Genomic DNA, 144,179 nt, shown 5'->3' on the forward strand with positions numbered 1-144,179 from the left:
ACACGTAGGTCTTTGAACATTATAATGATGCCCTCAAACTTTGTGTGGGGCATACTAATACTAAAAACAATTTCTTGTTCTCTAAAATTCAAATTGAAATGGGCATGCTCTTTTTATGTGCTAAGCCAGGCAAGCCACCTGGAGTGTATTTCCTGGTCCCGGAGGGGAACACGCCCCACTCTCCTTGTGCCAGGCATCCTTAAGTGTTGGAAGCTCGAAATCAGGCTTGAGTAGGAGCAGCAGACAAACTCACCAACTAGATAGTCAGACTTAGGTTTAAACTTAATAATACTTTTTAAAAACTAGCATTACTATGTGCCAGGCATTCTGCCATGAGGCTTTTGCTCGCTATTTTATCTAGTTCTCATAGGCCTCTGAGCAGGCCTAGTGCTAATTTCCACTTTGTGGGTGGTAAAACTGAGGCACAGAGCAGTTTAGTGATTGGTCTAGTGCAGTGATTGGCACTAGCAACATTTGGGGCTGGAAAATTCTTCTCCATGGGGGCTGGTCTGTGCATTGCAGGGGATTTAGCAGCATCCATGGTCCCACAATAGAGAACAGAAATATTCCTGCGTGTGAAACCAAAATTGTCTCCAGACACTGCCAAAAGTCTCCTGGGGAACATATTTGCCCCGGGCTGAGAACTACCTGTGCAAGGTTATGCAGGGACGAAGCTGTTGAGCCAGGCTGGGAGCCCAAACAGCCCTAACCCAAAGCCTGTGCTCTCGGACACAGCCACAGTTTTATCCAAGCTCAGGGAGGAAGACAAGGAAAGTCATTGGGAAATGGCCTGCAGAGCTTCTGCGAGACCAGTGCTTGCAGTCTGATCAAGTCTTTAGGGCTCAGTACCCCAGCTGAGGGTTAATTAGATCAGGCAGTTGGCAGAGGGGTAGAATTTGAAGGTAGAACAGATAGGATTTCTGAACAACAGGCTGTGGGTGTGGGAGAAAGAGGGGGAGTTAAGGTGGAAGAAACAAGAGAGTTGGCAGGAAGAGCATGTTGCCGGTCAAATTCTCCAGAAGCTGGGGCTGGTCCTGGGGTGAAATGAACATGCTGGAAGTTTGCAGGCCAGTGCTCTCAGCACCTGGGGAGAAGGAAAACAAATGCAGGATTGGACAGAGGAAGTTTCTGGCAACAAAAGACTCAGCCATTGCTAAGGAGGAGTCCCAAAGTTGGCGAGGACCTACCCCAAGCTGGGGAAGGCAGCCAGGACCTACTTGCCCTCTTGTGGCTGGAGGCAGCTCTGGGAAGGAGTGGGGCCTTGGGCAAGGCGGCTCTCCCCAGTGGAAGGCAAGCACTGGCATGGGGCCGGGCTGTGAGCTGGCGGTCACCAACACACACCCTCAGCATCTGGGGGAAGGAGAGCCTTGGTGCTGGCACCTCTGGGTGGTGACTACAGCACCCCCTAGAGTTCAGGAGCACAGTTTCAGACCTGTAACGTTTGAGATGGCTACCAGATATCCAAGGGGAGGTATTAAATGACTCCTCTCCTCTTTCGTCTGACTCCGGGGGCCAGCACAGCCTGTGAATTCCTTCAGATTCCCTAGCACATGGGGAACCCTGGAGCAGTGTGGTCCACAGAAATACAATGCCAGTCACATGCCTAACTTAAAATGTTGTAGTAGTCACAAAAACATGAGAAGAAACGGGTGAAATTTGATGGAGCAAGGACATAAACCTCAGCCATTTTAGTTCCTTGCCTGAAAATAAATCAAATTCCCAGATGGGTTCCTTTGTCCCTGCTGTCTTTGAAGAGACCAGTTCAGTCCCACACCCAGCACCCTTTCCTACCCCACCCTCTGCATTCTTCTCCAAGTTTGAAAACCCTCAAAACACCTGTAAGAAGAAATTCATCTCTGCCCACTTCCCCGACCCCAACCCTAAGCCCACTCTAAGATATATAAGGCCCATGTAAAGATACATAAGGCCCTCTGCCGCGTGTTCAGTCTGTGTGCATGCGGGCAGTTGGCCCCTCAGAGTTTGTTTTCCCTTGAATAAATTCGCTTTGGTTGTGAGTTCGTATCCTGTCTCCCCTCTGTTCTGCTCCCCTTTGCCTCCCAAAATTAACTTGGATAATAGTTTTATGTGATCGAATGAATCTCCTTTATTATTTAGATCAGTTTGTAGGGGATTTTTCTGTTTCATGGAACATAGGCTCCCATGTGACACAGGTACATGTAAACCTATCTTAAAACGAGCACATAAAATACACTTAATGAAGTCTCAGATCGCTCCAGTCATTGCTTGTACTAACCACATGGCACCAAGTGCTCTTTTTTTTAATGTATTTTTTTCTTTCTTTCTTTCTTTTTTTTTTAATTTAATTGATAGAGTTAGTGAGAGAGAGAGACAGAGAGAAAGGTCTTCCTTTTTGCCGTTGGTTCACCCCCCAAATGGCCGCTATGGCCGGAGCTGTGCCGATCCGAAGCCAGGAGCCAGGTGCTTCCTCCTGGTCTCCCATGCAGGTGCAGGGCCCAAGGACTTGGGCCATCCTCCACTGCCCTCCCAGGCCATAGCAGAGAGCTGGGCTGGAAGAGGAGCAACTGGGACTAGAATCAGCGCCCATATGGGATGCCGGCGCCACAGGCAGAGGATCAACCAAGTGAGCCAGGGCGCCGGCCCCGCACCAAGTGCTCTTAACATGTATTTTTCACATCCATGTTCAAATCAGCCAGCAGGATAAATTCTTAGAAGTCTAATTGGAGATCTTGGGATAAGATCCTAGGGATATGAGTCTTTCGAATTAGATAGACTGTATTTGGTAATACAAAAAACTCATGAAGTAGCTGTCTCTAGGACAAGGAATTTGGTGAATGGATATTTTCTGTTTATTCTTGTTTTTAATAAGTGTAAATTTTATTCAAAGACAGAAAGGATGAAAATAGAAATGTATACAGTATATAGAATTCAAAATTTAAAGTATTAAGTATAAAGTCTTAAAAAAATTAGGGACTGGTATTGTGGTATAACAGTAAAGCCACTGCCTGTGGCACTGACATCCCATATGGGCATGTGTTCAAGTCCTGGTTGCTCCATTCCTGATCCAGCTCCCTGCTAATGTGCCTGGGAAAGCAGTGGAAGATTGCCCAAGTACTTAGGACCCTGCTCCTATTGGGATGCCAGGAAGAAGCTCCTGGCGCCTGGCTTTGGATTGGCCCAGCTCTGGCCATTGTGGCCATCTGGGAAATGAACCAGCAGATGCAACTTTCTCTCTCTCTGCCTTTCAAATAAATAAATACATCTTTTAAAAATAAAGAAAAAATAGATCCAAATGTACGTGGGAAGTAAGTAGAGGATAAAGGCCATGTATCAAAACAAGAGGGAAGGGGCTGGTATTGTGGGGCAGTGGGTTAAGCCACTACCTACAATACTGGCATTCCATTTGAGTGCAAGTTCAAGTCTTGGCTGTTTTATAAAAAAAAATATATATATATGTAAAGGTCAAAACAGGTGGGATCAATGACAAGATAGATGTAGCCAACTATAGATTAAAAATTTGGAAGTGGGGCTGGTGCTGTGGTGGAGTGGGTTGATGCCCTGGCCTGAAGCGCTGGCACCCCATATGGGCGCCAGTTCGAGTCCCGGATGCTCCTCTTCCTATCCAGCTCTCTGCTATGGCCTGGGAGAGCAGTGGAGGATGGCCCATGTCGCAGACCCAGAAGAAGCTCCTGGATCCTGGCTTTGGATCGGTGCAGTTCTGGCCACTGCAGCCAATTGGGGAGTGAGCCATCGGATGGAAGACCTCTCTCTCTCTCTCTCTCTCTCTCTCTCTGCCTCTCCTCTCTCTCTGTAACTTTTTAAAACAAAACAAAACAAAACAAAAAGTTGGAAGTTCAGGGGTTTGTGGTGTGGCACAGTGGATCAAACCACTGCTTGTGATGCCAGTTTTAGTGCAGCTGTTCTTCCAATCCATCTTTCTGCTAATGCAACTGACAAAGCAGTGGATGATGATCTAAGTACTTGTGTCTGCCATCCACATGGGAGACCTTGAAGGAGTTCCTGGGTCCTGGCTTTGGCCTGACTCAGCCGTGCATATTGTAGGGAGTGAACCAGTAGATGGAAGATTCTCTCTCTCTCTCTCTCTCTCTCTCTCTGTTACTCTGCCTTTTAAATAAATAATCTTTTAAAAAGGTGCAAAGTTCAGATGAGGGATTAGATATATGACATTTAATTGAATATAATCAAACTCATAATTTCAATATACAGTCAATATGAAAAAGTGTGAATGAGATAGTTGACTGCTTCCATGTGAAGTCTTGGAAGTTTGATGTGTGTATGTCACAAATAGTACGTCAGTTTGGACTAGCAACATTTCAAGGACTCAGTAGCCACGTGGGACTGGTGGCCATGTTGCGAGCCCCGTTGCAGAGGCTCGTCCACCCACTGTCTTCATTGATGCCTGTTCTTTACCTCAGCAGCTCAGTTCCAGCCTCACTTTTGCTGAAAGTTTCCCAAAGCAGCTTAGGGGTCTGTGGTCCCTTGCAGGCCTCACGCTGAGTAGTGACTGCTTGTCTATTTGTTTGCCCCTGAGAGGCTGTGTGAGCTAGTCAGTGGCGGACACCCCTCCCGGCCCCTGCCTGCGGGCTGTTGGGCAGAGTGAGTGAGTACTGGGCAGGTTCATCTTGAGTAAATAATAGAAACATTCTATTTGTATCTGAATATAGTTTGGGAGGTGGCAATGAGCTTGTAGGAGCACAGATTTCTCTTCCTCCCCTTCGGGCCTTCAGGATTCATGAAGACATGCTCAGTGCTTCTCCTGGGGGAGGCAGCTGGACCAGGAACATGGTGCCCTGGGTGCCACTCTGCGGATTTCCTAACAGAAATGAACTGAACAGACCCTTGCACAGGCACTGTCACTTCCCATCTGGTTGTTCTCCTTTCCCATTGTTCTTCCATCTTCCATTTCTTTGACATAAATTAAAGCATCTTAGATGAGAATCCATGAGAAGAGGCCACGGAATGCAGACGTGGGGACAAGAGAAAGCCCACCACAGGGAAAAACAAAAGGAAGACAGGAGTGGGGGGTTCAGGCTTCCTGAGGGCTCACGCTGCAGTGTTACCTGATCTTCCTCTTCAACGTGTGCCTTCCAGTCTGCTGGTGAGGGCCCCTGTGCCTTGTTAAATGCTTGAGCTATGACTTGAGCATGTTTGTTTCTTTTTCTTTAAGAAAATATAGACTCAGGCAAAAACGCTTATGCTACATAATGGAAGTTCTCATTTTCCACCTATCTTCATCTGTTTCCGATTTTCTATTTTTTCATTGTGAATAATTTAAAACACACAAAGGGCTGATGTGGTGGCATAGCAGGTAAAGCTGCCGCCTGTAGTGCCGGCATCCCATATGAGCACCTGTTGGAGTCCCAGCTGCTCCTCTTCTGGTCCAGCTCTTTGCTATGGCCTGGGAAAACAGTGGAAGATGGCCCAAGTCCTTGGACTTTTGCACCCACGTGGAAGAACTGGAAGAAACTCCTGGCTCCTGGCTTTGGATCGGCCCAGCTCTGGCTGTTGCAGCCATTTGGGGAGTGAACCAGCAGATAGAAGACCTCTCTCTCTCTGCCTCTGCCTCTTCCACTCTGCCTTTCAAACAAATAAATAAATCTTTACACATACAAAAGTGGAGGATCTAGTATAATGAACCCTCAGGCACCCATCACTCAGTTTTAAAAATGATCATTTCATGGGCAATTTTTTTCATCCATCTCTCCACTCATTCCCACATCCCATTTTATTTTGAAATCAGTTTTAGACATCACACGATTTCATCTGCAAAAGATTTGAGTGTGCATCTCAAAAAGTTTTTGCTAATTAATTAAATAATTAATTTTTTACTGAGATGGATAATTTTTTGGCTACTTTTACTACCTTTTTTTTTTTATTTTTAAAATTTTTTTATGTGTGTAAGCTCAGAACTGCAAGTCAGGTCTCCAGGCTCAATATTAGGGTAAATTCTTAGGTATTTATACGGATGACTTGTTAATGACATGAGCAACCAGAATTGCTATCAGCTCTTGATTTATGAAGCCACATGTTCAGCTTGTGTGACGGATGTCATTAACATCATGCATGGCAGGTTCATTTGTCTGTCTCTGCCCAGCGCACTTCACTCACGGATGCACTCAACAGATGGGGGATTTCATGGTCACAAATGGAATTGTTTATCCTCTCATTGTTCCCGTGTCAGCAATCAAACTAAATCCATTACCACCAATGAAAAGATCAGCCTGCTGGCAGTTCAGCTGTGGAAGCAGTTGAAGCCATGTTGAAGGGATTTAGAGTTTTAGAAGGGATAAAAAAGTAATAAGAAGCCACATAAAAATTAAGATCCCAGCGAAGAGTTTGAGTTCCTCATCCTAAAGCTGCAGGGTTTAAGGGATTTAAAAGAGAAGGCCTAGTAATTCAACATTTTCTTTAACACGGAATGTACTCCAGAGACCCGTGATTATTAATCGGGCATAGCTTTTATTGTGTGTTGATGGCTTTATTATTTTATTTCAAAAAAATCATAAGCAGTCAAATTGGCCTTTAAAGAAAGAGGAAATGTCAAATTCACAATGGAAAAGCTGCTTAGATGTTAATGGCGTTACTCCTGGTTGGAAGATTTTTTTTTGGTGTGTGTTTAAATAGTTGCCTGTTCTTTACAAAGTTCCTCCTCCTCTGTACTACTGATATGTAGAAAGGGACTCCTCTAACCCCTGTGGGTTCCCCAGGCTGCCTCCCAGCATTCTGAACATCATTCCATCTGAACGTGGATCCTAGAGGGGCTGATGTGACGCAACATCAGCAGCCCATATCACAACGCTGGTTCAAGTCCTGGCCCCTCTGCTTCCAATCCAATGTGCCTGGGAAAGTTGCAGAAGATGACCCATGTCTTGGGCCCCTGCCACTCTCCTGGGAAACTCTGATGGAGTTCTTGGTTCCTGGCTTTGATCTCATTCAACCTTGGCTGTTGAGGCCATTTGGGGAGTGAACCAGCACATGGAAGATCTCTTCCTGTCTCTCTCTCTCCCTGTCTCTCTCTTTCTGCCTTTCAAATAAGTAAATAAATCTTTTTAAAAAAATGTGGATCCTAGAACATGTTTTATTTTTTGCCAGTATGTTTTCCTAATATAATGGGCAAGAGATGTTGGGTCCACCATTCATTGGTTACAGCTGATAGGGCACACAGATCAAATTCACTCAATCAAAAAGTTTGAGATTCTGGTCAAGGAGAAATCATGTGGTCTGAGTAAGAAAGCAAGGTTGCTTCATCCTCTCTATAGAGTCTACAGATGCAGTCAACAACTGGCTGCTGCGTGTGTCAGCTTTTAGGCTACATGAGGAGCAGCTGAGATAATCTTTCACCCGTGTGTTGTCAAACTAGAGAACAGACAAGAAAACACACGACTGCACATAGGGCGAGATGTGTTTACAGTACACAGTGTTAATTAGAGGCATGCAGGGATGTTATGGGGGTTCGGAGGTGACCTGGAAGCAGGTTCCCGGACTTCCTTAGGGAGAGGGTGGTGGTGAGGTGGCAGGGCTGAGGAGTGAAGAATGGGCAGGAGTTTGCCATGAGGCTTGGGACAGTATCTCTGGCACAAGGAGTAGCCTGACCAAAGACAAGGAGGCCTGAGAAAGTTCCTGAATGTGTAGGAAGCTGGAGAGGTCAATGCTACCACAGTGAAGGCCTGCTGGAGACACAGGGCTACACTGGGGTGCAAGGGCAAGGTTGTGATGGCCAGCCTGTCTGCTAGGGTCTGTGCGCTCTCTCGCTCATTCGCTCTCTCTCAAGATTTATTTTTAAATAAATTATTTTAGATTGAAGGATTAAATTAACTAAAGATTATTTGAAGGGCACAGTTACAGAGAGAGGCTGCTGGTTCACTCTCCAAATGCTGGACCAGGCCGAAGCCAGGAGCCATGGATTTCTTCCAAGTCTCCCACATGGTTGCAGGGGCCCAAGCACCTGGACCATACCCTGCTGCTCTCCCAGGTGCACTAGCAGGGATCTGGATTTCATGTGGAGCAGCTGGGACTTGAACCATTGCACCTATGGGATGGGGGCGTTGTAGGCAGTGGCTTTACCTGCTATGCTACAACACTAGCCCCTTGTGTGTGCCTTTCCTTGAAGGCTATGAGAAGCCACTGAAAAATTTTAATGAAGGGAAAACCTGGACAATTTGTAATTTATCAAAGCCATACTGGGGAGTGGGCATTTAGCCTAGTACTTAAGAGATTTGGGGGCCAGCGCTGTGGTGCAGCAGGTTAACACCCTTGCCTGAAGTGCCAGCATCCCACATGGGCGCCAGTTCAAGTCCCGGATGCTCCTCTTCCAATCCAGCTCTCAGATATGGCCTGGGAAAGCAGTGGAAGATGGCTCAAGTCCTTGGGCCCCTGCACCTATGTGGGAGACCCGGAAGAATCTCCTGGCTCCTGGCTTCAGATTGGTGCAGCGCCGGCCATTGGGGCCATCTGGGGAGTGAATTATCGGATGGAAAACCTCTCTCTCTCTCTCTCTCTCTCTGGCTCTCCTCTCTCTCTCTCTGGCTCTCCTCTCTCTGTGTAACTCTGACTTTCAAATAAATAAATCTTAAAAAGAGAGAGAGAGAGAGAGAGAGAGAGAGAGAGAGAGAGAGAGATTTGTACCACACATTGGGGTGCTTGGTTTTGGTTCCTGACTCTGGCTCCTGACTCCAGTCTCTTACCAGGGCAGACCTGGGAGGTAGTGGTGATGACTTAAGAAATTGGGTTCCTGGGGCCAGTGCTGTGGCATAGTGGGCAAAGCTGCTGCCTGCAGTGGCATTCTATATGGGTGCGGGTTCGAGTCCCAGCTGCTCCTCTTCCAATCCAGTTCTCTGCTATGGCCTGGGAAAGCAGTGGAAGATGGCCCAAGTCCTTGGGCCCCTGCACCCATGTGGGAGACCCAGAAGCAGCTCCTGGCTTTGGATTGGTGCAGCTCTGGTTGTGTGGCCATCTGGGGAGTGAACCAGTGGATGGAAGATCTCTCTCCCTCTGCCTCTCCTTCTCTTTCTGTGTAACTCTGACTCTCAAGTAAGTAGATAAATCTTTTTTAAAAAAGCAAATTATTTACTACAACTTGCTAGCACCATGGCCTTGGCCAAGTCAAACCACCTCTTTAAAGGTGGGTACTAGCATCAGTAAAATGGGGGTAACATGTATTTCATCAGGCTGTTTGAGCAGATAATGCAATAAAGCCTGCATAGGGCCTGGCATATAATAATTCAGACCAATTATCAATATTAGGTTTGCCCTCAATATTGTTGAACTAATGCCTTGGGATGTAGTCTGACGAGGTGGATTTAGGTGTAAATCTGAGAAAGGGATTTGACCTCTTGGAGTCTCTACTTTTAAAACTTTTGTATCAAACAGAAATACTTATATGGGTACCTGAAGAGGATTATAATGTAAGTGGCAGGCACCCAAGCAGTTAGGCCATCGTCTGCTGCCTCCCAGGGTGTACATTAGCAGGAAACTGAAATCAGAAGTGGAGCTGGGGGTTGGGGTGGTGGTGGCAGTGGCACTGTGGCATAGCAGGTTAAGCTATGGCCTGCAGTGCCGACATCCCATGTGGGCACTGGTTCGAGTCCCGGCTGCTCCACTTCTGCTCTAGCTCTTTGCTGTGGCCTGGGAGGGCAGTGGAAGATGGCCCAAGTGCTTGGGCCCCTTGCATCTGCATGAGTGACTAGGAGGAAGCTTCTGGCTCTTGACTTCGGATTGGCTCACTCCTGCCATTTGAGCCATTTGGGGAGTGAACCCATGGATGGAAGATTTCTTTCTCACTCTCCCCTACCCCCGCCTCTCTGTAATTCTGCCTTAAAATAAAAATAAATAAATCTTAAAAAACAAAATGAAGTGGAGCTGGGACTCAAACCCAGGCACTTGGATACCGGATGTGGACCTTCCAAGTGGCGTTTTGATGGCTGCACAAACACCTGCCCCTATTGTATACATTTAAAAATGATGATTATGGAGTGACATGGAAAATGCCTTGAATGTCATGCATGAAGGGAAGAGTTGAAGATTACCCCACTCAAATGGGAAAGATGGAAGGGAAATACATTAAATGTTAACAGCTGTGTTTGGGTAATGAGATGATGAGTAGTTTTTTTCCCTCCTTTTCTCTCATGATTATTTTAATCAGCCTGCAATTTTATAAAGTGGCAAACTAATTAACCCCCCCCCCCAAATGAAAAGCCAATATTCAAAACCAGATAGAATTAAATGAGTTGCTTTGAAGTTGGCTGTCCTGCACATAGCTTCATGAAGGATTTCACACAGGACAAAACCTTGGTTATTGCAATTTAGGGAGATTGTATTTACTCCGAGAGTGATTGAAGTGGTTGGAAAAACAGGGAATAACAGCTTGAGAAACCAGATCCTCCCACCCCAGCTGCCAGTAATTCAACCTAGGGTTTCAAGAACTGATTTCTGGGCATTGAAAGCATGGCTTGGCCCTGGAGACTGCCTCCCCTCCAGGCCATTGTGATGGTGATGGCCCTGTCCCCAACAGTTCCCTGAGGACCAGGCACTTCATGGGGAGCCCAGGCAGCTGTCTGGCTTGTGGCGGCTGGTCATCACAGGCTCACAACCTATGCAAGGTTGACCTGGAGGTGAACGGTCCCCTTTCTCATACCTTGTCCCCAGAGACACAGTTCCTCATTAGGGTACAGTTTCTAATCCAAACAATCATCAATCTTTCTTAGGGTTAAAAGGCCAGAAAAGCAATTTTTCCTCTATTTTGATACTGTATGTGTCTGTATTTTACTGGAGCGGACTTCCCTCACCAACCATGTGAAAACACCCCGCAGCTGTGTCCACAGCTACTAAAACAATGCCAAGTCCACCATAGCTCCTCCTGCATGGCAAAGGGACAGGAGTGCAAAATGGGTCAGTTATGAGTTTACGACACTCAACAACGAATCACAGATGCAGAAACTCTTGGAACAAACTAGCACTTTGTATCACAAAAGAAATTAAGATGTGGATTTTAAGTGAAAATGCCACTCTATATAATGGTTCTATGAAACAGGAATAATTCATGCAAACTTTTAAAAAATTATTTTAAGTAATTTGAGAGGTAGAGAGACAGAGACTGATAGAACTCCCATGTGCTAATTCCCTCCCTAAATGCCTTCAGTGACAGGAGGCTGGACAGGGCCAAAGCTGGGATCTGGGAATTCAATCCAGGTCTCCCAAATGAGTGGTAAGGACTCAATCACTTGGGTTATCATCACTGTGGGATGTGTGCATCCTAGCTTCTAGGCTAAGCACCTGCCCCCTTGTACAAACTCTTGAACACCATCTTTCAATTTTCCTTGTCTTGGCAAATACAAATGGAGCTACGATTCCTAAGAATTATTTTTAAAGGAGATGAACAGAGGAATAGATTTGAAATGAATAAAAATTTGTTGTCTCTTCGATGTCAAAGTGTTTGGCTTACAGAAATGGGCCTAATCATCCATCTCACTCTCTTTTAATAGTTGATAAGCCACAAATACACATTTTCAAATGTAAGGACCAAAATGATGGGTATCAAGAGAAAAAACATGAAGCCTTCCTGAATCTGTTTCCTCATGCGTGACCTTTAGATTCTTCCTCTGTGGAGTCATCATCAGTATGAACACCAGATACTTCTGGTGAGTCACATTCAGACATCTGGCTTCTGTTAGTAAAGGCATCAGACATTGGAGAGAGAGAGAGTGCATTTTTATATCTCAGATTATCTTACGCTAAATCCCCCACACCTAAAATCTCACAGTACAGAGTAGGCAATGTATAAAATCTAGTCAGAGCATATGTGGGCTAGAAGAGGGCTTGGTTGAATAAAGACTCAGATGAGACTGGAGCAAAGCCCAGGGCCTTTACCTTAGTCTAAGAATGCTCTCCCCATGATGCCACATCACATTGCAGAATATGCAGTCATTGCTTTGTAGCTGCAGGTCCTGCATCTGAGGTGCACTGAACTAAGGATCAGAAATATTAAAAAAGTTCCAGAAAGTTCCAAATAGTAAAACTTGAATTTGCTCTATGCTGAGCACCATGCTAAACCCATGTGACTCGAATGAAGTGATGTGTGGGCATAACCCGCTTTGGCCTCCCACTACTTCGTAGATTCTCCGTGCTCTCTCCAGCACTCAATCCAGATCTCCCACATAGGTGGCGGGGACCCAACTACCTGAGCCACTATAGCCATGTCCCAGGGTCTGCATTAGCAAGAAGCTGGAGTCAAGAGCTGGAACCAGGAATTTGGCTTGAATATTATTTGCTTTTTTAGTGTTCCCTGAATAACATGATATAACAGCTATTTACCTAGCATTTACACTATATTAGCTATTATAAGTGATCTGGAGATGACTTGAAGCTGCACAGGTTCTATACAAATACTACGTCATTTTTCATAAGAAATTTGAGCATCCATGGTTTTGGGTATGATAGGGGAGTTCCTGGAATGAAAACCCCTCAGATACTGAGGGATGATCGTATTGTAAGAGTTCTGTAACATACCTGGACTTTGTGAGGGATGGTGAGGGTGAGGGAATATATACGCATACCCTCCAGGAGTACTGCAAAAAAAAAAAAAAAATCATGGAAAATGTCTACTCTGAAAACAATCCTTAGATTTCAAAAATTTTTGCTCCAAAGTAAACTCATCTTTTAATCCCATTTTCCCATAAAGTTTTTGAAGTACCCTCCTATTTGTGCCAGTATATTTAGAGACCATTAGCAACTTCTACTAAAGTTTCCTGAAGGATCTCACATTGGCCAAGTGGAACTGTTCTCTGCCTCATTCAAATGTTCTGGGAGCTTCTGCTCTCAGACTCTGTGATCTTCCCAAAAAGCTCCAAGGAATCTGAGATCGCCTGTAAGGGGTAACTGAAATTCTGTTGGGATTGCCTGTAAGGGGTAGCTGAAATTCTGTTGGGATTGCCTGTAAGGGGTAGCTGAAATTCTGTTGGGATTGCTTGTAAGGGGTAGCTGAAATTCTGTTGGGATTGCCTGGAAGATGTAGCTGAAATTCTGTTGGTACTGTTTCATACTTGTTTGGGAGCATTTGATATAAAGAATTTAGCTGTTCTGTAAAATTGAAGTTATATCATAATGATGTCATTTCTAAGTAAAAATGCACATGTTTGAGTAAATATAGCTGACTACATATGTCCATGCTTACAAAATTGCTGGAAGAACATACACAAAATTTTTGACAATTGCTACCTTTTGGATGTTCTGTGTTTATCTTTGTAGTGCTTGCTTTGGGCATGGAACACATTTTATGTTTATAATTTGAAGGCCCCCTCCCCCGAATATTATTTTAAAATATCAACAAAATAAAGACTGTTCTAGAGATACAGGGAGCCAAGGCAGCTGCATACCACAGTAATGCTCTCAATAAATTCTGAAGTTTTATACATAGCACTTATGTCTAAGATAAAACTTTGATTCTATTTAAAACCCAAGTAAGCCTGTAAGTGCTCAGGGATCTGTGCTGCCGGTGCGAGGGCAGGCAATCTTCAGCGTGGTAGCCTTTGAGCTGTGGATTTTCTGTCGACTGTGAGCAGCAGGGAGGAAGGTCGCCAGGCTACTGAGCTCCCACTTGCAAGGCTGATAGCTGTGAACTGCCAAGCTGCTTGCTCGTAAACGAATTTACTCTGAGCACCAGAAACATTTGTCTGAAGAGGGAATTACCACAAAGGATGCTGGTGTTTTTCTCAAAAGAACAATTTATTCGCCAGAGGGTTGGTCTCTCATTTTTTACCCCTTTTGATTGATTTTTTATCTTTTAAATATTTGTTACTATTTTTTGTGAAATAAGGTGAATGCTGACCTAAAACACTAAAATGATTTTGTTTAACTTTTTTAAATTAGAAAAGTAATATATCTTTGCTGTAATAAATCCAAGCAACCTAGATGCTTATACAATAAAAAAAAAGTACAAAATATAAAGTATTTTCTCACACTCCGAATTCCATCTCTCTAGCCAAAACGTTTACTATTTTGGTATGCATCTTTCTTTTCCATGTTTACATAGACATATATTTATGTATAATAGAAAAAGTAAAAACCAGACCATACTAATATGTAATTGTTCGGCAACTTATTTTTTCTTTGCCAACTTTCAATACCTAACAAACAACTGCAACCTATTTACTATATCATATTAATGGCATCACAGTGTTCCACCATTTGTTTAATATGCAGTGATTTATTTGTCCATATATTATTAACGAATGTTTAAGTTGTATCTTTTTTTAATTAGAAAATATACTGCCAGAAATACCCTTCCCAGAGGATACATTTATAGACATGCAGTTATTGGGTATAGGATGTGGGTGTTGTTTAAAACTTAAAAAAAAAGTATTTATTTTCATCTACGAGAGAGAGAGAGAGAGAGAGAGAGAGAGAGAGTCTGTCATTCACAAGTTCACTCCCCAAATGCCTGCAACAGCCAGGGCTGGGCCAGGCGGAAGCCAGGAGCCTGGAATTCCACCCAGGTCACCCGCATGGGTGGCAGGGGCCCAAGCACCTGTGCCATCATCTGCTGCCTCCCAGGATGCGTGAACAGAATCTGGATCACAAGCAGAGCAGCCAGAGCTCTCGAACCAGAGCTCTAATATGGATGCTGGCATTGCAACTTTAACCTGTCGTGACACCATAACCACCCCAGAATATGTAAATTTACACTTTTTGCTAGATCCTGAGTTTTTGCCTGCTTGAACAGGGAATAAGGGAACAGAGTAGACTATTCTGTGGGGCTTAGGCAGGGAACACTGACCCCGAGGTGTGGCCCCAGAGTCTGACCCAGTGGGCATTTGTGTAGTTTGAATGGAAATAACTTGACTCTGGGCATCAAGGAACCTCCTGCAGGCTCCGTTATCTCATGTTCAGGTAAGTTACATGTGGAGGTGAAAAGACAAAACTCTATCTGGATCAACTTCTGTTTCCAGAACTACAATGGCAGGAGGTTCTTCCATCAGTTAAAATGGTGATCAGTACAGTTTCATGGCAGCTTCAAACAGAGCAGACAGGTCCTCTTCAGACTGGGGACGGGGTGCAAGCTTGGTGACTCTTTCCTGGAAGAGTAGATCAAGCAGTTAGCCAGGGCTTTGAAAAGACAGTCTGTAAAAGCTTCTAAGTTGGGTAAATTAACTCAGTCATAAGAAATGACTCGATAACAGACACTTTTTTTTTTTTTAAAAAAAGATCACCTTTCTTGTCTGCCTCCTACAAGGTCATTTCCAACTCAGGGGTGTAGCAATCACCCTGATGTCAAAGGAGCAGAGGCAAAGCAGTCCTGGAGAAAGCACCAGTGACAAGAACCAGACTGGGTCATTTAACAACCCAGCCAGGTTCTCCATGCAGAGTCCACTCCCAGCCAAGGAAAACCGAGCCAATTGTTCTTGACTTCCAAGACTATGGGTTTTGTAACTTGGACATGAGGCATATTCTTTTTTTTTTTTTTTTTTTTTGGTTCATGGTCTTTATTTAGCATTTTTTTTTATTTTGTTTTTATTAAACTTTTATTTAATGAATATAAATTTCCAAAGTACAGCTTATGGGTTATAATGGCTTCCCCCTCCCAAAACTTCCCTCCCACCCACAACTCTCCCCTTTCCCACTCCCTCTCCCCTTCCAATCACATCATGATTCATTTTCAATTCTCTTTATATACAGAAGATCAGTTTAGTATATATTAGGTAACAATTTCAACAGTTTGCCCCCATATAGCAACACAAAGTGAAAAAAAATACTGTTGGAGTACTAGTTATAACATTAAATAATCGTGTACAGCACATTAAAGACAGAGATCCTACAAATATTTTTTTAAAAAAATAATTAATTTTCTATGCCATTTCCAATTTAACACCAGTTTTTTTTTTCATTTCCAATTATCTTTATATACAGAAGATTGATTCAGTATATAATTAGTAAAGATCTCATCAGTTTGTACCCACGCAGAAACACAAAGTGTAAAAATACTGTTTCAGTACTAGTTATAGCATCACTGCACATTAGACAACACATTAATGACAGATCCCACATGGGACGTAAGTACACAGTGACTCCTGTTGCTGACTTAACAATTTGACACTCCTGTTCATGGCATCAGTAATCTCCCTACGCTCTAGTCATGAGTTGCCAGGGCTATGGAAGCCTTTAGAGTTCGCTGACTTTGATCTTATTCCGATAGGGTCATAGTCAAAGTGGAAGTTCTCTCCTCCCTTCAGAGAAAGGTACCTCCTTCTTTGATGGCCCCATTCTTTTCACTGGGATCTCACTCACAGAGATCTTTCATTTAGGTCTTCTTCTTCTTTTTTTTTCTTTTCCATGGTATCTTGGCTTTCCATGCCTACAATACTCTCATGGGCTCTTCAGCCAGATCCGAATGCCTTAAGGGCTGATTCTGAGGCCAGAGTGTTGTTTAGGACGTCTGCCATTCTATGAGTCTGCTGTGTATCCCACTTCCCATGTTGGATCTTTCTCTCCCTTTTTGATTCTATCAGTTAGTATCAGCAGACACTTGTCTTGTTTGTGTGATCCCTTTGACTCTTAGACCTATCAGAGCCATCAATTGTGAACTGAAATTGATCATTTGGACTAGTGAGATGGCATTGGTACAGAGGCATATTCTAAGGGAATCCAGTAAGACATGAACTTTTAGGAAAGGTGTACCGAGTGACTCCTGTTTTTCTATTAACTAATGTTTTGCCTCTACTTCCCCAAACTAGTTCAGTGATCAGCTTAATTGCTCCAACAATTACTAGTAGTCAAGTATGTGAAAACAGCCAGCACATCCTACAGCTATTTCTGTTCCCATCATCAGCCCCTTTATCCTTGGGACACTGGTCTAAAAGCATGCGGACTACCCCAGGGTCTAAATGAAGTTAAGAAATGTGCCACTTGGGGGCCTCCGTTTTCCTGGGCCTCTGGGTCTGTTTTCTGATGAGAAGGTGTTGGGGAGCACACCTGGTAGAAAAAGGAAGCTCCCCAGGACTGGCTGGGTGGCGTTCACCGCTATCTGCCCAGCAGCCACCAGAGTGCTTGCCGCAGTCAGCAGGTGCTCCTTAGTGAGCTGCTGAGTTCACGAGGATGGTCAGCAGGGGTGATCGACATCTCAAAGTTTACCTGCGCAGGATAGAACTCTGTCTCCCCACGGTCGTGCCTTCTACTTTCCACATCTCAGAACAAGAGCTGACAGCTTAGGAGGCAATCCAAGTCAGCCTGGAGGCCTCTTTCCCTCGCTCTGCAAGTTCAGCCCATCAGTGAGTCTGTCAGGCCTGGCTCCAGAACGAAGCACCAGCGCAGGCACCGCTCACCGCCCCTGTAGCACAACCTCCAGAGCCCAAGGCATCTGAGACGCGGCGCCTCCGCCTGCTGTTAGCAACTCAGGGGTCGGTTTTCACTTTTGCTCCACTCTCGCCCCCTGGAGGTCATCCTCTCTCTCTGACTGCCAGAGTGTTTTTTTTTTTTTCCCCCTGTGTAAATTGGATTGCATCTTTCCTGGACTTCATGCTCTGGGATAACTTCCGGTTGATATCCTGTTGCTATCTAGAATTTTTGTTCTAGAACAAAACCGTGGCCTCTAACACTGCCCTGATCGGGCCCTGATTCATGCCCCAGCTCTGACCCCCACCCAGTGGTCCTTGGTCCCCGTCCAGGAGGATGCTAACCTTGACCCTGTCCCAGAGCCTTTCCCCTGGCCTGGCTTGAAAGCTCCTCCCAGTCTTCACCCCCCCACCCCCCACCCCCCGCCTCTGGGGTTCCCTTCCACTGTCCCCACAGATGGTGGCTCTGTCTCACCTGCCAGGCTTTCCTTCAATCCACGAATCCCTATCTGAAATGATTTCACTTACATCTTTTTAATAAATGCTCGCTGCCTGTCTCCCCTCGCTAGAACCAAGGGGGAAAGGGGCCTTATATTCCTCCTTCCTGGTCCCATACAATGCACAGTATTCGGTAGGATCTCAGCAAGGATTTGTCAGGTCAAAGGAAGACTGAGAAGAAAAATGTATATATTTAAAAGAATCAACTCAAAATGGATCCACAGCCTTGCTGTAACAGTGAAAACCCTAAAACTCTTAGAACAGAGGAAAATCTTCACGACTCTGGATTTGGCGAGGATTTCTTGGCTGGGCCACCAAAAGCACAGGCAGCAGAGGAAAAAACTGAGAAACGGGGCCACATCAAAGTGAAAAGCTTTTGTGCATTGAAGGACACCATCAAGAGAGTGAAAAAAGCCACAACATGGCAGAAAAATCTGGAAATCATACATCTGATAGGGAATTCATGTCCCAAATATAAATATTATTCCTACAACTCAACAACAAAGTCCTCAAATAACTCAATTAAAAAAATGAACAAAGCACCTGACATATATTTCTCAACAGAAAATGACAATAGTCAATAAACATAAAAAAAGCTCCACATCATTAGTCTTGGAAATGCAAATCAAAGCCTCAGTGAAATACCATTTCACACCCATTAGGATGGCTATTTTTAAAAAGTGCGGGGAGGGGGCTGGCACTGTGGTGTAGTGGGTAAAGCTGCTGCCTGCAGTGCCAGTATCCCATATGGATGCTGGTTTGAGTCCCAGCTGCTCCACTTCTGATCCAGCTCTCTGCTATGGCCTGGGAAAGCAGTAGAAGATGGCCCAAGCACCTGCGCAGGAAGCCCAGAAGAAGCTCCTGGCTTCTAGCTTCGGATCGGCCCAGCTCTGCCCATTTCAGCCATTTGGGGAGTGAACCAGTGAATGGAAGACTTCTCTCTCCCTCCCTATCTAACTCTGACTTTCAAATAAATAAATAAAATCTTTTTAAAAAGAAAAGTGGAAAAGAGTCCAATGAATTGATAGGAATGACATATACTACTATAGTCTGAGTGACTTTGTGACTATTTTTAAACTGAGATGAGTGAAGTTGGACATCTTTTCCTTTGATTATTGTGGGTGGTCTATGATTGTTTTCTTGTTGGACTATGGTCCTTTCACCTTTTTGTTGAACTCTTTATTTAGTGTAGCCAATAAACCTTTGACTATAATGTACAATTAAAAGGTTTACTCAAAAAATAATTACAATATTTTTAAAAATGAAAATAACAAGTCTTGGCAAGGATGCAGAGATACTGGAAACCTCATGTAAATGGAAATAAATGGCTCAGCCACTGAGGAAAATAGCTTGGTAGTTCCTCAAAAAATTAAACATAGAATCACCATATGATCCAACAATGCTATTCCTAGGCATTTACCTAAAAGATTTGAAAGCAGGCACTCAGATGGATTCTTGGACACCAAGGTGCACAGCAGCATTCATCATATTGGCCCACAGGTGCAAACAACCCAAAGTCCATCAACAGATGAATGGGTAAGCAAATGTGGTATATCATCCAATGGAATATTGTTCAGCCACAATAGGGAGTGAAGTTCTCATGCATGCTACAGCACGGGTGAACACTGAAGACATTAAGCTCAGTGAAATAAGCCAGTAACAAAAGGATGATTACTGTATGATCTCACATACATGATGTACCTAGGATATCCAGAGACAGATAAGTAGAAGACAGGCTATCAGGGGTTATTGTTCAATGGATGTAAGAGCTTCTGTTTAGGATGATTTAAAAAAAAAAAGTTCTGAAAATGGTTAGTGGTGATTGTGCATTGTGGATATACTTGATGGCACTTAATTGCAACTTCAAAATGCCAAATGATAACATTTACGTGTATTTTACCATAATTAAGAAAATGAACTGGGGTTGACACTGTGGGGCAGTGGGTTAAGCTGTCATGCTTGCAGTGCCAGCATCCCATGTGAGTGCTGGTTTGAGTCTTGGCTGCACTGCTTCCCATCCAGCTCCCTGCTGGTCCATCTGGGAAAGCAGCTGAGGATGGCCCAGGTCTTTGGGCCCCTGCACCCATGTGGGAGAACTGGAAGAGGCTCTTGGCTCCTGGCTTTAGCCTGGCCCAGCCCCTGCCTTTTTGGCCATGGGGGAGTGAACAACTGGATGGAAGATCTCTCTCTCTATATATATAACTCTGACTTTCAAATAAATAAATAAATAAATAAATAAAAATTTTAAAAGAATATTAAAAAATTAAAAGAAATAAAACAGAAGAAAGAGTACATGGATGGATACATAGGAGAAGGGTGTAGAACAGTGCTGTTGAGTATGGGTGAGACAAAGGCAAAATTTACATCCTAGCAGATCCTGAGGAATTAAGAAAAGCTTTAAAATTAATAATAATTGTATATATTTGTGGGCTGCAGTGTGACATTTCAATATATATATCAAATGTATACTGATCAAATCAGGGTAATCAACATTTCCTTCTTTGACAATTGCAGTCTTGGAGTTTCTTTTCAATTTGTTGAAAGAACACACACTAAGTTACTGTGAACTGTAATCTCTCCATTATGCTGTGTAACACTAGGAACTTATTCTTTTGATTTAACTCTGATTGGGTACCCATTTACAATGTTTGTCTTTCTGTATCTGGCTTATTTCACTTAACATGATGTCTTCCAGATCCAACTATTTTGCTGAAAATGACAGGATTTCATGTTCTATGGCTGAATAATACTCTATTGTGCTTATGTGCCACATTTGTTTTATTCACTCATCTGATGGTGCACACTTTGGCTAGTTTCATATCTAGACTAGTATGAACAGTACAGCAATAAACATGATGGAGCAGTTATTTCTTTGATACAATGATTTCATGCCTTTTGGAATTGTATCAGCCAGTAGTGGGATTCCTGGATTATACATTACATCTATTTCTAGTTTTTTTTTTTTTTTTTTTTTTTAGAAATCTCCACACTGTTTTCCACAGTGGCTGTACTAATTTATATTCCCACCAACAGTGTATAAGACTTTCTGTCTTTTTGATAATAGCCATTCTAACAGGGCTGAGGTGATATCTCACTGTGGTTTTGATTTGCATTTCCCTGATGGCCAGTGATGTTGAGCAGTTTTTTCATAATTTGTTGGCCATTTGTATTTCTTCTCTTGAGAACTGTCTGTGCAGGTCCTTTGTCCATTTCTTAACTGTTTTGTTGTTGTTGTTATTGCTGAGGTTTTTGAGTTCCTAATATATTCTGAATATTAATCCTTTGTCAGATAAGTTGTCTGCAAATATTTTCTCTCATTCTGTTGGATGTCTTTGTACCCTGCAATTTTGAAAATCCCTACTAAGGCAGAGACTGTTCACAGTTACCTGTACATGTTTGTGGCAGGGTCAAGAACTGGAGTGCAGAGGTGGGTGTTCGGTGCAGTAGTTAAGCTGGTGTTTGGGACACCACACCCCATATTGGAATGCCTGGGTCTGAGTCTTCAGATTCCAGCTTGCTGCTAAGGCACACCCTGGGAAGCAGCAGGTGATGGCTCAAGTACTTGGGTCCTCGCCAACCACATGGAGGCCCAGATCAAGTTCCTGGCTCCTGGCTCCTGGCTTTGGCCCTAGCCCAGCTCCAGTTGTTATGAGCCTTTAGGGAATGAGCCGGGGGATGTAAGATCTCTTCCTCTGTCTCTCTGCCTTTCAAATAATGAATAAAAGATTTTAGGGGCCAGAGTTGTGGCTCAGGGGATTGGGGCCACTGCTTGCAATGCTGGCATCCTATACGAATCTCAGCTAATCTGCCTCCAATCAAGTTTTCTGCTGGTGCACCTGGGAAGGCAGCAGAGATGTCCCAAGTACTTGGGCCCCTGCTACCCACATGAGAAACTAGGATGAGTTTCAGGCTCCTGGTCTTTGCCTGGACCAGCCTCAGGTGTTGTGGCCATTTGGGGAGTGAATCAGCAAATGGAAGATAGCTCTCTTTCTGGGGGTCTCCTTCGCTCTCTCTCTATTCACTCTTTCAAATAAAAATAAAATCATTCTTTATAAAAAATATAAAAAGAACTAAAGTTCAGCTTTGCTGTGACTACAGATGAGTGCCCCGTTGTTCTGTTTCTAACCAGGGTGTCTTGTCTGAGAGGCTCAAAGGCCTTAAACAGGATCCTGCTTATCTTTGGTGAAGTCGCTCAGGACTCTCAAGTACTTGAGATCAAATCCTGCTGAGTTTCTCGTTCACATTTTTAGCCTCCAGTGATTGGTTAAACATGGCAAGGACGCAGAGTTTGTGACATGTCTCACACATATCAGCTATGCCAGCAGAATGCTAAACTCTGAGTTAGGCTGTGTCAAGGAATGAGCTATTATTTATAGACATGCAAGACTGAAGAACAACTCATGCACATGGGCACTGAAATGAATCCAGACTTCTACTTTTAGTGTATTTATAAAATAACAACATTTCAGCTGGCCCTGCTACCAGGGAGTGGAAGTGCTCATTTGGGCCGACAGCTCTCCTTAGTAGTGAAATGTTTTGATTTGAAACGTAAATGTTTCTTTCCAGAGATTTCAGAAATCCAGCTTGGATGATTAATTGGCCCGTGCCCGCCCCCCCCCCCCCCCCCCCCCTGCAGGCCAGCCGTGGCAGTTGGAAGCCCTGGGACACAGTGCTGCTATTTGCTGCCACCAGTACGGGCTGTGGTTGTTTGGTCAAGAATACTGGCCTGGTTGTTCCTTCCAGAGAAAACCGCTTGCTCATTGCTGAACATAAAAGCACCTTTATCAAACGTTGACCGCACGGAATAACCTTTCTAGCAGTGTCCTTTGCAGGAACCAGGATATCCTTCTCACCACCTTAAGTCCTGTAGACACTAATAAGTGAAGATTAGTCTACTGCCTGTATAAAAATTTTGATGTTGCCATAGCAACCCTGTAACATGCTCACTGCTGCCAAAGCCCAAACACCAAAACTCCACAGTTCTTCATCCACAGACTGGACAAGCTCATTTCTAAGATTCCCTCCAATGTCCTGCGAATCTGATTACACACTTGTAGATAAGTTATTTTTGATCACATTGACTTCAAAATGGGACTAGTGTTAGTTAACTAAAATTAACTGTTTCTCTAATCATGAAAATGTAATCGAAGGAAAACAGGCAGAATCTACCTTGGGATTGCAATGTGAACTCAGCTCGAGGAGAACCTGTTTTCCTACTTTAAGACAGGACTTACATTCAAGAGATTCTAGTTACCTCCTAACTTTTGTGAAAATAATAAATATTTTGTTTATTTTGTTTTTATTTATTTATTTATTTATTTTGACAGGCAGAGTTAGACAGTGAGAGAGACAGAGAGAAAGGTCTTCCTTCCATTGGTTCACCCCACCAAATGGCCGCTACAGCCGGCGTGCTGCGCCAGTCTGAAGCCAGGAACCAGGTGCTTCCTCCTGGTCTCCCATGGGGGTGCAGGGCCCAAGGACTTGGGCCATCCTCCACTGCCTTCCTGGGCCACAGCAGAGAGCTGGACTGGAAGAGAAGCAACCAGGACAGAATCCAGCCCCCAACTGGGACTAGAACCAGGGGTGCTGGTGCTGCAGGCAGAGGATTAGCCTAGTGAGCTGTGGTGCCGGCCAATAAATTTATTTTGTCTATTGAAGGTTTTCTTCTAAGATTTCTCATTATCACATTTACATGGAGGCAGCCAGGATGATTCCCAATTAACTCAGTGGATGTTCTCAAATGCTGGTCTGGAGCCACTGCTGTCTGGAATAGTTTTTTTTTTTTTTTTAATTCATTTAAAAGAGTTACAGAGAGAGGTAGAGCCAGAGAGAGAGACAGAGAGGTCTTCCACTCACTGGTTCACTCCCCCAAATGACTGCAATGGCTGGAGCTGTGCCGATCCAAAGCCAGGAGCCAGGAACTTCTATCCAGGTCTCCCATGTAGGTGCAGGGACCCAAGGACTTGGGTCATTTTCTACTGCTTTTCCAGGCCATAGCAGAGAGCTGGATTGGAAGTGGAGTAGTCGGGACTAGAACCGGTGCCCATATGGGATGCTGGTACTGCAGGCCAGGGCTTTAACCCACTGCGCCACAGTGTCAGTCCCTGGAATATCTTTTGAAAGTGAAAGTTGGAGGCTGGCGCTGTGGCATAGTGGGCTAAGCCTCTGCCTATGGCACCAGAATACCATATGGGTGCAAGTTTAAGTCCTGGGTGCTCCTATTCTGATCCAGCTCTCTGCTGATGGCCTGGGAAAGCTGTGGAGGATGGCTCAAGTGCTTGGGCCCCTACCTGTGCATGGGAGACCTGGAGGAGGCTCCTGGCTCCTGGTTTGAGGTTGGCCCAGCTCCGCCATTGCGGCCATTTGGGGAGTGGGCCAGCAGATGGAAGACCTTTCTCTCTCTCTCTCTCTCTCTCCCTTCCTCTCTGTGTCTATAACTCTGCCTCTTGAATAAATAAAATAAATCTTTAAGTGAAAGTCTGGGGATGGGCATTTGGTACAGTGGTTAAGATGCTGCTTTGGATGCCTGATCCTTACATCAAAGTGTCTGGGTTGGAGTTGTGGTTTGATTCCAGCTTCCTGCTGATGAGCACGCTGGGAAGCAGAGGTGATGGCTTGAGCTGGGTCCCTGCCACTTATGTGGAAGACACGGATTATGGGAAGTTTCTGTCTGCCTCTCAAAAAAAAAAAAAAGTAAAAGCCCAAGGACAGTAGAATAAGGACAGTAAACATTTGCTAGTGTGTGCTGATGGCTGAGAGCTGTACTATTACCACCAATTAAGTGGCCAAGCTATCAGACACTTTCATCTGAGAGTCATGCCTATCATTCTTAGAGGTAAACAAACATATTTCCAAAAACTCTTTCCTGGACTAAACCAGTAGAGCTTTTCAGAGGTCCCCTTGCAGAATGTGCAGGTTCCCTGGGCCTATGCTATAAAAGCCAGAAGCTACATTAAAATTATGGTGATCATGCAATTTATGATATTGTTGGACACCCATGTCTTCAGGTGAATCCTAGTCAGTCATAGGAGATGTCTCAAGAACTTACTATTGTTTTGCCATTAAGCAAACCTGGACAGAGGATACAGGAGAGGGCTGCAGGTCTGTGTTCATTTAATAAGTTTGTGTTCAGGACAACAAAGGATGGATGAGCAAAGCAGACAGATTCCTGTCCTCATGGAACTTATAATCTTGTAAGTTTTGATACAATAATTGTGATGGCATTAGAAAGTCATTTTTTTTTTTTTGGTTATTTAGTTTCTCAGACTTACTGCTTAGAACTAAGGACTTATGAGTTAGCTCAGGGACTGTGCTATATTTTGAAGCCATTCCTTTATATTTCTCATCCTTTTATATTCTCAGATGCAGTTGAACCCACTGGGCCCAAATCTAAACTGGTAGCTTATGGTCCATGTTTTGTTTTTCCATTGGGAAACCAGGGAATTCAACACAAATATCAAGATAGCTGATTTTTCTTGAAAGCTGGAAGCTCTATCAACTTCAGGCCCTGAATTTCAGCTCACTGATAATAAATTGTAGCTGAATAGCTGCTCACCCAATTAGATGATTTCCAGTTCACCAAAGTGCTTACAACTCTTTACTGAATTAAATTACTGTGTTTATTGCCATTACCTACCTTGTTCCTATGGACATATGAGTCTATGAACCCAATATGGATACATCTTATCTTTTAAAAATTATTTATTTATTTGAAAGGCAGTGAGGCACACACACAGATAGAGACACAGTGAAATCCCCCACCCACTGGTTCACTCCCAACATGCTCACAATGGCTGGGGCTAAGCCAGGCTGAAGCTAGGAACCAGGAACTCTATCTGAGTCTCCCATGTGGGTGGCAAGGACCCAAGCACTTGAGCTGTCACCTGCTGTCTTTCACAGCACACATTAGCAGGAAGCTGGAACTGGGACTGGAGCCGGGACTTGAACCCAGACACTCTAATATGGAATGAAGGCACCCCACGTGGCAACGTACTAGGCCAAGTGCCTGCCTCTCTACATATCTTATCTTATTTGAGTGACGAGGCTGTCAACATCTAACCACTGATGGAACAGGGCAGGAGACACTAGCTTGAGGTCCTTACTTACCTTGCTTACAGGTAAGGGATTGCTTGGCACGCCGAGCACGAAGTGATCCACTAACCAAGTGTTTGTGGCTCTGAGCTCTCTCCTTTGTAGGGAATTGCATCGAACAGGGTCTTGGCCTATTAGGATCTGACATGCTAGCTCAAGAAAAGTCCAGTGAGGGTTGAGCTCTTTGTATTAACCTGGGAGAGGGACCTTTACAGCTATTACAATTGGACTGAATAGAAGATATGGCAGCTCTGTTTCATTCTTTAGAAACATTTAAACAAATAAGACCCAAAGGGACACAGATATATATAAAATATACAATTTCCCAAATTTATGTAAAAGCAACTTTGGTAATAGTTTCATTTAAAGGCCAGACCTAGTCTTTACAAAACAGTAGGATTTGCAACCATTTTTGATGGAAAATACTATTAGTGGTCCCTTGGGAACGGCTTCATGTAGTTTTTACAGGGGCCCAGCAACGAGCAGAAATGGGGAAAAGGGAAAATGTTGCCACAGCTCCACATCAACGGGTAGTTTTGCCCTGAATTCTCATAAAGGATCCTTTCAGCTGTACTGAAAACGTCTTCCCTAGAGCCACAGTTTTATGGAAGAACATAAAGGCACAGGGGCCTAGGGCCCTTCCCCCTGCGAAAGGGGGGAATGACTGTGTGGTGCTGAGGAGACCTGAAAACTGCCCGAGGACCGCAGGGCGTTCATCCACGCTAACACTTCCCGAATGGAGCAGGCCTTTCTGGAAACCCTGGGCGTCTTAGCAGGGGGTGAGGCGCACGCGTGTCTCTTACCTGGGGCAGTGTTCCCTTCACTAAGGCAGGGATGTCGGCCTTGGAGTAACCAATAGCAGCTAGGCCATCATCCACGTCCAGCTCGAATAAGAATTTCCGGAGCCTGTCTGCTAACACGGGCCCTGCGTCCTGGGTCCTGGCGCTGCGGATGTCCGCTCCTGGAAGACACAAAGCACTGACTGTGGAGAGAGCGGAAGAAGCAGGGTCTGGGTGTCGTTCAGTCACAGGGTCAGCTGCACACAGAACGTGCACCACAGCTATCTCCCTAACACCACGAGCGAGGGCACCTTGGTGTCAGACCCACAGGAGACATATGGGCATGGCCGGCCTGAGCCACACCGGGAGCCTCGCTCTGTAAGAGAAGTCGGCCTGGGCAGCCAACCTGACTCTCGGGTTTCTCAGGGACTTCCCAGTTCCTACATGTTCAGCAGCAGAGCCAAGAAAAGGGGCACAGAAAGAAGGCTGGTGTTGGGGTGAGGAGGAATGGGCGCTTGTTGGAGAGACCCAGCATGTGTGATTTTCAAGGTCTGGAATTTGCTGACACCTAGAGGCACACATGTTCAACGTCTGCTCTCACAGTAGCAGCCTAGAAAACAAGTCCTTTGCAAACACCTTGGGAGACAGGGATCCAGAGGGACAGCATTAACCAGCCAACAGGAAGAAAGGAAGTGTGACAAAAATGGATTGTCTGGGACCAGGGAAGGAAATAGCTCCTCTCTAGAGCAATAAACCTTTTTCTTTCTTTCTTTCTTTCTTTCTTTCTTTCTTTCTTTCTTTCTTTCTTTCTTTCTTTCTTTCTTCCTTCCTTCCTTCCTTCCTTCCTTCCTTCCTTCCTTCCTTCCTTCCTTCCTTCCTTCTTTCTTTCTTTCTTTCTTTCTTTCTTTCTTTCTTTCTTTCTTTCTTTCTTTCTTTCTTTCTTTCTTATTGTGGACTCGGCTTGCTAAGGGATCAGTGTGTTCCTCTCAATAAGTAGTACAGAACCAACCAAGCAGAACCAAGAACATGAAAACTCTCAAAAAAAGTGCATTAAATGTAGATAAGAATGTTAACAGTGAGGTGAGAAGTTGCCAAGTGGTAAGGATCTGTAAGGTCAGGATTTTTACAGATTTATTTATTTATTTGAAAGGCAGTGTTACAGAGAGAGAGAAAAAGAGAGAGAGAGAGAGAGAGAGAGAGAGAGGTATCTTCCATCAGAATTCTATCAGAGGCATTGCATTTTCAGCCATGTTGCAGATTGCCTGGACTGTGAACTTGAAGTTCTCTAAGATTGCCCAGTCACCATAAATCTAGCTTATGTTGGGCTCCCCACTGTTCACACTGTTCATGTATTTGCAAAGTAGCTGACTCCCAGCACCTACAACCAGAAAGGGGAAGGGACATAAGATCCTTGGCCAAGTGGGCACTGTTTCCTGCGGCTCATGCTGGAAACTCAGAGCCCCGGGGCTGCCTCCCTGCCCTGGGTTTCTGTCATTAACATTCCCAGCGCATACCTGGCCCTGGCAGGAGCACAATAGGTGGTGGTGGTGCTGCTGCTGCTGGTGGGGTGTGTGTGTGTGTGTGTGTGTGTGCGCGCACGCATGCATGTGTGTGTGAGAGGGCAGCAGAGGGGAGCAGTGCCCGGTGGCATGTCTGTGGTCAGTCCTCACTGCCTGGGAAGCGTCTCCCCAACGGCTGGAGCTAGGAGCATAATGAGGGTTTCTGTTCACCTTTCCCTTCCTACCCTCCACATAAGCAGGGGAATATGGTATTTCGCAAGCTAATCCAACACTCACGTCTACCTAAAAGAGTTCTTGTTTCAGTAAATCATCAAAATTTTACTTTCCACCGAAGCTCTCCTGAATACAGTTTTATGTCCAGTAAGATTCAAAAAGCATCATGTGTATCTAACGATAGATGTTATGTATTCTGCAGTATGGCAAATAGATTACTCTCTTGGATACTTTCATGAAGTTTCTAGTTATTTAGATTCCCTATCCTTTTATTATCAAACTGCACCTAGCAAAAGCTACATATAACATTAATAGTACATAAAGAGTTCTACCCTCCTTGTGGGTGAAAACAGAGGAAACAGTATTACGACAAACTTAACAGAATCAGTGTTTGGTTCTGATTCCTTGTTAGCAGACTCTTAGCAGCATAAGATCAGAGCACTTTCATTCTAGGTGGGACGCTAGGCAAGTCACTCTCATCTCACTGAGCTGTCTCAAAGCAACATTTTTGGGTATTGTCCTTTATGGTTTCTCTTCAGCAGTAACCCCAAGAAAAGCTCCCCTGTGTGGGTCACAGGTTGACGAGGAAGGGTCCATACCCAAAATCTCCGCCGCCTCGAGGTGCCGCTCTGGAAACATCTGGGCCGTGAAAGTGAACACCGCTGGGGACGTGAGCACCACAGAAAGGCCATGGGGCTGGGGAGAAACCGACGGCAGAGCTGGTCTCCCTGCAGAGTCTAGACATTAAGTGGCTTCCCCTGCACTCCCAGCAGTCGCAAATTGAGCAGTATATCTATGGAAACTTTGAGGAATGTTAAGATTTCATTTAAAAATATATTATCTTTGTCTTTACCACCAGTGGATGATCCACATCATAATCCTTTGCTTTATATGTCTTCACTAAGCCTGAAATTGGGTAAGACATCCCATGGCTAGAAGAGAAAGAAAACCTAACATTGATATGCAGATATCAGAATTCAGGTCAATAATACAAAGATACTCTTAAGAGAGCCCATCAGTCTCTGGACAAAGTTCTACAGTCTGTTTTTTTTTTTTTTTTTTTTTTGGGTATAATAATATCCATCTCCTTATATTCATTAATAAAACTTATGTTCACTGATAAAACTTATGAAATGTTCAAATTTAAATGATCAGAGACTCGAATGCCATTCAACGACATGCAAGCTGGCCCCCAAAATGATCTGTCCCAATAACTGATAGAACCTTCCCAATATTCTACACTAATGAAGCTAAGTCATAAGTAATTACAGGAACCACAGAGGCTGTGTCAACTAATTCTAATGTGACTGTTTTCTCCTGCCTGAATTCTACCTCAAGGATTTATTTAGGTTTTGTTGTCATCAAGAAAAGAACATCATGGGTTTTGTTTTTACTGAAAAATCCTTTACATTCTCCTGAATTCTTAGTGAACAAATAGGAAAAGTGAAAATTTATTAGATAATTCAAAAGACAAACATTATGAAAAACTTTTGCACTACAATTAATGTGAGGGATTTTTTAAAAGTTCATGGGAAATGTGTATTATAAAGAACTATGGGAATGGGCATTTAGCCTAGTGGGTTTGATTCCTAGCTCCAGCTCCTGACTCTAGCTTCCTGCTACTGCAGACCCTGGGAGGTAGTGGTGATGGCAAAAAAATTGGATTCCTGCCACCCATGTGAGAGACCTGGCTGTGTTTCTGATTTCTGGTCTTAGTTCTGGCCCAGCTTCAGTCATCAGGTGTTTGGGTAGTGAACTAGCAGGTGCTACCTCTCTATGTCTGATTGTCTGTCTTTCAAATACATTTTTAACATTTGAAAATTATGCAAGGACTGGTGTTGTGGTCTAACAGGTAGATGCGCTAGTTAGAGTACCAGCTGCTCTACTTTTTTTTTTTTTTATTTTTTTATTTTTGACAGGCAGAGTGGACAGTGAGAGAGAGAGACAGAGAGAAAGGTCTTCCTTTGCCGTTGGTTCACCCTCTAATGGCCGCCGCGGTAGCGCGCTGCGGCCGGCGCACCGCGCTGTTCCGATGGCAGGAGCCAGGTGCTTCTCCTGGTCTCCCATGGGGTGCAGGACCCAAGCACTTGGGCCATCCTCCACTGCACTCCCTGGCCACAGCAGAGAGCTGGCCTGGAAGAGGGGCAACCGGGACAGGACCGGTGCCCCGACCGGGACTAGAACCTGGTGTGCCGGCGCCGCAAGGCGGAGGATTAGCCTGTTGAGCCACGGCGCCCAGCTGCTCTACTTCTGATTCAGCTCCTTACTAACGGCTTGGGAAGGGAGTGGAAGATAGCCCGGGTGCTTGGACCTCTGGCACCCATGTGGGAGATCCAGATGAAGTGCCTGCTACCGGCTTCGGCCTGGCTCAGCCCTGGCTGTTGCAGCCACTTGGGGAGTGAACCAGTGGATTGAAGATCTCTTTCTCCCTCTCTTTCTCTCTTTGTCTGTCCTTCTCTCTCTGTAACTCAAATGAATACATTTTTAAAATAAAATTATATGTGAATTTCAAGATTTTTTGAGCCAAAATAGGCTTATATGTGTTTTTAAAAAGATTTATTTATTTACTTGAAGGCAGAGTTACAGAGAGGCATGGGCAGAGAGAGAGACAGGTCTTTCATGTGCTGCTTCACTCCCCAGATGGCCGCAACAGCCAGAGCTGGGCCGATCTGAAGCCAGAAGCCAGGAGCTTTCTCCGGGTCTCCCACATGGGTGCAGGGGCCCAAGGACTTGGGCCATATTCCACTGCTTTCTGAGGCCATAGCAGAGAGCTGGCTCGGAAGTGGAGCAGCCAGGATACAAACCTGCGCCCACATGGGATGCCAGCACTGCAGGCAGTGGCTTTACCAGCTACGCTACAGCACTGACCCCAAGCTTATATTTTAGTTCTATTTTTTTCCATGAGCTTTTTGAAGTTCTCTTTTATACTGCAAACAAAAGGCCTGACACTACTGAAATGTCTTAAGTCTTTTAACATGGGTTACTGGGTGACTTTGTGCTTATTCAGCAAAAGCTTTACAATTTATTGGGGGAAATATTTTGGTAAATATATGTATGAATGTCTATTCAAAAAAAGGTGCTCCCATATTGGAAGCTATTGATGCTGAGTTGCTGGGTACATTGGAATGTACTATTCCTCTTTCACTCCCCAAATTATTGCTAAACACTCTTTCATGATGTGAAAGGGTCCATGTAGCTTTAAAAATGCAATTTTCTATACTACTGAATATTATATTTTTTTAAAAAAAGATTTATTTTATTTATTTGAAAGAGTTACAGAGAGAAGTAGAGACACAGAGAGAAAGGTCCTCCATCTGTTGGTTCACTCCCCAAATGTCCATAACAGCCAGAGATGGATTGATCCGAAGCCAGGAGTCAGGAGCTTCTTTCGGGTCTCCCATGTGGGTGGAAGGGCCCAAGGACTTGGACCATCCTCTGATACTTTCCCAGGCACATTAGCAGGGGTCTGGATCCCAGGCACATTAGCAGTGGAGCAGCTAGGACTCAAACTAGTGCCTGTGTGGGATGCTGGCACTGCTGTACCACAGTGCTGATCCCACTACTCAATATTTTATATTGACTGCTTTATCAACAGTTGTCTATGTTCCTTGTAGAAAATAAAAATTATCCATAGTGCTATTTATTTCTAGTTATTTTATGCATATATTTAATTTATGATCATGTTGTATATATGTATACAGTTTATGCATTGTCTTTGTTGTTTAATGTTCTTTGAGAATATTTTCTCAAATACTTTCCTATTTTAAAACATTATTTTTAATGCACTTATTTTATTTAGTATCTATTGTACTTTAACCAACTGTTCCCAAAATGTTGGAAATTTAGGTTACTTCCAAATTTTTTCAACTATAAATAACACTAGGTGAACATCCCTATAAGGAAATGTCTTGGTCATTACATGGGTATTTCTTATTTCTTTAGGCTAGATTCCTAGAAGTGAATTAGTGGGTCAAGTGATATAAAAATGTTTCAGGCTCTGGGTATATTTTGGTCACGTGTGTTTTGGAAAGATGCTACCAACTTATGCCCCCATTAGCACAGACTTAGAGAGGGTGACCACTTGCCCTAGTCAAGAACTACTCTTGATTCTTTTTTTCTTCTTCTTTTTTTAAAGATTTATTTATTTATTTGAAAGCCAGAGTTATAGAGAGAAGGAGAGACAGAGAGAGAGATCTTTCATCTAGTGGTTCATTTCCCAAATGACTGCAACAACCAGGGCTGGGCCAGGCCAAAGCCAGGAGCCAGGAGCCAGGAGCCAGGAGCCAGGAGCTTCATCTGGGTCTTCCGTGTGGGTGGAGAGTACCAGGTACTTGTATGCTAAGTGGGTGCAAGAGCCCAAGCACTTGGGCCATCTTCCAATACTTTCCCAGGTGCATTAGCAGGGAGCTGAATCAGAAGTGGAGCAGCCCATGCTGGTTTGAGTCCCAGCTGCTCCTCTTCCTTGGCACTGGCCCCAAGGATTACTCTTAATTCTCAGTGTTCACTGGTTTTAAATTATAAACATTCCAGTAAAGTTTTGATCAAACAGAGTAATACCGAGCTATCGGAAATATTCTGATCCCTCTCTATTTGTGAGAGACTAGGGGAAAATTTTGCATTTGATGTTTTAAAAATCCACAGCACATGGTGAGGATATGGAGAAATCAGAGCCCCTATCCATGATGGTGGAAATGTAAAATGGTGCAAATACTATGGAAAACAATTGGCAGTTCCTCAAAATATAAACACAGAATTACTATAGGACCCAGCAATTCCACTCTTTTGTATTCAGAAGAGAAAAGAACACATTTGTCTACATAAAAACTTGGACTTGAATGTTCAGAGCAACATTAGTTATAATAGTCAAATACAGCACGGTACCCAAATGTCTGTCAACTGATGAATGGACAAATCAAATGTGGTATATCCAAACAATGGAATGCTATTTGGCAATAAAAAGGAACGAAGTACTGACACATGGATGAACCTTGGAAACTCTATGCTAAGTAAAACAAGCCAGATACAAAAGACTGCATATTAAATGCTCATCTGAAATGTCCAGAATGAAGTACTCTATTGAGACAGAAAGCAGATTAGTAGTTCGTTAGTACTGGGGGGGGGGGGGGACAGCTACGTTGTACGGGATTTCTTTTGTGGCTGATAAAATGCTCTAAAATTAATCATGACTGTTGCACAACTCTGCGTGTATATTAAGAACCATTCAATTGTATATTTTAAATGAGTGATTTGTATAGTACATACCTATATCTTAAAAATCTGTTATTTAAAAAACCCATGACCCAATAAACCTCATTTGAATTAAGAAAACATTTAATGACCTAAAGTTAAATTTCTTCCTTCTATAAAATATTTAAATTTCACCACCTGTTTTGAATTATAAACATTAAAAACCGACAGCAATACCTCGAGGAAAGAAATGAAATCTCAAATTTGCTCACCACAAATGAACACCAGCATTTCCAAATCCAATGCCAGCAAAAGTGCTTGCCAAGTGCATATTAGACCTTGCTTCAATATCATCAGGATTTCTGACAGCCCTGTGGATGATATAAATACCTAACAATAACACATCAACCCTGGCATTTCTTACTGGATAAAGAGCTGCCTTAGGGAAAGATCTGGAAAAAATTAAAAAGAAATGCTACCTGGCAGGAAGAAAAATCAGGGAAGTTATCCAAACGACGTCTTGTCTTCTAAATGAGAACTGAAGGGAAATATATTTTCTCATCCACGGTTTCAGCAAAGGCATAATAAATGCGCTGTCAGGCTGCTCATGTGATATGCAAGTGTGTGAGAGGCAAAGCCCTGACCCTTGGGTCGTAAGAGCTGGTCTAGGAAGTGCCCTGAACTCATTCTTCTTCTTCATTTGTCAATGACCTTGATGGCTGCCGTGAATGGATTCTCAGAGTGCACAGGGCAAGAAGGACTGAAGCGAGCCTGTGGGACAAAGCCAGCCCACCCAGCCGTCTTTGTGTGACTGCCCCCAACCAGAGCCACTGAAGGCCTCTTTCGGAAGCTAAGAAACTGCACACCTACTCTAATATTGAGGAAGGGGGATGTTAGTGCAGGGAGAACCTTTGCTTGCTCTGGGTGTCCTCAGTGCCACTTTGGACAAGCAAATTCTCAAAAGCCCTTTTGAGGTTCAGCTCAGACTTCCTGCACACACTGCTTGGAAACCCTGCCCCAGGCAGGAAGTCTGAAGACGGCGGAGCCAACCCACTTCTACCTGATGGCTTCAGATTTTACCTTGAGTAAGGGTATCTGTTATGACACAAAGGTACCACAGGCCTTTTTTTCTCCTCTCATTTGAGATGGATAGGAACTTGTGCCTTCTTCCCTAAACCCCATATTAGTTCCTTATTCTCCAAATAACAAGGTGGAGTGGCAGATGATGGTTCTTTTTTCAGCCTTCCTTCTGTCCATCTCACGTGCTCACCTCCCATGTGGCTGTGCTAAGCATTCTGTCCCTGTCAGACAAGGTCCCCATTCCACTCTGTGAAATATCGAATCTAAACGGAGTCACTTGTGTCAAGTTTTGACAAAAATTAGAATACATTAAACTGGGGGGTTCCGAAGGAGGGGATCTCAGGTGAATGCCTGACTGGGAGAATGGCATGTCAGACTCTGCCAGAACCACAACCCTGCACAGAGACCAACACAACCTTATACAGAAAATGCTTCTGTGAGGGTGTCTTTCCAGCAACTTCCTGTTCACCCTTGGGCTGACACCACCCTTGTGACTGATCTCTGTAGCCAAAGATTGTTGTTTCAAAATACTTTACATAATTCTCCCCTACATTCTTCCCTTTGCCTCAATCCCCCCAAATAAGCACACAGTGTACTGCAGCACATGTATTCCCATGGCCATGTTCACTTCCCCCCAAAACTAACGAATCTCTGGAGAATTTGTTTTTTAGGTTGATAGCTTTTGCCAAGTCACACGCTGCTCTGCTTCCTAGGAGGTATCCCATGATCCCGAAAGAGTTGCCTGTCCCATCCCCTTGCTCAACTACAAAATGCATCTCTAAGTCGCCTTATCCCAGAAGAGCTTCGGGCTCAAGGTGAGAGAAGGCACTGTGTCCATGTGTTGGCCTACCTGCCCATGTGGTCTCTCTCTATTATATGTAAACACGAGAGTACTTCAAAGGATTCATGGAGAATTGGAATTAAAAGGTAGGTTTGTTTTGATGCAAAAAAAAAAAAAAAAAGTTGGAAAGCTATGGAGAGTTTTTTCAAAATGTGCACTTTCCAGCAACATTTTTGGTATGAAAATGCCTTGTAGAAAAGTGAGTCTGACTTTGCCTATGTCTTAATGTCGCAGATGTCAGCTTTCATCTCTAGGGGCGTCTTTGCTGTCTCAGTAGCCTATGGCTATTTACTCTCCAATAGCCCATGGCCATGAAGATACATGTGTATATGTTTCTAGTCCTAAATCCTTCAAAGGCTTTTAAGAATCTTTATATATTTTCTGTCCTTTTTATCTCCCTGTATAGCAGTCTCTACACCTTTATTTCCTAAGTGGAGTTCATGTGAATTTGCTTAGTGGGTCACTTCTGTGTGCTTTTCGGTGGGGTCTGGATGTACAAAGCTGACCGCTGCCTGTGTGGTTCTCATTTCTGTCTTGGGTAGCCCAATTTCGAAGGGCATTGCCTCTCATTCTAGCTTACATTTTGAGGCTCTGATGAACAAACTTCCCTTCATTGCATCCACATTCTTCATAAATTAGGGGTTCCTGTTTTGTCCACTGGCCACCTTTGCCTTTTCAGACAGAAGGGCCCTGATTTCACCCACCACCCATTCCTGTGACCACTTCAGAGTCTGGTGTCCCTTGACCAGTGAGCAGAGGTACTCAGGATATCTCAGGATCAGGCATGTCAGATTCATGTGAGGGCAGAGTGTGGTTTTCCCTCCTGTTTCTACCCCTGAAGGGTGACCTACCTCTTCAGATATTTAGCGACGATCCGCAGTGCATGGACTGCCCAAAGGTCACTGATTGGGTTGCTGCCCTGGTACGCTGGCCGTGTGATGGGATTGGAAGGGCAGGGGCTCCGCATATGGTAGGGAATGGCAGTGTATGACTCCAGGGCATGGCTAACGAGACATAGTTAAAAGAACACACATTGAGAGCGATGTTTTTTTCCTTTCCCCATTCAGATGACAGAGTGCACTCGCATTCACTCCACTGTGGATAAGCCATTTAGCACTAAGGTCACAGTCAGTACCTTCTACCAGTCAGTCCCTTGTCTATAGCAGTCATTCATTGCTTACTATAGAAATTAACAAGGGGCTGGTGCTGTGGTGCAGTGGGTAAAGCTGCTGCCTGCAGTGCCTGCATCCCATATAGGTATCGGTTTGAGTCTTGGCTGCTCCACTTCCCATCTAGCTCACTGCTGTGGCCTGAGAAAGCAGTGGAAGATGGCCCAAGAGCTTGGGCCCCTGCACCTGTGTGGGAGACCCTGAAGAAGCTCCTGGCTCCTGGCTTCGGATTGGCACAGTTCTGGCCATTGCAGCCAATTGGGGAGTTAACCAGCAGATGGAAGACCTCTCTCTCTCTCTCTCTGCCTCTCCTCTCTCTCTATGTAACTCTGACTTTCAAGTAAATAATTAAATCTTAAAAAAAAAAGAAATTAACAAAGCCAAGTTGACATTAATTGCACTATCGTGTTTTTGACCAGTGTGTGTCAGATTCCATGTGGCTGTTTGCCAGTGAAAACAGATCACAAAGATGCTGAATTAGTAAACATTTGAGCCCTGAAAGCAAGCACTGGATATAAAAACAAAGACTTCCTCGTAGAAGATATTTACCATTTTGTATCTTGTGCTTTGCTTTTTTGCCAAAGGGTCATAGTTACACTAGACATCAATGAGGAGTAAGGTGTAGAGGGAAAAACACAGAGTCTGCAGGCAGCTACCTGCGTGTCAGTTCCAGCCCTGGACCTGCTCATCACCCACCTAGGACAAGGCTCAAAGAAAGGGATAAATAATAGTACTGCTTCAAGGTGAAGCTGTGAAAATTAAATGAGCTGACACATACGGTACTCAGAACAGTGCCTACACATTGTCAGTCTTGGTACTCACTATTATTCATTCCTGGCCTCAAAAAACGATCGGATTCTTTTTTTCTTTTGTGAAAACTCAGGGTTAGCCATTTCAAGAACTAAGCTTCAGCGAGCTGCCTTTATGGAGCCTAACTCAGCTGCAAAGGATGAGAATGTAACCGTGTAGACCAATGAAGCACTGGGACCCTCGGTAACATGAACTATGCTTTGTGGGAGTTAAGTTTTCAGCCTTAGAATGGAGGATTGACTCCCCCATACATGGGAGAAACAGATAACTCTCTTTTGAACTAGGCATTAGAAATTAAAAAAAACAATATAGTCAGTAGCTGGGTGTAAGGGCTCTGTGGTTCTTCACAGGGAATGTGTGAGCCATGCAGGAATGAGGAGTCTACATGGGGAGGACAGGGTGACAGTGAACCCGCTGGGTTCAGAGGCTGACTTCTGCCTGCATCCCATCTGGATGCATGGAGATCCTCAGCTGAAGAACAGATCTGTTTCTCCAGGGCAGACTCAGCAAGCTGAGCTCACAGAAACTGACTAAAACCTGGGAGTCAGATGACTGATTTACAACAGTAACAGTAACAGCAACAGTAACAGCAACAATAACAGCAATAGTAACAAATGTAACTGCTGAGGGGAAGACACCTGAGTCTTTTCTTTTTCTTTCTTCTTAAAGATTTATTTAATTTATTTGAAAGGCAAAGTTACAGAGAGAGAGAGAGAGAGAGAGAGAGAGAGAGAGAGAGAGAGAGAGAGAGAGAGATGGGGGGAGAAGAGAGAGAGGATGCAACAACCAGGGCTGGGCCAGACCAGAGCTAGGATCTAGGAGCCTCTTTCAGGTCTCCCATGTGGATGCAGAGGCCCAAGCACCTGGGCTGTCTTCTATGGCTTTCCCAAGTGCATTAGCACGGAACTGTATGAGGGGTGGAGCAGCTGGGACATCCATATGGGATGCCGGTGTTGCAGGTGGTGGCTTTACCCGCTATGCCACAACACCAACCCTACACCTGGTCTTTCAGCACCTTCTCTCCCTAAAGGTGAGCTGTGTGATGGCAAATTGGTGATCCATAGAGTCCTGACAAGAATTACCTCTAAAGTTGAAACATGGCTGTGTCTCTCTCCAGTACAGACCACAAGGCTTTAGGTGCAAATTCCTTGGGCCAGGTGTCCTCTCTTTCTCAGTACCTGGAAGAGCAATTCCCATCATTCTGCCTTCCGAGCCCACTCCCACCTTCTGATTGACAGTGAGTTCTTTGGGTCTGTGAGTCAGATTATACAGTTACAGTCAGGGAAGGTAATCTTAGGTCCCTTAATTCCCAGTTTTAGGGTGCAGCCTATCATTAGTCCTAGCAAAACTGACCTGAATAAAGTGGGACACAATTTTCTACAGTCTCTTGGTAGGCAGCATGATGTTGAGAAGCAGACCGTGGGTGTGGCTCCATCTGGAGGTGCATCCTAACTCGGTCACCCCTGCTCATGTGAACTTCATTCAACAGGGATAATTGAGTATATACATGATGTGACAGTCCCCATGTTAGGGAACAGGGTTAGAGCAGAGAGTAAGATGGCCCTGTCTTCCCCCAGCTCACCATGCAGTGGGGAGACAGGCGTGTGAAAAGCGAGTGCCTCAGAAGCAAAGTACAGGCCACCCAAGGGGAAAGAGCAAAGGACAGGTGGTTAGTTGTGCTGGGGGACGGGGGGTGGGGAGGCCAGCACAGGCTCCACCAGGGAGCAAATGTTCCTGTGGATCTGAAAGATGAGTTCTCCAAGCAGATAAAGAGCTGAGCACTAGAGACATTCCAGGGCCTTAGCAGTTTGGCCTTTAAATGGTAGGTAGGGAAAACCCTAGACTTGTAAGGCGTGTGTGTGTGTGTGTGTGTTGCTCATATTGCAGTCTGGAAGCCAGTGTGGAGGGAAGATGGAAAGACCCTGTGATGGAAAGCAAGGAGACAGATGAGGAGACTTCTGCAATAGTCCAAGTGGGAGCTGGGGCAGGCAGTTTTGCTCAGGATGAGGGAGCAGGTAGGCGAGAGATTGAAGCAGGACAAGAGACAGGATCTCTGGCTGGGTGTGGGCCTGAGTGAAGGGAGAAGTTCATGTGAGTCCTGCTACTTCTTGAGCTAAGAGATGAGAGGAGAAGCTGCAAGGTGTAGAGTGATCAAGAGAATTACTAGATGGCATCAAATTTAAGATACAATTTAAATTATATTATGGACCATTAAAAAAAGCCAATGCTGCCACATCATGGATTTCGAGCTATGTCCTGATTTCAGAGATGTGAAAACGTGAAAAAGTACGCATGCATGAATGGATGAAGTAGGCGAGCTTGGGACATGCTGAATGTGCGGTGCCTGTGGGATGCCCCTCAGGAGGCTGCGGGAACTAATGGTGTGGGGCTGAGGAGTGAGGTCTGGGGTGGAAATCCTCACTAGGGAGCCAGCAGCAAGCACAGCGAAAGCCAGGGGAGCAGCAATAAGGTTCTGGTCCCACCACTAAACCTCTCAAAAATGAAAGAGCACTGGGGAAGCAATGATGCACGTGAAGCGCCGACACAGTGCCTATTCAAGTGGTCACCCTGGGGTGCCTGCTCCCTTCCTGCCATCCTCTGCACAGCGGCCTTGTGCCTTCCCCCTAGTCAGTGTGGTCAGAAAGGCAGGTGGTCCGAGACACTCTGTGCCTGGTCAAGCGTTCCTTCAGTCTGTGTCCCTGCCCCACAGCAGGGTTATGTTTCACACCAGACCTCACCTTGTCACCAACCTTTACCGCTTCAGTGTTTTCACTTAGGAAAGAGGATAAGGTCAGCCAAAGCTAGGGGCATAGTGGAACCTAATCAGTAAATGCCTATCAAACGCTGTCCACAGACCTGGTCCTGAAAAAGCCCCTCCGTCAGGCACCAGTACCTACCAAAGCACATCGAAGCCACTGTTGGCAACCACTTGGCCAGGCATGTGGAGGGTGTGTAGAGGGTCAACCAGTCCCAGTGTGGGTTTGATGGCTCTTGAAGCAATGCCTAAAACATACAGATTTTCAGTTGAGGCTAAAGGTAGGGGCACCACTAAAAAAATTAAATAGCTTTAGACAAATAAATTATTCTAAAAAATAAAAAAGAGTGAAAAGGTTCATTCTCACGTGGCGGACGGCATGCAGCAGCAGAAAGACATGGAGTCAGAAACCTGGGCTTTCTGCTGTTGAGCCGGAGCTAGCGCCTATCAGTTTCCAAGAGCCAAGTGCACGTGTCTCTTCCCAACTCCTGGCTGATGACATCATTGGCCATGCTGGGAGTATTCACACCTCAGAGACTGGCAAGCGCTACAAATCAAGGCTCATTTCTTTGTCGTTAATTCCAGAGAACTGATTTACGAGCACACTACCAGATTTGATTCTTGGCTGTAGCTCTTGACTCTGGGTGCCTGCTAATGCAGACCTTGGGAGGTACTAGCGCTGGCTCAAATAATTGAGTTCCTGCCACTCACATGGGAGTCTGGAATTGAGTTTCTAGCTGTGTAGGCTTTGCCCTGGCCCAGCCCCAGATGTTGTGGCCATTTGGAGAGTGAACCAGCAGATGGGAGCTGTCTGTTTCTATCTCTATGCTTTTGCCTCTGAAATAAAAAATAAGAATAAGGGTATGTGGCATTTCAATAGGTTTTTGAAGGTAATTCTCAGAAAGTTTATTAGATTATTAAATATTTTTTTAAATATATTTCTTTGAGAGGCAGAGTTAGAGAGAGAAGAGAGATCTTCTATCTGTTGGTTCACTCCCCAAATGGCTATATATGTGTATATGTCTATACACATATGCCCTTTCCTTAACTCTATAACTCCTTGGTTTTTAAGTATTAGGGTTAAAAAAAAAAGAAGATGGGGTTAAAAGGTTAGAGAGGAAATTAAAAAAAAAATTCTGGGCAAAATTCTTACCAGTTTTTACTTTCAAGTGTTCATAGTCAAAGATGGCAACCCCAGTAGTCTCACTCCCAGTTCCTGAGGTTGTTGGGACTTGAACAAAACAATATTAATTTCAATAAAGTATTAAGGAAAGGTCAGTGGATGTACTTAATTCAATCGTGAGAATAAGGAACAAAGTTAGAGAAGGAAAATTTGCTGAACCTGTTGCTCCCCTGATGTCTGTATATGTTTATTAACACGCATGTAACCCTTGCATGGATGAAATCTGTGACTGCATTAACATGCATGCATGAGGTCTATATCTGTTTCAGCACACCCATGTTTAACAGGTGTGTTGAAGCATGTGTTTGTGTTAATGCACATGCATGTTTAACATGTACTATGTCTATATCTGCATGAATGTGGATATGAATTTAATATGCCTAGTCTGTGTCTGTGCTAACATGCATGTGTACTTTTTATGGGTGACTTTTGTATCTGTGTTAACACATATGCATGGTGTTCATTCCCATGCTGACATATATGGATGTGTTTAGCACGTATGGTTTCTGTATGAACATTGGCAGTGTGTAGTGTCTATCTACATTAATAACATGCATGTGTGTTTACTAGGTGTGGGATCTGTGTGTCTGTGCTAACACACAGGCATGATATCCATACCTACATTGACACACAGACTTGCTAATGTCCAGACTGAGAGCCAGGAGCTCTGCAAACCTTAGGCACCCTAACGCCAGAGCCTAGACAGCTACAGCTGGGGGGCTCAGTCACAGGCTGCTCTTCGGCCTTTCTGGTAAGCGAAGTCCTATTTGCTGTCTCTAAAAGACTTCATTATTCGCGCTTGGCAGCCAGCACAGAGGCGCTCTGCCTTTGCGGCTCTGTGGTTTTGTAGCTCTGTCAAGTTTCTGAACTTCACTAATCACCCCTCTGTGTGACGCTGACACAGTTTCACCACAGGGGTCCATTTGCCACGCCCCAATTACGCCGCCCCCTGCTGGGTCCTCATTCAGGTCAAAGCTGTTCCTCAGCTCAAGGCTCACGCACAATGCTACCAGAGAAGGGGAAGACAGAGGACACAACTTTAAATGGAACATACTTCCTAGTTAGCGGTAATGCATTTTAGCTATAAAACTTTAAATGGCAATAGATGAGCAGCCATACAAACGTGGGGAGCAGAAAACCATGAGGTTCCCTGTGGAACACATGGGTTATTCCCATTTGGAACTGCAGGTCTGTGCTCCGGGCAGGCACGAAGCGGATGTCACTCAGAGTGACATGGCTCTGCTGGCCACACGTCCCAAGAAAGAGACAATGGCAAGGTCAGCGGTAGAGCCATAATGTGGAAGAAAAGAGTTAACACCAGAAAGAAAATGACAAACTCCACAGTGGCTGATAAAAGGAGACATAGTTGAGAAGGGTGGAGAGATAAACTCGACAACCCAGGGTTTACGTCTGATTAGACATAAAAAGGACTCAGTGACTCCGGGGCTTAGACCTGCGACCTCCCTCCCACCGACCCAAAACATCTCCCTCTGTGCAAGAATGAAGATCAGAATTTTACATGAATGCATTTCTGTTGTGGTCTCCAAACAAGGGGCTGATTTGAACTGGACAAGTCAAGAAGTTCCAGAAACATAATACAAGGTTTCTCCCCAAAAGTTCACGGGAAAATGGAATTAAAATAGAAGTTTATGTTGGTGCAAAAAAAAAAAAAAAAAAAAAAAAACAATCTCAAAGGTCTTAATGTGCATGTTCCATGAACTTCTTGAAGACCCTGTGTGGACTAGCTTGCATTTTTCCCAGGGCCTTTTGCCAAGTGCAAAACAAATAAGCAAATGGTCTTTACCTGCTATCAGAGGCTTCAGAGGCACGCACACTGGCTTTCCCTTCCCAATGGGGGCATTGACGTAATCTAGAAAATCAGAGTTTGGACTGGATGCATACAGATTAGCAGCTTTACAGGTGTCCATGGTGGAGCCGCCGCCTACAGCCACATAGGCATCAAAGGCTCCCTTTTTGGCAAACTCAATAGCATCCATGAAGCTTGGGGAAGGAAAAAGGAAAATCATCATGTCACTTTTTTTTTTCCCAGAAACAAATGGCCATGGCATTAAATAAGGCCTAGGGCAAGGTGGAAACAACAGTAATATGTTTTGGCTTCTGCCTAAATTAAGTTACAGCAATAATACAAGAATACCTTGCATCTGTGGGTTCCACCCTCACATTATCATAAACCTGAAAGTGGATGCCATTCTTCACTAGGGAATCCATAGCTACTTGGACAGGAGGCAGCCGGGAGAGGTTCTTGTCTGTCATCAAGCAAACGTTTTTGGCCCCCATATTTTGTAGGTCCTATAATAAAAAAAGTATATTATATATATACATATATGTATGTATATATATGTATATATATATATAAATTAGGCTTGACTGGTTAATATTGAATGTTTTTTAAAACATTCGGTTGTGGCCAGTTAGCATTTGTTTAAAAAGTATTTAACATTGACATCAGGAGACTGTAGGCACCCCTAAACCTTACCATGCCAACTTCCTTTGTAACTCCTGCTCCATACCTAATATTTGAAACAGCCATCTGGAAAAAAAAAAAATAAAATATCTAAGTATATGGGTATTAGTGAGTTGGCTACTCCATTTCTGAACATCTGAAAAGGTTCCTCCCTGTCTAGAGAATAAAGGATATGCTCCTTAGGATGGTCTTCATCTGGTCTCACACTCACCTTACTTCTTTAAGAAAACCTTGGCTCTAGTCACATTGGAATTATAGTAGCTCTCCCTTCTCTGTTGTTCCTCTACTTCAGTTTTCAGTTGCCTATGGTCAACTGTGGTCTTAAAATATTGAGCAGAACACAACAGAAATAAATAATTCATCAATTTTAAACTATACACCATTCTGCTTGGGATGTGAAACATCCTTCTGCCAGTGTATCTTTGCTGTATATGCTACCTGCCTGTTAGTTACTTAGTAGCCATCTTGGTTATCAGATTCACAGTCTCATCATTATAGTGCTCATGCTCACTTTACCTTTATTTTACTTAGTAATGGCCCCAAAATGATGCTGACAATTGGGATATATCAAAGAGAAGCTGTAAAATACTTCCTTGAAGGTGAAAGTTCTTGTGTTAATATACAAAGAAAAAATTATATGCAAATATTGCAAGGATCTATGGTAAATTATTGTTAATCTGTTACTCATTTATATTATCTCTGCCTAATTTATAAATTAAACTTTACCATAGGTGCTTAGGAAAAAATGTAGGAATATATAGAAAAAAATATAGCATGTATACAGTTTGGTACTATCCACAGTTTTAGACATCTATTGGAAGGCTTGGAACATATTCCCCAAGGATGGGGGGGGGGGGCACTACCAGAGTTATCTTTTTCAAACACATCCTCAACTCTAAGTTGTTCCCTCAGCTTCAAGAGCCTACCTTTCCCTACTTACACATTAACTGTCAAATGTCTTACTTTCTGATTTTAAATGCAGTTATCTCTGTATTTTTTGTCCATTTAGTTGTTTATCCACCTATTCATCTATCCATACATCCATCTAGTCTCCATCCATCCATCTATCCATCCACCCATCCATCCATCCTTCCATCCATCCTCCCTCTCAGCCAAGACTACTGGATGTCTATGTTCCAGGCTCTGTGCTAGGCTCTAGTAACATAACTCTGAATAACAGAAACATGGCCTCATAAAGGTTACAGCTAAAATAAGACCTATTTTGATGGAAAAGGGTCACTTTTGACCCAAAGTCTTTTTGTTTGATTTGTGTTATGCTTAAATTTCCTAATTTTTAAAAATTTTGCTAATAATCATTAAAAATAAGAGAATATCGAATATGACTGTCCAGATTTCTATCTCTTGAATAACTTGGCAACAATGGAACTGCGTTCCCACAGGGCGACTCTTGGTGAACACAGCACTGGCCTTCCTTAGACTGCCTGCCTACGGGTGGGTTAACTAGTAGGCCCATGGTGAGCCTTCTGTTTAGGACTCCTGGGCCAGGAGGATACAGGGACCTAAACAAACAATTACAAGTCCTTTTGCAATTACAGTATGATAAAACATAAACGTAGCAGAACTGAATGTGCCTTTGCTTTTGCTTCAGACAGACTTGTCTGACCTCTTCGTGAGTGGTTCTAATTAGAAAACTAAAGATTCATCATGTAACATTCACAGTTACGTTGGAGAGTTTGTAGAACTGGGAGTTTGGCTGTTTTAATGGCTGAATAGAACAGAGTATTGTAGACATTACTCACATTCTCAGAAGACTATCACTCCATCATCCTAACACCTTACAGAACAGAGCTGGTCAAATAGAGATGGTGGAACATCAAGTAATAACATTTGAAATAAAATAATAATGCATTAGCAAGATACTGTAGTTGAATTTTTTTAGAAGGTTTTCATAAAAGGGAGAATGGACTGGTGACATCTACCTCAAAGGCATAATCAGTTGTTCTTCCAGAAGGTGAGAGTCCAGGAGCTAGAAATGTAAAAACTGGCATCAGAGAAGGCCTCAGAAATAAAGCAAAAATACTGTTAGTGGGTAGCAAGTCGCCATTGTTATTTGAGAGTAAAATACAGCAGTCAACGCAACATTTCCCTTGAAGACTTTTCCAAAACAAGGTTTCATTGTTGTACACCAAATTAAAATTCAAACCTGCATTTTAAGGGGTGAGCATTTGGCCTAGTAGTTAAGGCTCCAGTTTGGGACACCTGCATCCCATACCAGAGTGTCTGGACTGGAGTCTCAGCTCTGCTCTTGATTCTAGCTTTCTGCTTATGTGTACCTTGGGAGGCAGCAGTGACGTCACAAGTCATTGGGTCCCTGCCACCCACTTGGGAGACCCAGATTGAGTTCCAGGCTACCAGCTTTGACCTGGCCCAGCTCTGCCCTTTGCAGGCATTTGGGGAGTAAATCTGTGGATGGAGCTTTCTCTGTCTTTTTCTCTGCCTTTCAAATATCTAAATGAATAAATAATTGAAAAATACCCTGGCAGGCATTGTGGCGTAGCAGGTGAGTGCCTGGGTTAAGTCTGGGCTACTTTGCTTCTCATCCAGCTTCTTGCTATTGTGCATCCTGGGAGGCCGCAGATAATGGCTCCAGGACTTGAGTTCCTGCGACTCATGTAGGGGACCTGGTTTGGAGTTCAGGGCTCCTGGCTCCCACGTGGCCCACCCCTGGTTGTTGTAGTATTTGGGGAGTGAGCTAATGGACAGAAGATCTCTCTATCATTTGCCTTTCAAATAAAAATGAACAAACATTAAAGAATAAAAATAAAAAATTGAATTTGGAGACTGGAATGCTAACTTGATGCTGCTTTTGTGAAAAAGTGATTGAAAACATTTTTCCTATTAAAAATAAAAAAATAGAAGAAAAAAATTAAAAAAGCAAAAAAAATTAAAAAATCTTTAAGACATAATATATAAAAATTATATAGAATTTAGAGTTGGGTTATCGTTAGAAGTACAGTGATTACTATATTCACTATTTGAAGTCCTGTTTACATACCTTATAGCCACTGTGATCATTTATTTAAAATAAGATTTTTTTCATAGAGGTAATTTGCTACAGCAAGATACCTTCAGTTCTCAAGCTTACACATACACAAAAAGTTTAGCTTTCTTTGTGAAATTCAATAAAATCTTTATACATTTATATATATTTTCAAAGTATGAGATTTTAATCATGGTAAAAACAATTTTCTGTCATCCTGGAACAACAAGAGGCCCCTATTAATGAATTTTATCCTAACTTTTCTCTAGTTATTTACATCAGTCTTCAGTCATGAGATAAATATAAAATGCCTAGAGAATAATTTTCATTACTTTTGTAAGAAGTCAGAACTAGACAAGTTTGCTGAGGGCAAAGGTATCCATACTCAAAACTCAAATTTCTTGGACTCCCTTACTTTTTAAAGATAGAATCTATTATTTCTGTTAGTAAAGCTTAGGCAATACATTAGATATAAATTGGATCCTAGAAAACAGTGAGATTATCTGTCTCTAGATTGCTAATTGTATTCCCCCAAAAAGTGTGGATTCCATATTGAAACACACTAAGGATTGGCGAAAACCAGCTGAAGACAAAATTCTGCATATTCCTATATTCCAGGAGGCCTTAAAGGCTCAGCATCCCCTGCCTCGTAGATGATGACTGGGTGGATAATGAAGGGTGAGTGTGGACCAGGGAAAGCCCTCGGTTAGCTACTCTCTGCTCCCCTTGGGATTCTGCATAGGACCCTGTATGGCCGGCACCCTTTCCATCTTCTGCCTTGCTGTTCAGATTTGGCTTTTTCTTCTCAAGAGGCAACATCTCTTTTTGTGCCAGTAATTCATGTGACATTCTGAGGACACAACGAAACTACAACGAGCTTCCTGTTGCTCTGTGCACAATGGAGTATGAGAATGAATGATGTGTGCGGGAATTGAAAACTTTGTCACTATTTTTAATTATTAAAAAATAGACTGCTACCTAAGAATCAGAGAATTTCTCTCTTCTAGTAATCAACTTGTTTTTTTTAAAAAAAATATTTGAAAGGCAGAGTTACAGAGGGTGAGAGAGGGAGAGACGGAGAGAAATCTTCCATCTGCTGATTCATTCACTCCTCAGATGGCTGCAACAGCTGAGGCCAGGGCTGGGCCAGGCAGGAGCCAGGAGCCAGGAGCCAGGAGCCAGGAACCTCCAACTCCATTCAAGTTTCCTGTGTGGGTGGCAAGGGCCCAAGTACTTGGGCCATCTTCTGCTGCTTTCCCGGGTGCATTATCAAGGAGCTGGATCAGAAGTGGAGCAGCCAGGACTGGAACCAACACCCATATGGGATGTTCATGTTGCAGGCGGTAGCTTTCCCCTCTGCACCACAGTGCGGGCCCCTATGCTTTCTTTCAGAGATGTCTTAGAGTTCATTCTGATTAATTCTGCTTGATGACCTCAGCCATTCTTAAAATCCTATCTGTGAATTTTTGACTTTGGCCAATAATTCTTATATTAAATAGAAAAAGCATTGTAAATGGTATTAAATATATATTTGAGCCAAGCACGCAGTCAGTAGCACACATTCAGTTAATACTGTACTGTTAGAGCTACACGTTTCCAGCTTCATAGTGAAAAGGTAACTCTTCTCACCAACCTTCCTCTTACATACCCTGACCATTTTTGCTTTCCCCTTTGGCAAAATGCATCATAAATGCTAAGTGTGGGAGCCAAGCTTGTGGCTGGCATTCAAACACACCATGTATTATTATTACCTTGGGAATAAGTATGAGAATGGGTTGGGCACTGGCATCTAGGGAAAAGGAAAAAAAGAAAGATATTAAGTGAAACTGGAAAGCGAAGCGAAGTGTTAAACACACACTGCATCCTACCCCTAGGTTGTCCTCCAACTGGTGGTTACCGGCAGGCACTGCACCATAGAAAGCCCCAGAAACCGCAAGGGAACGGAAGCTGACCCAGAGTGCTTCCAGAGCTTTCCAGAGTCATCCATGCACGAACGCACTGGCAACAGAACGTCGCCAGGCAGCCGAGATCCGCTTCTGGTGGGGGGCACAAGCACGTTGAGGATGGGGATCCCTGGTCTCTTACAAGGGCAGGAGCTTTGACCAAACTGATCCCGAGGTTAACGTGATTCGCTGACTTCCCCTACCCCCCACCTCCCCACGTTGGGAAGGGTCCTTGTATCCTTCTAAGTCTTCAAGGAGTTTCTCTAAAAACAAGGTGTGGGCCCGGGCCTGCGGGAGGCCCTGCCGGGACCCCGCGGCCTCCCTGGCCGCCGCCTTCGCGTCTCCAGGCTGTGCGCTCAGGCCGGCCACCTGCTGCTCCGCGGAGCCCCGCCCCGTCCTCCCGTCTCCGTTGGCTTCTCTACCGCTTTCCCGCGTCCTCCCTTTGGGAACCTTCCCTCCCCTTCCCTGTCCCGGTCGTCTCCCGCCGCGTGGGCTGCTCTTTCTCTGGCTTCTCTTTCTCCTGCGGGGTTTGACGTTTCTTTCTTAGCGGCCCAGAGGCCCAGGTCCTGGGGAAAAGCCCCTCAGGGGCTCCTTAAGTGCACGACCTCCTCTTCCTCTCCACCCCGCCAAAATTCAAAAGTGGAACGAAAACATCCGCGGAGGGAGGTGGGGGAGGAAGGAAAAGGGTGGATCTCCACGGCGGTCAAGCTCTCAAAAATTCTGGGAACTGGAGAGGCCGAGCCGAGCTGGGTGAGCGAGCGCTCCCACAGCTCCGGGCCGCCACCTGGCGGTCTCCGCCGACCCGCGGCTGCGGCTGCGGCTTCACTCCTGGCCTTTGCGTTCCCAGCCTGGAGCGCTCCAAGGACAAGAAAACAGATGCAAAGGCAAGAGAAATGCGCAAGAATGCCCCTAGGAGCACATGCTTCCTCCCCTACCGCCTGTTTTTTTCTTCACTCCAAGCTCTGAAGTTACCTCATCTCTTTTCTTCTCCTTTGGACCTGTGGTTTGTGTCCCTGGCCCCGGGTTGCCTTCTTGGGAGCCCCACCTGTCCTGTGGTTCCCAGGCCTCCCCATCACTGCATGCTTCTCACAGATTGAAGAGTTCCAGGCCCTGACCACCCCGGTTTGCTCACTTTGGCTCTCTCTTCCCTTGCCTCCGGCACTTTCTCTGGCACCTGAGCTCAGGCTGCTGTCTCTGTGAAGTCCCAGGTTTCCAGCTGGATCCTCGATTCTCCTGTGCCGGACACCTTTCTCTAGCAGCAGTGCACTGTTTCTGTGGCTTCCAGGACTCCCTACTCGTTCCTTCTCTGGCCCCTCGTTTACTCTGCTTGTCTGTGCGTGTTGGGGCTGTGCCTGGCTGCCTTGCAGCCCTCTGGAGCCTACCATTCATCAAGGCTACAAGTTACTCCACCCCAATCTACCCTCTCTTCCCAGCGTCATTTCTCATCCAGGTTATTTATTTATTTATTTTTGACAGGCAGAGTGGATAGTGAGAGAGAGAGACAGAGAGAAAGGTCTTCCTTTTTTCCGTTGGTTCACCCCTCAATGGCCGCTGCGGCCGGCGCACCGCGCTGATCCAAAGCCAGGAGCCAGGTGCTTCCCTTGGTCTCTGATGCGGGTGCAGGGCCCAAAGACTTGGGCCATCCTCCACTGCACTCCTGGGCCACAGCAGAGAGCTGGCCTGGAAGAGGGGCAACCGGGACAGAATCTGGTGCCCCGACTGGGACTAGAACCTGGTGTGCTGCCGCCGCAGGTGGAGGATTAGCCTAGTGAGCTGCAGCGCCGGCCATCTGGGTTATTAACAAGGCCCTAACTGGCTTCCCACGGATCCAGCTTTGCCACCTCTGTTCCCCACGCTGTGGCCAGGGGCATATTTCTAGCGATGTCACTCCCGGTTCCCAGCGGCTCCCATGGCTCCTAAGTGTTCAGACCTGCCTCCTGTGCCCTCTGACCTCTGCACTTGGCTGCATCCTGCTCCACCTCCAGGTTTGAGCTCCTGGAAAATGGACTGTTCTTTCTCTTGAATGAGCCACCATCTTTCTCCGTTTCTGGTTTCTCCCTCGCCCCTTCCAAACCCTAGAGCTTGTTGTTCCCTGTGCCTGGAACATACTGTCCTTCCCTCTTCTTCTGGGTAACTTTTGTTCCTTCCATCGGTCCTGCAGGGCACTCTTCTCTGAGCCCCAAGGCCCCAGGTGGACACCCCTTTCTGTGTGATCATTAGCACCGTGCCTCGCGAGACTTGTATGAGGACAGATTTCGAACCGGCAATCTAAGCAGAGCTGCGCGTTTTTCTTTCCTTTTCTGCAGGATTTCTCAGAACCCTTCCAATGCTCATGTGTACCTGTCTTCTCAAGGGGGCAGTCCTGGGACAGTTTCCCAAGCTCACTTGGCCATGGAATTCTTTTCTCATGGAACCTCTCAAGGTATCAGCGTTTCCCAGGGAGAGGTATCACTTCAACAGCTTTCCCTTAGATCATCTAAGGGTACAACTCAAAGTCCTCGGCACTTGCCAAAGAATGAGGACTGTGAAGCCAGAGTATCGGGGTTCAAATTATGGCTATGCCATTTGCTTAGCTGTCTGACACTGGACAGATTATTCTCATGCCGTTATTTGTCTCTGAGACAGTAGAACAATGCAGTAAGGCATAGCGTTGCTGTAAGGGCTAAGGTTACTGACCTTTATAGCACATGTAGAGCAAGTGGATGGTGTGTGGGCAGTGCACAGCAAATGCCCAGTGGGTCTTGTTTATGATCTTGGACCACATGTCTTCTCCAGCCTCACCATACTCTATGAAAGGAAGTTCTGACTATACTTTCAGATAGATCCAGGAAGGACACCTTTCACACCCCGGTGCTGGTCTTGCTTCTGCCTGACATGCCTGAGTGCCTCTTTCCCCCACCTCCCTGCACCTGTCAGCTCAGACTTGCCCATAATGTCCCAGGTTGACTTGTGCTCTCACTCCAGCACTGATCAGGCGACTGCTATGGACCTGGGTGGAAGAGTCAGGTACCCTGACTCCCGTAGGTGCCAGTGCAAATCTATGGCATTTCTTCCCATCTACACCTGTCTGCTGCTTTCCGCACAGGCCCATGCTACCCGTTCGCACCTCTGTTTCTCCCCTGAGCCTTTCATCGCTACAAGCCTTGGAACCGAGAGCAGCTTCTGGCACATAATGTACACTCGATAAATGTGTTGATTGGGCACACGAGTCTTGGCCACTGCGTGGGACCAGGGACTGTTTCCTTAACGGTGACAGGCAGGGTAAGACCTGCCTCTCCTAGCACTGCAAGGTTGCCTGGCGCACCGCCTCAGCGCTCTCTGCGGTACCCCCTTTCCCCGCAGTACCGGGCGGCTCACACCCGGGGGCCCGCGTAGACGCGGCAGCGTCCTCCGGCCCCTGCCCGCCCGCTGCCCCCCAACTCACGCTGCGCGCTGCAGTTGCCTCAGCAAGTGCGCGACCCGGGCCCGGGCGGCGGCCATGGCTGCGCAGAGTCTTCCTCGCAGGTCCCAGCTCCACCTCCGCCGTCGGCCAATCCAAGCCTCCGCCCTCCTCCCGCCCCTCTGCAAGGTCACCTGCCCCAGCTTTAACCCGCAGTGGCTCAGGACCACCCTCCCGCGAGTCAGAACCAGAACCGCTGTCCTCAGCTGCACCTCGCCGCCTACCTCTGAAACTGCGCTGGCAGGTAACCGCTCCGCCGGTCTTGGGCACTGCTGGTCTCCCTGGACTTCAAACCCCTCACTTTCCACTTGTTGGGGCCGCGGGAAGACCAGGAAGGGTATTTTTTTCCCACTCACAGGCTTTTAAAATGCTACTTGGCTTTCTGAGCAGTCTTTTCATAGTAAATTATCAAGACACTGCATTCAAACTGTTCTAACTGTAAACAAGGGTCTGGCAAAAACCAGAGGGACCTTTTTTACACAGGGCCCACTGTTTGAATCAAGGCCTAAAGACAAACAAACAAAAACTCCAGAAAAAAAACCTAACAAGGGGAAAACTCACCAGATTTTTAAACGCGCTGTGAAAGGCAAGTAGTTAAAACCTGCCATGACCCCACTGTGCTGTGGGTGGGAAGGCTTGGCAGTGCCCAATCAGCTGCGTCTCAGTGGAAGTTAACTCTCCAGTGCAAAGTATACAGACAGTAACAACTGCACGTTTGCACCTTCTGTAAATTATTACTATGGAGTGTGAATTAGTCTTTTCTTTCGTAGCAATTCCTAAAAGTAACCTTACACCAATGAAGCAGAAAGGAAAGACAAAACGCCCCTTATCCATTGTCAGACCAAAAAGAGTCGGATTGCTCCCAGCACTGTAGCAGACAGAAGCCCTTCAGTTTTACATCTACTCTGAGTTCTCAGGAAATGTAGTATGTATCTTTACACACTGAGGAGCTGAACGAGATCAAGCTGGAAGAAACTGATGGGACAGGAACGAGAGCCAAGACAGCTTTCAACGTTTCACCTGCTAATCAAACCAGCTCAGGTCAGTGTAAGCACTGTTCCACTTAAGGACGACTCTGTGGGCCATTGGCTTCCCCAGATTTTACTTAAGCTCTAAAAAGCGGGGTAGATTCATAAACGTTGAGAAACATTGAAGTATTTTTCAATTAATGAGATTTGTTGGTATTTAAATCCTTGAGTTACAGCAATGTTTTCAGTGCTGTAAAGCATGAAATGTTTCTTAAAACAGCTAACAATTGTACTACATTATCAATATTGAATTTGATTCCAAAAGAAGCTATTTTTCTAATAAACGTGGCTTTGCTGAAACCATTATAATTTAACTGCTTTGTGTTTTCAGAAAGTGAAAACACTAGGAATATAGGTTGCTGGCCTTATACATTTACCACCATAGTAAAAAAAAGTTAAAGTCAACACTGATACAGTTACACTTTATTAAATAACTTTTACATCTGTTTCTTGTAAACCCAGTTCTGAAAATATCTGTAACCTCCCCGCTGCTGATAAATCTACATACTTGTTATAAAAATAATGCAGAGAAGTATAAATCAATCTGTTAAGGTTGGGAAGTGTGGCCGGCTCTCCCTCACCCCATATCCAAAGTTAGAAAGATGACTCTTTTAGAACTCATTCCCAGTTTTGATCAACACATTGTTTCCCTGGCACACCCTTAATCTCCAGTCCATCTCAGGTGTGGGGAAAACATCAACCCGGCAGAACTGACAACTTACAGGCTCTTGAGGGGAGGGCAATCCCGTCCCGTCAGCCTCAAGCTCTCGGAAGGCAGCAGCCGCCTCCGCCGCACCCGCCTACAGTCCCTGGATGTTAACATTTGGCACGTGCAGGTCTCGGTTTACAGTGCGGGTCCCAGAGTGAAACTGCTACTTCCGCCTCTTTCCTCCTGGGCGCTGTCCCCCTCCTCCACCTCCTCGCCTCTTGCCGCCCAAGCCCGGCGGCCCGGAATTCATCTTGCTCCCCGAGCCCCCTTTCCGCTTCCCCCCGTGGCTGCGCGGGCCCCCTTTCCGCTGGCCCCCAGGCCCCTGCCGGCCTCCCTTTCTCTTGCCCTTCTGGCTCATCTTCCTCTTCTTGGCGGCCTCCTCTTGGTCCTCCTCCCTCATCTGCTTATTGGTGGCCTTGGTCACATCCAGCTTGGGCTTCTTGCTGTTCATGACCCGAAGCAGCTCCAGCTGGTTCTTTTTCTCAGCCGAAAAGTCCCCGAAAAGGGGTTGGAACTTCCTCTTCTTGCCGGAGCCCCGGGGCGCCTTCTCCTTAGGGAGGCGCTCCTGGAAGCGCCCCAGAGAAGCGGTGGAGACCTTGGCTATTTGCATGGCACGGCCCAGCTCCTCCTTACTCTGGTGTCCCGTAGGGTGCAGGCCGGCCGTGCTGGGCAGCTGGGTCTTGTGCGCGCGGGCCAAGTTACGCAGCCGATTCAGCTCGTTCTTGGCCACCCGTTCCTTCTTGGCCTGAATGCGCTTGGCAAACTGGTCCTCCATGGGGTCGGCGCCGCCGGGCACCTCGATCAGCCATTCTTTGGTGTCGTCCCGGGCGCGCTGATAGCCCCAGCGGCGCCGCCACTGCCCGCTCACCTCATCCCATACCAGGTTGGTCTTCTTCTTGGGCCGGATGCCCTTGAGGCGCGCGAACTGCTGCCATCGCGTAAGCGGCCGCGGCCGGGGCACCGGCTTCTCCCGCGGCAGGCGGGTGGTGGGCTCGGGCAGCCGCGCCACCAGCGCCTCTTCCACGCGTTCCGTCGGCAGCTGCCACAGCTGGTTAATGAGCAGCTGCGTGTTGTCCCGCGCCAGGGCCCGCAGCTCGGCCTCCGGAGCGGGTCCCGCCCGCCGCAGCCCCGTTGGGGGGTTCCGGTCGGAAGCCAGCAGATTGCCCAGGTCAAACTCCAGCTCCAGCTCCTTGTGCACCGTGATGCGCTGCAGCTTCTCTGCCTCGTCCTGCTCCGCCTTTGCCAGCAGCTCCTCCACGCTGTGGCCCTCCATGGCTCCGGCTCGGCTTAGTCACTTTGGGGGCCACAGCTGAAGCGACTTCTCTCACCACCGCCGACCCACAAACCGGCACAGCAACCACGTGTGTCCACCCGGACGCTCAATCCGGAAGAGAAAGGTTCACTTCCGGAGCACCCGGAACCGGCTCTCGATGCCGACGACGGGACGACGGGCCAGCAGAGGGCGGTGTTGGAGAGCTGATGGAATTAGAGGCGGCCCCTTTTTGCTTGTGTCTGGATGCAGGTACACCCGGCGCTAGGAGCCTGTACTACGAATTCTGGAGCCTGAATGGGACTGCATCTCCCAGGATGCACCGAGGCGGAGGGGTGGTCCGCGGGGCGGTCCGGGATGGGGCGCGGGCTCGTGCAAGTGTGTGTGTGTCGGGGCAGACGATGTGGGTTCCGGAACAACTAGGTGTTAACCATTCTAGTGTAAGTCTGTTGTAAAGATATTTAACTAATCATGCTTCTAGGGGGTCTAATTATTTCACCAGAGTCATAATCCGCTCTCAGGGTTCTGGGTGTGGACTGAAAAAGACTTATCCCACAGATTTACATAAAGCTAAGAAGATTGGTTTGCTTTGGGAGTAAGCAGAGCGGGCAAACGGTCCTGAGTGGGCGCAGGTGCGCGCTGACCCCAGAGCGCTGCCTCAGAGCCCCGCGTTTCTTTCCTCTCCTGGAGAAAGATGGCCGGGCTCTGCAGTTCCACTGCCTGGCTTCCAGTCCTGGTTGTGACACTGAGCTTTGGCTGTTTGACTTGCTTGGGCCTATGTTAAAGCCTGTGAGATGGGGTTCTGATGGTTCTGATGGTTCTGATGCTGGGGCTGTTATAAATATGAAGGGGTTAGTGTGCCTCAGAGGAGGCTTAGATCAGGGAACACAACAAAAGTTAAGTACAGATTATTACTTAATCTTCATAATGGCCCTGGGAGCTATCTGAAGAGGTATTGCTATACTCCAGATTGTGTGAGTCAAACTGCCTATAATCAGATCTCAGTTTGTCAGGTACTATGCCTACAAATACGCCTTTGGACAGATTTTCTAACCTAAGTCTTATTCATAAGTTTGTAAATATGAAACAATTCGTGGTGCATAATAAGAACACAATAAATAGTAGCTATTATTGCTATTAGCTGTGTATTCGGCGTGTTGTTTGTGCTGAAAAAGGAAGGCTCAGGGGCTTCAGAAAAATTATTTCTCTAAGGTTATACAACTAGGATATGTGGGAACAGGAGGCATCTTAATTTTGCCCTTAAAACTACATGCAGTATGTATTCTCTGAAATGTCCTTCAAGCTCCTGATAATCAAAAAGTGTGGCCAGCTGACCAGCTGCACAGCATCACCTGGGAGCTTGTCAGAAATACGAAGTCAACAGGTCTCACCCCAGAAGTAATTTATCAGAACCTACATTTTGATAAGATCGGCAGGTGATTAGTATTCATTTGTACATTGAAGTTTGGGAGTCACTATTGATCGTATGGTTTACAGGGGAGGGGGAGAGAGCTTCTTTTCCCTGGGTTCTGGAGTTACTGAGGAGGGAGTTATGCTGCAGAAATAACCAGTAGAAATGAACCTGGTAGCACTGAGGAAACACTCAGTTGAGTTTTAGCATTGTGCTTGATTTGTCTTTCTCTCAAATTATTTTAAGATTTATTTTTTTTTTTTCTTTGAACTTTTGCCTTAGCACTCAACATCGGTTCCTTTTTTTTTTTTTTAGAATTATTTTATTTACTTGAAAGACAGTAACAGAGAGAAGTAGAGCCAGAGAGAGAGAGAGGTCTTCCATCCACTGGTTCATTCCTCCAATTGGTTGCAATGGCCAGAGCTGAGCTCAGCTGAAGCCAGGAGCCAGGAGCTTCTTCCAGCTCTCTCACGTGGGTGCAGGGGCCCAAGGACTTGGGCCATCTTCTACTGCTTTCCTAGGCCATAGCAGAGACCTGGATGGGAAGAGGAGCAGCCAGGACTCAAACCAGCACCCATATGGGATGCTGGGGTTGCAAGGCTGGGGCTTTAACCTGCTGCACCACAGCACCGGCCCCCAGCATCAGTTCTTTAACATAAGTCATCCCATGGGCCAAGGCTGGGTCAAAGACCATATTATGTGACTACCTTGAACTTTAAAATCTTAGGGATTTGATGTAGGAGAGAGTTAAGGATTTTGATATGATTGCTTTGGGCTTGACTTTTTTTTTAAAGATTTATTTGCAAGTCAGAGTTACATAGAAAACACGAGCTTTTCCATCTGCTGGTTCACTCCCTAGATGGCTGCAATCGCAAGGGCTGGGCAAGCCAAAGACAGGATCCAGGAGCTTCATTTGAGTGTCCCACATGGGTAGCAGTGGCCCAAACAGTTAGGCCATCCTCCGCTGCTTTTTCCCAGGCCATTCACAGGGAGCTGGATGGGAAGTGGAGCAGCTGGGACTCACAACTGTTCCTGATGGGATGTTGGCAAAACGGACGGTGGCTTTACCTGCTACACCACAATGCTGACCCCTTGGCTTGACTTTTGATTCATTCATTCACTTTGCAAACATTTAACTGAATGACTACCATGTACCAGACCGTGGCCAGGGGGCTGCAGGGATGGAAGATCATAAGGTACACAGAGAATGGGGTCAAGAATATCTACCCCCAGCCCTCTGCAGATTGTCATCAGAAGGCCATCTCCTTGCGTAGAAGCCAATGTTATGGCATTGGCTTTTGAGGAAAGAAAGCTTTGATTGTGAAGCTTTGTTGTAAGGAGACAGGAGGCAAAACTCAAATCTGTCCCCCCATTTTGGATTCTGGGGCAGGTTTTATGAATTTGGTAGACCAGGTTGGCATATGGAAGTGCTGGTGAAGTTCTCACTGGGGGGCTGGAACCCAGATCATTTATGGTAAGGCATGGTAAGATGGATTTCAACATCAGACCTTCCTGGTCAACAGACCCCTTGCTTCTAGAGGGGTTCTGATGTTCAGGTTCTGGTCTTGCCCTGGTCTCTTGATTCCAAGGAGGGGAAACACTGGCTCCTCTTCTTTCTCTGCACAGGTTATATATACACGTTATGTAACTTGCAGTTTTTGGCCCAGAGATATCTGAAAAAACAAAAACAAAAACAAAAACCTCAACATCCTGCTGTTGATAGAACTGAACCAATCTGAGCTGGTTCTGCGGCTGTATTGGTTCCTGCGGACCTAGGAATGATTATGGTTCTCTGCCATTGAAGCACTACTGTTCTTTGTAGCTTTCCTTAAACTATGCCCATGTCTTTGTAACTATTGTCTTTATTTATCTTTCTTAAATTACCCAGATTGACTGCTATGTGTTTGTTGCCAGGGCTCTGATCGATTCTTGTAGCTTCCTAAGTCTCCTGACTCCACAGTCCTTCCAGGCTCTGGCCAATCACTCTTTCAGAAACTTTCCTCTCTACCTACCTATTTTTGGTCTTGGATGTTCATGATTTGGCTTAAAGACTCTCTTTTTTTAAAGTTATGTGTTATATAGTCCCGCTCATGCTTGTTTTCCAATATTTCTTTTCCATTTTTATTCCATCTTAGCTGTCTCTCCAGAACTTTAAGAAGATTCTTTTCGAAAGGCAAAAATGAGATGCAGGACAGAAGAAAAAAAAGAAGCAATTTTTTTTTTTTGTAGCATCTATTGTGAAATTTCTCATTAACAAAGTGAGCCTGTAGAGAGAGTTTTTTTTCAAAACTGGAACAAGAATGTTGAAGACATGGAAGTAACACCTTTTGTGTTCCCTCAAAACACAGCGAACATAGTTTTGGTCAGTAAGACATTTTTGTAAGTGACTTCTTTCTTCATTCTCTGATATCACATTAGCTTATATTTACTTTCTTTTTTTTTTTATTAAACTTTTATTTAATGAATATAAATTTCCAAAGTATAGCTTATGGGTTACAATGGCTCCCCCCCTCCCATAACTTCCCTCCCGCCCGCAACCCTCCCCTTTCCCGCTCCCTTTCCCCTTCCATTCATGTAAAGATTCATTTTCAATTCTCTTTATATACAGAAGATCAGTTTAGTATATATTAGGTAAAGATTTCAACATTTTGCCCATATAGCAACGTAAAGTGAAAAAACTACCATTGGATTACTAATTATAGCATTAAATAGCAATGTACAGCACATTAAAGACAGAGATCCTACATAATTTTTTTTCAAATTAATTAATTTTCTATGCCATTTCCATTTTAACACCAGGTTGTTTTTTTTTTTTTTCATTTCCAATTCTCTTTATGTACAGAAGATCAATTCAGTATATAATTAGTAAAGACCTCATCAGTTTGTGCCCACACAGAAACGCAAAGTATAAAAATACTGTTTCAGTACTAGTTATAGCATCACTTGGCTTTAGACGACACATTAGGGACAGATCCCACATGGGGTGTAAGTACACAGTGACTCCTGTTGCTGATTTAACAATTTGACACTCCTGTTCATGGCGTCAGTAATCTCCCTAGGCTCTAGTCATGAGTTGCCAGGGCTATGGAAGCCTTTAGAGTTCGCTGACTTTGATCTTATTCCGATAGGGTCATAGTCAAAGTGGAAGTTCTCTCCTCCCTTCGGAGAAGGGTACCTCCTTCTTTGATGGCCCCGTTCTTTCCACTGGGATCTCACTCACAGAGATCTTTCATTTAGGTCTTTTTTTTTTTTTTTTTTTCCATGATATCTTGGCTTTCCATGCCTGCTATACTCTCATGGGCTCTTCCGCCAGATCCGAATGCCTTGAGGGCTGATTCTGAGGCCAGAGTGTTGTTTAGGACATCTGCCATTCTAACGTTTCTCTGTTGACTCTTTTTGGTAGTGGAAGTTGTTAAGGATCATTCAGCCATTCTTTAATCCTGCTGGGAACATATTTTTTTTTTTTTTTTTTGAGCATTTTGGTGCAGGAAATTTGGTGCAGGCAATTACAAGCCAGTAATTCTGTAAAATAGCAGAAAAGGGCCCTTAAATGTTTATGATACTCATATTTCTGCATGGTTAATTTTCACTGATTTATAGTTGTATTTTGGAAGTACTTAAAGGAGAATTTAATTTTGAAAGTTTCTTAATCACAGACAAAATTTGTATTCATGTACTTCCATTCTAGTCAGAAACCTATACTAAAAATCCATTATTAAAAAATCCATTATTTTATTTGAAAAAGGAACAAAAAAGATATAGCAGCAAGATTTTGTATGATTAATGTAGAAGCAGATGTAGTAGTCAGCATTTCATTACAATAACAAAATACTGGAGGCAGCTAACTTTATAAAGAAAAGATTTATTTAGCTTGCAGTTTTGGAGATTTGAGTTCAACATCGGGCAGTTCCATTGGATTGACATCTGGTGAGGGTGGCAGATGGCAATGGCAGAGCACTTGCAGAGAGGGGGTCATGTGGTGAGCCATGAATGAAGCAGAGTGGCTGGGCCTACCTTTCACCTGCTTGTAGGAATTATCTCTGGAGGGCACATCCAAAGATATATCCCCAGTGACCTGGGGAACCCCCACAAGGCCCACATCCTTAACATTGAATTTGGAGCAAGTTTCCACTCCTTTACTACCATTAAATTCTGACCTTAAGGTTTGGATATCTGTATGAGTGTGGGGGCCAGATCATTCAAACTATAGCACATCACTACCAAGCAAGCATCGTATATTTGCCTACAGAGGACTTAAAATTTTAGCAAAGTAAAAATGAAGGTAAACATTTGTTTCTGATTTAAGTTGTTTTGTTGTCTGTAAAAGACTCAATGCTTTTTATTTTCTAAAAGTTAGTAAATGTGGTATTACTCATTTGCCAAAATCTTACCATCACCTATAAGATAGGTAACCACTACTAGCTGATGGTTTTATTTATAAAAACATCACCTATTCCCCTAAAGAATGAAGTTGGTGTTCACCTTTGTATTTTACTTCTATAAGAAGGTGAATACATGAATGAAGGATTGATGTAAAAAAGAAATGTAAAGGCCGGCGCCGTGGCTCAACAGGCTAATCCTCCGCCTCGCGGCGCCGGCACACCGGGTTCTAGTCCCGGTCGGGGCACCGATCCTGTCCCGGATGCCCCTCTTCCAGGCCAGCTCTCTGCTGAGGCCAGGGAGTGCAGTGGAGGATGGCCCAAGTGCTTGGGCCCTGCACCCCATGGGAGACCAGGAGAAGCACCTGGCTCCTGCCATCGGAACAGCGCGGTGCGCCGGCCGCAGTACGCTACCGCGGCGGCCATTGTAGGGTGAACCAACGGCAAAAGGAAGACCTTTCTCTCTGTCTCTCTCTCTCACTGTCCACTCTGCCTGTCAAAAAAAAAAAAAAAAAGAAATGTAAAGTTCCAGAATTTTAGGGATAGTGTACTGAAAGAATCTGATAACACAGGGTGCTTAGAGTCACTCATTACACTGTCATTTTAATTGCATTCTAATTTATGAGAATAAAATTGCAAAGAGTAAGAAATTTTTTCATCATTTTCCTTAGTAAAACTTAGACAACTTTTAGACATTGCTTTAGAGTAGATTTTCTCCAGACTTGGCAACTGAGCCCTGAATACCCTTTCCTTAAAGAAAGAAACCTCATTGCCATAGAGACTTCAATTTTTCTTTGCAGTTTTAGACCTTGTATGAACATGTATTAATCCTTTCCATATGAAGGAAATGCCAATCAAATTTTTCTTCTAAGTTTCCCAAATAGACAATATAAAGAATGCATAGGAAAGTTATGAATATGCTTGATTGACATTAATTCTTAGCCCCTCTGAACCAAAAATGTTTCTAAATATTAGTAATCCATTATTCTTTTAGAGTACATCCATGAAAAATGAAAACAATGGATGGGAAAACCCAAATCATGAAGATATATAGCTTACACTTTTCTTTTCCTGGGTGTTTTTACTTGCCAAAGGAAGGTGGCAAAGGAAAGAACCTCTTTGTGGCAAGTAGGTGTCACTGTATCCTTGTCAAGCATTTGAAAATGCACTGCAGTTTCTGGCTGCCTGAGCCACTTGCTCTGCAGAGGATCCAGTGCTTATAGCATGGGTGCTTTCCCCAAGGCCTACAGAGGACGGACTGTTTACAATGGATAGGTAATGTTCCTGGCATTTCCCAATATCCATTTCTCTTGTCTCATTATCCCAATATGGTGAATTTTCAGCTAGGGAAGCAAACCTGCTATTATGAGTCCCGGATTTCCTTCTCTGAGAAGGACTTCAAAGGAAGTTCAGTTTAGGTCTCGGGCTTCAGCTTTTTCATCTGAGAAATGAGGGGTTTTGAGTGGTTGGCTTTTATGATACATCTCAATGATCCATTTCTCTTGTTGAAAACCACACTCCTCAGGTGTCCTAGTAGTGTTTTCTTATAAAATGCTTTACTTCCTGGTTGTTAATTAGAGTTTTTGACCAATACGCAACACTTTACAAACCATCCTATCTTCTTGAGCGGTAATAAAAGTATTCTTCCTGGTGTGCGGGTTGCACCATTAGGTACATACCTATTTGCCTGGGCTGGGGAGTGCATGTCTGTCCATCACAGGAAGGAAGGACCTGAGGAGCTGCTTTGAATGTTCCAGATCTTCTCTTATGAGTCTTTAATTGCCTGTAGCCTTGACATAATGAATTAAGCTCAATACTGCACAAAATCCTTAGTTCATGGTAATCTTATTGGAAAATCTGCTCCCTTATGTTAGCTCACCATCTAAAGCAGCCATCACATTATCTTATTGTCTTTCTAGCACTCCCTTATTTTTTTATTGTTTGTCCTCTCTTTTTTTTTTTTTTAAGATTTTTAAATTTATTTACTTGAAAGTCAAAGTTACACACAGAGAGGAGAAGGCAGAGAGAGGGAGAGAGGGAGAGAGGGAGAGAGAGAGAGGTCTTCCATCCTCTGGTTCATTCCCCAATTTGCCACAATGGCCGGAGCTGTGCTGATCCAAAGCCAGGAGCCAGGAACTTCTTCCCAGTCTCCCATGTGGTGCAGGGGCCCAAGGACTTGGGCCATCCTTTATTGCTTTCCCAGGCCATAGCAGAGAGTTGGATCGGAAGTGGAGCAGCCAGACTCGAGCCGGCGCCCATATGGGATGCGGGCACTGCAGGCAGTGGCTTTACCTGCTATGCCGCAGTGCTGGCTGCTGTCCTCTCCTCTTGAGAACAGACATTGCCTTGTTCACTGCAGAAACTGTGGTGCCTAGAATATTCTAGAAATGTATCAGAAATATTTATTGATTGGTACTCAACAAAATCCTATCAAATATTGAAATAAGCTATAGTCCTGACCTTCAAGGATTTTAGTTTTTAATGGTCTAGTATGGAAATAAAGATGAATACATAGGGGCTGGTGCTATGGTGTAGTGGTTAAAGCCACCACCTGCACTGCTGGCATCCCATATGGGTGTCAGTTCGAGTCCCAGCTGCTCCACTTCCAATCCAGCTCTGTGCTATGGCCTGGGAAAACAGTAGAAGATGGCCCGAGTCCTTGGGCCCCCCTGTACCTGCATGGGAGACCTGGAAGTCGCTTCTGGCTACTGGCTTTGGGTTGGCACAGCTATGGCCTTGGCAGCCACCTGGGGAGTGAATCAGCGGATGGGGTGGGCGCCGTGGCTCACTTGGTTAATCCTCCACCTGCGGTGCCGACATCCCATATGGGCGCCGGGTTCTAGTCCCAGTTGCTCCTCTTCCACTCTAGCTCTCTGCTGTGGCCCAGGAGGGCAGTAGAGGATGGCCCAAGTGCTTAGGCCCCTGCACCGGCATGGGAGATCAGGAGGAAGCAACACACCGGCTGTAGCGGCCACTTTGGGGGTGAACCAACGGAAAAAGGAAGACCTTTCTGTCTCTCTCTCTCTCACTGTCCATAACTCTACTCTAAAAAAGATTTATTTATTTCTTTCAAAACTCAGAGTTATAGAAAGAGAAGGAGAGATAGAGAGAGAGCTCTTCCCCTCAATGGTTCACTCCCCCAATGGCTATAATAGCTGGGGATGAGCCGGGCTGAAGCCAGGAGCCAGGAGCTTCATCTGGGTCTCCCCTGTGGGTGCAGGGGCCCAAGTCTTTGGGCCATATTCTGCTGTTTTCCCAGGCCATTAGTAGGGAGCTGAATCATCAGTGGAGCAGCTGGGACTCAAACTAGTGCTCATATGAGATGCTGGTGTTCCAGGCGGCAGCTTTACACACTACGCCATGGTGCCGGCCGCTATATTTTACTAATTTGAGTGTCTTCAAATATTCAGATTGCCCTTCATTTGAGGTATCAAAATCTCAAGTTTAATAGAACTGGAATTTTTTTTATTTATGGTCCAAACTATCCTGGAAAAATATCTTACTTACACAGATATTCAAAGAGGAAGTGTGGTATTTAAAAACAGAAGATCATAGAAAAAAATGATGCAGAAATTCATATGGAGATGCAGGAGACCTCGAATAGCTAAAGCAGTTTTGTACAACAAAAATAAAGCCGGAGGCATCACAATACCACATTTCTGGACATACTACAGGGCAGTTGTAATCAAAACAGGATGGTGCTGGTACAGAAACAGATGGATAGACCAATGGAACAGAATAGAAACACCAGAAATCAACCCAAACATCTACAGCCAATTCTAAAACCAATTCCTGGAGCAAGGACAGTCTATTCAATAAATGGTGCTGGGAAAACTGGATTTCCACGTGCAGAAGCATGAAGCAAGACCCCTACATTACACCTTACACAAAATTCCACTCAACATGGATTAAAGACCTAAATCTATGACCCGACACCATCAAATTATTAGAGAACATTGGAGAAATCCTGCAAGACATTGGCACCGGCAAAGACTTCCTGGAAAAAACCCTGGAGGCACAGGCAGTCAAAGCCAAAATTAACTATTGGGATTGCATCAAATTGAGAAGTTTCAGTACTGAAAAAGAAACAGGAGGGTGAAGAGGCAACTGACAGAAAGGGAAAAAATATTTGCAAACTGTGCTACAGATAAAGGATTAATAACCAGAATCTACAAAGAGATCAAGAAACTCCACAAGCCGAGGACCTCAATAGGCATTTTTCAAAAGAGGAAATCCAAATGGCCAACAGGCACATGAAAAAATGTTCAAGATCACTAGCCATCAGGGAAATGCAAATCAAAACCACAATGAGGTTCCACCTCACCCGGGTGAGAATGGCTCACATTCAGAAATCTACCAACAACAGATGCTGGTGAGGATGTGGGGAAAAAGGGACACTAACCCACTGTTGGTGGGAATGCAAATTGGTAAAGCCACTATGGAAGTCAGTCTGGAGATTCCTCAGAAACCTGAATATTACCCTACCATTCAACCCAGCCATACCACTCCTTGGAATTTACCCAAAGGAAATTAAATTGGCAAACAAAAAAGCGGTCTGCACCTTAATGTTTATTGCAGCTCAATTCACAATAGCTAAGACCTGGAACCAACCCAAATGCCCATCAACAGTAGACTGGATAAAGAAACTATGGGACATGTACTCTATAGAATACTATACAGCAGTCAAAAACAATGAAATCTGGTCATTTGCAACAAAATGGAGGAATCTGGAAAACATCATGCTGAGTGAAATAAGCCAGTCCCAAAGAGACAAATATCATATGTTCTCCCTGATCGGTGACAACTAACCGAGCACCACAAAGGAAACCTGTTGAAGTGAAATGTACACTATGAGAAACGGTGACTTGATCAGCCCTTGCCCTGACTGTTGATGAACAACCTAATACTTTATCCATTTTATTATTATTTTTGTTTGTTCTACTTAATACTATTGGTTGAATTCTGTAATTAGTACACAGTTATTCTTAAGTGTTGAAACTTAACTGAAAAGTGATCCCTGTTAAATATAAGAGTGGGAACAAGAGAGTGAAGAGATGTACAATTTGGGACATGCTCAAGCTGACTTGACCCAAACGGTAGAGTTAGAAACATACCAGGGGATTCTAATTCAATCCCATCAAGGTTGCATGTACCAATGCCACCTCACTAGTCCAGGTGATCAATTTCAGTTTACAATTGATCATAATGATAGGACTAAGAGTCAAAGGGATCACATAAACAAGATTAGTGTCTGAATAATACTAACCGATAGAATAAAAAAGGGAAAGAATGATCCATCATGGGAAGTGGGATGCGCAGCAGACTCATAGAATGGCAGATGTCCTAAATAGCACTCTGGCCTCAGAATCAGCCTTTAAGGCATTTGGATCCTGCTGAAAAGCCCATGAGAGTATTTCAGGCATGGAAAGCCAGGACATTCTGTCAAAAAAAAAAAAAAAAAGACCTAAATGATGGATCTCCACACGTGAGATCCCAGTGGAAGGAACGGGTCATCAAAGAAGGAGGTACCTTTCTCTGAAGGGAGGAGAGAACTTCCACTTTGACTATGACCTTGTCTAAATATGATCGGAGTCAGTGAACTCAAAAAGCTTCCATAGCCTTGGCATCTCATGACAAGAGCCTAGGGTGATTACTGATGCCATAAACAAGAGTGTCAACTTGTTAAGTCAACAACAGGAGTCACTGTGCACTTACTCCTCATATAGGATCTCTGTCCTTAATGTGCTGTACATTGTGATTTAATGTTATAACTAGTACTCAAACAGTATTTTTGACTTTGTGTTTCTATGTGGGTGCAAACTGTTGAAATCTTTACTCAATATATACTAAACTGATCTTCTGTATATAAAGAGAATTGAAAATGAATCTTGATGTGAATGGAATGGGAGAGGGAGTGGGAAAGGGGAGGGTTGTGGGTGGGAGGGAAGTTATGGGGGTGGGGGGAAGCCATTGTAATCCATAAGCTGTACTTTGGAAATTTATATTCATTTAATAAATGTTAAAAAAAGTAAAAAACAAACAGAAGATCATTAACTTAACTCAGTGGAAGTTTCTATACAGAAAAAGATCTAAAATAGAACATTAGTTATTTTTTAAGTCATGCAGAAGGAACTTAAAAGAAGTAAAGGTGGTTTAGAGGATTTGAATAAAATTCAATGGTAAATTATAAATCACATAATATTTATTCATGTGTAGCAGGCAAAATAGTAAACCTGCTTAATGAAATAACTATTTTTTTAAAGATTTATTTATTTATTTGAAAGTCAGAGTTACACAGAGAGAGAAGGAGAGGCAGAGAGAGAGAGAGAGGTCTTCCACGCACTGGTTCATTCCCCCGTTGGTCGCAATGGCCGGAGCTGTGCCGATCTGAAGCCAGGAGCCAGAAGCGACTTCCAGGTCTCCCACGCAGGTGCAGGGGCCCAAGGACTTGGGCCATCTTCTACTGCTTTCCCAGGCCATAGCAGAGAGCTGGATTGGAAATGGAGCAGCTGGGTCACGCTCATATGGGATGCTGGCACTGCAGGTGCTGGCTTAACCCACCATGCCACAGTGCCAGCCCCGAAATACCTTTCAAAGTTGAAAAGATTTTTCCATTAATTTTGCCCAAAACTTCCTTTCCAATTGCTCATAATGTATAAGAAAGTTGCAGGACACAGCATAAAATCTAGTGGAAAAGTACTTTAGAATGAAGTGTTAAAAAGGGAAGGATAGGCTGGCGCCACAGCTCACTAGGCTAATCCTCTGCCTGTGGCACCGGCACCCTGGGGTCTAGTCCCGTTTGGGGCACTGGTTCTGTCCCGGTTGCTCCTCTTCCAGTCCAGCTCTCTGCTGTGGCCCGGGAGTGCAGTGGAGTATGGCCCAGGTCCTTGGTCCCTGCACACACATGGGAGACCAGGAGGAAGCACCTGGCTCCTGGCTTTGGATTGGCGCAGCGCGCCAGCCGTAACAACCAGTTGGGGGGTAAACCAATGGAAAAAGGAAGACCTTTACTCTCTGTCTCTCTCTCTCTCACTGTCTAACTCTGCCTGTCAAAAAAAATATGGAAGGATATTTTTCTTTCTTATACATTATATTTTAGATACTCTACTAGTTACCACAGATCAAGGAACACATACAGTATTTGTTTTTGGGACTGGCTTATCTTGTTAAGTATAATGGTTTCCAATTGCATCCATTTTGTTGCAAAAGACAGGATTTCATTCTTTTTTATGGCTGAGTAGTACTCTGTTCTATATATATGTTCATATACATATATGCATATGTATATCTCATAGTATCTTTACCTAATCATTGGTTGATAGACTTCTGGATTGATCCTGTATCTTAGCTATTGTGAATTTAGCTGCAATAAGCATGGAGATAAAGATAACTCTTTCATATGCTGATTTCATTTCCTTCGGTAAATTCCCAGGAGCGGGATTGCTGGGTCATATGGTATATCTATTTGCAGCCTTCTGTGCTGTCTCCATACTGTCTTCTGAGATTCAATGATTGTTTATAGCCCTTGTCTCTACTGTTGAGGAACAATGTTTTTTTCTTACTCTGTGCTGAACTCTTTACTTAGGGTAGTGTTAATCTTATGAGAATAAATTAAACTGAAAGTAGATCATTGTAAAAATTAAGAGAGGGAATAAAGAAGAAGGGTGGGAGCATGGGTGGGTAGGGAGGGAATCATCACTATGTCCCTAATCCTGTGTATATGAAATACATGAAATTTGTTTAAGTAAAATTTTTAAAAAGTGAACTTAAGAAACTAGCATGTACACACACACACACACACACACGGGGGAAGGATTCGTATCTTCAGAAATGACTGGAAAGAATGATGCACTTTCCCCCAGTTTACTCTAGCTTTGCAAAGGCATCCTTCACTAGAGAGCTCATTTGACTTTTCTGGAATCACGAGTGTTGAAGATTGGCCTGAAAGAGTCTTTTCTGAAGGTTGAATATAATTTTGTTCATAACTCAGCAAAATTGGATTCTAACACTTAGTCTCATTAATTGGCCAATCCCAGACCTTGTCAGGAGAGTGACACAAAGAATACACTTCTTGTCAGGTAATAGCCCTGTCTCCCACACAGTGCTGATGGAAAGGCAATCAGTTGGGGTTCCCAGGTTTGCCTGGATGCAAGAGCCATCCTCTTAATCTGGAACCTTCCCACTCTCCAGTGTGAGGCAGGAGGAAGGTGGTGAGGAGGTGTTAATGGGGGGATGCTGTGAAATGCTGGGAGTTTTGGAAGCAATCCTGGATTATATTTAAGAAATAACCTTTTTTCTTAAGTATTTAATCACTCAAGTAGTACATAAACATATGCTTTTGAAAACTTCAAGCCACGTAGAAGCTTAGAAGTCCTTGTCCTATCTCTTCTCTTCCTCAGATTCTTTCCCTTCTCACAGATAAAAAACAATTAAACCTTGATAGATTCACATTCACGTAAAAGAAAACATACACATACAGTGTGAAAACATTTATAGCATAAGATTCTTTAGGTTTGATTCTTTGATTTACCCCCCATCTGCTTATCAATATTAATTGGGATCAACATAGTTGTACTGCAACAACAAATAAAAGCCAAAGTGCCAGTGGTTTAACCCAGTGAAGAGGTGTTTTTCATTCACATTTCATGCATTGATGGAAGGGGGCGTGGCTGCTCTTACTTGGTGCCCTGTCCTCCCTTATTGGAGGGTTCATGTCTCATAATCACACCACCCTTGATTGCTGTCATAGGAGAAGCACAGCTGGAGAGAAGCACGGCAGCTTCTTTCTGTCTCAGCCCAGAAATGACACGTCAGGTCCCCTCCAAACTCACTGGTCAGAACTCATCGTGTGAGCTCACCTAACTGCAATTAGAAACAAGCGAATATGTAATATCCGTGAGTATTACAGCCTCTGACACTCTGTTAGAGCTATTTCAGTATCAGTAGATGTAACTATTTATTCATCTCGAACTGATGCATCACACTTGTACATATTTATGGGGTACCATGTGATGTTTCAATACACGTAAGCATTGTATGATGTCCAAGTTAGGGCAAACATGTCTGTCTCTGCAAACATTTCTCTTCTAACTTGTTAAAAAATACAGTCCATTACTTGTTGTCACCCTACGTACAATAGGACACCAGAATGTTTTTCTTGTATCTAACTAAAACTTAGTGCCCATTAATCAACCTCTCCTCCTCCCTCCCTCCCCCTACTTTCCTTCAATCTGCTGACCACCATTCTATTCTCAATTTCTGCAAGTTCAGCTTTCTTTAGATTTCACCTATGAGTGAGTACATGTGGTATCTGTCGTTCTGTGCCTGGCTTATTTCGCTTAACACAATGAACCCAGTTTTAGCCATGCTATGGCAAATAGGATTTTCTTCTTTTTTTATGGCTGAGTAATATTTCATTGTGATGTGCACCACGTTTTCTTTATCCATTCATCAGTGGGTGGGCACTTAGGTTGTTTCCATGTCTTGGCCATTGTGAATAGTGCTGTGATACACATGAGAGTGCAGGTGTTTCTTGGACAGATTGATTTAATTAAATACATGCAAATATTTATATATTCCTGGTTTCAATAGGAATCCCTTGTCTCACTAAACAACAATTGATGTTTATTATAGGTTTGTGGTAAATGCCTTATATAAGATGAGGAAATTCTATTCAATTTCTAGTTTACAGAGATTTAAAAATAAAGAATTAGTGTTGATTACTATTGATTTTTTTCTGCCTAAAGTTATCATATGTTTTTTAGTCTGTTAATGTGGTAACTTATATTTACACATTTCATCGATTTTTAATCCTGGGATAAGCCCAGTGTGATCACAACATACTATCATCTGTTATGCTGCTTGATTTGGTTTGCTAATGTTTTGTTTGCATTTCACATCTATGTTCATGGGTAACATGGATTCATAATCTTTCCTTTTTGTACTCTCCTTGTTGAGTTTGGATTTCTTTCTTTCTTTTTTTTTTTTTTGACAGGCAGAGTGGACAGTGAGAGAGAGAGACAGAGAAAAAGGTCTTTCTTTTTCTGTTGGTTCACCCCGCAATGGCCGCTGTGGCAGCGCACTGCGGCCGGCACACCACACCGATCCGAAGCCAGGAGCCAGGTGCTTCCTCCTGGTCTCCCATGCAGGTGCAGGGCCCAAGGATTTGGGCCATCCTCCACTGCACTCCTGGGCCATAGCAGAGAGCTGGACAGGAAGAGGAGCGACCGGGACTAGACCCCAGTGTGCAGGCGCCACAGGTGGAGGATTAGCCTATTGAGCTGTGGCGCTGGCCTGGATTTCAATGTTGTAAAAACATCATTGGATACGTCGAGCATCGGGGAGTATTTTTTTTTTTACAGGCAGAGTTAGTGAGAGAGAGAGAGAGACAGAGAAAAAGGTCTTCCTTCCGTTGGTTCACCCCCCAAATGGCCGCTAAGGCCGGTGCTGCACCGATCCGAAGCCAGGAGCCAGGTGCTTCCTCCTGGTCTCCCATGCAGGTGCAGGGCCCGAGGACTTGGGCCATCCTCTACTGCCTTCCCAGGCCACAGTAGAGAGCTGGACTGGAAGAGGAGCAACCGGGACAGAATCTGGCGCCCCAACCGGGACTAGAACCCAGGGTGCCGGTGCCACAGGCGGAGGACTAGCCAAGTGAGCCGCGGCGCCGGCCTGGGGAATATTTTCTTTTCTGATCTCTGGTGGAATTTCTGTATGTTGGGAACATCTGATTACTTGAAAATTTAATAGAATTTACCTATACAATCTTATATGCCTGGTATTACTTTGAGAAGAGATTTAAAGTTGTAATTACACGTCTCCCCTTTCTCTTTAAATTTTTTATTTTAAAGGTGGGGGAGAGAAGAGAAGAGAAGAAGAGAAGAGAAGAGAAAGAGAGAGAGAGAGAGAGAGAGAGAGAGAGAGAGAGAGAGAGAGAAAGTGAAATCTCTTATCTACTGGTTCACTTCCCAAATGCCCAACATAGCCAGGATTGAGTAAGGCTGAAGCTACAAAACTGGTATTCAGTCGGGGTCTCCCATGTCGGTAGCAAGGATCCAACTCCTTGATTCACCACCTCTTTGCCTCTCAGGGTGTGCATTTACAGGAAGCTGGATTAGAAGTGGAGCTGGAACTTGAGTCTACACACTCTGATATGGGATGCAAGCATCCCAGGCAGCATCTTTACTATGCCAAATGCCCACCAATTGATTCCATTTTAAGAGCTGCACATCAGGAGCAAGCATTTAGTCTAGTGGTTAAGATGCTTACATCCCAGAGCAGAGTACTGGATTTGATTTTCAGTTCTGACTCCTGACTCCAGCTTCCCATCAAAGCAGATCCTGGGAGGCAGTCGCAAAGTCTCAAGTAATTGGGTTCCTGCTGCTTATGTGGGATACCTGAATTAAGGTCCTGGCTCCTAGGTTTAGCCCCGTTTGACCCTGGCTGTTGCAGGCTCTTGGGGAGTGAACCAGTGAATGAGAGCGCTCTCCCTCCTTCTTCTTTCATATATATATATATATATATATATATATATATATATATATATATATAATGAAGTCATTTGACTTCATCTAAAACAATTTTGTTTGGATATACTTTTTGTGAATTTGTTTTTTTTCTAGCCTTTGATATTTACTGGCTTAAAAATTTTAGCCAGTAAATATGATTTATTTATTCATTTGAAACCTGTAATTATACACAGAGAGAAGGAGAAGACACACAGAGAGATCTTCCATGTGCTGGCTTATTCCCCAAGTGGCCCCAAAGCCAGGGTTGGGCAGGCTGAAACCAAGAGCCAGGAGTTTCATCTAGGTCTCCTACATGGGTGACAGGGGCCCAAGCACTTAGGACATCTTTTGATGCTTTTCCCAGGCCATTAAGCAGGGAGCTGGTTCAAAAGTGGAGCAATCAGCATATGGACTGGCATCCAAATGGATGCTGGTGTTGCAAGTGACAGCTTTATGCACTACACCTTAATGCTGAACCCTGCCTTAACATTTTAATAGCCTCTTTTTAAAACTTCTCTTCTTCACCTGAAGTTATTTATGTCCATAATTTCACTCCCAATGTTCTCTTTATTTTTTTCTTTGATCAGTCTTACCAGAGGCTTTTCCATCTTATTAGTTTTTATAAAGATTCATTTTTTGGCTTGCATGATATCTTCCATTGAATCTTTGTTAATTTATGCTCTTTTATTAATCTTATTTCAACTTACTTTTTTGTATTCTTTTTTTTTAAAAAAAACCTTCCACATATTCACCTTAAGTGTACCAATTTTCAGACTTTTTTTTTTAACATATACATGTTTAAGACTATACTTTTCCTTCCAGTAACACTTTTCCTACATTCCACAACTTTTGATTTATGATACTTAAATTTCCATAAAGTTTTATTTTTTTAAAGATTTTATTTATTTATTTGAGAGGTAGAGTTACAGACAGTGAGAGGTAGAGACAGAGAGAAGGGTCCTCCATTCACTGGTTCACTCCTCAAATGGCTGCAACTGCCGGAGCTGTGCCGATCCGAAGACAGGAGCCTGGTGCTTCTTCCTGGTCTCCCATGTGGGTGCAGGGGCCTAAGGACTTGGGCCATCTTCTACTGCTTTCCCAGGCCACAGCAGAGAGCTGGATTGGAAGAGGAGCGGCTGGGACAAGAACCAGCACCCATATGGAATGCTGGCACCACAAGCAGAGGACTAACCTACTGCACCATGGTGCTGGCCCCTCCATGAAGTTTTCTATAGTTTCCTGGAATGTATTTTTATTACTGTTAAATCCGACTTTTCTATGTTCTTGTGTTTTAGATAGGTTTCTTCAACATAGCATTTAGTTGACTTTAAAAGCAAATACACCTGACAATTTCTATTTTTTCAATGGGAAGCTTAACCTGTTACTAGGAATCTAGTCTATTTTTTTTAACCCACTTCATGCTTCTTTTTTTTTTAAGATTTTTATTTATTTATTTGAGAGGTAGAGCTACAGACAGTGAGAAGGAGAGACAGAGACAGAGAGAAAGGTCTTCCTTCTGCTGGTTCACTCCCCAGATGGCCGCAATGGCTGGAGCTGCACAGATCTGAAGCCAGGAGCCAGGTGCTTCTTCCGGGTCTCCCATGTGGGTGCAGGGGCCCAAGCATTTGATCCATCTTCCCCTGCTTTCCCAGGCCAGAGAGCTGGATTGGAAGAGGAGCAGCCGGGACTCGAACTGGTGCCCATTGGGATGCCGGCGCTGCAGGCAGAGGGTTAACTTACTGAGCCATGGCGCTGGCCCCACATGCTGCTTTTTTTTTTTTTAAAGAATTATTTTATTTATTTTGAAAGAGGAGTTACAGAGAGAAGTGGAGCCAGAGAGAGAGAGAGAGAGAGAGAGAGAGAGAGAGAGAGAGAGAAAGAGAGAAAGGTCTTCCATTCCACTGGTTCACTCTCCATATGACTGCAATGGTCAGAGCTGAGCTGATCCAAAGCCAGGAGCCAGGAGCTTCTTCTAGGTCTCCCACATAGGTGCAGGGGCTCAAGGAGTAGGTCCATCTTCTATTGCTTTCGCAGGCCATAGCGGAGAGCTGGATCGGAAGAGGAGGGATGCTGGCGCTGCAGGCTGGGGCTTTAACCTGCTGCTCCACAGTGCCAGCCCCATCTTCTTCTTTTTTTAAGATTTATTTGTTTGATAGAATTATAGAGAGAGGGAGTGACAGAGAGAGAGAGAGAGAGAGAGATCAATCTTCCATCTGCTAGTTCACTCCCCAGAAGGTCCCAATGGCTGGGACTGGGCCAGGCAGAAGCCAGAAGCCAGGAGCTTGTTATAGGTCTCCCATGGGGGTACAGGGGCCCAAGTGCTTGGGCTATTTGCTGCTGCTTTTCCTAGGCCATTAGCAGGCAGCTGGATTGGAAGTGGAGCAGCTTGGACACAAACAAATGCCCAAATGGAAGACTGGCGCTGCAGGCAATGGCATTACCCACTATACCAAAACACCAGCCTCTTCATGTTTTTGTTTGTGCTTCTCTTATTCTCTCTCACCTTTCTTTATTTTGAATGCTAGTATATTTGGGTGTATTCTCTCATTCTACTTTCTCTCTAATTATTTAGAAGTTAGGCATTGTTTTTCTCTTCTTTTCAAGGTTACCTAGGATTTTTCCAGTTAATAGCTAACAATGAAATCTAAGGTTAATCAATATCTTTTCTACTGTAGAGAAGATACTGAACTTTGATCATCTTCCATAAAATTATTTACTATTGTTGCCCAGTATTTTAGTTTTATCTCTTTAAAAATTCCAAACTAGATATTATTATCATTACAGATAATGTTTCAGTTTACCAATTTGTTTAGATATTTCACAATAACTTTGCTCAATTTTCCCTTCTGTTTCTCTCTTTGAGATTCATTTTATTTCTTCCTGAGATGCATCCTTATAAAGTTACTTCATTAAGTTCTTTTTAAAAACATTTAAAAATTTATTTATTTAATTTAGTTGAAAGGAGGAAGAAGAAGAAAGAGAGCTAGAGAGAGCTGGAGCTAGAGCTGGAGCTAGCTGGCTGGATGGATGGAGGAAACGCACTCCCATCTGCTGGTTCATTCTCCAAATACCTGCACTGATTGGTTGGGACTGGGCCAGCCTAAAGCCAGGAGTCCAGAACTCAGTTGGGTCTCTGATTGAGCCATTCACTTCTGCCTCCCAGGGTGCACTTTAGCAGGAAGCTGGAATCTGGGGTGGTGCTGGGACTTGAACCAGGCGTTCTGATGTGAAGTGCTGGTGTCCCAAGAGGCATCTTAACTGCTGCACCAAATGCCTGTCCCTGTCATTAAGTTCTGCAAAGGGTAACTCTGGCAAATATGTCTTATGTGGAAAATGTCTTTAGTTTGCTTAGCTAATGAGATAGTTTAGTGGAATATGTAAGAACTGACTGTTCTTCCTGTTAGCACTTTGAAAATATTCACTCTGTCTTGGTTTCCATTCCTGCTTTTCAGAACTGTGTTTGTTTTTTTTTTTTTCCTTATATAAACATAACATTGCCATGCATTCAATATAACTATAGTATATATATATATATATATATATATATATATATACACACATATATATGTATATCATGGATTGCTATCATTCCTTACATACATTAGCTTCTCTTACCATGAGTTTATTATTTAGGCTTAATTTTCTTTTGATTGAGATATTCTTCCCAGAGGGATTTCTGTAGCACAATTACAGGATTACAGGGGTGGTATTATTTTGGGGTGCCTTTATGTTCAAGAATGCTACTTTTGTGGTTTGACCCTGTATACTGTTAGGCCTGTTGCTTCTTTCCTTTAAGCATACCCATGTCAAGACATACCACACCATGGCCACGACTGCAAGGTACCTGAGGGCAGAGGGAGAGAAGTTCATGGGGGAGGGGCTTACCTCTAAGAGGGCTCTTTCACTTCCATGAGGGAATTATTTCCATGTGGGAATTCCAGAGAACTCTTGGGTCGCTGTTCTCTTCTTTCAAAAGTCTCTGTATAGAATTTCTTTTTCCTCTGGATTCTAAATTATTGGTGAGAACTATGGTACCCATTACTCTTCACCTGAAACTTGATCTCTGTCTCTGGAAGTTTATATGGAGTTTTCTTTACCTTTGAAGTTCAGAATTTTCACCAGAATGTGCCTAAATAAGTGTAATTGTTCATCAGTCCTGCCCAGCACATCGTGTGCCCCTGCTGTTTGAATGTCAAGTTGTTTGTAGTCTGCAGGAAGAAAAGATAAAAGAAACTTGTTTTGACTTTTATTGCAATGTCTTGTTATCTCATACTCCTTCTGGATAGCCTTTACTTACATTTGCATGTTAGGCTTCTTGAATTGTCTTCCATATTTATTTTTTGTATTTGTATTAACTTCTCTGCTGTCTCCAAGGGTGCTCATTTGCAAGAAGCTGGAATTGGAAGCAGAACTGGGACTTGAACCTATGCACTCAAATGGAATGTGGGCATCCCAAGTGGTTGCTTAACTGCTGCACTGGCCCTGGCCTCGTTTTTTTTTTTTTTTTTTAATATTTATTTGAAAGTCAAAGTTACACAGAGAGAGAAGGAAAGGGAGAGAGAGAGAGAGAAAGAGAGAGAGAGAGAGAGAGAGAGAGAGAGAGAGAGAGAGAGAGAAAGAGGGAGAGAGAGGTTTTCTATCTGCTGGTTCACTCTCCAATTGGCCACAATGGTTGGAACTGAGTTGATCCAAAGCCAGGAGCTTCCTCTGGGTCTTCCACATGGGTGCAGGGTCCCAAGGACTTGGGCCATCCTTTACTGCTTTCCCAGACCATAGCAAAGAGCTGGATTGGAAATGGAGCATGAACCAGCGCCCATATGGGATGCCAGCACTGCAGGTGGCAGCTTTACTTGCTATGCCAAAGTACCAGCCCCTGGCCTCTGGTTTTAACAACCACACACACACAATCTGCTTCCTCCATTTCCTTTTTATTTGATTGTAAAAATAAATTGGATGGAGCCAGCACTGTGGCCCCATGTGGGCACCTGTTCGGGTCCCAGCTGCTCTACTTCTGATCCAGCTCTCTGCTACTTAACTCTAGGTATATATACTGCTTTTTCCTATACATATATGCCTACAGTGAAGTTTAATTTATAAATTAAGCACAGTTGGCCGGCGCTGCAGCTCAATAGGCTAATCCTCCACCTGCGGCGCCGGCACCCCGGGTTCTAGTCCCGGTCGGGGTGCCGGATTCTGTCCTGGTTGCTTCTCTTCCAGGCCAGCTCTCTTCAATGGCCCAGGAGTGCAGTGGATAATGGTCCAAGTGCTTGGGCCCTGCACCTGCATGGGAGACCAGGAGAAGCACCTGGCTCCGGGCTTCGGATCAGTGCACTGGCCGCAGCAGCCATTGGGGGGTGAACCAACGGAAAAGGAAGGCCTTTCTCTCTGTCTCTCTCCCTCACTGTCCACTCTGCCTGTCCAAAAATAAATTAAAAAAAATTAATTAATTAAGCACAGTGAGAGATTAATAATACTAATTAATAATGAAATAGAACAATTCTAAGGATATATTGCAATAGAAGCTATTTGAGGTAGCAGGTATTTAGCCTAGGTGTCAAGATGCCACCATCCTACTTTGGCCGAGTATCTGGCTCTTGACTCCAGCTTTCTGCCAATGCAGGCTCTGGGAGGCAGCAGATGATGGCTCAAGTAATTGAGTTTCTGTCATCCACAAGGGAGACCTGGATTGCGATCCCAGCTCCTGGTTCCAGCCTTGCCCAGCTCTGGCTGTTGTAGGCATTTAGAGAGTGAACCAAAGATAGTATTTCTCTCTCTCTCTCAAATAATCTTTTATTTTTTAAAAATATGTAAAACTTACAAATTGTTTATATCTGGAATTTTCCACTTAAAATTTTCAGACCATAGTTGATCAGTGGCAACTGAATCTGCTGAAAGCGAAACCACAGATGAAGGGGGGCCATGTACATCTGACTCTGTAGTCCAGACTTGAGTCATTTCTCCCTGGAGCTAAGACAGCTGCCTCCTGTCTGGGCTTTCCTTCCCCTTGACTACCACTAGAGTGAACTTAGTGAACTTTCCATCAACCTAGAGGCTTAAATTACTTCGTCCTATGAGCGGCTTAATGCTTGTAGCTCCTGAAGAGCAGAAACACTGCTTTTCTCACTCCTGCATCCCCAGTGCCCAGCACAGCTCCTGGCTCCTCCATAAATGTTGTCTGAGAACAGAACAAAAATATGACTTACAAACCCCTTCACAATCTGGTGCCATCTATACTTCCCACCCTCCACATGACTCAGCAGCTTGGAATTATTCTCTACCAAACACCTGATGCACTGTCACATTTCTGATCTTTGATGAGGTTACTCTGTTGAAAATGGTCCTAATCCATTTCCATTCTGTCACCTCCCAACTCATCTGGTGGAGTTCATCTTTTGCTGCTTTCCTAAGTGCATTAGCAGGGAGGTGGATTGGGAGTGAAGCAGCCAGGACTCAAACTAGCAGTCAAATTGGATGCCAGCATCTCAGGTGGCAGCTCAACCTCCTGCTCCATGATGCTGACCCCCACCCCAATCTACTTTTTTAAAATGTAGTTAGGAGACAGATTCAGGGGTGATGTCAGTCTGGTCCACATTTCTAATATTCTTATTCTTATTTCTCTCACTTTCTGATAGAAGATCTGGAAATGAAAAAATATATCATGTGTTCAGGGAATGAAAGAATCATTTAGGACCTAAGAAATAATTTGTGTATGGAAAATTAGCCAGAAAGGTAGGTTCAGGCTGTGTTTTGTGTACTCCCATGGCCTGTGCCTCATCAGATAGTTTTTTGTTTCATTTTGTTTTGTTTTGTTTTTTAAGATTTATTTATTTATATGAAAGTCAGAGTTACAGAGAGGCAGAGGCAGAAGCAGGGTATAGGGGTGGTGGTATGGTCTTCTATCTGCTGGTTCACTCCCCAAATAGCTGCAATGGCCAGACCTAGGCCAATCTGAAGCCAGGAGCCAGGAGCCTCCTCCCGGTCTCTCATATGGGTGCAGGGGCCCAAGGACCTGGGCCATCTTCTACTGCCTTCCCAGGCCATAGCAGAGAGCTGGATCGAAAGAAGAGCAGCCGGAACTAGAACCGGCGCCCATATGGGATGCCGGCACTGCAGGCTGGGGCTTTAACCCACTGTGCCACAGTGCTGGCCCCTGTTTTCATTGTGTTTTAACAGATATAAAAATAACAGGGAAATGGCAGTTGCTATTTCTACAAAGAATAACTTACTAAATATCCTTTCCTCTCTCTCTCCTGTGGTATCTTGCTTAAAGTTGTTTCTTTACAATATACAAAACAATGTGTTTATTCCCTCGACATTATATTTAATAACAGACAATATAGCAGACACTGTCAATACCTTCCAAATCTCAATTTCTTCCTAGCAAATAAGTGCTGAGAACATTTTGCTGCATCATATTTTCCTCCTTGTTTATAGCTCCCAGGTTAACCTCGAGTATACTGCACACTGAAGCTTTTCTACTAAGCTCACAGCAGCATCTCATGCTATTTGCAGCCTTGAAAATTGTCAGATGATAGGATATCTTTATTTTTTCCTTTGTCTAGTTTGTTTCAGTCATGTGTGAACAAATAATGAATGCCTAATACAACAGAACCTCCAGTGCCGCACAGCAACAAGGTGATGGCATTGTAGGTACTGTTAATCTTTTTTTTTTTTTTTTTTTTTTTTTTTTTTACAGGCAGAGTTAGACAGAGAGAGAGAGAGAGAGAGAGAGACAGAGAGAGAAAGGTCTTCCTTCTGTTGGTTCACTTCCCAAATGGCCACTGTGGCCGGTGCACTGCGCCAATCTGAGCCAGGAGCCAGGTGCTTTCTCCTGGTCTCCCATGCGGTTGCAGGGTCCAAGCACTTGGACTATCCTCCACCGCCTTCCTGGGCCACAGCAGAGAGGTGGACTGGAAGAGGAGCTACCGGGACAGAATCCGGTGTCCCAACAGGGACTAGAACCCTAGGTGCCGGCGCTGCAGGCAGAGAACTAGCCAAGTGAGCCACAGTGCCGGCTGCTACTGTTAATCTTACTTAAAGAGAAAATGCCACCACAGGAAGGTGTATACGAGAGAACTTCAAAAAGTCTGTGGAAAAATAAAAGTAAAAGATTGGTATATGCTGATGCAAAGAATTTTGAAATTGATGCTTAGTGTTTTTTTTTTTTTTTTGTAATGTGCATTTTCCATGAACATTTTGAAGACTCTTCATATTATGAAAAATGTGGTAGAAATTGCCAGGTATCATAATACACTTCAACACGTGCACTTAATCCCTTCCTCCCTTCTCATCATACCCAATCGTTGGCCACAGGTAGCCTACTCATCATGTGTAGAAAAAGCAGGGCAATCATCTGCCCAATATTTTGGGAGTGAGACCCAGTGCTTCCCAGGAAACAAGAGCTGATGAAGCGTCATCCAAGCAAAGTGGAGGACAAATATTTGAAAGGATATCTCAATCTTTATGAAGTCTTTTTTGATATGCTTTTATTTTTAAAAAATATTTATTTATTTATTTGAGAGGCAAAGTTACATAGAGAGGTAGAGAGAGAGAGAGAGAGAGAGAGAGAGAGAGAGAGGTCTTCCATCCACTGGTTTACTCCCCAGATGGCTGCAATGGCTGGGGCTGGGCCAATCTGAATCCAGGAGCCAGAAGTTTCTTCCGGGTTTCCCACTTGGGTGCAGTGGCCCAAGTATGTGGGCCATCTGCCATTGCTTTCCCAGGCCACTAGCAGAGAGCTGGATCAGAAGTGGAGCAGCCAGGACTTGAACAGGTACCCATATGGGATGCCAGCACTGCAGGCAGCAGCTTTACCTACTATGCCACAGCACCAGTCCCTCTGATATGCTTATTAGTCACCAGTACAATTAGATGATTGTGTCCCACATCAGGGCGACTGGGTTTGATTCCAGATTCCTGATTCCAGCTTCCTGTTAATGCAGACTCTGGGAGGCAGCTGGTAATGGATGGCTCAAGTAGTTAGATTCCTGCCACCCACTTTGGGAGACCTGGATTGAGTTCCTGGTTCCTGGCTTTGGCTTTGCCCAGGCCTGGCCACTGTGGGCATTTGGTGAGTGAACCACCAGATGGAAGATCTCTGTCTTTGCCTTTCAAATAAATAGATAAAAATGAAAAAGCCCAGGTATTTAATTAGCAAATTTCAGTGTTTCCTTATTATGTGATGCTGCTGTCTTATGGTTTGCACAAAGAAGACAGGGCTTCCCTGGGAAGCCATGTCCTCTGTCCATGACTGTGCTCTTTGCCAGGGCCTGGGTTGTGCTCTCCTTCCACCCAAACCAGAGGCCAGACCAAGAGGGGCCTGACATAGTCCTGGAGAGTCATTAGAATCAGCACTTTCTGGGCCAGTGCTGTGGCTCAGTGGTTTACAGCTGTGGCCTCAGTGCCAGCATCCTATATGGGCACTGGTTCTGGCTGCTCTACTGCTAATGCACCTGGGAAAGCAGTAGAGGATGGCCCAGTTACTTGGGACCCTGCACCAATGTGGGAGACTTGAAAGAAGCTCTTGTCTCCTTGCTTCAGCCTGGTCCAGTCCTGGTTGTTGTGACCATTTGGGGAGTGAATCAGTGGATGCACGATATCTCTCTCTGCCTCTGCTTCTTTCTCTCTGTAACTCTACCTCTCAAATAAGTAAATAAATCTTTATTTACTTATTTGAGAGGTAGAGTTATAGAGAGCAGAGGCAGAAAGAGAGAGAGAGAGAGAGAGAGAGAGAGAAGTTTTTCATCTGCTGGTTTATTCTCCAGATGGCCCCAGTGGCCAGAGCTGAGCTGATCTGAAGCCAGGAGCCAGAAGCTTCTTCCAGGTCTCCCATGTGGGTGCAGGAGCCCAAGGACCTGGGCCATCTTCCATTGCTTTCCCAGGCCATAGTAGAGAGCTGGATCAGAAGTGGAGCAGCCGGGACTTGAGCCGGTCCCCATATGGGATGCTGGCACCACAGGCAGCAGCTTTACCTGCTATGCCACAGCACCGGCCCCAGTAAATAAATCTTTAAAAAAGAAAGATTAAAAAAAAAAAAAAGAATCAGCATTTTCTAATTCTGCACCACTTTCTATCTTCCCTCCTGTGTTCTGCCCTCTTTGGGTTACAAAAGTCAGGTCTGAGTCAGCCTTGGAGATGGCATGGCTAGCCACCATAGGTTCGGGCCCCCTCAAAACCACATAATCCTGGTTCCTTATGATCTTTCATTTCTGTTTTGAATTCCTAGTCCTTGTTTACTCTCAGTGAATTTGGGTGCAACCTATAAATCAGTCTTACTAATATTTCATATAATACAGTCGTATTATATAAATTATATAATACAGCCGTATTATAAAAATGCTAAGTACTATCATTTTAGAATTTGAGAGAAAAAAGTGATCAGCAGCATTTAAAATGCAAACCTTGGGGCTGGTGCAGCGGGTGAAGCTGCCGTTTGCAATGCCAGCATCCCATATCAAAGTGCCGGTTTGAGTCCTGGCTGCTCTGCATCTGTTCCAGCTCCCTGCTAGAACACCCGAGAAAGCAGTGGAATATGTCCAAGTGCTTGGGTCCTTGCCACCCATGTGAGATGCGAAAGAAGTTCCTGTCTCCCGGCCTCAGCCTGGCCCAACCCCAGTCACTGTGGCCGTTTGGGGAGTAAGCCACCAGAAGGAAGAGCTCTCTGTCTATCTTTCCTTTGCTCTCTGTAACTCTTCCTTTTTTTCCCCTAATAAATAAATAAATAAACAAACCTTTTTTTAATTAAATGCACAGCTTGCTGTGTCATCTTGTATTTTTTTTAAAATTTATTTATTTATTTGAAACTCAGAGTTACACAGAGAGGAGAGGCAGAGAGAGAGAGAGAGAGAGAGAGAGAGAGAGAGAGAGGTCTTCCATCTGCTGGTTTACTCGCCAATTGGCTGCAATGGCTGGAGCTGCACTGATCCAAAGTCAGGGGCCAGGAACTTCCTCTGGGTCTCCCACGTGGGTGCAGGGGCTCAAGGACTTGGGCCATCCTCCACTGCTTTCCCAGGCCATAGCAGAGAGCTGGATTGGAAGTGGAGCAGCCGGGTCTCGAACTGGTGCCCATATGGGATGCCGGCGCTTCAGGTCAGGGCATTAACCCACTGCACCAAAGTGCAGGCCCCAACTCTTCCTTTCAAATCAGTCCATCTTTAAAATATAAAATTTAGATATTCTGTCTAGCGGAGCTGAAGTCAGACATATTTAGAATTTTGGAAAGAAGTCCTAGAGATACCACGTTTGATATTTTTTTTCTTATTTATTTACTTATTTGAAAGACAGAGTTACAGAGAGACAGAGACAGAGAGATAGATCCTCCATGTGCTGGGTCACTCCCCAGAGGGCCGCAGCAGCTGGAGCTGGGCCGATCCAAAGCTAGGAGTCAGGAGCTTCTTCTGGGTCTCCCATGCAGGTGCAGGGGCCCAAGGTGTTGGGTCACCTTCCACTGCTTTCCCAGGCAATACCAGAGAGCTGGATTGGAAGTGGAGCAGCTGGGACTCAAACTGGTGCCATGCCACAGTGCTGGCCCCAATTTTGAGCTTTATAATTTAAAAATGACACAACAGTTTTCTAAAGATCCACTATACCAGATCCTGCTGTAGGTCATACTGAGTCAGGTGGCTTTTCCTTTTTCTTCCCTTGAACCAATGAGAACAAAGACTGGCTTAGGTCTTGTTACTCCATTGCCCACGAAGGAAGCCACACAGCTATAATAGGAGTGTGTAGGAGACCCTCTCCTTGTGTGACTGGTACTTGCCAGGTAGGAGTTCCAGACCCCAGACACCACACATTCTATTTGCAGAGAGATCTTTATGCTTACAACTTCACTGGTTCAGAAATTTTGGAAATATATCTTTAGTAACTATAAGTTAATCTGGGACTCAAAAATAATTACCTGTTACCTGTTTGCTCACTTGGAACTGGGTGATCCATTCAAGGGTCTGGTGTCTTTATTTCTGAGTAACTGGTTACAGTCATGCATTGCTCCCCATTGTGGGTATGTTCTGAGACCTTGCTGCTTGAATCCCCCCAGGCCTAGATACTGTAGGTCAATCACTTGACATATTTTTAAAAATATTTTTATTTGAGAGGCAAATATCAATATAAATAAATATAATCAATATAAATAAATATCAATATCTATCTATCTATATATGTATAGAGAGAGAGAGAGAGAGAAAGAGAGAGAGAGAACACCAGCTGTTGATTTACTTCCCAAATGGGAACTCATGGGTGACAGGAACTTAATTAGTTCAATCATCACTGCTGCTTCCTAGAGTTTGGATTAGCAGAAAACTGAAATCAGGAGGCAGAGCCAGGAGTAAAGCTCAAGCACTCCAATGGGGGAGTACTTAACTGCTAGGCCAAACACCGGCTCCAATGGACATGGCTTCTTGATACAGTCAAAAGGTGTAGTGAATGCCAGATGTGTGGGGCTGTTGCTGGTGTGACACAGCATACTGCATTACAGTCTATTTCTTTTAATAAGTAGAAAGAGTACACTCTAAAATAATGATACATAATGTTGTATAGTAAATACACAAGCTAGTCACAGTCATTTATCCTCCTTACCAGGAGTTACGAGCCACATACTTGTAAGTGCCACATACTTGTAAGTGCTTTTATTTTACACGACTGGCACTATAGTGGGTTTATTTCCATCAGAATCACCACATACAATAGTGCATTGTGCTGTATGGATGTCTTTAATGTCATTAGGCAATAGGAGGTTTTCAGTTCTGTTACAATTTTATGGGCCCACCATTGTCCATGTGGCCCATTGTTGACTGAAACATCGTTATGTGGCACATGACTGTACTTTGAAAGGCCTTTCCAGTTCTTCAGATGATAGTATGGTCTCATGTAATAGAGTAAAAGAAAATAAATAAAGGCGAGAAAGCTGTCGTGGGAATATGGGCTACTACATGTTGACATCAGTGAACCAGAGGTGGCTGAGAAACAGCATCCTCTTTCCTGAAATGGCATGCCCTTCCAAACCAGAGTTATTAAAACTCAGAGCAGGAGAAGGATCTGGGTTGCTATGGCGATCATGCAGGAAATGATTCAGAAGGTTTCCCAGAAAAATATTTCTTTGACTATTGATTATACCCATTACCATGTGTCAGTGCCTGGCTATTACAGACCCGATTTGAATATGAGTTATTCCCAGTGACCGTGTCCTTAGGCTGTGTCCAATTTTTTGACCCACACTCAATTGCCATGATAGCTGTAGAATTGGGAACTTCCAAATGATGCTCCATCCCACAGAGATCCAAGCACAGAGTGGGTGGTTTTAAGACTTGAGTATGCATGAGTGTCACTACCGGTGATTATTACAAAAGTTGGTTTACTCTGATTCAGCGGGTCATTACAAAATTTGAGAGACATTACTTTAGAAGGAAAGAATAAGAAACATTCAAGGATAAAGTTTTGACATGCTTCCTGGATAAATGGTCTATTCACACGCTTTGGAAACCATTCATTCAGCTATAAGATGTTCAGATTCCTTGGAGAAAGGGAAATATGCCTTATCATTGTTCAGAGCCCTTTATACTTTATTCATCTGTTCGTGATGACCCCAGAGTTTATATTCTTTTTTTTATTTTTTTCTTTTACTCTTTCTTTTTTGACAGGCAGAGTTAGACAGTGAGAGAGAGAGACAGAGAGAAAGGTCTTCCTTCCGTTGGTTCACCCCCAAATGGCTGCCATGGCCGGCGCACTGCGCCGATCCAAAGCCAGGAGTTAGGTGCCTCCTCCTGGCCTCCCATGCGGGTGCAGGGTCCAAGGACCTGGGCCATCCTCCACTACCTTCCCGGGCCACAGCAGAGAGCTGGATTGGAAGAGGAACAACTGGGACAGGACCGCCGCCCCAACCGGTACTAGAACCCAGAGTGCTGGTGCTGCAGGTGGAGGATTAGCCTAGTGAGCCATGGTGTCAGCCAGAGTTTATATTCTTAACCCAGAACTGTGATTTTACCTTCATGTGTATGTATCCAGCTGCCCACTGGACACCTCTGTCTGATAGATGTCTCCTTCACACAGACACATGAAAAGTCTCCCTCCAAGCCTTTTGCACCTGCGGTTTTCTCTCTTGTAGTTAATGGCAATATCATTCTTCTAGCTTTCCAGGCAAATGATTTATAGTCATCCTTGATTCTTTCTGTTTTCTGTATCTTGTATCAAATTCTTTTGTATCTACCTTCAAAGTGTATCTTGAATCTGATCATTTCGTCCATGTTTTTCCTGCTGAATCCCAGTCCAAAATTTTAACCGAAATGGTTAAAATCATTTGTATTATTGCAATTCTCCTAACTCATCTGGCCTCCATGCTTCCACTCTTGTTTATTATATGTCCCAACACAGCAGCTAAAGTGCCTTTTCAGCTCCAAGCCCTGTGTTAGCTCCTCATGCTGCGCAGTCACAGTCAAAGCACCGAGACTGACCTACACCATTCAAGGTCTCTCTGACCTCTTCTTATACCTCTTTCCCATGTGCTCACTCTCTTCTAGGCTCAATGTCCTCTTCACTATTACTTGAAGCCCCAGGGTTTTGCACAACCTTTTCCCCCAAGGTACCTGTTACCTAGAAAGCTCTTTCCTGGGGTATATGAATGGCCCCTTTCCTCATGACCTTCAAGTCTTATTCAAACATTGCCTTCTCTAAGTACCAACTCTTACTCCTTTGCTTAAAACTTTATACTCACTTCTTGCTTCTCTTCTCTACTGTGAGTTTCTAAATCCCCTGGTCTCTAATTTTCCATAGCGTTTCTCACCTGTCCACATACTGGATTATTTATTTATTTTAACTGGATGATGGATTTATTTAATGCTTATTATTTATTTTATTTATTTTCCTGTCTCCCACATTAAAGTGCAAGTGCCACAGGGAAGCGACTTTCATTCGTTTTGTTCATTGTTGCATCCCTTTGGGTTTTGAAAGGTGCTGGCATGTATTAGATGCTCAGCACATGTTTACTGAGCAAACTAGATGAAATATTTATGAAGTAATGTCTAAAAGTCAAGTGTTGTTATAAGTTCTAGGGATATGGCAGTGAATTCCACTGTCTCTGCCTTCTTGGCTCTGACATTTGTAATGGGAACTCAGTGTACAGCAGTACAACTGCAGAATGGGCACCATTATGCATGGGGGCTGTAGCATGATGGGGTTGCCACAGCAGCTCCAGTGTTCAGAGGTAGAGAAGAACACCTCGTGGAGGCCCTGAGTAAGGACAGAGCAGGTTGTGGAAGGCCTGGTGTGCAGGAAAGACAAGCTTCCAGAAAACAGAGTCTTGCATTGCATACAAAAGTATGCGGATTATAGGGAAAAAAGTGATCACAAGGAAGAAAGAATGTGCGAATCAAAGAAGAAGGATGCCTAAATAAGCAGCATACAACAAAGACTCCATATATCCGTGGCTCAACGGCATGATGATTTACTAAGTCTACAGTGGGGAGTGAGGTCTTGGGTGGACATTCAGGATTCCCTCAGCAGTCCAGTCTCCTCTCTCTGTTCCATCATCCTCTGTCCTCCTCATCACCTCCCAGAAGGAGACAGAAGGAAGGGCAATGTGAGTTTCTCCCAGCTGAGGAGAAGGTGGAAGTTCTCACGAAGGAGATCTTTATTGCATGGCTGAGATGGAGTCCTACAAAATCTTTCAGTCCTGGGCATTGCCACCACAGAGAACTCCGCCATGGGAAAACGTGGGTCAATTGCAATTCATCAGAAGAAGGCCCACTGTTAAAACTCAGAATGCAATTCCTCCCAGACCAAGGATGTCTGGGAAGAAGGACTGGTAGTTAAAATTGTACTGTCTGCATAATTTGATATCGTTAGTTCTTTGTATTTGGCTAGATGTTTAATAAATATGCTTATAACTTCATCCCTAATATGGTTGCATCTTTCGATTTCTACTGTTTCAAGTTTCAGTATAGAAACATGAATCACGGATTGTCTGAAATACCAATACCAAAATCTCTCCCTCTGATTGATGGGAAATAAATATTTGTATGTTGAGGAGTGATTACAACAGAGAAAGATTTCATAGGAACAAAATTGGTGTCCCCAGGAGGGATGGCTGGAGTTTCAGGCTGAACAGGTGTTTTGGTAGTCAGCTGACTAGCACTCATGATGTGGAATATTGGTTGTCTTCATGCCTTTTGAGTAAACACAGTGCAAGAAATTAAGACAATTTTGACCCATCTTTCAGATCAGCTTTAGGGTATCCTTATAAAGGGGATTAGAAATCATTTGTTTTTAAATTTACTTGAGTTTCAGTATTTTAAACAGACAAGGGGTAAATGAACAGTGAAAAGTGAGCCTGTCCCTACCCCAGACCATTAGATCCCTAAACCACCAGACTTCTAGTACCTCTGTCCAGGGCATCAGTCTGACCAGTTTCTTGTATAAGAAAAAGACATATAAAGCTTCTTCTGTGTTCTCCATGCCTTTTGATGACATACTATTATTTGCTATAGTTGATGCATGGAAGCACTTATGCTTTAAATTTCCAATGAGATTCTTACCCCTTGAGAGAAGGAACAATGGTTATTGTTTTTTTTTTACCCATAAATGCATGCATTTATTCACTCAAAAACTATATCCTGAGCATTGCTGAGTCCTGGGCACTAGGCTAGACTTTGGGGAAACGTGTGGAGGACAAGACCTCTATCCTCCGGCAGCATTGGTCTGGTGAGGGACATTTTTATTTGTGATTGTGTCCAGTGCCATATCTTGTGCATTATAAAAACTCAACACATGGTTGTTGACTTGTTGACTTTATGTATCCTCAGTGGTTCCTTAAAATGTCATATCAATTGTGGTATAGCAGTAAAAATATTTTTATTTTTAAAAAAATTTCTTTAAGATTTATTTATTTATTATTTGAAAGAGTTACGTAGAGGCAGAGGCAGAGAGAGAGAGAGAGGTCTTCCATCTGCTGGTTCACTCCCTAAATGATCACAACAACTGGAGCTGGGCTGATCTGAAGCCAGGAGCCTGGAGGTTCTTCCAGGTCTTCCACTTGGGTGCAGGGGTTCAAGGACTTAGGCCATCTTCTTTTCCAGGCCATAGCAGAGAGCTGGATTGGAAGTGGAGCAGCTGGGACTTGAACCAGTGCTCATATGGGATGCGGGCACTGCAGAGAGTAGCTTTACCCACTATGCTACAGATTTGGCCCCAGTAAAAATATTTTGAACAATGTAAGCTCATGTCTTTTTAACTTATTGTTGTATTTATTGTATTTTATTTATTTATTTTTATTTGAAAAAATGGTGGAGGGAGGGATGGAGAGAGAGAGAGAAATATCTCATTTGCTGGTTTACTCCCCAAATGCCTGAAATAGCTGGGGCTGAACCAGGCAAGGCCAGCATCCTGGAACTCAACACAAGTCTCCCACATGCATGACAGGGATTCAACTACTTAAGCCATCGCTTGTTGTCTCCCAGGATATGCATTAGTAGGTAGCTTGAGTCAGGAACTGGAGCTGGGACTCAAACCCAGGTACTTCAACATGGGATGTGAGCATTCCATGTGGTGTCCCCCCCCCCCTTTTTTTTTTTTTAAAGATTTATTTACTTATTTATTTGAAAGGTAAAGTCTCTCTCTCCGCCCTCTTTCCTCCTTACCTCCGTCCTTCCCTCCCTCCCTCTCTAACACACACACACACACCCACACACACACACAGTGAGAAGAGAGAGCTATCTTCCATCCTCGGGTTACTCCCCAAATGGCCCTAATATCTGAGAATGAGCAAGCATAAGCCAGGAACCAGGAACTCCATCAGGTCTCTTACATGTGTGGCAGGGATTCAAGTACTTAAGCCATTACCCACTGCCTCCCAGCCACATTAGCAGGGAGCTAGATTAGAAACAGAATAGTCAGGACTCTAACCAGCACAGTGATATGAGATGTGAGTGTTGCAAGCGCCAAATGCCTGCTGTATTCAATCGTTTTCAAATGAACAATGATGACAGAATTTTCTTTCTTTCTTTTTTTTAGGGAACTCTGACAACAGCCAAGCATCAATGCCCATCTATTGTGAACAGAAAAACAGATGCATTTAAGAAACGCCAGAAAAGTAATGGCCAAGTCAGGAATAGAGTGTGGGCCTCCTGACTTGCAATTTAAAGCTTTATGTCCTCAGTCACGCTAGTGGATAAAATTAGATCTGAAGTCCCACCTTTCTGCGAAAGATGTGAACTTTAATTAGGTACAATCACACATGGTATGGGAGAGATTTAAGGTCTTAAATTTCCTAAAAATGATAATGAATCAGATTCCAAAATTAGCTTGTTAAATGCTATTCTTAAATTAAAAAGATAGTAGCAGAGGATGATGGGTTGCTTTTCCTGTTGTGGGGAGGGGAGGGGAGGTGTTCCTGTGCTGTCTGTGTGGGAAGGCCTCACCAAGCAGGGCCTAACTGTATTTATCAAGCCTCTGCTCGTTCATCTCAACCCCATTCTTAGAGTTTGGAAATGAGATCCAATTTCCGACTGCCCATGAATTATTTAGGCTTTTGTATCTTTTTGAGCAAACCGAATTGGAAACATTCAATCCTATGTTACACCAGTTAAAGTTCAAATCATTTCATTTCATGAAGAATTCTGGCTAAATTTTTCATAAGGCAGAGAGTTGAGGCCTTTAATTATTAAAATGATTTTGGGTTACTTGTGTATCTTAAATCCAAGCTATTCCACAAATTTCAGATGTTTGTTTCAAAAAAGTCTCTAATATTTGGAATGAATAAATTTATTTTATAATAAAAACCCAAGTTGAGTACAGATTGGAAACCCCAGGAGAGCCCAGGCTAAATTCACACTCAGCCTGAGCTGATCAAGTCCCCAGAGCATCAAAGGGAGTGGATAACCTTAATTCATAAGGCAGAAGAATTTGTGTATAGGTATAAGGAGTTTGGCATTTTATTTATTTTTTCAGTTGGGCATTTTAAATGGAGTAGGTTGAGCAGAAATTCTCCAGATCATAAAGAGGACAGGCTCTTCACAGTTCTGCTAGTGCTGGTTTCAAAGTTATAAAGGCCTTGATATTGAAAGGTTAGACTTGTTCCCACTGTTGATGCTCAGGCTTCCTAGGTATGCAACATGTTCTTGTCTTTATGGCAACAAGTAATGATCAGAAAGCTTCAGGCTGACTGCTTGTCATAGGAATATCTATCACTCTTGTTGTTGTTTGTAGAATTCCCATCATACTTGTTTCTAGAGTCAGGGATAGGAAGGTAAAATGGCCAAGTGGTGGCCTATGATGCTGCATCTTCACTAACAGCCTTACGTGGTTTGGGAGAAGTATCAACACCTGTTTGTTGTGGCAGGAAGGGTCAGAGTAATGAGCAGGTACTATGGTGAAATCAAAGATATGAAAATGGATTTGGGCCAAACAATCATAATTATCATTGTGGTGACTGACTCAGAGGTCCAGAGAATGACAGGGACTCTTCCTTCATTTCCTCCAGCCTTTCCTCCTCCCCCGCTACTCATCACATATAATGGACGAATGAGAGGCCCTCCTTGTTAACAAGTTCCTCCCCTGAGTGCATTACCAGTGACCCATGAGAGGAGAGACCAGCAATTCCCCAGGGGTATCCTTGGGAAGAAGGCTGATATTTTGTGGTACAAATGGAGAAGCAGTCTGGATAAGAACTGAGATTGGAGGTGGGAGGAAAACCTAGAGTCGAGTATTCTCTCCAACATACAAGACAAAGTCAAGCCCAAGGAAAGCAAATGCGCTTGGCAGCCCTAGCCTCTAATAACATAAATGGCTTATTGGCCCATGTACTATGCTAAGTGTTTGACAGGTAGCACCTCATTACATTCTTACAACATACATGAAGTAGGCGTCATCCTTTATCTCCACTTGATAGATAGGAAAACCAAGATCCACAGAGAATAACTTTCCTAACACTATGTATCAAGAAAAGACAGAAACCAGAATCCACATTTAGATGTGGTCTTCTTGTACAACTACTCTGCCATTCTGCATCTCCAGAAAATGCCTTCTCCCCAATCCCAGGATGGCTCCAGAGAGAGCCCCCAGGTCTGGACAGGTCTCTCAGAGGCATCAGCTGGCCAGCTGGAGCTCCAGGCCACTCTTTTGCCTCCAAAGGAATCAAAGATGACTGGGTACGGATTCCGAATATGTGTGTTTTGTTCGCATCATGGGAATTGTTTTATAGAATATATGGACTTCTGTTATTCAGCATAGGTTATGCCACTGTTTGAAGAGCAAAGTTTGCCAGACCTCCATTTTTGCAGCTCCAAAAATTCCTATGCGGTTGCCATCAGGTTGTTATTTTAATATCACAGTCAGTCATATATAATGTTACAGCAAAACACACCTGACATGCTCATTAAAACAAATATCACATTTGCATAATCACTGTCAATAGAAAGACACATACATGGGAGGCAGCTGGAAAGCTAATGAAGTTTGTTCAGGCAGCAACACTCTCCTTGATATACACATGTCCCAGGAACTTTTAAATATTTATTAATTTTTTAAATTTTTTTTTTTGAGAGAGAGAGAGAGAACTTCCATCTGCTGATTCACTTCCCCAAATGCCTACAATACTGAGAGCTGAAGCCCAAGGCTTGGAGCCAGAGAGTCAATTCAGGTATCCCTGGGTGGCAGGGACCCAACTACCTGGGCTATCATCCACCATCTTCCAGGGTCTTCATTATTAGAAAGCTAGAAATAGACCAGGGATTCAAACCCAGACACTCTATTATAGGATGTGGGCATCCCAAGGAGCATCTTAATTGCTGTGCCAAATGCCCACTTCAAATCCCAGGAACTTCCTTGGGATGCTACAACCTCTGCGTGCCTTCCTCTCCTTGCTTCCTGTAGAAGTGCCTAGAGTAGTCCTGTGAACTGGAAGACTGTAGAGGGGTTAGAAGGAGCAGTCTGATGACAATTGAAGCCAAGTTGTGAGACAAAGTGCTGTTGTTGGAAAGAAAAGAGGATTTAAGAGAGGAATATTACTAGATCGGAGTGGGGTGAAAAGAGGGCCTTTCAGGCAGGGCTGTCATCTGATGTGATGGCTGGTTACAAGGATTTGAAGAAGGGATTTATTCAGTGCTGGTCCTGGGGGCAGAATGGAGGCTGCCAAACCAGGGCTGATCACAGTGGAACAGGCTGGAATGTCCAAGGCCTGCAGTTGACTACATTGATTGCCAGGGGTAGGGAGTGTAGGAAAGTCTAGTATATTCACAGCGCACCCTGATTACCACAGTGCTCTCATTTGGTCTTTCCAACCCCTCTGAGAGACAGATGTTTTCACACCCTTTTTGCATAGGAGGACTCCAATGCCACAAACAGGAAACAACCTGCCTGGGCTCACAGAGCCAGCAAATGCCAAAATGAGTACTGGAGCCTTAGAACCCCTGACTGACCGTTAAGACCAAGCAGGTGGTGGTGGGGTGTTCTAACAGGTATGCAGAGAAGTGCTGCTTTGAGGGGTGTGGGAAGCTCTAGCAGCAAGAAGTGGAGGCCCTGCTAAGGCATTAGGATTTAGTGGTAGGTCTTGTGTCTCTAGAGGGACCCCTAGTGGTAAGTAGGCATCTCAGGATCGCATAACCAGATGAACCTGTGGCCAAGGCAGGGAGAATGTCTGATAATATATGGTACCAAGCAATTTTAACAATCCAGGGAAGGCAGGATTATGACTTCCATTTAAAAGATTGGTTCAGCATCGGGGCAGGGCTGGAACTACTGTGGGTGGTAGTGAAGTGGAATCTGCTGTTGGGGCAGGAATGTAAGCAGATCATCCATGACCAAGGAGAGGATGGGGATTGATCTCCACAAAGCCACTGCTTAGCAATGAAACCAGTTGCCTTGTATAATAGGCGGAATACAGGGATAGCCCTGGGTGGGGGAGAAGTGGGAGATTACATGGCATCAGAGGTCCTTTCCAAATCACATCTATAATTCCAAAAATGAAGTGCTGCTGGTATGATATTCTTTATCAGAGAGCTTATTAAGTACCTATAAGGTGCCTTATCACACCTTCTGCACCCCAAACACTGCCAGGTTCCCCCAAGGGTCTCTCACTTTTTCCCCAAACAGTTCCTGTGATGGCCATAGATAGACTCCTGTCCTGACCACAGTTATATGTGAAAGCTGATAGCCCCGCTCCATCAGCTATGGCTACTGATGTGTTAGCTGTCTGTAGGGCAATGCGTGCTGAGCCTGGTGATAACCTGTGTCCAGTGAGTTGCACCAGGGTGAGGACCACACCCAGGTTGCTCACTGCTGAATTCTCAGCACTAGTTTCAGAGTCTAGTACATAGTTAAGTGATTGTAGGCAAATGAATCAATGAATAATTTGCACAGTTGTCAAAGAGGAAGTTGGCATTATTTCTAAGATCATTTTATCATATTTAAGGAGCTTCTTGAAATAAGACCCTGTGCCTCCAAAAAACATAGGCAACTTTGGCCCATTTTGTGAATTGGGAAAGAACACATAAGCTGTCATACCTAGGATAGGCTTCCAGGTTAGTCCCTATAGGTTTGAACTGATTTACAGACCTTCTCTTTGTGCTCCAACACCTAGCATAGTCTCTTGGATGTAGAATGTGATCTACAAATGCCTGTGACTGTGACTAAGTACCCAAAGTCCTTGCAATGGGGCAGCTTTATGTGTTCAGTGGTTTCCTGGCACAGACCTTGAGGACATGGTATAATAAAGCTGTAGGGTTTGTTAGGAGTATGAATCATGAATGCTCCTCCTAGGTTTTACTAGAGTATAAGTTCTCTACTGAGGAGTACTATCCCAGGGGACATAGAAATGCACTGTAGCTTTTTTTTTTTTTTTTTAAACAAAGTAGTTTGGGTCTTTAACAGAAGCTTGCTCAGAATTCAATCTTTGTTTCTTAAGACATGATTCATTCAAGTGTTCTTCTTGTGACTTCCCTTTATCTAAGATTTAAATAAATATATTTATATATTTATCTTATTTGAAAATCAGAATATAACAGAAGGAGAGACATAGAGGGAGCCAGCGGTAAGCCAGGTGGAAGCCAGGCACCAGGACTCCATCTGGGTCTTCCATGTGAATGGCAGGAACACAGCTACTTAAGCCATCATCTACTACTTCCTAGATGCATTTTCAGAAATCTGGATCAGGACAACAGAGTAGCCCCTCTGACATGGGATGCAGGAATCCCTAATTGGGCCATCAACTTTGGAGCTATTCTTATGTCCTTCTCCCTATGCTCTGTCACTAAGTCCTGTTGATTTTACCAGCTGCTGATGTCTGAGTGATCATTTCCCTTCCAAAATCCATGTTGAAACTTGAATTAATGTTGTGACAATATTAAGAGATATCGCCTTAGTAGGTGATTGAGTTAGGAGAGCAGAGCCCTTTCTGAAGATGCCCTTATTGAAAACCTTGACTGAGGGAGTGAACCTCTCTTTCATTTTTCCACCATTTCCACCAAGTGAGGATATAGCAACAAGGTGCCATCTTGGAAGTGGGGTTTGCGCCATCACCAGACTGAACCTAATAGCACCTTGATCTTGGACTTCCAGCCTCCAGAACTGTGACAAATAAATCTTTGTTCTTCATAAATTACCAGTTTCAGGTGTTTTGTTATAGAAGCACAGACTAAAACACATCTTAAATACATCTCAAATCCATGCTTTTATTTCCATCTTTATTACAGTAACTGTATTGAAACACCCTCAGTTACCTGGAAGTGTTACCTAAGTGGTCTGCTGCTCTCCGTTTTTATGCTCTGATCTCCAATCTAAATTCCACAGTGATATTTCTAAAATATATCTCTGATCATGTCACTTTTTTGCTTAACATCCATCATGGATTAAACCCCACTTCAGAATCCTTGAGAAGATTCACAAGGCATGGCATGGCCCTTGTCTACTTGGCCAAACCTCATCTTGTCTTATATTTCACTTCTTCCTCTGCTCCAGCTGCATTGAATGGAACCGCTTGGCCTCCTATTTATTTTTTAATTAACTTACTTTTAGAAATATTTTTATTTATTTGAGAGGTAGAGTTACAGACAGTGAGAGGGAGAGACAAAGAGAAAAGTCTTCCATCTGCTGGTTCACCCCCGAAATGGCCACAATGGCTCGAGCTGAGCTAATCCAAAGCCAGAGCCTCTTTCCAGGTCTCCTGCATGGGTGCAGGGGTGCTGGATCGGAAGAGGAGCAGCTGGGATTAGAACCAGTGTCCATATTGGATACCGGCATCACAGGCAGAGGATTAACCTGTGCCACAGTGCCAGCCCCTTGGCCTCCTATTTAGCTCAATCCTTATATGAGGCAGTAGACTAAAGGGTATGAGATGGTCTGCTGAAGATTAAAGAAATATCTTGTCTTCCAGGCCAGTGCTTTTTATACTACACAGTCTGCACTGCTTTCATTAGTGTTATCCTCATCTGATGTGGCTGAGAGAATCCCTCTGAAAAGAAGGAAACAAAATAGTGCGTGACTGCTTATTCAAGCCCAATGGAACCATTGACTTTACTTAATTAAATTCTTTTCAAAAACCTTGAATACAGTCAGAGTCTGGTAATGCTAAAAATAATGTCTTTCTTTGGATGAAAAGATTTTAGAACATCTTTCGTCCATGAAGTCATATTTGAAAAATGTTCATGTTTTATGCTTGGCTAATGATAGGATGATAATGTGAAAAAAGATTTAAAGTCAGTTGTCAAATGTAGCTATTAGCCAAGAAGTCTTCTCGACAGTGTTTCCTGAAGCCTTTTGAGCCGACATGGTTGATGAACAGAGTTAGAGCCGTGAATCATTAGCGCCTCCTGTCTGACAATGGCTTCCTTGGGTAGCAGTCTGAATGTGTTCTGGTCCTGAGTTGTCTTCCATTCCTTTGTTAAACTGCTTCAGAGTGTATGTCGTCACTCTATTATTGATGGCAGGTCAAAATGACAGTGTTCAATTGTGAAAAGCTTTGGGGGCTATTACGGGAAAGTGCTTATTTCATGAATTAATTCCCTTCACTGCCACAGAGACCCACGTTAGTGCTTTCACTCAGTTGTGAAGATAAGAATGATTCTGAGGTGGGAGATGATGAAGGGAAGATGAAGTTTAACAGATGTCATCTTGCCAAGAGTTACTCTACGTTTGCTGAGAATGTGGTTAGGCATTGCAGAGGAAAGCATTTTCAGCCTCTTTATCCCCAGGACTTTTTTAAGTTCTGGGATTTTAGAAACAAGCATTAAGGCTGACCCACTCAAAGTGTTTTGCGAGTTTACCAAAAATTGCTATGGCAACTAAGTTACTGCATGACTAAGGGAAATGCATTTAATGATGTCTTTCAGATTATGTGCAAGTTGCTGTTTAGTAAGAGGAAATCCCAGGGGTGGAAACTATCAAGCTTTTTTTCTCTGGAGAAGGTGTAGGCTCTTAGCCATATGAAAGAAATGTCTCATAAGCCTTTTTTTTTTTTTTTTTGGATGGGGCTCCTATCGACGAAACATTCTTGGGATTTTCAATTATTTAATTAATTAATTAATTATTTTTTTTTTTTACAGGCAGAGTGGATAGTGAGAGAGAGAGACAGGAGAAAGGTCTTCCTTTTTGCCGCTGGTTCACCCTCCAATGGCCGCTGCGGCCGGCGCATCTCGCTGATCCGAAGCCAGGAGCCAGGTGCTTCTCCTGGTCTCCCATGCGGGTGCAGGGCCCAAGCACTTGGGCCATCCTCCACTGCCTTCCTGGGCCATAGCAGAGAGCTGGCCTGGAAGAGGGGCAACCAGGACAGAATCCAGCGCCCCGACCGGGACTAGAACCCAGTGTGCCGGCACCGCAAGGTGGAGGATTAGCCTAGTGAGCTGCGGTGCCGGCCTCATAAGCCTTTATATACGTCTTCACTGAGTGCCTGGTGACACTGAAAGGATGAAATTGTTCCATGGGATACCAATGCTATTTTCACAAGAAAGTCAGAAACGCGGGGTTTTACTACAGGTGCGCTTTTGGAATGATCTAAGTGGTACCTTATTTTTTTTTTACACATGTTTTTGTTTCCACCTACGTTCTATGCCTTGCATTTCATGCCCCACTGGGTGAACTTTTTCATGATTTGAATATGGAAGCAGAAACCAGTCAAACCTTGTTGTGCATTTTTGGAAGATGTTAAATAATTGGTACTCTTAAGTGTTACTTGATGTTTTATAAACAAAGCCTTCTCATTGTTTTCTTATCATTTATTTATGTATATATTCTTTGGAAAACCCTCCTTTATAATGTATTGTGTTTGTTAGTGAAGAAAACAGCAACTACATTATTTGAAATTGAGAATTTATTTTCAAACTAGAGTTTGAAAACAAGTGCAAATGTGTATCATCTCTACCTGGATCTATTTTTTTTTAAAGATTTATTTATTTATTTGAAAGACAGAGTTATACAGAGGGAGGATAGCCAGAGAGAGAAAGAGAGAGAGAGAAAGAGATCTTCTGTCTGCTGGTTCACTCTCTGATTGGCCACAAAGGCTGGAGCTGTGCCGATCTGAAGCCAGGAGCCAGCTTCTTCCAGGTCTCCCACATGGGTGCAGGGGCCCAAGGACTTGGGCCATTTCCTACTGCTTTCCCAGGTCATAGCAGAGAGCTGGATTGGAAGTGGTGCAGTCAGGACTTGAACTGGTGTCCATATGGGATGCTGGCACTGCAGGTGGTGGCTGTACCTGCTATGCCACAATGCCGGCCGGCCCCAGGTCCATTTATTTTTGTATTCAGGTTTCCCCTTCTCCTCCACCTTGATTCCATTTGAAATTATTATACCATTAAATACTTGAAGATATAGATTTTTAATGTTGGAAGATTGAAACCGCAGTTTTAATACTTTCACTAACAAGGCCATCACTATTGCCAGAGGTGGGCCATTTCATTATAGCACATCAATAATTGGTAAAAAGTTCTTTCTGTTACTAAACTAAAAACCACTACCACAAAACTTCCTTCCACCAATCCTTACTTCACTCTCTGAATCATCAAAAATATGGTATGCCAACCATAGCAACAATGAGCTTTCCAATTGACAACTTTTGCATTGTTGTGGCTTTTCCCCTCATAACCTCCCTCCCACCCGCAGCCATCCCATCACCCACTCTCTCTCCCATCCCACTCTTCATCAAGATTCATTTTCAATTATCTTTATATACAGAAAATCAACTTAGTATGCACTAAGTAAAGATTTCAACAGACTGCACCCACACAGACACAAAGTATAGAGTACTGATAGAGTAGTAGTTGTACCATTAATTCGCATAGTACAACACATTAAGAACAGAGGTCCTACATGGGGAGCAGGTGCACAGTGACTCCCATTGTTGATTTAACAATTGACACTCTTATTTATGACGTCAGTAATCAGATGGGTTGTTTTTTAACAAAAAAATACTTAAGGTTTTCAATAATAACAAATGTAGTACAATGGGCAAGGAAAAACCAGATGTATTGGCTGCAGTATTTATCAAAGGCATATTTATAAGCTCTCTCATCATTAACTACAAGTTATTTATTTCCATGTTAGTTGATTCAAACCCTTCAACATTTTCAGAACTGAAGAACGGTGTTTGTCACGGTGTTTGGTCTGAGTCTCCTTCACTGCAGCCCAAAGATTCGTATCTTTGGGTTTTACAAGGCTGATGCAGTACACCTGAGAGCAATTATTGAGTTCCATGTGTTCATTCCATGAAATTTTCTCTCCTTTTAAAAAAAATTTTATTTATTTGACAGGCAGAGTTACAGACAGTGAGATAAAGAGACAGAGAGAAAGGTCTTCCCTCCGTTGGTTCACTCCCCAAGTGGCTGCAACGGCTGGCGCTGCGCCGATCTTAAGCCAGGAGCCAGGTGCCTCCTCTCTGTCTCCCATGTGGGTGCAGGAGCCCAAGCACCTGGGCCATCCTCTATTGCTTTCCCAGGCCACAGCAGAGAGCTGGACCAGAAGAGGAGCAACCGGGACTAGAACTGGTGCCCATAGGGGATGCCAGCGCTGTAGGCAGAGGATTAACCTAGTGCGCCATGGCGTCGGCCCCTGAAATTTTTAAAATATCTTCTTTGTTAGGAGCTTGTAGATGATGATGCTCGTGGTGGTGCATTCTATTTCCAAGACCAATTCCAGCATGTCCTAGCATAGTGGTAAAAGCACAGAAAATGCTCTGAGCATCACACCCTTCAAAAATGAGCTGCTTTCAGAAAGTATTTCTTCCTGCATCAAGAGTTACTCGAGAGCTGAATGTTGAAAATGTTAGAAAAATCTATTTGGTATGCACAAACTGTTTTGCTATCATCATTCCCTAAATAATAAAGTATTATTATTTAGCACTTGCATTGTATGAGGTATTAGAAGTAGTCTAGAGATGATTTAGTATAAATGGGAATATGTACATAGGTGATACAAAAATACTGTCCCATTTCATATAAGGGACTGATCATCTGCTGATCTGGGTACCCATGAGGGATCCTAGAACCAGTGCCCTACAGATACAGAACGATGACTATGTATGTCCCTAGGCATGTGACAAATGCTTAGCAATAATATTTTCCCCCAAACTTCAACATATCCATAAAAACACTGATTCCATTTTGCCCCTAACTTCTATCCCTACTCCTCTCCCTACCCCTGTTCCCACCATTGACCCAAGACTTCTTCTGTATTGCACTGGACCTGAGCCAATCAGTCTAGGTTTTTAAACTCTCTGCTCATTTTTAGCTTCATTCTCCACCCTTAAGTGCAGAGTTTCTCAGGGCCTAGCCAAGGCACAGAGCTTATGTCTCTCTGAATTCCCTTTCTGCAGGTGCAAATATTGGAATGTCATTCACTCTTTTAAGAAAGTACCGTCCATCTATTCTCATCTTCTAAAAATGTGTTAAAATCTTGTATCTGGTATTATCCTCTTGACCATTCTTTCCTTCTTGTTAGAATCAATTTTAATTCCGTTAAAAAAATCTGTATATTACCCATGTTTAGAATCTTAATACATTATCTCTAATGTTAATATTTAATCCTTGACTCTTGAGGTCAAGATATGAAGCACTGGCCCATTTTCATCAAAGAGCCTCTATGAAGGTAGCTAAGTCTTTCCTAATGGTGAAAAGAATCAACTGTGGGCTCCTTGTCAGCAAGGTGACAAGAAATCAGAAGTTACTTGTGTAAATTCGTTTGGTGAACCATCAAGAATGATGCCACTTGGGATGCCCACATACCATGTTGGAGTGTCTAGAGTCTGGTTCTGGGTCCACTCCTGATTCCAGTTTACTGCTAAAGCATCCTCTGGGAGGCAGCAGGTGATGGTTCCAGTAGTTGGGTCCCTGTCACCAATGTAAAGACCTGGATTGAATTCCTAGCTCCTGGCTTTGGCCTGGAGCAGCCCTGGATCTTGTGGGCATTTGAGGATTGAGCCAGTGGATGGGAGATCTTTGTCTCTCTCTGCCTTTCAAATAAACAAAATAAATAAGTAAAAACTTAAAAAGAATGATTGCCAGCCTTTCTAGTAGTTATTTCACTATTTGCATTATTAGTATAAATATTAGAAATGTGGAATCTAAAACATGAATGTATATTAAAAAGTAAGTATTTTAGAGGTTTTCACCAATATACTGCACCTTAAGCATGAATCAGTGCCCACCTGATAGTTCCATTAAAGTCTGGGAGCCGTGTTGATGCTCTACCTTGGAACTTGAGATACTGGGAAAACTTTCTGGGAACTTGTGGACTTCACTTGTCATTTTAGCTTCTGTTTCTAAGATGTCCTATTAATATGTAGCAAGAAAGCAGAAAGAGATTCACCACAGTTTCCCTTGCACACAGTATTTTTTCACATAAAACAGTTTGAAGTTACTCATGTTAGGATTTTGAGTGTGCAACCAGCTTTTTAGAGTAAGTGGGAACCTTATAATTGGTTATTGTGCCTACATTTAATATGCACTTTAAGTAGTGTGTAGGGTAGGACAAAGAGAAGGAGAGAAAAGCACATGGAGGGGCCGGCACAGTGGCTAACTTGGTTAATCCTCCGCCTGCGGTGCCGGCATCCCACGTGGGCACCGGGTTTTGGTCCTGGTTGCTCCTCTTCCAGTCCAGCTCTCTACTGTGGCCCGGGTGGCCAGTGGAGGATGGCTTGGGTGCTTGGGCCCCTGCACCCACGTAGGAGACCAGGAAGAGGCACCTGGCTCCTGGCTTCGGATTGGCGCAACTCTGGCCCTGGCGGGCATTTGGAGAGTGATCCAACAGAGGGAGGACCTTTCTCTCTGTCTCTCTCTGTCTATAACTCTACCTGTCAAATTAAAAAAAAAAAAAAGCACATGGATTGGAGAGCTGATTATAGAATTAAGAATAATGAGCAAGGTTATCTCAGGGTAGTCAAAGTGTTAAAACTATTTTTTTTTTAATTTTTTTTTTTTTTTAATTTTTGACAGGCAGAGTGGACAGTGAGAGAGAGAGAGACAGAGAGAAAGGTCTTCCTTTTGCCGTTGGTTCACCCTCCAATGGCCGCCGCGGTAGCGCGCTGCGGCCGGCGCACCGCGCTGTTTGCTATTTTGTGGGTTGAAATTGTGTAGAGATTAGCAAAGTTTATATATATATGTGTGTGTGTGTGTGTGTGTATACATATATATTATATTTTAAAAGATTCTTCCAGGATTAGGGCCAAAGCATGGCACAATGTTGCTTATGTTTAATAATTCTAACAAATGTTTGGCATAGCAGACATTGTTAGTTCAGTGTATTGGTCTGTATTCTGTTGCTATAATAAAATAGCCAAGGCTGGATACTTTAGAAAGAAAAGAGGTTCATTTAGCTCACAGTTTCAGATGCTGGAAGTCTAAATAGAATTGTACTGGCTCTGGTGAAAGCTCTTCTGGCTGTATCACAGCCTAGTGTGTGGCATCTTATTAGTATAGGAAGTTAGAGACAGAGTTGGAGATCAGGCTCACTTTTTATAACAATCCACTCTTGTGGGAACTGCTGAGGTCCCGAGAGAACTACATTAGTCTCTTCTGGGGGCGATACCACCAATGACATTACACTAAGCTCCATATATTAAAGATTCCACTACCTCTCAACATTGCCGCATTGGAGACAAAGCTTCCAGCCCATGAACACTCATACCACAGTAGCATCACAATGGCAGAAGTGCCTTATTGAAAGATAATGCATGATGAGATAGGAAGTCAGAGAGATTCAGGAGTCACACTCTTTTTCTAACAACCTACTTTCTTGAGAACTAACCAGGGTCCTCAGACAAACCACATCCAAACTGTAGCAATGCAACTTTAGAATGATTTGCAGGGCCGGCGCCGTGGCTCAACAGGCTAATCCTCCACCTTGCGGCGCCGGCACACCGGGTTCTAGTCCCGGTCAGGGCACCGGATTCTGTCCCAGTTGCCCCTCTTCCAGGCCAGCTCTCTGCTGTGGCCAGGGAGTGCAGTGAGGATGGCCCAAGTCCTTGGGCCCTGCACCCCATGGGAGACCAGGAGAAGCACCTGGCTCCTGCCATCGGATTAGCGCGGTGCGCCGGCCGCAGTGCACCAACTGCAGCGGCCATTGGAGGGTGAACCAACGGCAAAAAGGAAGACCTTTCTCTCTCTGTCTCTCTCTCACTGTCCACTCTGCCTGTCAAAAAAAGAAAAGAAAAAAGAATGATTTGCAGATTTATTTCTGTTTGTTGTGTCATCTGGGAAGATAGTGAAGAGTTAAGAGTGAGGGTGAGTGGGGTCAGATGACTTGGCTCCAGTCCTGATGTTGTAGGATGGGATCTCTGGATGAAGATTGAGGTGCTAAGTATTTAGAGGAATCAACCATTGTGGATAGAAGAGGGAGGAAGCAGCTTGGGCAAATGGAGGAGCAGAACTGCAGAGTAGGTCCAACAAAGTCCTGGCCCACTCTGTGAGGAGCTTTGTCACATGTTCAACCCATGAGAGCTGCCCTTTGGTGCCCAAAAGTCCAGATGTTTATACCTTGTCTGTAATCAGACATTTATCTGGGCTGCTCTGGGGAGGGTGTGCTCTTTGGAAAGGCTCTGTCTGTAGCTGAGGCATAACCTGAAGAAGTTGACAGCTGATGGCATGCCCAGCAGCTGGCATAAGTCTTCATTCCAAGGGGCATCTGAGTGGTGCATTTCCACGTCCTGACTCACAGAGTCCACCTTTTAGAATCCATGTGACCATGGATATGCTACTGAACCTCAGTTTCCTCAACTATAAAATGGGAATAGTAAGCTTACCTCATAGGGTTTTTGTGAGGGTTTTGTGAGTTATTATAAAGCCTTTAGACCTGTGCTCACACATAGTAAGCACATAATAAAAGTTAGTTATTATTTTATTCAAGTAATCTCCTACCCTTACCTACCCTCCCATCGTAGCCCATTTAAGGGAAAAATGTTCTAGCATTTTCAGACATTGGAAGATAGAGTTCATATCCTGGAGAGAAGGTCATGATGGCCTTTTAGAAAAAAAATCATAATTGGGACACTTCGTGTTCTTCCCTTGTCACTTGATATTATGTGATCTATACTGTTAGCAGAATGTGCTAATGACCTCTGAGTAACAGAATATTAATAACCCCTAATAAGCTGAAATCATAGGGAGCTATTTCAAAGTGATTTGTAAATTATATGATTCTGTTCTTAATGCTAGTGCATTACCCTCCTAAAATAATATTTAAAGGTTGATAATTAAGAGACTTGGTCTTTAACCCTCTAATGATTCATGAATGTGCAACCCTACTGTTTTGTAAGAGTCTCAATGGAAATATAGGACCTATTGGAGTTTTTCAGTTTCTATGGTTTTGAATTTTTCAAGTTTTCTTTGAAGACTACTGAATATGTCAAAATAAAACACTTTAAATTCCATTCATGACTGAATTTGAAAGCATTATGCTCTTATCTGAGAAGTGGCAAATTACCAATGCTGCTGCTGCTGCTATGCAATTATCAATTTGGGGGAGTGATGTTGAAGAAAATGGGTAGAAGATGGGAGATGGGAAAAGGAGAACCTGCTAGAAGTAAACACCAATCGCTTCTTTTTATCTGTTTGTGCACCGAGAAGGTAGTGATATAGCGCCCGCTGCACCCTGGGCAGGATTCTGGTGCTGAGAAGAACAAAACATGAATACTTCATTTGAGGAGCTTGTCATCTATCAGGGTCATAGGAGTGGGGGCGGGGTGTGGTGGGAAGATACACACAAGTGCAACATTATAGAGATTATAATAAAGTTACAAAGTGACATCGAGGCAAGAAGCCTGCACTTAGGGATTGACTTTGGGAAACCATGAGAGTGATGTAAGATATTGTGGATGAAGAACATGAAGTACTTGACCATCAGCTTGCTGAGGTAGTGAGACACAGGACTACTCTACAGAAGTGAGAATTCCAGTGGGAATAGTCTACAAGGACCTTGGATGTTTTGGGAGATGATAGATTTAGTTTTTATTGTGTTAAAGTTGTTTGGGACAGTCAGGTGGAAATATCAATCAGGCAGGTATGCAGGCTTGTGAGAGAATTCATGGATCAGAAAAGAAAATAAAAACTCAGGTTATATTGATGAAGTTCAAAACCAAATATGTAATTTAATAAGTTAAATAGTTTGAGATCAAATGTTTACTGCAAATCCCAAAGTAAGTGTTTTCTAATTCTGTTATTGGTTATGCTGAATTCTGTTCACTTGAAAGGGCTGAAATGACATACATAATTATATGCTTAAAGCCTCATTGGCTAGTGGATTTCTGTCTGATTTGCTTAATTTTTCTCTATGAGTTGCTAATCTGACAAGGATGTGACCTACTAGTCTTTTGAAAATTCAAAATGCCACTTGCTTGTCAAAATTCACCTAATGCTGAAATACAGTCAATAAAGAGTGAAAGGCTGTTCTTCCCCAGCTGAGCCCCACCCCACACCCCAGAATTCGTCACTGTTAGAGATTGGGCATGTACTACTCTGACATTTTAAATGCAAATATAAATATATATCTGTCTATTTTGTATACATAGGATCATACCATGTATATGGCTTTGCACCCTATTTTCTTGACACAAAATAATATTTGTGACCTTTTCCTTGTTGAAACCAAGTCTCTTATCCTTTTGACTCACTGAACCAAATGTACCCTTGTCTAGATTCATCATAATTTATTCAACCATTCCTCTATTGATGAATGTTTAATTTGTTGTCTTTCAGATTACAAAATGTGTCCACAAACATCCTTGTACATGCATCTGTATACTTGTTCTAAGTATGTGTCCTAGAAGTTGAATCAGGCTGGCACTGCGGCTCACTAGGCTAATCCTCCACCTGCAGCGCCGGCAACCCCAGGTTCTAGTCCCAGTTGCTCCTCTTCCAGTCCAGCTCTCTGCTGTGGCCCGGGAAGGCAGTGGAGGATGGCCCAAGTGCTTGGACCCTGCACCTGCATGGAAGACCAGGAGGAAGCACCTGGCTCCTGGCTTCGGATTGGCACAGCACGCCGGCCGTGGCAGCCATTTGGGGGTGAACCAATGGAAGGAAGACCTTTCTCTCTCTCTCTCTCTCTCTCTCTCTCTCTCTCTCTCTCTCTAATTCTGCCTGTCAAAAAAAAAAAAAAGTGGAATCACTAGGTTAAAGGAATCCACATTTTAAATTGTGGTGCATTTCCTAAATTGTAATCAAAGAGGTTGTACCACTTTGTACTCCCTTACAGGAATCTCGTACACCAGATTGTCATGTCTTTGAGCCTGTCGCTCTCCAGGGCATCTTGTCTTGTCTTGTGGCTGCTTGAGGGAAGCCTTGTCAAGAGACCCTTTATTGAGTCACTGAACCAACAAAATCCTGCAGGGGCAAGAGCTCAGGCCACGGCTGGCTGCTTCCTGTCTTCAGTTTCTGCTGACAAGGCAAAGTTCGTAGTCATTGTGCTGATGCAACAGATCACTGGGGCAAGGGGGACAGAAGAGAGGAACAGGGAGAAGACCCGGCAGCTCTCCTTGTGAATATTTAAAAGACATTTAAATAGATTTCTTTTCATCCCCTAATTTCCTATTGAAGACAGCACTGAAAGTACTTGTCTCATTTTTCAAATCAAAGCTTCCTAAAGCAAAATGGCCTGGAGACGGAACAGCTCTTGAAGCTGTATTAATCACAGGGTTGGGGGTGGAAGAACAAGATGCTGTTCAGGGAGTGGAAAAGTACTTCAGATTAAGACCACCTCTCCTTTTGGCCAACCTCTTCAGGGAATATGGCTCTGGGAGAGTGTGGTGGCACGGTCTGGGGCTTTGGCCCACACTGGGAGCCGTAGTCTCCCTTAGCTCAGGAGACATGGCTTGGAAGCCTGCCTCAGCTCTGATTACCTGGATGCTGCTGGGCCAGCATCTCTCTCTGTCTGTAGCACCTTCCGTGTCCCCATTAGGACATTCAGGTCTGCGAGGTTATTTTTAGGCTGAGTGATAATTTTCTCTTTTTGTGTTGGTCATTGCTAAATCATGTTGCAGCTCTGCCCTCCACCCATATATTGCAGTAGTGGCTAACTTTTCTCAGAGTCTGGGGGGATCACAGGGTGATGCTGCTGTGCTAGCTGGGTAGGTGTTGGGGGCTGTGGGGCCGTGCTCCAGGCATCTTTAAATGAGGTGGGGAGAACACCAATTGCTCATTTTGAAGGTTGGGGTGGGGTGATAGAGATCAAAGGATGGGGCTCTGATGCCCCCACAGGCCCCCTTGGCTCACCCATTGGTCCCCATTAGCTCCATAAAACTTGGGCAAGTTACTTAACCTCTCTTTCCCTTATGTTTTTATTTTTTTAAAGAAGCCAGGAACTTCTTCCAAGTTTCCAATGTGGATGCGGGGGCCCAAGGACTTGGGCCATCTTCTACTCTTTTCCCAGGCCATAGCAGAGAGCCGGATCAGAAGTGGAGTAGCCAGGACTTGAACCAGTGCCCATATGGGATGCTGGTGCTGCAGGCTGGGGCTTTAACCAGGTGCACCACAATACTGGCTCCTCATTTTTATTTTTAAAAATAAGACAATATCAGTCTCTGCTGCATATAGTGGCTGTGAGGATTAATGAGCACATCATGTGCACCTTGCCTGCTTTGTTGTTTCTTCATTCTCTCACTTTATCATCTCCTCATTTTCTTTCTTATTTGTCTGCTCTGCCCAGTTGAAGCACCCCAGAGCCAGGGATCCTGTTTGTTCTTCTCACTGCTCTGTTGCCTAGCATCGTGCTGGGTACATAGCAGATTCTAAAGAAATTCAAAGGGTCTTCAAAAACTTCTTGGAAAATGTATACTATGAAAAAGAACTTTGCATGAATTTCAAACTTTTTGGAACCAAAATAATCGCTCAGTTAGAACAGTGCCTAAGCATCATAAGCACTAGATAAATATGAGCTACTCTAAAAAAATAATCAGCTACTATAAATCAACTGAGAAAAATAAAATATCTCTTAGAGAATAGGGTAAGTGATCACATAAATGGTGTACCCGGCACAGCACACAGTAGGTAGTAACTGCATTAAGGATGCGTAATTGGCAGTCATTTTCAGCTAAAGCATTTTGTGTAGAAAGCACTTACAGTAGTTTAGTTATTTCCAAGTCTGTGTTTAAGTTCAACGCTTTAAAAACACTTAGCTTCTTCCTTCGGTGGGGAGTGAGGAACAGGGGTACAGGGAAAAATCTGAACAGAGAATAAGTATTAGGTTTGATTTGTGCATCCAAAAAACATTTAGCCAGTTCTTAATTATTTTCATGGCATTGTTCTGGGCATAGAGGTAATGACAAAAAAGAATGGAAATGGCTTCTTCACTCAAGAGTCAGCACTTTTCAAAACAAAAGTGTCAGTTCTCCTGGGCGCACGCGCACACACACACATACACACACAGATTTATTACAACACTAAAAAACAAATTGGGGGTGGGAATTTGGCATGGGTGGTAAAGTCACTGCTTGGGATGATGGTTGCATCTTTGAAGTGCAGGGTTTGGCTCTGGTCCCTCGGCTTCCAATCCAGCTTCCTTCTAACGCACACCCTGGGAGGCAGCAGATGATGGCTCAAATAGTTGGATCCCAGCCACCCACGTGACAGACCCAAATTTGGATCCTAGTTCCTGGCTTTGGCCTGTCCTAACCAGGGCTATTGTGGACATTTGGGGAGTGAATCAGTGGATGGAAGGTCTCTCAGTCTTTGCCTTTTATGATCTGCTGCTTTTCAAATAGAATGAAAGCAAATTAATAAAAACCATAAATAATAAATTAAACTAATCTAAATGTCATATAAGAGGGGATTATTTAATGTTATCTTCTGATAAGGGAATGTTATTCCACAATTAATGATAATATGCAGAAGCATCTTTATTGATATGGAAAAATATTCACAACATGTTTACTTTAAAGCTTACCAGTTTAAATTTTGGAAGAGGATTTTCTTTTAGATTTATTTTTATTTATTTGAAAGACAGAGTTACAGAGAGAGGTAGAGACACAGAGAGAGGTCCTCCTCCATCCACTGGTTCACTCCCCAAATGGCTACAACAGCTGGAGCTGAGCCGATCCGAAGTCAGGAGCCAGGAGATTTTTTCCGGGTCTCCCACATGGGTGAAGGGGCCCAAAGGTTTGGGCCATCATCTACTGTTTTTCCAGGCCATAGCAGAGAGCTGGATTGGGAGTGGAATAGCCGGGACATGAACTGGCATCCATATGGGATGCCAGCACTTCAAGCCAGGGCTTTAACCTGCTGTGCCACAGCGCTGGCCCTGGAAGAAGATATTTATAAATGATTGATAAGTGAAGTTATTAATTTAAGCAAATAGATATCTGGAAAGGCATACACCCAAATGTTAACAGTGTCTTCTTATTGGCTTTTAAAAAGTATTGCTCCATAATTTGTTTCAAGAAAGTTACACAAGAAACTGGGAGTTCCTGGAGGGAGTATTCACTCTGCTGAGGAAGGCACTGATGACTTATGGTTGAGGAAGGATTTTTTTTAAAGGTTGATTTATTCATTTGCAAGGCAGAGTTACAGAGAGGCAGAGGCAAAGAGAGAGGTCCTCCTTCTGCTGGTTTACTCCCTAAAGGGCTGTAATGGCTGGAGCTGGGACAATCTGAAGCCAGGAGCCTGGAGCTTTTTCTGGATCTCCCATGTGGGCCGGGGCCCAAGCAATTGGGCCATCCTCCACTGCTTTCCCAGGCCATCAGCAGGGAGCTGCTTTGGAAGTAGAGCAGCCAGGACTTGAACCGGTACCCATATGGGATGTCTGGAGAGAATGCCAAATTATCCAACTGAACTGGAACATAGGTATATATAGCATACCTGTAAAATTAGGGCTGGAAGCATTAATCTGGATCTGATGATGTGGGTCTGTGATGTCACTTTAAGTGTTGAGACAATTTCTCTGACAATGAAATACCTTCCGTCCCACAGGGAGAAAAATGAGTATAGCCATAGGAAGAAACATTGGTCCATAGCCTTAGGAGGTCAAGAATAGAAATGAATGAGAAAAGAAGGAAGAAAGAAGAAATCAACAGGAACTGATAACTGATAGAGAGAGACTGAGTTTGAGATGAGGAACTCAATACAGATTTGAGAGGGGGTTACCAAAAATAGATGGTACCATTGATAGAAATAGAGAATAATGAAGAGAGATTATTCATAGGGTAATGATGAGTTTGATTTGTAACCTGTTAAGGTGTCAATAGAGTATCCAACCTGTGATGGAGTTGGGAGTAGAATCAAGATTCAAGATGTAGTTTCCAATCATGCATCCATCCAGTCAGTATTTACTGAGCGTCTAACATATTCTGGGCATTGTATCAGGCATTGGGAATACAAAGGTGAGAAACATGAACTTCCCATGAAGTCCTTTTTGCTCTGTCTAGCATTTTTACCCTTTTAGGATCAAAAGGAATACATGCCTGTATTGATATATAAGTATGTTGAAATATATTGGTATGACCAATGGCTCTACTCCCAACCTGTGTGTACTGATGGTCCTCTTCCCCACTTAATGCTTCAGACCTGGTTAATGCCACTCTTAGGATCATTGGTTACAATTCTCACTCTGTCTTTTATGACCTTGTCTAAATATGATCAGAGTCGGTGAACTTGGAAGGCTTCCATAGCCTTGGCAACTCATGACAACAGCCTAGGGTGGTTACTGGTGCCATAAACAAGAGTGTCAATTTGTTGGGTCAACAACAGGAGTCACTGTGTACTTGCTCCTCATGTGGGATCTCCGTCCTTAATGTGCTATACATTTTGATTTAATGCTATAACTAGTACTCAAACAGTATGTTTCACTTTGTGTTTCTATGTGCGTGCAAACTGTTGAAATCTTTACTCAATATATACTAAACTGATCTTCTGTATATAAAGAGAATTGAAAATGAATCTTGATGTGAATGGAAGGGGAGGGTTGCGGGTGGGAGGAAAGTTATGGGAGGGGGAAGCCATTGTAATCCATAAGCTGTACATTGGAAATTTATATTCATTAAATAAAAGTTAAAAAAAAAGAAATATATTGGTGTGAAAACCTCAAATGACCAAGATCAACAATATGTGTGTGAATGTATTTTCCAACTTGCTATGATTAAAAGCTTATATTAGGAGTTTCATTGCACACATAATTGTTGATAACTTGTGACTTAGGGCTAAAGATAATCCTAGTTATCAGAAGAAATATTTTGAGGATTTTTGTTTGTGAAATAGCACTGAAAGAAGAGCCAAAAATATCAATCAAATCTGCTGAAGTTTGGAAGGCTTATCTTTCCTTTTTTATAAGATTTATTTATTTATTCATTTATTTGACAGGTAGAGTTACAGACAATGAGAGAGAGAGACAGAGAGAAAGGTCTTCCTTCCGTTGGTCCACTCCAAAAATAGCCACAATAGCCGGAGCTATGCCAATCGGAAACCAGGAGCCAGGTGCTTCCTCCTGGTCTCCCATGTGGGTACAGGAGCCGAAGCACTTGGGCCATCCTCCACTGCCTTCCCAGGCCACAGCAGAGAGCTGGACTGGAAGAGGAGCAACCAGAACTAGAACCTGGAGCCCATATAGGATGCCGGCGCCACAGGCAGAGGATTAACCAAGTGAACCATGGCGCCAGCCCCAGAAGGCTTATCTTTCTCCCTGGAGTTGATCAAAGGGTATCAGTTCTGGGGATAGTTTATTTAGCAAAAGTGTCAATCTAGAGCCATCTTCAAAACAGAAACAGTGACACCTACACTTCAGAAGAAGCAAGGATGACTATTTAATGAGATTTTTATTATTTTTCTGTTGGGAGAGGATAGTATAATGAATGCAAGTTGAATAAAACTGTGATAAGAAATCAGAAGCGTAAATGCAGAGTAAGGAGGTTGGCATTGTGATACAGCAGGTAAAGCTGGTGTCTGCAATGCTGACATCCTATATGAGTACTGGTTCAAGTCCCAGTTGCTCCTCTATCCATCTAGCTCCCTGCTGGTGTGCCTGGGAAAAGCAGCAGAAGATGGCCCAAGTGCTTGGCTGCTACCCATGTGGGAGACCTGGAAGAAGCTCCTGGCTTTGTCCTGGCCCATTCCCAACTGTCCCAGTCATCTGGGGGAGTGAACCAGTGGATGGAAGATTGATCTCTCTCTTTCTCCCCCTTCTCTCTGTAATTCTTTCAAATAAATATATAAATCTAAAAAAAAAAAAGAAATGCAGGGTATGTGGAGAGAAAGGTCTTGAGAAAAGAGATCATGATTCTAATTGTAATCATGCCCTTTAACGTCTTGGTTATTTTATTTGCACAAAAGTATACAGGTTTGAATAATAATTATCATTCCCACTCTATGGAAGGAAACCGATGCTTATAAATTTAAGTAAGGGTACAGAATTGAAAGTGGCTTTGATTCCAAGTCTAGAATTCTAGGCCACTTAACTCCTGGGAGATGCCCTGTCCGACCACTATGCCTTTGCTCAAATCCAAGTCTCAACGTCAATGTCTTGCCATCCCTCTTCAAGGTTCAAACCTTGCTTATTCTCAGATGCCACCATCTCTTGAAACTGTCAGATCCTATCAGCACTCAATGGCTTTGTTTATGTCTCTATGGAGGCTTTCTTTCTCCATGGATTGTATGACACTGTCTCCTGGCACGATAGTGGTTATTAATGTGCATACTTGTTCTCTGCTGATAGACAGTAAGTCCCTTCAGGAGCAACTTTGGCTCTGAGTCATCTTTATTTCCCTCTGATACTTAGTACGACACTGTGTAGACACTTAATAAATAGATTTTGCATGAGTAAGTGAGCTCATTCAGTCTTCAGGTGCTCAGTTGAATAACTATCAGAAGTCTTCCTGCCTCTTCAATTCAGGGCGGTAATTCAGCTCCCTGGGTGTTACAGAGCAGAGAACCAGCTGAAAAAAAATATGAGGACAAGTTTTGTTTCACTTTTTGCAGAATCAGATAGGAAGGTGGAGCTGTAATGAACGGAAATGCTCAACGCTGAGGAGCTCTATCTACAGTTGTCTAATGGTCTTAGGAAAAAAAGTTCTGATTGCTTAGCACATGTCAATTGGAATAATCAGCACTCTGGGCTGTGTAGTTGTATTATCTGGCACAAAGAGAACAAAATGTACTGAGTCAAATGTGTAATAGGGAGGTCACAAAAGGCCAAGGATACAATGAGACAGTGTCCTTTTCCAGGCATTTTCCCTTGGGGCACACACCCAAATCGGCTGATGTCCTGATTATCCATGCAGCAGTCATGTGACCCTGCCTGCTGCCAGACTGCCCAGTGTGCTTGGAGCAATTGCAATTAATTCAGAGGCTCTGAGGCTCACTTCCCACTGACTGCGCTGAGGAAGTTCGGTACAGCAGCGAGAGAACGAAGACTAGGAATGCCAAAGCAAGGGTAACCACTGCCAAGTCTCTGGGTGAAATCATCCCTGTGTCAAAGGTGTTCATCAGGCTCTTAGCCACTAGGCGAGGAACTCAACCAAAACCTGTTCTGTAACTGCCTCAAAAAGGAATTAAGGACTGCTCAACTTAAAACTTGGAACCAAGCGATGTGGGTTTGAAGTGTATCCATACCTGTGCTGGGTGATATCTGTTCTGGCATTCTCTTCCACTGATGGTTTCCTGAAGAACTAGGATTTAGTTCTCTTAGTGCCATGAGTGCAAAAAGTGGAAATTGGAAAATTGAGGCCAAAGTTCATTAACACTGTTTTGAACCAGGTAAATGAAAATCAGTTGGGCTTTAGAATTTGTAAAGATACCCCTTTGAAGGCATTGCTAGTTTTTTTTGTAGCACAGCATTCTGGAAATTTGTGGAGAGATTGTTGTCAATTTATTATTTTCCAACTGGAACAATGTTGTATATGGGAGTTTTATAACAATATTAAAAAAACAAAGGTAACAGGAAATTTGATTCTGTTATAACAATTGAATACAGCAAGATTGTGCTCCAGATTAGACCACCTGGTGGTCAAGTAGGATTACACTTTTGAAAATATTTTGTAAAATATGAAGTATTATCTATTCTATAATTATTAAAATGGAAACAAAGGTATATCAATTTCTGTTCAAGGGAGTTGTTTCAAACTGTTTATAAAACTTGCACAAAGTAGAGCTTCCTTTTTAAAAAGATTTGTTTATTTGAAAGTCAGAATTAGAGAGAAGAGACGAGAGAGAGGGGGAGAGAGAGAGAGAGAGAGAGAGCTTCCGGCTGCTGGTTCACTCCCTCATATGTGGGAGCTAAAAAAGCACCTCAATATGAACACAGAATGTTGACTACTAGAGGCTAGGTGGTATGGGAGGGATACAGGGAGCTTGAATTTAAAAAATAGAAGTGGGGGCTGATTTATGGATTGTGACAAATATACAAATACAATATGTTATTAATAGGGGAAGCTGGGTATTGGATATGTGGGAACTCTGCATACTTCTAAAATTTTTGTTTTGTAAATTTAAAATCATGCTGGAATAAAAAGTAAAAAAAAAATAGATGGGCAGGACATTTATTGTAGCTTTCCCAAGCAATGCTGTAGCTATATCAGGGTTATGTGTAGGAGGTTGTAACAAGGCAGCTGGGTGAATTTTAATTCAAAATTTATTTAAACGTATCATGTTAATTCTTCATAAACAACAACCAAAATAACATAAAAGCATTTTCAGGTTTCTTTCTGGTTATTTAAGAAAATTATAAGTCACATATACAAAATATGAAATAGAAATCACTGAAGACGTGTTTGTTTCAAAAATTAATTGTGATCCAAATTCATCCTGATAGAGAAAATATTTCCCGAAGCTAAATGAATAAAAGGTTTATTTTCAGTTAATCTCAATGAACATTGCTTCAGTGAGATGTGTACCTTTTGTCTACTTGGATTCCCTTCATTGTTGCAGTCCTTTTCAGAGTAAACTTTCATAGCTTTACTTGATCATATTACTTCCTCTTGATTAAGTCATTCCAATTTTTTTGAACTTTAGGGTTTTTTTTTTTTTAAGATTTATTTATTTCTTTGAAAGGTATAGTTCCAGAGAGAGGAAGGGGGCAGGAGAGAGAGAAACAAAGAGAGAGAGAGAGAGAGAGGGAGGGAGAGAGAGAGAGAGAGAATATCTTTTTTGTTTGCCAAGGCTGGGCCAGTTAGAGACCAGGAGCCAGGAACTCCATCCAGGTTTCCCACTTGGGTGTAGGGGCTCAAGCAGTTGGGCCACTTTGTGCTGCTTTTCCAGGAGTATTAGCAGGGAGCTGGATCTGAAGCAGGTCAGCCAGAGGCTTAACCCACTGTTAATGCCAGCCCTGAGATATTTTTTATTGAGGTGATTTTATAGCAATATATACAGATCTTAAGTATACTTTTTTTAAAGGATTTATTTATTTTATTTGAAAGTTACAGAGAAGGAGAAGCAGAGGCAGACAGAGAAAGAGAGAGAGAAATATCTTCCATCCACTGGGTCACCCCTTAAATGGCCACAATGGCCAGAGCTGGGCCAGGCTGAAGCCTGGAGCCAGGAGCTTCGAGCGTCAACCAAGTCTCAAGGACTTGGGCCATCTTCCGCTGCTTTCCCAGGCACATTAGCAGGGAAATCAAGCCAGGACTTTAGCTGGCGCCCATATAGAACGCTGCTGGCACTGCAAGCAACGGCTTTACCCTCTACACCACAACACAGGCCCCTAAGCCCAGTATTCCATGAGTTTTGACACAATGCATGCACTGCATCACTTTACCACAATGAAGATCTAGAACATTACCGTTACTAAGAACATTGTCTTTACGAACTCAGCCAGTCAGCTACCAACGCCCACACAAACTGCTATGATTTCTATGACTGTGCTGTGCGACTAAGCTTACTGCAGGTTCCTCCCTCCACACACGAGAATTCAGAAGTGGTGGCGTGAGATGTACAGGAGAGCAGGATTTATTTGGAGCAAAGCAAAAGTGCAAGCTCAAGAACCAAGTCACGCATGAACACAACACCAAAAATGAAAAAAGGCCTCGGAAACAAAGAAAAATCTCTCTCTAAGGAAGAACTTCAGCCCAAAAGCCCTCTACAAAGGAAAAAGGCCCCTAGCCAAGAAAAAGCCTTGAGTAAGGAAAAGGCCTAGTCAACAAGATTAGGTCTACTCTTGTTATTTTTTTTAAGATTGTTTATTTGTTTGAAAGAGTTACAGAAAGAGAGAGGGAGAGACAGAGGTCTTCTATTGGTTCACTCCCCAAATGGTTGCAATTGCCATGGCTGGGGCAGGCCAAAGCCAGGAGCCAAGAGCTTCTTCTGGATTTCCCATGTGGGTTCAGGGGTTCAGAAACTTGGATCATCTTCTGCTGCTTTCCCCAGGTGCATTAGCAGGGAGCTGGATTGGAACTGGAGCAGCTGGGACACAAACTGGTGCCCATATGTGATGCTGGTATTGCAGGTGGCAGCTTTGCCTGCTATGCCACAACACTGGTTCCTAGGCCTACTCTTTATAACCTCCAGTAGCATTGGGGGTGATGTCTGGTGTGGAGCCCAGAATATTCAAAAGGGGGCTGAATTAGAGGTGGGGCTCAAGCACCACCCATTTTAGGAAATACTAGAAGTGTGATGGCCTCAGGTTGATGATGGGAGTAGGCATGCCCTGATGGTAATTTTATTGTGATGATATTATAGTGACCTAAAGATCATCAGTGGAGAGACATCCTACAGTCATGTTGCCTATTTCCAGTTAGCACTGGTTGCAACAAGTTTTGGAACTTGTAGTTTCTTCTACTTGGAAAAGAGTGGGGGCTTGCTGGTACATGGGAGGTGGTCCTGCATGGTGCACAGAAAGGAAGGCCTGTTCTATGCACAGGAAGGGAAGAGAGCCTGGACAGTACACAGAAGAGGACTGCTTATCTGGGCTGGGCCAGGCTGTCCTATGGGCCAGCTGCAGCTTTTCTGCTGTGGTTGGCAAATGCACAAATCACCTGGAGTTGTCAATCAAGGACCTTGGTGGATCCCTGAGGAAGAACTCTCAGTGGTGGTCTTGCTGGGGATGTCAGTTGCGGATCCACACTGCCTCTCTGTATGGCTGGAGCTATTAGGCCCCTGTTCACCCAGAGCTGTGAAACTTCAGCTCAACTGGAACTGCCAGTCATCCACCAATGCTGTGGGTTGGGGGAGATCAGCAAAGAGCTGTTGGACATTAGCTCTACCCCAGCTTCCTAGTTCCCACAACAACTAGAGATTGTTTATCCCATGTTTAAACTCCATATACATGGAATCATTCAGAATGTGTTTCAGTATTCTGACTGCTTTTGCTCAATATTTTTTTCAGATTCATGTAGTTGCTGCATGTATCAATAGTTTATCCCTTTTTAAAAAATCAAGTTATACAAGTTTCATGTATTTCATATATACACATTTAGGAACGTAGTGATACTTCCCACTCTACCCTCGCTCCTGCCCACGATCCAACCCTTCCTCATCCTCCCTCTCACCTTCCCACTCCTAATTTTTACAAAGATCTATTTTCAGTTTTCTTAATGATTGTATAGTTAACCCTACACTAAGCAAAAGAGTTCTATAAAGAGTATGAAGAGAAAAAAAAAAAACACTTCCTCAATAGAAGAGACAGGGGCTGCAAACAACCATCAAATTTCAAAATGTCTATTTTACTCCAATACAGTACATTTCAGGTATGCTATTAGTTATCTCACCATGATTGTATAGTGGTTAGTATTCTGTGTTGTGGCCGCAGCAACCTCGGTTCAAATCCGAGTCACGGCATTGTAGGAATAATGGCATGGCAAGTTCATCTCTTTTTATTACTAAGCAGCATTCTATTCTATGAAAAACCATAACTCACTGTCCTTACTTCTGTTGATGGGAATTTGAATTGTTTCCAATTTATTGTCCATCATGAATTACATTGCTGTAAACAGTCTTGAGCTAGTGTTTTTGTGAACATATATTTCATTTCTACTGTGGTTTTGATTTGCATTTCCCTAGTAACTAAAGAGATCAAGAACATTTTCATGGATTATTGTCTATTTGTATATGTGTCTTCATGAAGTGTCAATTCAAGTCTTTTGCTTTTTTTGTCTTGATAATTATTTTGTATGAGTTCTTTTTATATTCTGGATATTAGTCTTTTGTTATAGATATGTATTATAAGTATGTTCTCCTAGTGTGTTCATTTTTTATGAAGTCCTTTTTAAAAAAATATTTATTTATTTATTTATTTGTCAGAGTTACAGAGACAGAGGAGAGACAGAAAGAGAGTGAGACGCACAATATAGCTGCAATGGCCAGGGCTGGGCCAGGCTGAAGCCAGGAGCTTCTCTCAGGTCTCCCACATAGGTGCAGGGACTCAAGGAGTTGGGCCATCTGCTGCTGCTTTCCCAGGTGCATTAGCAGGGAGCTGGATTGGAAGTGGAGCAGCCGGCACTTGAACTGGTGCCCATATGGGATGCTGGCACTGCAGACGGTGGCTTAAACCACTGCACCATAGCACCGGCTCCTATAAAATCTTTTTCTTTTCTTTTCTTTTTTTTTTTTTTTTTGACAGGCAGAGTGGACAGTGAGAGAGAGAGACAGAGAGAAAGGTTTTCCTTTTTGCCGTTGGTTCACCCTCCAACGGCCGCTGCGGCCGGCACATCGCGCTGATCTGAAGCCAGGAACCAGGTGCTTCTCCTGGTCTCCCATGCGGGTGCATGGCCCAAGCACTTGGGCCATCCTCCACTGCCTTCCTGGGCCATAGCAGAGAGCTGGCCTGGAAGAGGGGCAACCAGGACAGAATCCAGTGCCCCAACCGGGACTAGAACCCAGTGTGCCGGCGCCACAAGGCGGAGGATTAGTCTGTTAAGCCATGGCGCCGGCCCTATAAAATCTTTTTCATAGGGACTTCAGGTGTCCCTGGAATGAAAAGGAAGAAACACACATGAGGTAACCTTCAAGAAGCCCTGAGAGAAGGGGAGAAGGGAGAAACATATACAATGTATTCTTCAGATGTTGCATCTCCCAAATAACCTGCCCACCACGGAACTGTTTAAGCACACCTGTAACCTCCCTAATATAATATGACTTCCACTTTAGGGTACTGTGGATTTGTTCCTGGTCAACTAATCACATTCAGACTCTGCTGACTTTCTGACTGGTTCATGTAGAATACCTCATTAGCATACACCTTGATAAATCAGGTGAACCTCCTTTTTAAGAAACATGTAAAATCTCCCATCAACAGTAGACTGGATAAAGAAATTATGGGACATGTACTCCATAGAATACTATACAGCAGTAAGAAACAACGAAACCCAGTCATTTGCAACAAGATGGAGCAATCTGGAAAACATCATGCTGAGTGAATTAAGCCAGTCCCAAAGAGACAAATATCATTTGTTTTCCCTGATGGGCGACAACTGAGCACCAAAGGGGAAACCTGTTGAAGTGAAATGGACACTATAAGAAACAATGACCTGATCAGCTCTTGTCCTGACTCTAGATGTACAATGTAATACTTTATCCTTTTTAGTATTTGTTGTTGTTGTTGTTGTTCTAGTACTAGTGGTTGAACTCTGTAGTTAACACACAATTATTCTTAGGTGTTTAAATTTTAACTGAAAGGTGATCCCTGTTAAATTTAAGAGTGGAAAAAGAGAGAGAGGAGATGTACAATTTGGGACATGCACAATCAGACTTGCCCCAAATGATGGAGTTAGAAATGTGCCAGGGGAATACAATATAATCCCATCAAGGTGGCATGTACCAATGCCATCTAAATAGTCCAAGTGATCAATTTCAGTTCACATTCGATGGCTCTGATAGGTCTAAGAGTCAAAGGGATCACACAAACAAGACAAGTGTCTGCTAATACTAACTGATAGAATCAAAAAGGGAGAGAAAGATCCAACATGGGAAGTGGGATACACAGCAGACTCATAGAATGGCAGATGTCCTAAACAACACTCTGGCCTCAGAATCAGCCCTTAAGGCATTCGGATCTGGCGGAAGAGCCCATGAGAGTATTGTAGGCATGGAAAGCCAAGATATCATGGAAAAGAATAAAAGAAGAAGACCTAAATGAAAGATCTCTGTGAGTGAGATCCCAGTGGAAAGAACGGGGCCATCAAAGAAGGAGGTACCTTTCTCTGAAGGGAGGAGAGAACTTCCACTTTGACTATGACCCTATCGGAATAAGATAAAAGTCAGCGAACTCTAAAGGCTTCCATAGCCCTGGCAACTCATGACTAGAGCCTAGGGAGATTACTGATGCCATGAACAGGAGTGTCAAATTGTTAAGTCAGCAACAGGAGTCACTGTGTACTTACATCCCATGTCGGATCTGTCCTTAATGTGTTGTCTAATGTGCAGTGATGCTATAACTAGTACTGAAACAGTATTTTTACACTTTGTGTTTCTGCGTGGGTACAAACTGATGAGATCTTTACTAATTATATACTGAATCAATCTTCTGTATATAAAGATAATTGGAAATGAAAAAAAAAAAACCTGGTGTTAAATTGGAAATGGCATAGAAAATTAATTAATTTAAAAAAAAATATTATGTAGGATCTCTGCCTTTAATGTGCTGTACACTCTTATTTAATGCTATAACTAGTACTCCAACAGTATTTTTTTTTCACTTTGTGTTGCTATATGGGGACAAACTGTTGAAATCGTTACCTAATTTATACTAAACTGATCTTTTGTATATAAAGAGAATTGAAAATGAATCATGATGTGATTGGAAGGGGAGAGGGAGCGGGAAAGGGGAGGGTTGTGGGTGGGAGGGAAGTTTTGGGAGGGGGAAGCCATTGTAACCCATGAGCTGTACTTTGGAAATTTATATTCATTAAATAAAAGTTTAATATAAAAAAAAAAAGAAACACGTAAAGTCTGAGCCAGGCAGTCTTGAGAAGCAGCTTGGTGGCAAACAACCCTTTTCTGGGCGGAGCCCCTTTTTGGGCAGCCCCTGCCAGGTGCAGGAAGCTTTCTCTGCTTATTTCAATAAACTTTGTCACTTCACTTTCTTTCTTGTCTGTGTGTCTCCTTCTTCATGGTTGTGAGACAAAGAACCCAGCAGAGAAGAGAAGCTATAACCCAGAAGCCCACAACACTTAATGAACCCAGCAGAGAAGAGAGGAGAGATGTAACACAATATGAGCTGTAACACAGAGCTGTGTCATTTTGGAAGAATTCAGTGAAAAGAAGCATCTATTACATTTCTTGGGTATGAGACACAGCCCTGAGCTACTGAAGCCACACACTTCTGCCACAACTCTTGCAACATCAACACCAGAATTCCTGGAACAGTTTTGGGGGTCTTGTGTGGGATCACTGGAAGGGGAGTGAAAGCAGACTTCTTTCGCCTCTGTTTTTCCTGAGACCTTTGTTCTTCATTGTGGGCTCGACCTGCGAGACCCATTCTGTCGGGATTGTGGGGCGATGGCGTTCTTCGACAAGAAGCACCAGAGACACGTTTCACTGAACATGTCTGTTTATTAACAATGAGCCACAAGCTTTTAAAGGGCAGGCAAAGAAGGGAGTAGCTAGTTCAGGGCAACTGAGAGAGGGGGAGAAGGGAGAAACATATACAATAATTCTATAGGACAAAGCCGATACTGGCGCCTCTATGCTTCTCCAATCAGCTTGAACATCACCTTAGCCTACATAGCCTTCCAGGTGGTCCTCATGGGTCTGGGCCACACCTGGGAGTTGTTTACCTGATTGACAATTACAAGGCCCTTCAACAGGAAGGGGGTGGGGTGGGGGAAATGTGCCTGGGGCTCCTGCCACCTGCTAGCAGTCAGGTCAAGTGTGGCTCAGTGTGCTGAACCCCCTACCAGGGTCCCAGGAGGCATGATATGTGCCATGACCTTTAACCTCCTGCATGGGCTAGGCAGGCAGTCTCCCAGCCAGACACAGGATCACCCACACTCCATTATAGCCCTCTATCACTCAAAACACTGGGTCCCTGTCAGCCAGTTAAATGTGCTTGGTGCAGCTGTCAGACTTAAGAGATAAGGTTTGTTGAGAAAGGCTTGATGGATCTCCTTCTGCCAATTGGCCTTGGGAATGTTGGACCTGTACTGACTCAGTTTCCTTTCCTGAAGATTGACCCAGTGCATGAAATTGGGAAGAAGTCTGGTAGTAATGGAAGGTTTCAGGCCAGAGCAACACTCTGGCATTACCTGATGACTCCTAGACTGGACCCACGACTTTGATAGCCTGTAAGGTTGTTGGACTAAAAACTGCACTGTTCTTCCCGTGGAGACCTGTCTTTGTGTGAGTCTGGGATAAGATCCAGGAGGAATTGAAGATTTCAGGACGAGGCAACTCTTCACGTTATCAGAGGCTTCCTGAACTGGACCCAGATTCCAGCTGCCCTTCATAATCTTTAACCTAAGCCATTAAGACTCCTCCACATAGCTGCTGCTTGCCTGCTTTGCCTCATGGCCTCTGACTGCCCTTGCTGTAAACTACGATAGAGTAAGGACCAGAGAACAACTTTGCTTTCCTAGAGAGACTAAAAAGGACCCCAGTAAAACATACCTCACTGTCTCTCAACTCTGTGGAAGGACAGACAATTCAATATGTCCAACAAGAGATGCCATCCAGGACTTGGACAAGCACCTTAAGTTGTTACTTCTGCAGAGAGACTTCTCTTACTACTTGGAATTTTGATAGCATCTCCTCAGTCATTTCTTCCAATGCCTGTCTCAGGAGTTGCTCTCCTGACATTATTCTAAGACCCGGAGGAGGGTAACCCTATTCCTTTTAATGAATATGTCTTAAATTGGTCAGAGACAGCTTTTTAAAATGCTCCTATGTAGACTCCTGGATTCTCCTTACGGGACCATAGGCATTGATGTCCACTGGCCAGGAGTATTGGTGTCTGTCTCATCCTTATTGATCCCAGTTTTGACTAGGGAGGCTGCGCTTCAGATGCAAGCAGCTAGTCAGTTTTGTCTGAGATTAAGCTCTTGGGAAACCAAGAGAAGGTAAAGGGAACATAAACAGGCACATTTGGCTCCATCCCCTGCACAGTCTGGACCTGGGGACACCTTGTCTCAGTATTTCTCATTTTAGGCAAAGGTGGGGACTTAAGGACAAGACAGAGAAATCTTATGGTGTGAACAAACTGGGCATACTGTCTATGAGCCAGTAATTACCCAATGGAGGCCTTGCAATGTGCCAAGCCATGCAAAGGTAGAGACTTGTGGGCACACCCTTGGCTCTGCATCCTCCATTTCAAAAACTGACCCATTGTGGGGTCGCCAACCCACTGGGAAGCACTCAAATTATTTGGGACTTATTTGAACACTTCCCTTGATCCCCAAACCTCAAACTGAGACCTGCTCAAAGGTGTCAGCCTGGTAAGGACAGTCCACATATGTGGGGCCCCTTTCCCTTGTCCCCAATCCTCTCCTCTTTTCTTTATTGTGATAAAAGAATTCCATCTCTCTAGATCAGTTCATATATATATATATATATACCTCAGTATATATATATATATATATATATATATATATATATATAGAGAGAGAGAGAGAGAGAGAGAGAGAGAGGAAAATTGAGCCTTAGGTGGATTGCCCTCTACAATGTTGAAATAACTAAACTTTGAGTGACTAAAAGGACACAGGCTAAATAGGTTAATTCTCTGTGTTCATTGGTTGATTTAAACCTCTGACAAATCTAAACTCAGTCTTTACCCTTGGGCCTTCCAACTGGATCTCTGGAACTCTAAAACGATGAGACTCAATTTAGAAAAAATAATAACTGTTTGAGATTAATTCGTATTGTGCTTATAAAAGGTTCTAAACCTCTTCCCTCTCTTAAATATAGTTACAGGTTGACTTCTGTCTAGGTTGGACTGGTTTTGGATTTAAAATCATACCATAACTTGGATGATCTCATGTGCTCTTAAATTCTGACTGGGAGAGATTGGATTTTAAAGGTGTTGTAACTGTGGTTAAATCTAGACACAACTGGTTGCCTAATTGGATGGATACCATTTCATGGTGATAAAGGGATTCGTTTTGACCAGATATTTTAAGTCCTCTTGGCATCTTTGACAAGCTTTCTGAAAATCAAGTTTCTAAATTCTTCAGAGTTTGATGTTTCCAGTTGGCGCCCTGGAAATGTCAAAGAATATATCTCTCATCTTGTAGAGATAATAACTAATTAGGCTATTTGGATTATATTAAAGGTATTGTCAGGATGTGAAATGAGGCTAAACTGTAAGTTATGATAACATAAGAGTGTTTGTGACACAAGTATCCTGAAGATTACATAAAAATTATGATAAAATGTTGATGATCCTGTTGTTAATTGATGAGCTTTATAATTGCAACTGTAGCTATTTAAAATGTTTTGCCATCCATTGCTTTGTACTATTCCCTAAAGACACTTACAATCAGATTTACAAATGTTCTTGGCTACAAGTTTTCTTATAGCTTTAAAAGCACTGGACTGGACAGTGTTTTAGATAGGAGACATAAAAACTTTGTTGTGGGCAATATTCTCCTTTGTACTCTCACTGAGATGATATCACAAGACGATAGTAAAGCTCTTCTCAACGTTCCAGAAGAGAGGGGCTACAGAGTCCCAAACTCAAAGGCCCAACTCTGCCAGCCCTCAGCAAAGTAGGGTTGATTTTAGCTGAAGGAACCAGTAGGTAAGAAAGAAATGTGTAGAGAAAGTTAAAAGCATGCGAATGTATCCTTGGTAATGGAAGGTTAAGAAAGAGGATTTTGATGGAAAGAACTTTTTGGATACGAAGAGGAAACAAGAGAATAAGTATGGTGTAGAAGATTTGTAGAAGTTGAATGCTGTGCAAGATGAGAATGGATGAGATTAGAAGGACGAGGGAAGAAATGTAGGAACAATCCTTGGAAAAATGGATCCACAGGGCAGGATATACAATAGCCACCACAGAAGGAACCAGGGAGCATTCTCTTCCCCTTGGTACAAGTGTGTAATTGGCAGAGCTGATGAGTGCCCTTGAGCTGAGAACAAATGGTTAACATCTACACAGACTCTAATTATGCTTATCCAATCCGCCATGCCCATGTGACCATTGGGAAGGAGAAACACTTTCTTACCAGAACTGTGTCCCTATCAGATATCAAGAGATAGGTGAGTTGTTATCTTCAGTGTTTCTTCCCTGGGGAGTAGCTGTTACACACTGTGAAGAACATTAAAGTGGGACAGATGAAGTAACCAAGGGAAATCAATTGCTGGAACTTGCAGCCAAAGTGGTGGCATTGGGCGCTCCCTTCCCTGGGACAATAGAAGCTCCTTTAACTTGGGAGGACCCTTCGTGAGGGATGGGGCCCCAATATTTCCTTGATGATTTGAAGTGGGCACTCTCCAAGGAATACACTCTTTGACATACAGAATACCATGTGGTTTAAGAAATCTTCCTGATTCTCATAAGTTAATCTGATGTTAAGGCTCAATTCTCAGTCATTTTATGGATAAATGCTTTGCGTCAGTGAAGAATTTTGGAAAATCCTTTGGGGGCCAGAAAATATTGATGGGCTGAAGAGAGAAACTGCAGCTTCCACAAGACATTTGACTTTAGAAAAGTAAAAGTGAAATTGTTTGGTGCTACAAGTTTGTTAACTGGCTCACTTCCTTTACATAATAACTGATTGCATGTTAAAATACTCTGGTGGGTTTTCATCATTCTGACTCATGTTTCCACAGAAACCTCCTGCTAGGCCAGCACCGCGGCTCACTAGAATAATCCTCTGCCTGCAGCACTGGTACTCCGGGTTCTTGTCCCGGTCGGGGCACTGGTTCTGTCCCGGTTGCTCCTCTTCCAGGCCAGCTCTCTGCTGTGGCCCGGGAAGGCAGTGGAGGATGGCCCAAGGGCTTGGGCCCTGCACCCCATGGGAGACCAGAAGGAAGCACCCGGTTCCTGGATTTGGATTGGCACAGCACACCAGCCGTAGCGGCCATTTGGGGGGTGAACCAACTGAAGAAAGACCTTTCTCTCTGTTTCTCTCTCTCACTGTCTAACTCTGCCTGTCAAAAAAAAAAAAAAAAAAAAAAAAAAAAAAAAAAGAAAAGAAAGAAAGAAACCTCCTGCTTGTGAGGAGCAGCAGGCAAGCTTAACTGAGGAGAAAGATTGTTGTCGTCAATGATCTCAGAAGAATCAACTGCAAAACTCACCCAAAATCAGCAGTTCCGATTGCAGACCCCTTTGAACAGGAGGAAAGACAGGGAATGGATGCCTGGGTGAGACAGTTGGCTTGATTGTTGATAATACACAGAGTCTGTGCCCGAAGTGCCTTTCTTTAGAACTCTCTCTCTCTGTGTGTGTGTGTGTGACTGCCACAGTGTGGTTCAAGGAGCGGTGAACCCTCCAGCTAGGTTTCCAGGACTGGAACGGTAGCTCAAGGTCTCAGGGAATGGGGAGGCCTCCTGCTGTCTTTGCTCCTTGGAGTGGAAGAGCAGAGAAGAAGATGAGCGTATGTGAGAGACAAGTTCCCTTGTGGCTGCACACAGAGGAGCTGGAGAGGGAGCGACACTGAGTCACACAACCATTCTGTGCTTTCTCCATAGCACTTGCACATTGCTACACAGTGGTATCAGGCCCTGGGGCAGGAATGGAACATACTGGAGGTCAAGAAAGACAAGGCAGTAAGCCACCCAGGAGGCAAAGCTTCTTGCTGCTAGTATTAGATGAGCAGGAGTCTGCAGTCCATGGCGGGTTTTGACACACAGTGATGGAGGATGCTGTCAGCACAGCTTCATCTTCTGCCTTATTGTTTGCCTTGCCCTCTTAGTCTCCTGTCTTCCTGACCTGACCCTATGGTGCCACTTCCAATTCACAGGGCAGGTGGTCATGTGCATGGATACGGCTGAAGACATGAACTCTCTGAATGGTGATATTCAATATAAGACCACCTCCTCACATGCTTATGGGGCTAAGTGGTCCCTCTGCTCTTGCTCTTGGTAGCCCTGAGTCTCAGTCCTTTTCTTAAAAATTTTCTAATCCAATTCATTTCCTCTCTTTCCAGTCAATCAAACTAAAGATGGTCATGCAGATGGTGCCTTACATGGAAATCTCCTTCTACCAGGGACCCTTGGATAGGCCTCCTGGGGAGGGTCCTGACTGCCACCCCTCAGCAATGCCCCTTCTCAGTATGAAGCAGCCAGAGTGGTTGTTGCCCCTTTCCGTAATGGCAGTTAGGATTACCTCTTCAGAGAGGGCAATGATAAGGACTCCAGGTGGCCCCTAGAATGGTATGAAGAAATATACATGATGTAACCTTCAAGGAGCCCTGAGGGCCTGGGAAAAGAGAGAAACATATACAATGTAATCTTCATATGTTGCATCTGTCAAAGGTCCTGCCCACTACAGACCTGTTTGAGAACATCTCTAACTTCCCTGTGTAACATGAGCTTCATTGGATCCTGGTGAAATCAATCACATTCAGGCTTGCTGACTCCCCAGTTGGTTCTTGTAGAATACCTCATTGGCATATACTGTAACCAATCAGGTGAACTTCCACCTTTAGAAATGCATAAAAGTCTGAACCAGGCAGTCTTGAGAAGCAGCTCAGGGCAAACAACTCTTTGCAGGGCAGTAGCCCTTTCCAGGGTGGGCAGCCCCTGCTGGCTGCTGGAGACCTTTGTCTGCTTTTTTCAACAAACTTCCTTCATTTTGCTCACTCTTCCTTGTCTGTGTGCCTTATTCTTCATGGCCACGAGACAAAGAACCCAGCAAAGAGAAACAGAAAACTGCAAACTTTGATGAACCCAGCAGAGAGAAGAAGCTGTGATCCAACAGGAGAGGGGAGGCTATAACAGAGAGCTGCAATGCACAGAGCTCAGCCTGAGGAACTGCAACACAAAGAGCTGTAACGTGGGACCTGCGCCATTTATAGAGTCAGACAAAAAGAAGAATCTGCCATATTTCTTGGGGATGAGATACAGGCCCAAACAATTGAAGCCACAAACATCTTCTGCCACTACTGCAACACTAACACCAGAACTCCTGCAACATTTTGATGAGCAGAATTTCTAAATTTTTATTTCTAAATTTTTACTTTTTCCTTGAATAGTTTGTGATTTCTATGTCCCTTAAATGTATGCTTTGACAATAACAAATGCTAATGAGGGTGCAGGGCAACAGAAACTCTCGTTAATCGCTAGTGGGAATGCAAAATGTTTCAGCCATTTTGATACTGAGCATCTGCTATTATATGATCTAGTAATTTTGTTCCTTGGTACTTATCAAAAGGAGTTGAAAATTTAGGTCCACACAAAAATATGCACATGGAAATTTGTAACATTTGTTCTTGATTGTCCAAGCTTGCAATCAAACAAGTCATCCTTCAGTAGATGAATGAATAAACTATCATACATCTAAAAAGAATTGCCCTATGAAGGCATGAAAAGACATAGAGAAAGCTGGAATGCATATTACCATATCTAAGAAGCGTACTATATGGCATTTGGAAAAGGCAAAACTATAGCAACAGTGAAAAGGTCAGAGGTTGCCAGAGAGAGAGAGAGAGAGAGTAGAGGGAAAAGAGATATGGGCTCAAAGGACTTTTAGGTTAAACTATTTTGTAATAACACTATGGTAGTGAATATATTTTTACTACACATTTGTCATAATCCATGGATATACATCAAGAGTGGAACCTAAGGTAAAACAAGGACTTGGGTGATAATGATGAGTTAATGTTGGTTCACTGATAGTCACAATGATTGGGTGATTGGGATGTTGATAGCAGGGGAGATTGTACATGTGCCAAGCAGGTGGTATACGGGACCTCTGGGTTCTGTCTGCTTCATTTTTCTGTGAACATAAAACTCTAAAACGCAACTCTATTGAAAAACCTATGCCCATTCTCAAGTTACAAAGGCACTCTTCTTTTCTCCTAAGAGATTTATAATTTTAGATTAAAAAATATTTATTTAAAAGGCAGAGTTACAGAGAGGCAGAAGCAGAGAGACAGAGAGAGAGAGAGAGAGAGAGAGAGAGGTCTTCAATCTGCTGGTTCACTCCTCACATGGCCGCAATGGCCAGAGCTGCACTGATCTCAAGCCAGAAGCCTAGAGCAGAAGCAGCAGGAGATGGCCCAAGTGCTTGGACCCCTGCACCCATGTGGGAGATCCAGGTGAAGCTCCTGGCTCCTGGATTAGGCCTGACCCAGCCTAAGTCATTTGGAAAGTTGGGAAGTGAACTAGTGGATGAAAGCTCTCTCTCTCTCTTTCTGTAACTCTGCCTTTCAAATAAATAAAACATTTTTTTAAAAGGAGATATTCCCTTTCCCAATAAAGAAGGTTTTGGCATCTGTTGAAAAATCAATTTAATGTGTATGTATTTGTCTTTTTCTGAAGTTCCTGTTCTGTTTAATGGATTTATTTGTTTATCTGTCAATATTCTCTTTTTATTTATTTATTTATTTTTGACAGGCAGAGTGGACAGTGAGAGAGAGACAGAGAGAAAGGTCTTCCTTTTGCCGTTGGTTCACCCTCCAATGGCCGCCGCGGCCGGCCCACTGCGGCCGGCCCACTGCGCTGATCCGATGGCAGGAGCCAGGTGCTTCTCCTGGTCTCCCATGGGGTGCAGGGCCCAAGCACTTGGGCCATCCTCCACTGCACTCCCGGGCCACAGCAGAGAGTTGGCCTGGAAGAGGAGCAACCAGGACAGAATCCGGTGCCCCGACCGGGACTAGAACCTGGAGTGCCAGCGCCACAAGGTGGAGGATTAGCTTGTTGAGCCGTGGCACCGGCTTCAATATTCTCTTGATTATTATAGTTTTAAAGTAAGCTTTGAAGTTAGGTAGTGCAGGGGCCTACTCTGTGGCCTGGTGGGTGAAGCTTCCGCCTACAGTGCAAGCATCCCATACAGGCGCCAGTTTCAGTCCCTGCTGCCCTGCTTCTGATCCAGCTCTCTGTGATGGCCTGAGAAAGCAGATGGCCCAAGTCCTCGGGCCCCTGCACCCACATAGGAGACCCAGAAGAAGCTCCTGGCTCCTATCTTTTGATGGGCCTGGCTCTGGCCATTGCAGCCATTTGGGGAGTGAACCAGGGGATGGAAGACCTCTTTCTCTATGCCTGTGCCTCTCCGTAACTCTGCCTTTCAAATACATAAATAAATCTTAAAAAAAAAATAGATAGTGCAAATCCTCCAATTTTGTTTTTTCTTTTTTAAAATATTTATTTATGTATTTGAAAGTCAGAGTTACACAGAGAGAAAAGGAGAGGAGAAAGAGAGGGCTTCCATCCGCTGGTTTACTCCCCAATTGGCTGCAGTGGCCAGAGCTGTGCTGATCCAAAACCAGGAGCCAGGAGCTTCCTCTGGGTCTTCCCACACGGGTCCTTGGGCCATCTTCTACTGCTTTCCCAGGCCATAGCAGTCAGCTGAATCAGAAGTGGAGCAGCTGGGACTTGAACCAGTGCACATCTGGGATGCTGGCACTGCAGGTGGTGGCCTTACCCTCTTCGCCACAGAGTCAGCCCCCAATTTTGTTCTTTTTCAAGATTGTTTGCTTCTTCTGGTACCTTTTAATTTCTGTGTAAGTTTTAGAGTCAATTTATCTACTTATATAAAAACTTCTTTTGGGATTTTGATAGAGATTGTATTGAATCTTTATTATGAAATTTGTTACCTGCATACTTTGTGTGGGTACTCTTCATTATATTGAGGAAGTTCTATTTCCCCCTAATTTGTTGGGGATTTTATTCTTGAATGTGTTTTAATTTTGTCAGATCTTTTGCTGACTCTATTAAGATGATCATATTGTTTTTTCTTTTATTTTGTGAGTCATATTAGTTGATTTTCAAATGTCAAGCCAATTTTGAATTCCTGGGATAATTTATGGTATATTGTCTCTAATGCAGGGATCAATTTGCTAACATTTTCTTAAGGATTTTTGTCTCTCTATTTAGGAGGGATATTGATCTGCAGTTTCCTTTTGTTGTGATGTCTTTGTCATGAGATCAATTAGGGGAAACTTGGCCAGGCCTGTTGGTTCAGATTTTTCTCTGTGCTATTTTATCTTCGGAAATAAGGATTCTCCTTTCTCCCAGTTAGAGGGAGGGCATCTCTCATACGAGGATCTTAGGGTCTGCTTCGTGGGAAGGTCAGAAAATTTTTCCTAGGTTTTATCACCTGCTCCAGAGGAGAAGGGCAGGGAGAGGACACAGACACTCCTGCAATGCTACTTCTCAAATTCCTTCAGTCTAAATAGTCAATAAGCCAAGGTTCCATATTTTGGGGTAACATTTTCCTGGACCCCATCACCTGGAATACAACATATTCAATTATGGAACATTTAAAAATACACTGTGGGGTTCAGGTAACATTTTATTTAGGATATTTGCAATTGTCTTTTGAAGTGAAACTGGCCTATTTCCCTTTCTTCTATTGTATTTATCTGATTTTGAGTGAAAGATTACACTAATGCTACAAGATGAAGTGGACATATTTTACTTTTTTCCTGTTTTCTGGGTCAACTTGTATAAAACAGCTTTTATAATGCAGTTTGGTAGAATTTATCAAATTCTGGTGCTGAGATTGTTTGGATTCGATTTTTTTAATACTTATTTGTATGTTCAAATTCATCATTCATTCTTGCACCAAATTTGATAATTTATGTTTTTCTAGGTATTTTCACATTATATTTAGGTTTTCTTTTTTTTAGATTTTTAAAAAAATTTATTTGACAGGTAGAGTTAGACAGTGAGAGAGAGAGACAGAGAGAAAGGTCTTCCTTCCATTGGTTCACTCTCCAAATGGCCACAACGGCTGGAGGTATGCTGATCTGAAGCCAGGAACCAGGTGCTTCTCCTGGTCTCCCATGCGTGTGCAGGGCCCAAGGACCTGGGCCATTCTCCACTGCACTCCCGGGCCACAGCAGAGAGCTGGACAGGAAGAGGAGCGACCGGGACAGAAACTTTGCCCCAACCAGGACTAGAACCTGGTGTGCCGGTGCCACAGGCAGAGGATTAGCCAAGTGAGCCGTGGCGCTGGCCCATTTCCTTCATTTTTTTTCAAAGATGATTTTGAGATAGGGAAGCAGTAGCCCATTCAAATACAATATCTTTTTTTTAAACTTTTATTTAATAAATATAAATTTCCAAAGTACAGTTTATGGATTACAATGGCTTCCCCCCCCCCATAACTTCCCTCCTACCTGCACCCCTCCCATCTCCCACTCCCTCTCCCATTCCATTCACATCAAGATTCACTTTCAATACTCTTTATATACAGAAAATCAATGTAGTATAAATTAAGTAAAGATTTCAACAGTTTGCACCCACACCGAAACACAAAGTGTAAAATACTGTTTGAGTACTAGTTATAGCGTTAATTCACATTGTACAACACATTAAGGACAGAGATCCTACATGAGGAGTAAGTGCACAGTGACTCCTGTTGTTGACTTAGCAAATTGACACTCTTGTTTATGGCATCAGTAATCTCCCTAGGCTCTTGTCATGAGTTGCCAAGGCTATGGAAGCGTTCCAAGTTCGCCGACTCTGATCTTGTTTAAACGAGGTCATAGTCAAAGTGGAAGTTCTCTCCTCCCTTCAGAGGAAGGTACCTCCTTCTTTGATGGCCCCTATTTCCACTGGGATCTCACTCACAGAGATCTTTCATTTAGGTGTTTTTTTTTTTTTTTTTTTTTTTTTTTTTGCCAGAGTGTCTTGGCTTTCCATGCCTATAATACTCTTATGGGCTCTTCAGCCAGATCCGAATGCCTTAAGGACTAATTCTGAGGCCAGAGTGTTGTTTAGGACATCTGCCATTCTATGAGTCTGCTGTGCAAATACAATATCTTGAAACAGGTTCATTAAACTTCCTATTAAATTAGTAAAATGAGATTTTAGACAAGTACAGTGAAATATTCTGTGAAATCAATATGTATTATATATATTTAGAGATTTCATTGAAATAGTAGACTTTGTTTTTTCAATTTTCCTAAGGAGATTGGTCTTCAGAAAGCTTGAAACTAAGCAGCTTGTGCAGCTGGCGCTGTGGTGCAGTGGGTTAAACCACAGCCTTCAGTGCCAGCATCCCACATGGGCGCTGGTTCCATCTCGGCTGCTCCACTTCCAACTCAGCTCCCTGCTAATGCACCTGGTTAAGCAGCAGAAGATGGCCCATAAACTTGGGCCCCTGTACCACATGGGAGACCCGGAAGAAGCTCTGGGCTCGGGCCTTGGCCTGGCCTAGCCCCAGCTGTTGCAGCTATTTGCGAACAGATGGAAGATCTCTGCCTGTTTTTTCTTCTCTCTCTATAAATCTGTCTTTAAAAAAAAAAAAAAAAAAAGCTTCCTGAGACAACTCAGAAATAAGTCCAAGCTTTAGTTTGTTGGTACTACCTTTTGGGAAGGACTTCACGTCTTTATCTCTGTACTCTGCTTCTCACCTCCCTTGATCAGCCAAGCACATCAGAAACTGGGCTGCTCTTATTTTAGCCTGAAAAACTTGTGCAAGTAACAGAAGTAGCAAGCATTTGCTTCCAGGAAGTAGAGGCAGTTCTATTAACTGGGAGACCCTTTGTTCAGCAGAACCTGAGATGAATCGGGGTATGCACATTTGGTAGAGACTAGAGTTCCATTGAATTGTTTCCACAATTGTGAAAGAAGGCACCAGCCTCAGAAGGAAATGCCCCCAGAGGTATTTGGGTGGGCAAGGGACTTTGGGAACATTGAAAAATCATATGGAACATTTAAAAATTATTTTTTATTGATGTTAATTTTCATTAATAATTCATAACTTTATACATTTGTGGGGTACAATATGATATTTTATTATTTATTATTATTATTATTATTTTATTTGACAGGTAGAGTTTACAGACAGTGAGAGAGAGAGACAGAGAGAAAGGTCTTCCTTCCGTTGGTTCACTCTCCAAGTGGCTGCAACAACCGGAGCTGAGCTGATCTGAAGCCAGGAGCCAGGAGCTTTTTTTGGGTCTCCCATGTGGGTACAGGGGCCCAAGGACTTGGGCCATCTTCCACTGCTTTCCCAAGCCATAGCAGAGAGCTGGATCAGAAGTAGAGCAGCCAGGACTTGAACCGGTGTCCATATGAGATGCTGGCACTGCACGTGATGGCTTTACCCATTATGCCACAGCGTCATCCCCTCTTAGTTATTTTGAAGTATACGTTATTGTTGACTATCGTCACCTTGCTATGTCTGAAACTTTATACCCTTTGACCAACATCTCCCCATTTTCTCTATCTTCCTCCTCAATCCCAGTAGCAGTTATTCTACTCTCTCTCTTTGTTAAGATTTGTTAATTTGAAAGGCAGAGTTACAGAGGGAGGGAGATATACACACAGAGAGAGACAGGGAGAAATAGAGAAAGATCTTCCATCTGCTGGTTCATTCCCCAAATGGCTACAACAGTGGGGCTGGGCCAGGCTGATGCCAGGAGCTTAAAACTCCATCTAGGTCTCGCATGTAAGTAGCAGGGACCCAAGGACTTGGACCATCGTCTGCTGCTTTCTCAGGTGCACTAGTTGGGAGCTGGATGGGAAGTGGAACAACCAGGACATCAACCAGCACCCACGTAGGATTCTGGCATAAACTTGCTGCACTACAATGCTGGCCCTATCATTCTCCTCTTTGGTTCAGTGAGTTCAGCTTTTTTAGATTACACAAGTGAGATAAGGTGATATTTTTCTTTCTGTGCCTGACTTATTTCATTTACATTAATGTCCTCTAGGTTCATGTATGTTGTTACAAATGATTTTTTTCTTTTAAGGCTGAATAGAATTCCATTGTGTGTACTTATTTTTTTCAAAAGATTTTATTTATTTATTTGAGAGATAGAGTTACAGACAGTGAGAGGGAGAGACCAAGAGAAAGGTCTTCCTTCCGTTGGTTCACTCCCCAGATGGCTGCCACGGCTGGCATGCTGTGCCAATCCGAAGCCAGGAGCCAGGTGCTTCCTCCTGGTCTCCCATGTGGGTGCAGGGGCCCAAGCACTTGGGCCATCCTCCACTGCCTTCCCAGGCCACAGCAGAGAGCTGGACTGGAAGAGGAGCAACTGGGACAAGAACCCAGTGCCCATATGGGATGTCAGAGCTGCAGGCAGAGGATTAGCCAAGTGAGCCATGGCGCCGGCCCCACATTTTTTAAATTGCTAAATGGAGTATTTTTAAGTTGAGTTCTGTAGGGTATATGATGCAACCTCCTTTTCAGTTCTCCTGTGAAATCCTAAGTAAACTTTGTGTTAAGGAAGGCACAAGAGCCAGAGGAGACAAATGACATTTATTTCACTATCTACACTGTTCCCAATCACTGAGTCCTTGTGAGTCTTGCAGGCATTCTTTGGCAAGGGCGTTTTAGTTTTTAGATCCTGCCTTCTTTAAGTTCAAGGCAATCTCTGTTTGGGATTATTTGCTGTCAAATGCCTCTTTCCCCTTCCTATCTGTGCCAGTTCTCCCAAGGGGTCACCATTAAAAGCAAAAAAATAGGGGCTGGCGTTGTGGTATAGTGCATAAAGCCGCCGCCTGCGATGCCGGCATTCCATGTGGGCGCCAGTTCAAGTCCAGGCTGCTCCACTTCTGATCCGGCTCTCTGCATGGGAAAGCAGTGGAAGATGGCCCAGGTCCTTGGGCCCCTGCACCTGTGTGGGAGACCTGGAGGAAGCTCCTGGTTTCTGGCTTCAGAATGGCACAGCTCCAGATGTTGTGGCCAACTGGGGAGTGAACCAGCGGATGGAAGACCTCCCTCTGCCTCTCTTCTCTCTGTGTAGCTCTGACTTTCAAACAAATGGGTAAATCTTTTTTAAAAAAGCGAAAGAATAGTTATCAGGAAGGATTTCGCTATTCTGGGAAACCTCATTATATGAATTCAATCTGTCCTTTTGGAAAGTTACTGAATTACCTCAAGTGATATAAAAGTCAATTTCTAGAAGTGGGTATTTCACCTAGCGGTTAAGATGTCCATGAGCCACACTGGAGTACTTGGGTTTGATTTCCAGCTCCAGCTCCTGACTTCAGCTGCCTGTCACCGCAGACCCTGGAAGGCCACAGGTGGTGGCTCAAGTGACTGGGTTCCTGCTACCAATATGGGATAGCTGGGTTGGGTTTCCCAGCTTTGGCTCTAGCCCAACCTGGGTGTTGCAGGCATTTGGTGAATGAGCCACTGGATGGGAATCCTCTCTGTCCCTCTGCATCACAAATAAATAACAAATTTTTAAAAAGTTTATGAAAATAGGTTGAAAAAAGAAGTTTATTTTGAAAAAAAATCAGAATTTAAATGAAACTCATGTTTACTGCCCATTATCCCTCTCTCCCGTCCCTGGTGTGTTCCTGTTTGATTAGACTCCATCAGAGGCACTGAGTCGGGACGCCACCAGAGTGGTCTTAGCTGTTTCTGAACACTTGAAGTTGATTGACTGCCCTGGAAAAGCCATGGTTTTCTGTGACCCAAAAAAGGCACTTTGAGTCCCTGAGCTCTTGAATCAACTAATTATCAGCAAAAGATGCAAGGAAGGAAACCTAGTTCATCGGTTCATTAATTCCCACCCCCAGATCCGTAAGGCATATGGGAAAAGCTTGGACCAAAGGTCGGGGCTCTAGGCAGGCTTCCTGTCACTTACGAGCTGTAGCCGCAATCACAATGGGGACTGAGACTGCTCAGTGGCACCTGGCAGAGCGCCACAGCTGCCCCCTCCTTCTTTTCTGTCCTTAAAACTTGGTTCAGTGTTTCTTTGTGACATATATCACTTCCCCTACCAGCTGTGAGGGCAGGAGGAAAAGCAATTACGGGCCTTATTAATCACCCAGTTCCTACTGAGAAGGGTCAAACTGCAGCAGGAGTTGACAAAGCAACAATAATTCTATCAGCAATGGAGTTACAAAAGTAGATGGTGCAACATCTTAGAGCTATATTTGGGCTTATTCTTTCTTAGCTCTAAATATCCTGATGGAAATTGAACATCCCAGAGGTGATTAAAAACTAGACTTCCTTTGAGTTTTGGAATTGTTTGAGCTGTAACCATATTTGAGTTTGACCAAGCTATGAGTCTCTTTTGGGAGGTTGCAATGAAAAAAAAATAAAAGAATTGTGAACTGTACTGTGCTTTTACAGAAGAGAAGAGAAAGGATTTCATTGCCTTTTATTATTGCTACAATTTTTGAATTTCACTGAAATCCATGGAGAATCAAGAAAAATTTTTACGAAATTATGCATTACATTAAAGCTATCCATTTAAATTGTTCATTGAGTAGGATTGATATTATTCAAAAATTTGAAGTGGGCAGTAGCTCTTCTGAGGACTACAACTCATCATTCCAAACTGACACTCACACAGGGGTTGGCTGATTGCAGCCCTCGAGTGAGCTGACTCCAAATGTACTGTACTTTTCTCTTTATGGTTCTCCTCATACTAATTCGCTCACTCTGGCAAGAAGTATTTATTGATCATCTACTATGGGTCCAGGGATGCAGCAGAGAATGAAGTAGACACGTTCTTTACCCCTGTGCAGTGTATGAGCTGATAGAGAAGGTGCGGTAGGTCCCTGCTGGCTGCTCTCAGGCACACTCTGTGAAGCTGCTCCACTGAGCAGAGAAGGGCTTTATTATTATTACTCATGAATAATGAGGCAGGAAATTATGCCTCAAATCTGCCCCTCCAATTAGAAGGTGGGAGAGGCTTTATAGATCAGGTAGGAGAAAGCTGATGGGTAGAAATGCTAGGCAAGGCAAATCTGTAATCAAGAGAGGGTAAGATGGACTGTCAATGCAGATTTGTGATATCAAAGACAAGTACTGAAGAGTAAAACAAAGGTTACAAAAGGTGTGTGATACTATCAGAGTGCATAACCAGTCCTCCCATTGAAATTCCTGGACTGTTTGCCTTTACTAGCTCACTAGCTTGTTCTTATTGTCACTGCCAGATGACCATGGTGATGGCAGTAGTAATAATCACTGACGTTTACTTAAGACTTTTCTTGTGGTAGACACTGTCCGAAGTTACTTTAGGAAACTGATACGTGGTAGAGCCAGGATTTGAAGCTAGACATTCAGAGCTTGCCAGTGGCAAGATGTCACCCTGCAACCAGAATGCCCACAACATCACAAAAAGAACTATTGCCACTTGGTGGAGAAAGTTCAAGCATTGGGCACATATAAGAACTCGAGGATTCCAAATGTGACTATAAAAATTAACAGAGACCAGTGCAATTGTGCAGCAGATTTCAACAAGCTTGGTCCTGTAAGTATTCTTCAAGCTTAGGGTCCTGAAGGTGGCCCCAGAGGGCTTCCTGCCAACTTTCCTGCAAAGCCTCCTGCTGCTTGGGAACTTGGTGTCCACCTGCTGTGCAGGTGTCTGTCACTCTGTGCTCAGCCAGTCACTTCCAGCTATTTCTGGCCTCCACCTGTTGTGATTTCACACTTTTGGGTGGCTACCTTGCGATATTTCAAAACACATATGTGAAAGTGTTCTAGACGTGGTAAAGCACCATCAAAATGCTAGATGTTTGCTGTTTCTGTACGAGACTGAGGAAACAAGAAGTCCCCAGGAATTCCTCCTTTGAGGCTCATCCCCCCTCTCTGACTCAAATACACTCAAACTCAGTCCACCCAAATGTGACATGATCAACTCCTCATACAGAATTGCAGAAATAGTGTTCTCCTGGAAGGTTGTCTGAAAAATGTCCATAAATCTGACTCTACTGTAGAAAACTTCTGAAGTTGTCTGTAGAATTCTGAGTTACAGTTGGGAAAGCTACATATGACTCTACATTACACACATTCCTTCAGTCTAATCTTTATATTTTAGGTAGGTACTCTGAAGTGCAGAGAGATTAGTGGACAAATGGACAGGTGCTACACAGATCTGGTAAGCAGTGAAACTGAGGATTGATCCCAGGTTTTCTGATCCTAAATGCAAGAGTTTGCTCATTACATTACAATGCCCCTGAGTGGTTTATCTCACACCCATGGGGCTCTAAAGAAGAGGGTCAGGGCCAGCACTGTGGTGCCACGGGTTAAAGCCCCAGGCTGCAGTGCCAGAATCCCATATGGGCACTGGTTCAAGTCTTGGCTGCTCTACTTCAGGTCTAGCTCCCTGCTAATGTGCCTGGGAAAGCAGTGGAAGATGGCCCAAGTCCTTGGGCCCCTGTACCCACATGGAAGACCAGGAAGAAGCTCTGGGCTCTGTGCTTCAGACTGGCTCAGCTCCAGCTGTTGCAGCTCTTTGGGGAGTGAACCAGCTGATGGAAGACCTCTCTCTGTCTCTACTTTCTCTGTAACTCTGTCTTTCAAATAAATAAAATAAATCTTAAAAAAAAAGGAAGAAGAAGAGGGTCAGAGGAAAGATGTGTCTGATATGAGACATGAAGAGGAAAAAAAATATAGGGGAAAATTTTAACTTGGCTATCATTCCACACTGGCTATAGGAATTATTGTCTTGGGAAATGGAATAGGAAACTGCAGGACAGTAGAGAGTTGGGAGTGACAAGAATTCTTAATTTTTTAGAATTAAAAATTAAGGTGTTTGAGAGATAGGGAAGCAGACAGACAAAGAACAACCAGGACAAGATCCAGGAGCCAGAAACTCAATCCAGGACTCTCACATGGATGGCAGGCACACAATCACTTGAACTGTCATCATGCCTTCCAGAGTCTTCGTTAGTAGGATGGTGGAGTTAGGAACCAGAGTTGGGAATTGAACCCAAGGCACTCTGATGTGGGACACAGATATGTTAACCACCAATCTAAATACTCATTTCAAGATAGAAATTTTTTTAAAAAGATTTATTTATGTACTTGAAAGTCAGAATTACACACACACACAGAGAGAGAGAGAGAGAGAGAGAGAGAGGGAGAGGAAGAGAAAGAGGAAGAGAAAGAAAGGGAGAGAGACAGAGAGAGAGAGAGGGAAAGTTTTCTTTCCACTGGTTCACCCACCAATTGGCTGCAATAGCTGGAGCTGTGCCGATCCGAAGCCAGGAGCCAGGAGCTTCTTCCAGGTCTCCCACGCGGGTGCAGGGACCCAAGGACTTGGGCCATCTTATACTGCTTTCCCAGGCCATAGCTGAGAGCTGGATTGGAAGTGGAGCAGCTGGGACTTGAACTGGCGCCCAAATGGAATGCTGGCACTGCAGGTGGTGGGTTTACCCACTATGCTACAGTGCCAGCCCCAAGATAGAGATTTTTTTTTTTTTTGACAGGCAGAGTTAGACAGTGTGAGAGAGAGACAGAAAGAAAGTTCTTCTTCCGTTGGTTCACCCCCCAAATGGCTGCTATGGCCTGCGCGCTGAGCCGATCCGAAGCCAGGAGCCAGGTGCTTCCTCCTGGTCTCCCATGTGGGTGCAGGGTCCAAGCACTTGGGCCATCCTCCACTGCACTCCAGGGCCACAGCAGAGAGCTGGACTGGAAGAGGAGCAACCAGGACAGAACCAGTGCCCCAACCAGGACTAGAACCCGGAGTACTGGCACTGCAGGCAGAGGATTAGCCTAGTGAGCCATGGCGCTGACCAAGATAGAGATTTTTAATTCAAATTTTCTCCTTCACAATTTCATCCAACTCTGTCCCTGACTATAATGTGGTTTCTTCGGTAATCTCTGACAAAGAACCAGAAGATGGGAAATTAGTTCAATATTAGATGCCATTATGTACACTCCCCCTGATAAAGTTGAAGATATTTCCTTGTGCTCCAAGCATTATCCAAGGGTCAAGAGTGATTCATCCACCCATTGCAGGTTCAGAACAGTGAATGACAAGAAATGATGGCTTTTTGAGATCTTCACTTCGCTTCAGATAGCTCTCTGGCCCAAGAACCTCAGAAACAAGAGTTTTGCTTTTCCATATGGCTTAATCAGATGCGTGCTTCTCAGTCATTGCCTTAACTGGTGTGTCCAGAGCACAAAATAGTGTGAAAAGCCTTCCTTTAGCTTCTCTTGGATTCCATGATACCCACCTGCCTGGGCTCCTGCCTCTCTCTCTCAGAGATCATTCGCAGTTTCTTCCGTAGGCTCCTCTTGTGGCTAACCCCTAAAGGATAGCATCCCCTGAGACCCTCTTCTTTTTTGTCTTAATTCACTCCCTAGCTAAGGCATCCACTGTCTTGGCATCTATGTCCACGTGTTTGTTGACAGCTCTAAAAGCTCTGTCTCATGTCACTATTTTTCTCTAGTTCAGATTCTTCTGCACTTTTGCTCTTTGGTACATGTCCTCTGGTGTCCCTCATTTAGAAAATGGCACCATTATTTACCTAATGCTTCAAAGCAGAGACTTAAAACATTGCCAGCGATGATACTCTTTTGCACCCCCAGTAGATGACCAATCACTAAATTTAATTCTGTCTACCAGTTACTAAGCTGGGTTTACCACAGTGACTCCCAGGATTGGGAAAGCGTCTCACTTTCTCCATTGTTCCTCACATCATTCCATATTTTACAAGCTTGTCTTTCTGAAAGGTGGACCTGTTTGTGTTAAACTGCCTCCTAACACTCAGTGGGTCTCCTTGCTCTTAGGGAATAATGTTTTTTCCCCAATTCACATCTTGTTATTCCTTTTCCTTGCATTCCATACCACAAACCTTACTCTATGTCTCTCGTTCTTTCTTTCTTTCTTTTTTTTTTTTTTTTTTTTGGACAGGCAGAGTTAGTGAGAGAGAGAGAGAGAGAGAAAGGTCTTCCTTCCATTGATTCACCCTGCAAATGGCCACTACGGCTGGCACGCTGCGCCGATCCGAAGCCAGGAGCCAGGTGCTTCTCCTGGTCTCCCATGCAGGTGCAGGGACCCAAACACTTGGGCCATCCTCCAGTGCACTCCTGGGCCACAGCAGAGAGCTGGACTGGAAGAGGAGCAACCCGGACAGAACTGGTGCCCCAACTGGGACTAGAACCTGGAGTGCCAGTGCCGCAGGCAAAGGATTAGCCTAGTGAGCCGCGGCGCCGGCCTCTTTTTTTTTTTTTTTTTTAAGATTTATTTTTATTTGAAAGAGTTACAGAGAGAGGTAGAGCCTCACTCCCCAAATGGCCGCAATGGCCAGAGTTGAGCTGATCCGAAGCCAGGAGCCAGGAGCTTCTTCCGGGTCTCCCACGTGAGTGCAGGGGCCCAAGGACTTGGCCATTTTCCCTGCTTTTCCAGGCACATTAGCAGAGAGCTGGATCGGATGTGGAGCAGCCAGGGCTTGAACTGGCACCCATATGGGATGCTGGTGCTGCAGGCTGGGGCTTTAACCCACTGCGCCACAGTGCCAGTCCCTCAATGTCTTTCAATTCCTGGGATCTTCTCTTTCTTTGTTTTTTAAAAAAGGTTTATTTATTTATTTGAAAGTCAGAATTCCAGGGAGAGGTGAGACAGAAACAGATCTTCCAACCGCTGGGCTGGGCTGGGTTAGGCTGAAGCCAGGAGCCAGGAGCCAGGAGCTTATTTCAGGTCTCCCACATGAGTGGCAGGTGCCCAAACACTTGAGCCATCTTCTGCTACTTTCCCAGGTCATTATCAAGGAGTTTGATTGGAAGTGGAGCAGTTGGCATTTGAACCAGTGCCCATATGGGATGCTAGCATTGCAGGCTGTGGCTTTACCCTCTATGTAACAATTCTGGCCTCACACATTATTCATTTTGACTTCTGGTTTCACAAGTGTTGTTTTTCCTCTTGGAACAATTTCCATCTTTCTCTCTCTCTGTGTGTATCCAACACAATCTTCATGTTTAAGTAAAAATATTGGACCTCAGTGAAATCATTTCTAGATCCCAAGGGAGGATTAAGTACTGCTTCCATGTGCTTGCACATTCCACAGAACCCCACCTTGGTCCTTGCAATAGTATAATTTGACTACTTACATACTCATTCGTGTCCCTATATGTGGTGTCAGCTCAGTAAAGGCAGCAGCCATGGTTACCTTGCTCACTACCTTTTATTTATCATAGTTGTATCTCCCAACATCTAGCAGTAATTTGGGACACATAAATGACTTTGGGAAAAATTATTTAACCTCCTTGTGTCTTTCAGCTTACCAAAATGTAAAATGAGAATAGAAATAGTATCCTCCTCAGGGTGTGGCTCTGAGAAGAGTCTATGCAATATAGAATTTAGGATGAACATGTAGGGGTTGCCCCAGTAATTATGCCTGAATAAATTCTATCACATATCTTTGGATACCTCGTATCCTGTCTCTCCCACCTCAAAGTCAATATAGAGGCAGCAGAGTCCAAAGATTAAAACACAGCTTCTGAAACCAACCTGCTTGGT

The 144,179-nt window shown here is 43.8% G+C and overlaps 2 protein-coding genes, 1 long non-coding RNA gene and 1 pseudogene across 4 annotated transcripts; 1 reads left to right on the forward strand and 3 right to left on the reverse strand.

Moving 5' to 3' along the window:
- Positions 1 to 14,180: 14,180 nt before the first annotated feature.
- On the reverse strand, positions 14,181 to 52,381 carry ADHFE1 (alcohol dehydrogenase iron containing 1). Of its 2 annotated transcripts, none has more exons than XM_062188414.1 (14): positions 52,301 to 52,381; positions 48,685 to 48,722; positions 45,873 to 45,919; positions 43,945 to 43,998; positions 43,603 to 43,757; positions 43,252 to 43,448; positions 41,418 to 41,495; positions 40,407 to 40,512; positions 36,382 to 36,534; positions 33,882 to 33,980; positions 29,276 to 29,354; positions 29,022 to 29,118; positions 26,714 to 26,871; positions 14,181 to 15,068 (listed from the first exon to the last, which is right to left on the reverse strand). In XM_062188414.1, the coding sequence occupies exons 1-14, from the start codon at positions 52,354 to 52,356 to the stop codon at positions 14,985 to 14,987; spliced, it is 1,401 nt and encodes a 466-aa protein (XP_062044398.1). In that variant the 5' UTR covers positions 52,357 to 52,381; the 3' UTR covers positions 14,181 to 14,984. The 2 variants fall into 2 exon arrangements, with proteins under 2 accessions (XP_062044398.1, XP_062044399.1); XM_062188415.1 differs by lacking the exon at positions 52,301 to 52,381 and adding an exon at positions 48,886 to 49,058.
- A 108-nt stretch (positions 52,382 to 52,489) lies between these two features.
- Positions 52,490 to 90,798, forward strand: LOC133758401 (uncharacterized). The gene is made up of 3 exons (XR_009865796.1): positions 52,490 to 52,559; positions 53,086 to 53,356; positions 90,614 to 90,798. It is a non-coding gene; the product is annotated as an uncharacterized LOC133758401 (long non-coding RNA).
- RRS1 (ribosome biogenesis regulator 1 homolog) lies at positions 53,755 to 55,454 on the reverse strand. The gene has a single exon (XM_062189564.1). The coding sequence runs from the start codon at positions 55,323 to 55,325 to the stop codon at positions 54,216 to 54,218; it is 1,110 nt and encodes a 369-aa protein (XP_062045548.1). The 5' UTR covers positions 55,326 to 55,454; the 3' UTR covers positions 53,755 to 54,215.
- Positions 90,799 to 99,966: 9,168 nt separating the features above from the next.
- LOC133758706 (C1GALT1-specific chaperone 1-like) lies at positions 99,967 to 100,813 on the reverse strand (annotated as a pseudogene).
- Between the last annotated feature and the right edge of the window lie 43,366 nt (positions 100,814 to 144,179).

Source organism: Lepus europaeus, chromosome 4, assembly GCF_033115175.1.
Source record: "Lepus europaeus isolate LE1 chromosome 4, mLepTim1.pri, whole genome shotgun sequence".
In the NCBI taxonomy this organism is placed as follows: Eukaryota; Metazoa; Chordata; class Mammalia; order Lagomorpha; family Leporidae; genus Lepus; species Lepus europaeus.

Coding starts and splice junctions, on each gene's coding strand:
- ADHFE1 (XM_062188414.1), bottom strand. CDS start 52,356: ATGGCCGCCGCCCGGGCCCGGGTCGCGCACTTGCTGAGGCAACTGCAG. Junction 41,496..43,251: donor TCTGAAGCCTCTGATAGCAG/GTAAAGACCATT, acceptor GTTTTGTTCAAG/TCCCAACAACCTCAGGAACT. Junction 33,981..36,381: donor GTCGCTAAATATCTGAAGAG/GTAGGTCACCCT, acceptor TATCATCCACAG/GGCTGTCAGAAATCCTGATG.
- RRS1 (XM_062189564.1), bottom strand. CDS start 55,325: ATGGAGGGCCACAGCGTGGAGGAGCTGCTGGCAAAGGCGGAGCAGGAC.